We start from the raw sequence: 114,082 nt of genomic DNA, 5'->3' as shown, positions 1-114,082 counted from the left end.
ATGTTTGTTGGTTATTAAAATTATTAATAATAATGAATAAAAATAAGAAAGTAGCTAATATGTTAGCTTTCAATTTTTATAAAATTTATGGTGTTAAAATTAATTATAATTGAAACATATGGTTTCAGTTTTAAAATAATTAATTATAATATATACCTTCTTTTTAATTAAGCAATATAATTAATAAGAATATGATAGGATGATTTAATAAATAAAGAGAGATGATATCTTTATTTATACATATCTTTATTTATACATTGTTTTATATATTACATTTTATTATGGTAATAAGTTATCGTTTTAAATGTGTATATATTCATTGGTTGATAGAGTCTAGTCAAATATGAAGTATAAGTTGTCTCTAGAAAGAAGACAAAAGGTCATAAAAGCGGTATAATAATGAAATTGTGCATTGGTGCAGTGGTTCAAAGTTCAGACGCAATGGTGCGTGACGGAAGGGAGGTCCCCTGTTCAAATCCAACTAATAAGATGATTTCTTTTGTAGAAATCAGACGTGATAAAATGACATTAGTCATTTACGTTGATTTCTTTTATAGAAATCGGACGTGATAAAATGACACTAGTCATTTATGGTGGAACCATTCAAATTTCTTGTATAGAAATTATTAGATGAATGGAGCCAATGATTTCTTTCATAGAAATCTGATGTGTTATAAAATGACACTAGTCATTTATGTTGAAACCATTCCAATTTCTTTTGTAGAAATTATGAGTTGAATGGGGGTAGTCAATGATTTCTTTATAGAAATCAGATTTGTTAAAATGACTCTAGTCATTGATATTAAAACCATTTTAATTTCTTGTGTTGAGATGAATAAGATGGTTAATGATTTGTTTGTAGAAATCAAACATGTTAAAATGACTCTAGTCATTGTCCAATTTCTTGTGTAAAAAATTATGAGAGATGAATGAGGTCCGTTAAATGATTTTAATCATGGATGTTGGAATCATTCTAATTTCTTGTGCAAAAATTATGAAATAAATTGGGACACTTAATAGTTTCTTATATAGAAATTTAATTTGTTAAAATGATGTTGTCATTAATATTTTGAAGCATTTTAATTTCTTTCTGAAGAAATTATGTGATGAATCATGACAGACATGAAGTACATTTGTAGTTATATATTGTGTTGTTAAGTGATTGCTTATATTTATATAACATGCATATTAGCTAATAATATGATAACTTGTGTTAATTCATAATAGGTATGATTAACTTGTTATCTATATACATACATGAATAAAGACTATTGTATGTCTTTTTGTTTTTATTAGAAAATTCTATATTTTTCATAAAATTATTGTGTCTTTTGGTATACAATAACTCATGTAGAAAGTTAAACGTCATCATTAATTAAGAAATTGATGACATTATTAATTATTTATAATAATTAGTTATTTTATATTTGATTAAAAATTAATTATCAATTATTGATGTATTTTAGAAGGTATTTGTTTAATGATATATGAGGTAATTATAATATATATGACATATCATTTGATTATGTTATTCAATTATATATTTGATATACACGGTTCAATTTCGTCATAAAGACTTGTTTAATTTGATAATCTTGAAATCAAACAATTACAAGGAAAGTCTTGTTTGATTTGAGAATAATGTGGCAAACGTGCCGATATTGCGGTATGTAAACGTGCAACCGAAAATAAATGTTTAAGCGGCTTTGGCCAAAGATGCTTGAAATATTATGATTTCTTTTGTAGAAATCATGTGATATGGTGAATATTTATTTGATTAAATATTCTAATTTCTTTTATATAAATTAAGTGTTGAAATAAATATTTTAATTGATTAAATTTCTTATGTGGAGATTATGTGAAGAATGATTTATATATGAATAAACATTCTAATCTCTTGTATAGAAATTATATTTTATTCAATTAAATATTTATGATATAGTTATCTTATTCATTGTATGATAAGTATAACAAAAGAAATTTGTAAAAGAATTGTGTGACAATTTCTTGTTTTGAAAATCATTGATTTAAATCATATAAGTGTGTGATTTAAAAAAGGGTACCAACACGAATGTGGGGGCAAATATTTTCATTGATTATAACACAAAAATAATTGTGTATATTATGATAAATATAAAGATAATTTATTGTTAGAGAAATATGTTCTCTATAAAAGATAAAGTTGCGCAACTTTATAAAAAGAAATAAAATAACAAGAAAATGTCTTGTTTATATTTGCTGAGTTGGTGTTCAAATCGATATTTTAGATTTGAGGATTTTGAAATCAAGAAATGTGTCATAGTTTGACATTATTTTCATAAAACTTTGAAGAACCAATGTCTTCAAAAGGATTTTATGAAATAAATGAAAAAGAAAGTTTATAAAGTCTTGATATAACTTATAATAAATTTTATAATAATGATATGAAAATTTGATCATACTTTTATTAAAAAAGTGGATGTGACAATTATATATATCATGAAGACAGTGAAAATTATTTCATTACGTGTCTTTTGTACGATATTTTATCATTAAAAATTACGATAAAAATGATAAAATCCATTAAGGATATGAATTGCACTAAACGAAATATCATGTTGTTATCAAATGATATGTTGATATTATTAAATGAAAGAGTTTACATCTAAAAGTGAATATGTTTACACTTAGAAGTGCAATCTACGTATGGAAATTTTCTAAGAAACTTATGATGGATAGATTAAACGTTATAATCTATATTTTTGACTTATGTCGAAAAATAAAATATTTTTATGTAAAATATATAATCGTTTACACGAAGGCAGAATAGTTCAAAGACATTTTGTCTACTAGTTAGCCAAGTAAACAATATTTTCATAAAAAAAAATTAAATGATAAGCATGTACGAATGACTATGCTTCTTATTAGAAGATGTTCCAAGGTTAACTAAGAATGTACCAACATAAATTTCTAATTATTATGATAGTAATTAGAAATTGGACAAGCTTAGAGTCAGTGACAAGTCTAGACATACACGTCTTAGACATAATGTCATTAGACTATACTCTCTAATGAAGTTATCAAATTTGACTATGTAAGTCAAAGATAACATTGTGGATCCACTAATCAGATTATTGAATAGAGAGATAGTTTGAAGTCTTGTGAGACATTAGCCTACTATAAGTTGGTATGAAGGAAAACCCAACCTATGCAGACTGGAGATCCCAAGAACTAGGTTCAATGGGACAACCTAATTGTACTAACTTGGAAAGTTATTGTTGAGGATTAATCCTATAATGAAACAATATATATTTTGACGAGGATAAGCATATCGCTTTTAATGATTCTTTGTGAGCAAAGAGATCACCTATGTGAGGGAGAAGTGGGGCCGCTTCGAAAGAATTGCACGGCTCAATTCTAGACCCTCTCACAGAACCAGGCGCGTGTTCCATGGCCAAAATGGACACATCCATGAGAGCTTGACATGTATCAAGGAGAATTCTATGTGAAAGTGTGTAATCGTTTACACAAAAAGGCAGAATAGTTCAAGGACATCGAGTCTACTAATCAGCTAGTAAAGTTATATGCTTTCACAAGGGAAGGTTCAAAGGGTTACACCTACCTATCCTATGTAGAATTCAACTGTTGAACCTTCACCGGGTTAATCTTTCAATTTCCATTAATGTGGGGGATTGTTGGAATTTTTAAACTAGTTCTATAAATTCCATTAATGAATGGAAATTAGAATATGAGTAATAAAATTAAATCAATTTCATGTGAAATTCAAATGTGAATTATAGGGTGAAATTTGATCCAAATGTTTGAATTAATTAATTTAAATTAATTAATCAAAATGCCTTGATGACCAATTAACAAAATGTTGTTAATTTGTAGTGTGACTTACATGAGTTTGTTATTATTATTAATTGTTATGATAATTTAATATTATTATTAACAGATTAAAAAAAACCATGTAACGTGAGTATTGTAAAATAAATATCTTCATTAATTTTGGCAAACAATTATCCTTCATTAAGAAGAAATGTTAAGGCAAATGAAGAGGCAAACAATGCCAACCGTTGGATCAATTGATGATTTAATTAACAGTTTATTATTTCAACAATCTAAATAGGCATTCTATCCCACACCATTTCAGGGAAAAAAAAAACCACATCACTTCATCCTTCATTTTTCTCACACTAGAATTCCAAAAGTCTTCTTCTTGTTTTGTGAGTGTTCTTTGTTCGATTTTTCCGTTGAAACCCGGTGATAGTTCAGGTACTTTATCAAGCTCGTTGTGTAGTGATTTCGGTGCTGAATCACTACTAGATTCGTTGTACCCTGGGAGACAGCCATCTGTGATAAGCTCTAGCACATGGGGAGACGGTGGAACTGTTTTAAGGGAAATGTGCTAAGCACATGCCTCGAATCAACAATTTATTCGGTGATATTGTTTTTCATATATTTTATTTATTTCATCTATTTGTAACATAATTTATATATATTTTTGTTATTTTTCAAGACAAGATTTCTAACAAACTTCATCCTCTTTGCTACTAAAAATAGGATAAACACATATTCAATAAAAGATCACCAAAACAATTAGCATATATGAGCAGCAATTGACTCACCAAAAGCTGAGAGTACTATTCAAATTTTAAAAAGTTGAAACGATAAATCTAATTTGACTAAACATAATGCAAAATCGAACCACATGTAACATTAAATCAAATCTGAGCGATGAAAATATAAACAAGTATACATAAATAAATAAATAAATCAATCAATAAATCAATCGAATGAGAAAAATAAATAAAAAATAAATGACTTTTCACTTTTATCTCTATTTTATTTATTTATTTATTTTTGTAGGAAGAGAAAGTTATATATATAGTTATATATATATATATATATATATATATATATATATATATATATATATATATATATATATATATATATATAAGTATGATATTTATTACATTCACACAAAAAAAACATTGTGAAATTAAATCTCAAATTCTTTACCAATTTTTTTTTTTAATAATGAAAAGTTAGTTTTAATGTAAATATGTTTAAAGGTTCATGGATGTGGGCTGTGCTAGCTTTTAAAAATATTGTTATCAATTAATTTGATTATTAAGTAATTAGATGAGTTTTAATTTGGTGTAATGCTCTTATACTTTTATTTTCCTTTTTAAGTTTTGAATCTTACTAATTTTGTGTCATTTATTATAATGTTGAAATGGATATATGATAACTCTCTTTGAAAATAAAGTAGCCCAAATCCAGTATTATTACTTGATCTATAGAAGAAGAATAAAGGGTCAATTAACAAAAAAAATAAAATATATAATTTGTATTTATTCACATCCACTAATCTTGATAAACGTTTAACTTGAGGCCCAACAGCCTTTTAGGTTCATATTAGGTGAAAGTAAGATAAAAAAAAAACTGATTGTAGCACAATAAAGTTTAATAATAAATTTTATATTAAATGTTAAAAAATAGTTTTTTTCCTTTTGTATTTGAAGGTTTTTTTTTTTAATTATTTTTTTTGTGTTATTATGAGTTTGTTTCAAAATACCAATTTTTAAAAAGGATAGTTATGTTGTTAAGTCCATTAACTAAATCTTGTAGTAGTTTCTTATATATATATGATGAGGCCCAATAAAGAAAAGGCTTGAACTAAAGAAACTTTGTTTTTCTATGGCAAAAGAACATTTATTGTCATTAATGAAAGTCATTCTAACTTTTTATATTTAAAAATAATAATAATAATAATTAGGTAATACACACTTTAACGTGTTTATTTTATTAAGTTACGATTAGACATTAATTTAGGATATTCTCAATAAAAATTGAAATTGAGACTTTTAATATTTTAATCAAAACTCGTGAAATATAAAATTACTTAGTATTTTAATTTATACCAGATAAATTCGTAAAAAGTTCAATAACTAATTTCTATATTTGGGTCAAAATATATTTTCAAATGTGATTTCCAAAAATTTTGCTTTTAAGAAAATGGAATTTTGTTTGAGATTATAACAATTAACCTAACTTATTTGAACTGATTATAAATTTTTTTATCTTTGTTCACACTAGTTTGATAAAATGAAATGAATTATTTTATAAGAAACAAATTAAATTTCACAAGCTTATATAATTTTAGCAGATTTATCAATCTAATGTTCTAAGTTGGTTTAATAATAATTTTATAAATTAAGTACTTAATTATTGAGTTATAATTAAAAATCAATAAGATAATTTATTTCCAAAATATGTTTGTATCCTGACATTTCGGTTACGTACGGCATCGTATCTGATACTTTGCTGATAAGATATTGTATTGGTCAAAATGTTAATATTGTCCACTTAAATGACATATTTGGTAGATTTTATTCTATTCTTTTTTAAATAGATTTCAATAATTACACTTTTGACTTTTTCTGTCTAAGATCACGCTACATTAAATAATAAACTATTCTCAATAAAATTTAATATATTCAAGTTGGCTTATTTATAACAATAAATAATTTGCAACAAAAATTAATAAAGTTAGTGAGAAATTCTTAATTAGCTTCTAAACTCTTTTGGAGTTATGATTTCCCTCCCAAACTTATGAAATAATGTTTAATTTATTTTTGTTCAATATTTAGTTAAAATTCAGTTCGGGATGGTGAGTTAGCAAGATAAACAATACTAATTCGAACCTGACCTATTTATTTATTTCAAATTTTTTAACCTTTTATCTGTTTATTTATAATGTATTAGAACCCGACCTAATTCACTTGACATACTTTAATCAATTTGATTTAATTATATTAATTAATATCATATATCTCTATTTTACAATAAGAACCTATTAATTATTTAAATAATTCAGACTCTATCATCTCAATATTTTCTCATACATCAAATCACTCTATTCATCAATATAAATATTAAAATATTTTTTATTTTATCATTATATATTTATTGGTAAGAAATAACAAACACAAAACCATATAATAAAGATTTGTGAATGGGATGACGGGTCTATTTTGAGTCATTTCAAGTTGAACCGATATTTACCTAATTATTAATTAGGTTAAACATGTTAACCTGATTTCGACCCGAACCCAAAAATAAGGACCCTAACATGATTTTTTCCATGTATTAGTGTCGGGTATGACTGCAAATGAGTCAAATTGCTCGTGAGCCGCTCGATCATTGCTCAACTTGAGTTTGTCTTTGACCAAGTTTGAGTCGAGCTCGAGTCGGCTTGTTTAATATTTGAATCGAGCTCATATAAATACTTATTCGAAGGCTTGTTGAGCTTTTTCGATCATGATAATAAATAATATTTTATTTATTTATTTATATTAATATTAAAATTTAAAATAAGTATTTTTTCTACATAAATATTTGAAAATTTAATTTTATTCAAATTTTAAAGTCGAGCCGATCTCAAATTTATAAACTCATTCGAACTCGAGTTCACGATGCTTGCTTGACTCATTTGCCGCCCTACTATTAGATAAGAAATTGTGGATCATAGTTTATTCTATTTGTATAAGGGTGTATATGAAAAGACTTTACTTATTTGAGGGCCTTGACAGTTTGTAACAGAAAAACCCGGCAGACCAACATTTATTGGCCGAATTTCTGAACGCGCGTTTATAAAACGCGTGTTGGCATTTCACATCACCATTTTATCATTCTAAGATTCCTTCCCTGTACACTTTATGGAGAGAGAAATCAGATTCTCAATTATATGAACATTTCCTCTGTAATCTACATTTCCACAATTTCCGATTCAAATCGAAAATAACGCCCATCACTTTCTCTCTAAATCCTTCACACGATCATCCACTTCAATTTCTTTACACACTTCGGTAAGTTATTATTGTTGTTGTTGTTCAATCTGTATATGAATTGATCAATTCCACGTTAATCTTATGATATGATATCTCTTGAATTCAGTTTCATCTTCGTTGTAATCGTACATTAGCTTACGATCATACCTACTGAGAATCAATCGATGACGGTTAAGGTTAATGGATTTATAGTACCAGAGGAGTTGATGAAGCTACTCCTAAACCTGGCTTCAAAATGGGGAGAAATACTCGACGAGAAGACGATGAAAGTGTCTCATCTCAGCGGCGCGATGACTAACGAGGTCTACAGGATAAGCTGGCCGATGAAAACAGAGAACCTTTCCCGGTCTGTTCTCGTCCGGATTTACGGAGAAGGAGTCGATCTGTTCTTTAATCGTGAAGACGAGATCCGTACTTTCGAGTGTATGTCTAAACACGGCCAAGGACCTCACCTCCTAGGGCGATTCTCTGTTGGCCGCGTTGAGGAGTTCATCCATGCCAGGGTATGTGACTCATATGTGTGAATTGTGATTGATCAGAAGTCTATTTCTTATGAAACTGAATCGAATTGGTTAAATGATAATCTGAAATTATGTTAGGTTTTGACGTGTTATGAACTTCAATAATGAATCTAAATACCTTGTTTACAGACATTATCTGCTGGTGATCTTCGTGATTCAGAAATATCTGCTCTTATAGCAGCCAAGTTAAGAGAGTTTCATGGTCTTGACATGCCTGGTTCTAAGAAGGTTATTCTTTGGGGTAGAATGAGGTAATATACAATTGAATTCTAGGTTTGATTCAATCAAATGAGAGTAGAACTAATGTTTTATCTTGAACAGGAACTGGTTAAGTGTTGCGAAAAACTTATGCTCTGCTGAGCATGCAAAGGAATTCTCATTAGACACATTGGAGGAAGAAATCTTGAATTTGGAAAAGGAATTATCAACTGAGAATCAAGAAATCGGGTTCTGTCACAATGATTTGCAATATGGGAATGTGATGATTGATGAAGAAACCAAATCGATCACCCTGATTGTATGTCGTGAATTGTGATTGGTCTTTAACATATTATATTTTGCACTAACTATTATATGTTTGCTTCTTTTAAGGATTATGAATATGCAAGCTACAATCCGGTTGCTTATGATATTGCGAATCACTTCTGCGAAATGGCAGCGAATTATCATACCGACACGCCTCATATTTTGAACTACGATTTGTACCCAAGTAACAAGAATTAATTACCGTAAAATTTTGTATATGTTTTACTATGTGATTACTATATAATTCTTTGAATTTCTTTCATAAGGTTTGGAGGAGAGGCGAAGATTTGTGCAAGCATATCTTAACTATCCAGGTAAGTTGTGTATATATATTTTTAATGGTAATCTTATTTGTGACTGAGATATAGTATTATAAAAATACAACATTTTGTTTATAAATGTCAAAATTGATTGTGTCTAGTAAGTCAAAAGTTAGGTTTGATTATACCTAGTCATAGGTCTAACTAAGATAAGAATATGGGAATAAGAATAGTCAAAGTTTTGTGGAAAGATTTTGAGTGTTTTTTTTTTATATATATAAAACAAATGGATTTGTTTATACTTTAATAATTTATCTAGAACAAATCTCAAGTAACCTATATTATTAAACAATATATTTTTTTAACAAAAATCCAAATCAATCTAACCCTAAAGAAGAAAAGTAGGAAAGATTCTAATCATTAATCTTCTTTTGTCATTTAGTTGTAGTTGTACTTTACTCTGAATTTTATTTTATTTTATTTAGGAAGCTCTAACACAAATAATTTTTTTGGATAAATGATAAAAAAAATTAGGAAGTTCACACATGCAAAGTAATTTAATTAATAAATGATAAAATATATAGTTGTCTATAACAAATAAAAAATACTTACATAATTGTACAAAAACATTCTTGTGTAAATACCAAACTTTAATCAAGAAGAGATAAAAAAAGAAAAAAAACTGAAATATTTTTTAATTTTTGCCTATATTTATCTCCAAATGAGAAACCAAAAAAGAAAAGAAAAAAAATCAACTTTGTTTGTTAATTTGTTCTTTATTTCTTTTCCGGTAAGATATGTACATTGGATAATTGACTTTATTGGGTTGTGGAAGTTAGACTGTCAGTTTCAAATAATAAATGAAGAAATTTATTTACGATTAAAGTGTGATTATTTTAATTATGACAGATAATGATGATGAAGAGAAGAGTGAATTAGTAGAAGAATTGGTGAAGGATGTTGAGAAATTCACAGTTGCAAACCATGTGTTTTGGGGATTATGGGGAATAATATCTGTGAGTAGTATTAATTTATATCTTAATTAATTTAAACTAGTCTCCAATCTCGATATATAAATAAATTTTATTGTATTGAATGTGCAGGCGAGTGTTAGCAACATCGAGTTCGACTTCATGGAATATGCGAGGCAGAGGTTCCGACAGTATCGGTTGAGGAAGCACCAACTTTTGGGTAATTCGGAATCTAACTACTAACTTAGTCTTTAATAACTCTAATAAGTATTGAATTTGAAATTAATATTATTCTATGTACTATATTCTACTCTTAATAAAATAATGTGGAGATGTTAATAATAATTGTATAATTAGTTATTTTAGGAATAACAACAATATTTAAGTTGTTGTCATTTAGTATTGAACTACGAACGTTTATTAATTTTAAATATAATGTTTTATGAAGATTGATATCACCACCACTTACTATATGTATATGTTTAATTATAGAGATATATTTATTCATCTACTTCTAGTGAGTGAATGGGATATTGGTATTGTTATTTATTTTTACTATTTTATACTTTTAAGAAAATTAACTTAGAGTTATTTTATTAAAAATGTTTGAAAATACGGATTATTATATCGTTAAGTAAAATAATATAATTTACAACGAAATTAATTAATTATATTAAAATGCTAAAAAGCACAGAGTGAATCAAACTATTTATATATTAGAGATTTTGATGATTACTTAATATTAATTTTCTCATATAACAATGATATAAATAACTTGACAAATACATAAGAGTTTTCATGTGCTATTTATACAATGTTTAGTTATTAATATATAAAATAATGCAAAAAAATATTTATGTTGTAGTCTTACAAAAAACAAAAAAAAAAATACATAACTTTTTGTTGGTAATTGGTTGGACAGTTTAACATAACATTTTCAATTTCATATATATATATATATATATATATATTTGTAATGAAAATCAAATTTAAAACTTTAAATACAGCTGACCAAATTGAAAGATATAATATCTCTATCATTTAAATAAAATAATTGATAAATATTTCTGATAGTAACAGTTTTTAAAAAAATCCATTATAACAACATGGTTATTAACTTATTGGGGTCACGTTACATCCTACCAACCTGTAAAAAATACTGATATTAATTATGAGCAAATAAATAATTATATCTATAGAAGGTATTAATGATTAAAAAGACTGAAGACCTTTTTTAATGTCTTATATATACAAGACATTAAAATGTGTAATAAAGATTCAAAACCCTAATTTTGTCGTTCATGATCTATGAGAGGCTATTCTTGTCCAAAGAAAGCTGGTTGGCTTTTCACTAGTTCGAGAGGTCATTTTTTTCTTTCAGGAGAACCACGGAATTAAATATTATTTATTTAATACATTTGTCACAAGCACCAGTGGTCTAGTGGTAGAATAGTACCCTGCCACGGTACAGACCCGGGTTCAATTCCCGGCTGGTGCAATTCTTTTTTGTTCTTCATATGGTAAAATTATTTTTATTTTTTCAAATCTGTAACAATGTTCATTCATATGGGTAACTCTTTTTCTCCTCCTATGAATCATAGAACATACATTACATAATAAATAAGAACAGTTCATAAACTTGCATCGAAATATTTCGATCTAACTATCATGATTAACCGATGATGACACGGTGTAACTGTCGAGTTTCTCCACAATCCTATCTATGGCTTTGTGAGAATTCATAGTCATTGAAAACAGGAGATGCTTAGTAGCTTCACTTCTGTCAAAGTAAAATGCACCTGATTTTAATTTCTCTTTCGCCTGCAAACTCAACCACATCACAGTATCAGCTCCTTCCTCGCTTGTTCTAAGCTTTCCCAACAACCTGCAATATTTGATCTAATCTTAACACTCTGTATCGATAGGAAAATAAATGCAGTATATGTAGTCTCACGATTTAGAGAATTCAGGTAAACTTTTGGTAACCCCAGGAGTCTCAGCCCAACCAGGGTGCATTGAGTAGAACCCTATTCCTTTTTCCTTGTAAGTTTCTGCCCATTTTTCTGTTAATGCTACCTGCCCATTTTTAACTATATGAAATCCAGCTTAATTCTAGTAGCAGTGTTTCTACTTAAATAAACCAACCAACCAACCTGGACGCGTTTGTTTCGAGCATACTGCTCTACTCCGTCAAACTTCCCATTTTCAAACTGCATAATCCAAACCCCATTTCAATAAATGATCCATATACATAGAACACCAAAAAACAAGAAAACCTGTAAATCATCTGTTAAAGGAGCTGTGTACATCCCACCCGAAGAAACTGTAATAACGCGTGCATTAGGTGCAGCTTTCTCCAGTAAAGGGAGCATTGATTCTGTCATGGTATAAGTGCCCAAGACATTTACAGCAAAGTTCAACTCATACCCTTCTGTAGTTGTAACACGTTCATGTTCCATCAATCCAGCGTTATTAACCTAAAAGGACGATGATTATACACTGATAAATGAGAAGTGACCATACAAATCAATAATCCTAAGGGTAGTAACTACTAACTAGTAAAGGCTTACAAGGATATGAACTGGAAGATCCTTTGATGAAAACCTGGATGCAAACGACTTAATCTCATGGATAGACGAAAGATCACATACCTATTTAGATCATGAGTTCAATAACCAATCTACTTTTCCAATTGTGAATTCAAAACTAGGGATTATGATTCAATAGAGTACCTCCAAATGAACATTTTGATTTCCAGTAGATGATTGAATTCGAGAAACAGCATCTTCTCCTCTTTCCTTATTACGACATACCAGATACACAGTCGCTCCTCTGATGATACAGATTAATAATAAGAAAACATTTCCACATGATGTTTATAATAATAGATTTATTATGTCACCTTGAAGCAAGACCCTCTGCAGTTGAATATCCAATGCCGGAATTAGCTCCAGTAACTACACAATTTTGACCTTCTATTCTTGTTTGCATTTCTTCTTGATTGAACTGTTTGGCATGTTCCCTAATCAAAATGTTACATCTAATTTAGTGCAATTTTGATTCATTTATTGGATTCAAACAATTTGTGTAACCCAGAAGCTTAATTTTCTGAATTAATCGAAAATGGTTATAACAGTAACATTGACCTAATTGCTAACAGACAAATGAATAGCGAGATCAGGAAGCAGGACATAATCGAATTAGAGTAGAGACTGAGTAGAGGCTGCTTACATGAAACCTTGTTTGGTGAAGTTCAAGTATCCATACAAGGCGAAAGAAGACGATCTCCATGTCTGATATAGCAAAATAGAAAAGAAATGAATGAAATGATGATGAATAGACAAATGTAGAAGAGATTCTGTTGACTTGCCTTGAGAAGAAACATTAGGAGCGATCCAATGGATGATATGCGAAGTCTAATGTAGACTGAAGAAGAAGAAGAAGACGATGATTCTAAAACCTTCATTGATCATGAAGATGATGATATATATATCTATATATATGTTTATAGAATGAACTTACGGCTAGCCCGCTTCCACGTTGAAGGAATTAAATAACATATGTTGAATTTTAATAAAATATATAATTTTAAAAAATATTTATTAATTAATGAATGTAATAAAATTAATATATATATATATATAATTTTTACTATAATTAATGAATATATTAAAAAATAATACACTATTAATTTTAAATTATATATACAAAGAATATTTATTTTATATATTTAAAAAGTACAATATTATACAATTTTGATTTAAAATTTATGATTTATAATTCGGTAAAGAACATTTATAATATCATATTTATTTTTAAATTTTATCTAAATTTTTATATTGCTTCTTAAAGTATATAGTATCAAATTTTAACTCTTACATTCTTAAATAAGTTTATTACTTACTTTTAAAATTAACCTAACAATAAAATGATAGCAACAAAATTATATTTATTTTAATATGAAATTCATAAATAAAAAATATTTGGATACTTAGATTATACATTTCGAACTACATTAAATTAAAATATAATATTAATATTTGGTGATCTTATCTAACGTATATAAAATTTATATAATTTATAAATAATAAATACAAAATTTGTATCCACGAGAGTGGTTCAATTGAAAAAATTGACTTAACAAATTAAAATATCACGAAAGCCTTTTATAATTTGTTTTCTTTTATATTATAGAAACTACTTTATTTATATATTCATCCTGTATATTATTTAAATTAAATTTACTTTTTAAATGATTAAAATAATTTTAACCTTGCAACTATATGATGCATTGCATTATAATCTTTTAACTTGTATCAACTTTCTAAAATATAAAATTACTCACATTTTATTTATGGACAACATTTTAAGAAATCATCCCAAACAAAAAATTTACAAAAATGATTATTTGCTCTACATGATCATCATATATTAAAACTCTCTTAATACAAAAATTTTACAATGAAAACAAATAATAACTCTTGCCCACTCAAGTGTGAATCACACTAATTGAGAGAACATTATTGATTAATATTGCTTGCTACACACACGTGATAATAATAATAATATATTACATAAACAGACACTAATTAAATTAACTGTCTCTCCTAAGACCTGTTTGGATACATAATTCGTGTCTGATTAATACTAATACTTTGGACTTTATTTAACATATAACTATCACAAAATCCACACTCATTTCTGTACAAACTACAAACCAAATAAATCCAACCATTCAACAAATGATTGGACAATACCTCATTTCCCAATATCATAATATAATATGCTCTTCTTCGTCATTAATTCATTATCCTGTATCAAGATACAAATCATTTAGAAAATTTGATTAAAAAAGATACAATTTTTTGTTTTTTGAAATGCACTAACCTCATAATACAAAGTGGTTTATTTCCCCAACAAATCCATTTTCAGGGAAGCTGCAACTTGAGCTTCTATTTCTGCATCTGTAAATGTGAGGACTCGTTGAAGTCGCTTTGGACACAATACTTCAACATCCGCCAAATATAAAGCAGTCACTGGCCGATGATCCGATAGCCTAACATCTGTCCTTCCGTAACTTAATAGTTTCATGCCTTTCCCATATGAAAGAATGCGGTCGCACCTGAAATCAGACACAAAGAATGTTTTTTTAATTCCTATGTATTGTATTTGGAGATAGCCTTTGTTTTTTGTTGGCAAATCAAAACATACCAGGCTGGAGTACGCCTTCCAATTTTCGGGTCCTCACCAAAGTACTTTGGCGAGTTCAATTCATATTTATATGTAGGTGGAAAATTCAAGGTGCCTTCAGACCATCCATCAAATGTACATCCTTTCTTAAACTCTCTACTAAGCTATCATGAGAACAAAAATTAAAAATAAGTGTCAACTCTCAATGCATGTAGAAGCTAGCTAAGCTAAGCCGAAATAACATTACTGCGACAAACCTGGTCACTCTGAACCAATTTGGACCAATCCAGATTGGATATTAGTTCCCTGGTTTTCTCATATGGCAAATTGATTCGGTAATTTAGATCGCCTAACCATATTATTCTCCTGCAGTAGCATCAAAAGTTATTATTTTCCTTCACTAAAGATATAGCCTTTTCATAATACCAATAATATCATGGATACTAGGGTGAGTGCCAACTTATGAGAATCAAACTTGAGAACTCGGGGTGATAAGCCTCATGTCGGCTAAGTAGGGTGAGTGCGAAAGAAAGAAAAATATTATATATATACTCACTCATGGTCATGGATACTTCTGGGATGTCCTCTAGTAGCCAAGGAATGAAAAACAGTTCTCCTATGTATTTCATTCACATCACTATTTCTTTTGATGGCATCCAATTCCCTTTCACCCGAGGTTAAATGAGTACATATGAAGCAGAACAAAGTCTGGTGTACAGACATGCTCACAGATATAGATCCCTGGAAAAGGAAAAAGAGAAGAAATTTTGTTTTGAATAGATTGTTTGATATGAGAAATATTCATATAATGTAACAACAAATAAAATTAACCATAGTTTCTTTTATCAATTTCCAACTAAAATATCATAATACCCTTAATTTATTCTTTATAACATTTTAAATATTAAGGATATTTTAGTCATTTTAACCAAATAAACCACGAGTTTTACGTTTTAAAAACTTTGTTTCAATTGTTTTGACGATCAAACAGAGATTGTTTATCTTTGTTCGCTGTGAATACTATCTAGTGGTTATTCACACGAGTTTTACGTTTCAAAAAACAAATAAACCACCATTTACAGCACAGTAATTTTGTATTTTTGAGGAAAATCCAAGATCAAATAATCTCCAATAAGTCAAGAGAATGAAAAAAACAAACCTTGTTTCCTATGTAGCCCATAACACCAACACCAACAGTGGAGACTTGCAAGTTCTGGATATGCCTTCGCAAGCTTCTACGGACCCATATGGTAAGGAAAACTCCAACCATTTGTTTGCTCACTATCCTTACATATGGAGACCTTCTTTTTCTATACAAGAGTGATTCAAGGTCGAGTTCTTCCAGTACAGCTGCATCTAATTCTGTTCTGTTGGTGGCACTAGTGGATATCTTGAACGAGTTATATCTGCCAAAAGATTTAACAGATTTGAAAGAGTTGGGTCTTTGCAGAACATGCTGATTCAACAAGTCCAATGGTCTTTCTGGCCAGCTTACATCATTAACCCTTTCTGTCCCACTAAGGCTCTTGCTGAATTTCCTATTGTACAGAGGAACGGATGCGTCAATGTTTTCTTCATTTTCTTTCATGCAATTTAATCTCTCTAGTCTCTTTGCAGAAGAGGTTTGCCTCCTCAAGTCACTTTCAACTGGCACACCAATATCGTTGTTTATATTTGGGGGAACTGATGTTTCAAAGCTCTTAAACGCAATTTCATGTACTTCATCCCCCTTTTCATCAAAACAGTCGTAATTGACATCCAAAGGATGAATCTCTTCTCCTTCACTATCAGTTTCAAGCAAGATCTCATCCACTATTTCTGGTAGATCATCAGTGGGTTTAAATCTAGATGGAGAAGGAGGGTCACTGAAGAATTTATATTTAGATTTTTCAAGTCGAATCTTTCCAAGAGAATCTCGAATAATGTTTTCCCATTTCGGAACCGGCCTGTAGTCCTCCGCGCCAAAAATGTTGCCAGCATTTAATGGTACAACCTCTTGAAATCTGTCAAGTAGCAAATACACCCATAATTATAGATTAGAGACTCCACATAGGAATAGATAACCAAACCAATTAATAATGGAAATTCATTTAAGGTATTATCTACACAGAGCAAAGGAAGACTTCATATTGTTATGGTGCCATAGGTGTAGTTTAGAATATGTAAAAACCCATCAAAATCTTACCCAAGTACGTATATGTCAGCTGGATCATTAATATCAAGCCAATCTTCAATGTCTAGATCCTCAGATGGAAGCTTTCCTCCAACATTCCATGTGCCAACACGTAATCTAGAGTACAGGTAGATGAAAAGGAATAAACAAATGATAAAATGAGCATTGAATAAAGAAATCTCATTTTATCTCTTTCAAAAGGGTTAAAGGGTTTTCACTTGTTTTCATCTCTAATTGGAATACATGAACCTTTTTCAAAAAAATAAAATGGGCATTGAATAATTCTCTTATATTAGAGCATAATCTCACTTTATCTCTTTCGAGTTTGTATACAGTGCTCTAAATGTCTCTGAATTCCTCCGTCTCCTTAATCTTGGTAAAGCATCTAACACACCATAAGAAGAAGAAAAAAACATATCAATAATTTACACTAACCTAAGCCTAACTTTGCAGTAAAAATTCATAGAACAAACATATTGGCTCAAGCTGCCAACAAATAACTCTGCAGTAGAACAGAAGCATCAGGTTGATGACGAGGGGAATTATGATCAAGTGCTTGCGTTTGTACATTCTATTTCTTCCTAAGTTTAATGATAGAGTACAAACAGTGAATATGTGCTCTAACTATAGTTATGGTTTTACCTAGGTTTCAAGTGTGGCATGTAAAAATATGACAAGGGAATCCAAAGTAATATAATAAGATGGTCCATCCATATTATTAAGTATGAACTGAACCCGAAAACAAGTTAAGAAAGAAGTCCCCACCACTAAGTAAATCAATCATATTCTAGGCCAATTTTTTCCACAAAACAATCATCATTTACACAAGTTGAGCAAGAGAAAATATTATTGAGTACCCAAATCCCCAAGGTTGAAGCAATCTATCCTTATTCAAGAACATTCCCACCTGTCTAAGTTTTAGTAGTTTAGCAATAGTAACTTTGAAGCAATTGAGAAAAGCATCCAAGGAAACAATTGTTCAAGTTAATGACCATCATAAATTCATAAGTTAAGTAAGTTTAATAATAATATTGAGATGGATCTAAAAGAATATAATGATTTCACATGAAGAAAGGAAGATCCCTAATTACCAGTTGGATCAGTATCAACATCTCCATTTTCAGTCTCCTGAAACCGTAATCCTGTCTTGGATGCTTGATTTTCTGCAAACAAAAAAACAGACGTCAACCTCTAATAGAAAGGCGAATCATTCGAATCTAAGATAATACTAGATTCCATCCATTAATAAAGTAGAACACACAAATTTCTGCTTATTAAGAACTGACTGACCTTCTCTTCCGGAATCATAGCCGCTATCATAATCAGCATCATCATCATCGGTGTCGGCGTTGTAATCGGAAAGCTTATTCTTAATGTTAAGCCATTTCTTTACTACAATTTTCGGCCACTGCAGGTAATCATTAGAACAAATATCAGAAAACAAACATCATCATCAGCCAAAACAAAAACAGTTCATCTGAGAAGTAGACCTCCGGCATGTGTTTGTCGGAGGAACGACGCGCCATAAGTGAAGATTGCTGCAAGAAGGACGTGAAGATTGATTGCTCTGCTTTTAGAAGATGGAGAAAAAGGGAGGGGGCGCACGTTTAGCTTTAACCAGCACCACCACCAACACCGCCAGTACCGTGTTATAAACTGACAGTTCCGGCAGGCGCCAATTTATACTCATTTTCAAGTTTCTAAGGAATTTTCCTCACCTTTTATTTTTTTTAATATATTGCCAAAAAGAATGTTTATTATATCCACGTATGTATTTTTATTATCTATAACTTATAATACAATTTTTTATTATAATAACAAAATACAATCTAATTTTAATCATTATACTCCCTCAAGATTGGGTGATCTAAACGGAATAAAATCAATTTATTTTTATTTTTTAATTTAATAATTGTATTTTATGTTTAATATATAAAATTAAATAATTTAGTTGGATCTATTTAAACATATACAATTATTTATTAATTAAACTGCCTATATGAAAGGATTCTTATTAGACTAGCCTGCTACAATTGGTAATAAGAATTGGGATCGGAACAAATATAGGTGAGAAATACATTTATTATTCTTGACTTATTCTATATCGTGAAGTTTACTATAATTTTTTGTCCCGTTTAGTTTTTGGGAATTTTTTGTGGAGCACTATTAATATACTATATTCTCTAAAATAAAAAAATATTTTTTTATTAAAATTATATATAAAAAAAATTAATATAATATATTTAAAATTTATATTATTCTAAAACAATAAACTTAAAACTTTTATAAAATAGAAAGAATTCATAAATATATTAATAATTTATATATTTAATTATATTTATTATTATTTAAAAGAAAAAACCATTCCTAAACATAAACAGACAATTAAGATAGGAAATTGTATACATTATAATTATCATCCATAGGAGACCGTGCCTTTCCTATGGCCAGCCTAATTATAGGTAACAAAAACATAAAAATAAAAAGAAATAGTTGCCTAATATGAGCTATTGTATCCTGAGAATGACTATTATTTCTACCTAATAACATTAATTTTTTGTTTTATTTTTGGTATGATTTGTATTGGTTGATTAAGAAAGTTTAACTTAAATATAATAGATGAATTTTCTATCAAACAAAAAAATAATAAATAAAAAAACATTAGTTTACCGACAGAGATTTAAGGTGTGGTCAAGAATTAGCAACTTAATACATACATGAAAAGACATACCATAATAAACATAAAATGAAATTAAGCAATTCCACAGAGTCAGCTTAATTACATGGTCCAAACGGACTTAAGCCGCCGGACGGCAGCTAAGCAGAAGAAGACCGACCGACCAACCAACGAGGACACGACGAGGGACCACTAATCTACAACACCGTGTCCTATCATGTATGAACCAGAAGAATCAAGTGGGCGACAATTATACCTAACATGGGTTTTGGGCCCCCATTAGATTTTAGCCCAAGATGGGCTAATCTTAAACATATTTTTAAATAATATTTGTTTTTTTAAATTATGATTTATTTTACATTACTTAAGTGGTATTATGATTGTAATGATAATACTAGTTTTAAAAAATATAACAATAATGTGTTATTACAAATCAAAATGGGTGGGAGACAAGTTAATCGATATAGAAGATATGAGAAGAATATTAATTAATTAATTAAAAGTAATCAAAATGGGAAGGGAAACTATTTAAAGGGGTGCCATGATGCACATGTAAAGATTTGTTTTGTTCCTCCCGTTTTTCACGCTAACAACTAAATGACCATGATTTTTATATATATAATATATAAAAACCCACTCAACATTAATTAGTATTCCAACCCCAATAACATTACATTTTCTACTAAGGATATCACTATTTTGATAGATGAATGTAACAAAATACAATAAAAACTAAAACCCACAATTTAAAATTGAATATTAGTTTAGTTGATTAATTTATTTGTGCATTTCAATAAAAATAGATTTAAATTGATGGTACTTGTCTGTCGTTGTGTTAATTTCTACATGACACGTGACAACTCAGGTTTGATCAGATTTAAGAAGAATATAAAAACTTGGGCATTTCAAATCTTGTAAAGATCCATGCATTCATCTGTTTCATATGGGTTATTTCAGGATTTTACCCAAAATACAAATTACATTTATTATTTTTTCATCAATTAAATTATTATATTTATTTTACAAAATATAAATTTACCATTTATTTAAATATTTGTATAATAATGATAAGGGTATTTAAGTAATGTTTACTTAAAAAATCAGTTTTCTTTTTCAAACAATATTAACCCAAAAAAATATCCTAAAGAAACCCAAGATAAAAAGAGCACTAATCAATGAGTGTTTTTCCATAAAAAAAAAGAAAATGAGAACAAATCCCACAAATATTAAGCATGTAATTTATAATTGGACTATTATATGGAAAATCTACATATATTATAATTGTAAAAAATCGCAATATTTAGAATATAGATCACAACTAGATCATTATCCATAAAATATTTTATACACATGTAACCTAAAAAATAATATTTTATATTCGAATAAAGTAAAAAAAGACTGTTTATTTAAAGACTTCTAATGAGACCAGTTTTTAAATAATATTGTACTATAAAACATGCATGAACAATAATATAATTTATTTAAAGGACTGATGTAAGTTAGTAAAGGTTTTCATATAATATTCCATTTGTTATGCAATTGGTTTATTTTAATATATGTTCACTTGTTCTGTAATTAACTATATATATATAATGAACTACTAGTTAGTAGTTACACTGAAAATTTTGTATATTTCTTAAAATATATTAATTATGAAGTAAGACAACAGTAACACCTAAGTTACAAATTTATTAAATAAATCATTTTCTAATAGTCTAAACATGTCATTGTCACGTGACTTGTTGTTGAGAATCAAAGAAATTATTAATAAATGATTATTAATAAATGGACTTCTATGTGAGTGGTGGACACCACTAAGCTAGCTAGATAATATATAAATAAATTATAAATTTAATCCTCTTAAAAATAAATATTGATTAAACATATCTTAAGTCTTTTAGAACTTGTGTGAATGATCCCTGAAATTTTATTTAGTTTAAATAGTCTATATAACTTGGATTATAGAAAAATATTTAATTAAACATAAGATCTACTCATCTATACAAGTTGTTATTTTACGTGAGAAAATATAAGAATACTTCATCGTTGATCAAAATAACCAACAAAAATATATCAAAATTATTAACACAAAACCCTAAATATATAGGCAATGTATTTGAAAGAAAACTAATTATTAAGATACTTAAATATGTTATATTAAGGTCATATATCAATTTCTTTCTTTCTTAATCAATTCACTTTTTTTTTCTAGTTTGATTATCGATAATTCGTCATCAAATTTAATTTCATATTATATAAAAAAACTATTTTGTGTGCCAAATCCCTAACCTAATTAACCTAGCCATGTTCTTAATATTTTTTTGACCGCCTTCATAATTTTATTGAAATATTAATCTTCATATTCAACATTGAGTTTCTAAATGGTACATATTAACTCTTAAAGTATTAGATGTGGATAAAATTAGTCCTAAGCTTTGAAATGGGTGCATATCCAACCTAAATGAAAAATTGAAAACTAACCCAAGATATTCTAATTATTATTTTGACTAGTAGATCAAGGTGGAAAGAGTGTAATTAATTAACTACTCTTGGTTGGATTGTGAAAGAATTGGTCATTACCTTGCTAAGGCAATATTGTAGGTTTAAAAGTGAATGTATTTCCAGAGTTTAGCTAGGTCCAATGTGAAATTAATAAAAGTATAAATATTTTCTAGATCCTTGAGATAAAGTTCAGGGACCAAAATGTGAATTGAACAGCTAACTAGCATCTATAGTGGTTATCAACAATGGAAAAAGCACATGGAAGACTATGAAAGTTGGGCATCTTATCATTACTTTTGGGAACAAATAATAATGTCAACCTAAATACTTAGTAGGGACAACAAAGAAGGGTCTTTTAGTTGTGTTGATTGAAGTTAAAGTTTTTTTTTCTTTTTTAATTAAATGGTCGGGTGAAAACTCGAACCCATAACCCTTCGATACCCTGTTATGTGCTCTAACATTAAGTTATGTTCGAGTCTTGTTATATGCTTTACTACTAAGTTATGAGAATAAAATGAACTCCAAATTGTTGGAAAATAGTTACTCACAAATATAATAATTTTCAAAAAAAACAAACTAGTTGAGGGTTTACCATTGAGAAAAGGTTAGCCCACTTTCTAACCCACTAACATATGAATTCATATGTAGAAAAAAGAAAAAAGAGAGAGAGAGAGAGAGTGGACATACCTTTTTCTCTGCAATGTTGACCTTCGTCGGAGAGAGAATGGGGGAGATGAGATCGGGAGAGATAAAGAGACAACTTTTTATAGTGGAAATTAAGACAGACATTAATTAACTAAGATTGTGGCACGCGGCATTTGATTAGTGTTTCATCGTCTCACAGACAGACAACGGCGATTAAATTATGTTTTTATTATTTATGTGGTACGTAATTGGCTTCTTCAATATTATTTTGTTTGAAATGTTTCTATTAGGTATATTTATTTATTTGTTTAAACATTTTTTATCATTAAATTTTCCTCCTTAAAAATTGACTTCATTCTTTATTTTGTACAACTAAATAGAAATAAATAGAAAAAGTTGTATAAAATATTATATTTACTCGTTATATTATAAATATTAAAATATTAACCCACTAAAGTAGCTCAAGTGTGAATAATAATTCATAAGAGATCAAATATCACGAGTAGTTCGATTTTCATTTAAAAAATGTTTAGTTAAAATAAGTGTCATGGTTGTGTGAGGTCATACTAATTAACGTCCCTCATTTATGAATTCGAATTCGGATCTGTTGTCTCAAAATAATGTCACACTTGCTGTCTCATAAGAGAGAAGAGAGTGGAGAGAGAAAAGAGAAAATTGAATATTAAAATAAAATGGCATATATATAATTTTTTAGGGTTTAAAATTTAGAGTTTAGGATTTAAGGTTTAGAGTTATTTCATATATATATATATATAACATTTTTATTAAATATTGTATTTGTGTATGGAAAATTGTTAATAAAAATATCATATTTATCAAAAGTAAATGAAAATCATGAAAGTTGTTAATATTTTTTATTCATTTTTTCTTTGCCAATTTTTAAAATCTCATACAAATTCGAGAAATGGTTCGATGATGTGAGATATCTCGTCGAAAAGAGTTAAACACTATTTTGGTGATATTATAGATAGTTACTTGTCATATAGTATGTTCCAATATTAATTTTCAATCTCTTAATAATTGAATCAATTAGTCCAACTCATGTAGTTTTATTATTAAATTTGAGATTTTAAAAACTAATTGTTTATTCATCCTAAAAACAACTAGAAGAAAGTTAAAAAAATATAAAATCAAACTTTTTATAGAACACATGAATAAAATAACACAATAATAATAATAAATTAACGTTGTTTATTATTTTTGTTCATTTTTTATAATTATAAAAAAAAAAATAGTACATTTAAATTGCAATCAAACACTAAATTTGGCACTCAAAGGAGTTGATTTTCATCAGCGGTTAGTCATATTTTACAATAGTTATAAGCATGACATCATCTTCTATATATCTTTATACATATATAAATAAACAGTAATTGTTAAAATTTTATTAGCAATCAATTGATTCAAATGATGTATGCAATAGAACAATACAGGGCCACCTCATCTATCTGAGTCCACCTTAGGGAATCTCATCATTATTTATATCTCTAACACAATGAAGGTATAATTTAAAAAATAAATAAATATTATTTTATCACAATTATTTTTACAGGACATATTTAAAAATGTTGATAAACTTATTTTAGTTTACACTATTAAAAAAATGTGAATTAAAGTGATTTTAACAATTTTATATGACTTATTTTATTTGAGGCATAAACACTATTCAAAATATATATTTTAAAGTAAGGTATGATTGCTCTAGTACTAGTTCAAAAAAGAAACGAAATTTAACATTCTCAATCCTAACAAAAACGAGCCAAAATTCTATACTCCCATTATGAAAGCAGATCTCGTGTGAACAAAAACTAAAAATTTCAACATTGTTCCATTTAGAAGTAAGGGCAAATTAAATATATTTTTTTAATAAAAGATAAGGTCCATGCACTCAAGTAAAATGATAGAAAAAATAATAAATACTTGAATATACATTCAACAAAATATTACTATATAATCAATTTGGTTGAATTATATTATTAAAATGTTTTTTAAATTTTAATATTTAAATTTCATAGATGAAATGAAAAGATTTTGATATTCTAATTTATAAATTAAGTATTGAAAAAATAATTAATATGATAAAAACCCAAATAAACCCACATCAAACAATATAATATTTTAATGGATCATATAATTAGAGATAAAAATAAAATCATTACTAGGGAAAATAATAAATTTAGCCAATGTCGGCTTGATTCTATTTATAACATGTATGCATGTGCAATATGATAACTATATACTACTTGTCTATATAAAATATTAAAATATAAAGACATTTTTAAATAATTAAATTATATCAATAAATCATAATAAAATTAAAAATGGAAATAAACATAATGAGTGGACAAGGAAAATAATCAAAAGAAAATCTTGCAAGTGCTCAATCTATAATCACTATTGAAGGAGCTAAGATCCAAATGGATCTTGTTTTTAGTTGTGACTCTTTGTGTATGTCACTCTCCCATCCTTTCCTTATATATTCTTTTCATTTTCAATAATTGGTTTGATAATTTTAATTTAAAACCTTAGAAAATATAATATATAATTTTATTTTATTCAAAGAAAATTGTTTCAGCAAAACGAAAAAATTGACAAAGATAAAAAAAAAAAAAACACTGACATAAACAAGACAACAAGAAAGAAACTTAAACAAATACGAAAAGAAAAAAAAAATGACACCAAATATTAACTTTTCAACCAATGTCTACACATTATCGCCTTTGATGATCATCTACGAGTTCAACGATGCACCCCCAAAAATTTTCCCCTATGAATCTCTGTCAATGTGGTGGACGAATTTTGTTGTTGAATACATACCATATTTTAAAACATGTTATAAACAATTTATAATGAAGGCTTTTTTACAATCACACTTCTTAGTGTGTTTTAATTTGAAAATTGGTTAACTTATTATAGAGTTTGTTATATGTCAATGTAACTTTGTAAACTTTTTTTTGTCCATTAAAACAATATAATTAGACAAAACTACAATTTCATTTGATAAATAAAAAAAATAAGATTATAGATGTATCATGAGCTTGTAATAAAAAAAATCATTTTACAAATAATTAAACTTTGAAATAAATGAGACTAAAAAAAGTATTCAAAATGATTGTGAGATTAATAAAAAGATATATAATACTGAAAGAAAGTTCATCACAAGTTGTAAACAAAAAAATATTATTTTTGTTATAAATATATTTGGTCTTAATAATAAATGAGATTAATTGTAATTTAAGACATTTTTTTTTAATTTCACAATTTGGGACTTCCTATTATCAAATTCTACCAAATATGATTTTGCTAGAATGGATATGAACGTCCGTAAAATATTATAAAAAAAATGTATTACGTAGCTTATAATTATATAAAAAAAAGTCATGTTAATACATGTTTTTTTAATTTTCTATTATAAAGCCACGTAATATAGGCATTTTTTATATATAGATTTTCATATACGTAGTAACAATACGAAGCCCTACATGGTACAAACCTCATAATACGAAGCCCTAAATTGTAAAATTCAAAATAAATAGTCTCAAATTGTAATAATTGGTCCAATAAGGAGTTCCAATTTGTTATTATAGTTCAATATATTTAATGAGAAAATATAATTTAAATTTTTAGTTGAATTTTTTAAAAAATAACTTGGTCATAATTTTTTTAAATCAATAATTTGTCTATACATAAAAAAAAAATTACTAAAGTTCTAATATAACCTTTTTATATTTTATTAGATGTTTATATAATTAAGCAATCCCCGTGCTAGAGACTAGTGTCCATGATCCAAGTATTATATATAACCAATTAAATAATTTTACCATTAAATAGATTGATAAGATAATGATGTTTGATTTGTCCATTCTTGTCTTATTCTTAATATCCTATTATTGTATACCCCATTTTTAATTAGAATGCTTTATAATTTTATCCTGTGATTTATCAAATTAAATATTAAATTTCTAAATATATTTTGATATTTTAAATAGTTTGTGATAATTTATATATATATATATATTTTATGTAAGATTAATAAATTACAATTTCACTAAGTAAAATATATGGTAAAATTTTAACAACAAATTAACAGACTTGCTTACTCTTGTAAAATGAGTGAAGCTTTAGATGATAAATTGATGATTTGAAGATAAACATTATTATTATCATAACAATAGTCATATCAATTTATTGTATTCAAATACTCTAAAGCCAAAAATGTATACATCTTTAAATGTCCACAATATTTATAAAATTAAGTACTAGTCCAACTTATGCGCTTATTTTATTTACAATAATTTCTTACAAAGGCCCAATTTCACATAATCCAAATGATTGGTTAGACCACTCCTATTAATTTAATGTTTCTCTCAAAGCATGAGTTTATTTGATGTACTGGTTATTGTTTTTATTTAGATTCTTATCCCAAAATTAATCTTTCACACCGACTATCTAATCAATTTTCTTTATCTAAAAATGTAGAAAGATGGGTAATTTGATAATATATATTCAAAAACCATTTTTTTTAGTTTGAATCAACACAAGTTTTTTTTTTTTTTTTGGGGAAAAAACCCTTTTATGTGTTACTTTTTGCAATAGCATTTTGATTGACACCCTTTTATGTGTTACTTTGTTATTATATGATAAAATTTGTGTGGGTTGAAAATAAAATAAAATGTGTTTTATATTAAGGACTTGTTCTATATTGGTTATTTAAGGATTTTTTAGAATTTTATCCAAAATTGATTGTTGGATAAAAAAAGTAAGTTATTTGTATTTTGAATTTATTATTAATTTATAATTTTTTTATTAAACTATTAAAATATTTATTGTATTTGAAATTTACTAAAAATGAAGTAAAATTATTTTAATATTTTAATAACTAAAATAAGTAATTTGATAAATAGAATATATTAACATAATAGAGATTTAATTTAAAAAAAAAAATCACATAAAACAAACTTTAAAAAAACCCCACTGTCAAATAGCTTTTAGATATATATATATATATATATATATTACAAACACTTTTAAAACATTAAATTATTGAACTTAAATGTTAAATTATTCTTAATTTATTATTTTATAAATTTTTAATTTAGATAAAAAAAAATACTAAACTATTCTTAATTTATTATTTTATAAATTTTTAATTTAGATAATTTTTTTTTATCAATTTAATTCAAATGATTTAATTTAAAAATTCATAATCTTATTTATTTAACCACCTCTTGTAAAACATTTTTCTCCAATCTAATAATAATTATAAATAGTTCAAGATTAGCTTAAATATTACAATTAAATTATTAAATTATTAAATTTAAATATTAAAATCATCTTAATTTATTTTATTTTTATAAAATTTAAATTTAAACCATTTATCAAATAAAATTTTAATTCTTAATATATATATATTAATAACTCAAGATAATTTTTTGCTCCAATATAATAATAACAAATATTTCAAGTTGAGCTTAAAGTCAAATCCCTATATTGTAGTATCTGCACTGATATGATCGATTATTAAAGCTACCATTTTCAAAAGGATATATTATCACACTTTGGTCAACTCATTAAAAACAAACAAGTAATTTTTTATTTAATTTTTACTTAAAATATTATCTATTAATTTAATAATTTGTTTTTATAAAAAAAATTATTATTAATTTAAATAAATATTAATTTACAAATAATACAAAATACCATTAAAAAAATTAAAAAAATTAAATGAAAATTATATATTAAATAGTATGAGAAATTTATAAAAATAAAAACTTCAATAAAGAAGATCAAACAATCTTAAAAATTTTTTATGACTTCAAATAAAAATTCATTTGAATTGAACAAAGTAAAAAATAAGATAAACCGAATAAACTAATCATACCTGTAAATAAATAAAAAAAAAAAAAAAAAAAATCTAAACAAAATTATAAGCTACAATAAAATTTGTTCATTTTAGTGGGAGGTAAATAAATCCGAAAAATGTTAACATTTTTTTTAAATTTGTTTGTTGACTTGACTGCCTTATATGGTTGACTATTTTGATTGAAATTTGAATGCAATAAATATAGTCTAGCCTGCCTTCTATTATTACCTAAACATTAATTACATCACAAGGCCCAAAGTTTCTTAGTTAGAAAGTAAAGCCCAAATGGCTATCATCTATCCACGTCATTATTATACACTAGACATTAATATATATATTTTAAATAAAGGAGTATATATATAATTTGACACTATCTAATTATTCATACAAGTTGCTCCAAGTTTAAATGAAATGAGTTATTCTCCAACCAATATCATAATTGCTGCATTATTAATTTGTAATAAAAGAAAATAAGTATTAAATATAATTTTTGTTTTTTTTAAGAAAATCAAAATTTTTAATATATATAAAATAGAGTTAGTAACAATTCAACAATTTTACATGTAAATTTATTTTTTCACAAACATATTTATTTACTAACACTATTTTACAAATTAGGTATGAAGTATGATTTCAAACTCATTTATAATTTTAATTTAGGTTTGATTCGCATTAAAATGTCAAACTAATGTAAGAATAGTTAATTATGAGAATTGTAGTTGTGAATTGGATTAAGTAGAGATTGTGAATGTGGATCATTTTAACTTTCTTCCTAAAATACGAGTTATTTTTTTTACTTCTATTGAATAAAATATTATATATATTTTAAACTTAGGTTCGTTTAATAATTTCAGTTAAAATTATTGTGTTAACGTTTTAAAAAAATAATACATTTTTGTATATTTTAATATTAAGGATTTTTTCTTATTTATTTTTTATGATATTCAAACCCCTAGGGTTTTTTAGTGGATATTATTTGAAACATTTTATTTTTATTTATAGATTTAAATGTGTATTTTGGATAAGAATTTTTTAATAATATTTTAATTTATGTCTAACTAAATTCAAATTTGAAATGATTCAATCTATGAACAATCCATATATGCATAAAAGAATGTCTCTAAAAACAATCATTTTTAGAATTTATTTGTGTTCAAAATGTGGAAGCATGCACTTCATAATTAAAGTGCTTGTTGATAGCTTTAATTATTTCATTAGAAACTAGATTGAAAGATAGCATTTATACATAAATGTTTTGTTTTTAAATTAACTATTCTTTATGTAAAAATTGATATTTTCAAGAAGAATGTGATGATTAGTTAACTTTCTATGAATAAAGCATATACTTGTTATGAAAAAAAAACATTTCTTTATAATAAATTTGATTTTATTGGTTTGTAATTAAGATTGAATCAGGTTGCATTTGTGAGTCCTATATTCATGGTATGGTCATTTTAGATATTGACATGGCTTCCATTCATTGTCCACTACAATGTCAGAATATATAATAACTTACCATAATTTTACGTTCCCTAACCAATTTATATTATATATAAATAATTATTTTTTCATGTAATTAATGTGTTTTAAGGTGGATAGAATTTTGCTACGAATTTGATTTTTTTTAACATTATTTTGTTGAACTAAATTATGACAATTTATGTCACAACTTGATTTTTATTTGTTGATATTTTCTGCAATTTCTTATGACCAGTATTAATAAGAAAATATTTTACTTTTTTTTTAAAAAAAAAACACGTAATTCAATCCTAACATAAGTTTTTTTATTTGAATTAAAGTTAATATAAGGGTTCATTTATCATTTTTTTTAAAATTTAAATTATTATAACCACTTAATTTTAATTTAATTTTTTTTAAAATTAAAATTATATTATAATATAATTATATATATTTTTATATAAATTGAAGACATCACCAACTACATCAAACCTTTTTTAGGCATATACAATTAATCATGTAATAAATATATATAAATCTAATTATGAAATTATAATTAAGAGTATGAATAGAATGAATAAATTAATTATATTCCAGCTATCTAGCAACTAGCAAGTAGTACTATCTCAACTGCCAACCTCCCCTTGTTTGACTTGGTTTACTATATATATAATTATATTATTTTAATCCATAGTTTTGTTTAAACAAAACTATGGATTACATTTAAAACAAATATTCTATATATATATAGAAGTCCTTTTTCCCCTGTACTTAGTCTATATATGTAAATTATAATAATTCAACCATTAATGTTATAGCACGAGGCCCCCAAAGTTGGTAAAGGATATATAAATATTACTAATATATATGTATATATATTTTTTAAGTTACCCTTTCAAAATAAAATAAATAACTTGTCACATTTGTATACTATTATTTTACTAAATTATGTAATAATACAATACCCATGTCAAAAAAAACACCTTGGAGATGGGAACATGAATTTTTTTATTTTTTTTAAATAAAAATAAATAAATAACAACTACCAATAATCTCCCCCGACAATAATTAAAGTCATAAGATTTGACTTATTTATGTATGTCTGAAAAATGTCTGATTCTATATAATATAAATATGGCCGTTGAATCATGATCATGCAGAGATAGAGAGTTAAAGCTAAAGCAGAAGCAATGAAGAATACCATTCGTTTCCTACAGCTGTTTCTCTTAACACTCTTATCCTTCACCCTCTTCCTCCACGCAACCATATCCTACACTCCCTTTCTTCTCCATCCCTACTCTTTATCATGCGCTTTCTCCTTATTAATCATCTTCATCCTCCGTAAACCTAAACCTATTTATCTTCTCAACTACTCATGCTATCTTCCGCCGCCCCGTCTTAAAACCACCATTGAATCCGCCGAGGTTTTTCTTCGCCGGAGTGAAAAGTTCACAAATGAGAGCGTTGAATTCATGCGTAATATTTTTCTTAAGTCTGGCCTCGGCGGTGAGACATACGCGCCGGCGTTCATTGCTGATAATAATCCTACGCCGTCGTTGAGTTCTGCTGTGGAGGAAGCTAGGGATGGGGTATTTGCGACGGTTGATTCTGTTTTGAAGAAGAGTCGGGTTGATTCGGATTTGATTGATGTGGTTATTGTTACTTCGGGTGGGTTTTCGCCGTCGCCGTCTTTGTCGTCGGAGGTTGTTCGACGGTATGATCTCCGGTCAGATGTTAAGACTTTTAATCTTAGTGGGATGGGATGTAGCTCCGGCGTTCTTTCTATTGATCTTGCTGCTAATATACTTCGTGGGAATAGGTATGTTTTTTTAAAATTATAATATTGGTTTATTGGTTTATATATATTTTGATAGAAAAATAATAGTAGTTAGTTTATATAAGTTTCAAATATATATAAAAAAAATAATTTAATAGATGCATTAATAACGATGTTTTTAATTGTCTCTAATGATCATTAACTATGGATATATATATATATATATATATATATTTATTAAATATCAAAATAAAAAGAAATATAAATAATAAAATTAGTTAGAGTTAAATGAACTTGTTTATATTAGAGAATTGAATCGAAATAAACCCCTATAAAGATAGATAATACTTTTTTGGGAAAAAATACATAATATTTTTATTAAGGACATTTTGTTGTTTTTTTAGTATTTTATCCTTTTTTTTTGAAATTTTTATTAATTATATCACTATTATTGTAAAATTAAATCACTTATTTTATTAATTAAAATAATATTAAGCGATTGATATATTTTTTTTGAAACAAAATTTGATTATTTAAAAAATTGTTAATAGAGGTAATTTTGAAGAGTATTTTTATGATAAAGACTATAATATTTCAACTAATTAAAACTATAAACAACTTATCTTTTCATAAAATTGTTTTTTTTTAAACAAAATCCATTTAACAAATATCAAATAACCCAACATCAAACAGCTTAATACAGAATCACATCAGATTATTTTAATCTATCAACTTAAATATAAGAATAAAAACAAATTTAAGCAATATTAGAATCTATTTTTTTTTAAATATATGATTTTTATCTCCTTATATAATATAACATATTTCAATCATAATTTACAATGCAGGAAGATTCAATACATTCTAGTAGTAATTTCCGAGAGCATAACTTCAAACTGGTACTCGGGCGACAACCGATCCATGTTAGTAACAAACTGCATCTTCCGGGTCGGTTGCGCCGCCGCACTACTAACCAACGATCCAAACCGCCGTCTATCCGCCAAAGCCGAACTAACCCATTCTCTCCGCACCCACCACGGCTCGGACGATTCCTCGTACCGAGCCGCCTTTCAAGAGGAAGACTCCGAAAACATAACCGGAGTCTCCCTAACCAAAGACCTAATCCGAGTCGCCGCAACAAACCTCCGCCGCCACATCCGAACCCTAGCTCCCTCTGTTTTACCACTAAGCGAACTCCTCCACTACCTCTACTCGTCGGGGGCGGCGGTTATGGCGGCGACTCGAGGGGAAACAAAAACCTACGTGCCCGATTTCACAAAAGCGTTCGAACACATATGTATACATACGGGTGGGAAAGCTGTTATTGAACAAGTTTCTAGGGTTTTGAAATTTGATGGTTCGGTTACGGAACCGGCTCGGATGACTCTTCATAGGTTTGGAAACACTTCGAGTAGTATGGTGTTTTATGAGATGGCGTATTTTGAGGCGAAAAGGAGGATTAAGAGTGGGGATCGGATGTGGATGCTTGCGTTCGGGACTGGTTTTAAGGTTGGGAGTTTGGTTTGGAGATGGGCTCGGGATTCGGGTGAAGAAGAAGATAATCCTTGGAATGATTGTATTGATAAGTATCCAGTTTATATAAATTAATTAGGGCTTTATTTAATTAAGATAATAATATGTTTTTATTAAAACTTTTGATGTTGAATTCATGCATGCATGCAGGGTAATTTGATTACAAAATCTGCATTGTATTTGAAATGATTGTTTGTAATTTTATATTTTAATTGTAATAGTTTTAATACAAGATATAAGGAGTATAATTAAGATTAAATCATGGTATATATATTGTCATTGAATTGGAAATTTGGAGGAAGGTATATTATATTTTCATGTTTTAAAATGTGCACCAAAAATTGAATCTTTCTTACACGAACAAATAAATGTACAATTATTTAAAGGAACATTTGTAAATAAATTTAAATTTGACTCTACTAAGTAGGTTAACTTTGGACGAATTTTTGATAATTGTTTGAATATTTGACCCAAATCATTCGACATGTTTCAAACAAATTTTAAGACAACTAATTAAACAATTAAATATAACACTAATATATTAATAATTTTAAACACTAATTCTTATTAAATGACGTAAAAATTTCACTAGAAATAAATTTGTTAATCCTAATGTTAATTAAAAAAAAATTCGATTCGATATAACAGTTCCTAATTTATTTATAGTGAATTCTGCTCGAAAAAGGCTTAACAAAAAAGGGTTAATAGGAATGTTTTTATTTATTTATCGATTTTAACGAATTTTGAATTGTTGATAAGTTTGTTCTATTGTTTTTGATGTTCCAAAAATATGTTGATGCATGTATATTTTCTTAATACTTTTTATTTTTCTGAATTCTCATTACTTGATTGATTTTTGTTGAATAAGTATCACAGCTTAAGACCAAAAAGTTACGAGTTATTTCATCTGAAAACGCTTTAAGTTTAAGTGGGATCATGTATGTAGGGTGTCATGACTATCTCTTATTTTTTCTAAAAAAAAATAAATAAAAAATTTATATACTTATAAAAATGTTAAAATTCATTGGATGGGATAAGGGTTGGATATACATAGAAATAAATGTCAAAAGAGTCAATGTGAATGTAATCTTCAGTGCAGCTGTGAATGGAGAGAAATCAGGTTTCGAAGTCATGATCACATGATCTGTCTTTTTCAGATGGTCGGTCGGTCTGGATTTCACACGGTTCCTAATATTTTCCTCGTCTGGTTGGAAGTCATTGTTACATGTTTACATATCAAATAGCTAGTTATGGGCCTATAACATTTTCTTTTTTAAAATCATTGAATTTTGTTAAATTTATATTACATTACAAAAAAAATTATATCATCCCTATACTTAAAAATTACCAAAAGTAAAATTTGGAAATTCTATCATTTTTCATTCATGTGAATTTATAAATATTATAAAATGACAATGATAGTAATTTATACGGGTGTCAATTGAGGAAATTGTAATTCGAATTGAGAGTGATGTTAATAATATGATGGTATATATGAATCCGAACTTAATGGTATCTATATATATATATAATGATGCTTAATTTTTAAAGTGTCCAGATTGCCGGGTCGAGAGCTGTGGTTAATTTGGATACTTGGGTCGGATTGTGGGTTGACCCGTTTTTAAATTTAAAACGGTTAAAAATAAAATTAAAAATGCTAGAGGTATGTTTCGAACTTGCAACTTAACAAAACAAGTACAACTCTTTAACCAACTAGGCTACAAAAAATTTATATTTTAAATTCAACACCAAATTTGATAAACGCGGGACGTTTTAATATTAATATAAGTTCAACTTTTTAACTAACTAATCTATATATATATATATAATGATGCTTAATTTTTAAAGTGTCCGGATTGCCGGGTCGAGAGCTGTGGTTAATTTGGATACTTGGGTCGGATTGTGGGTTGATCCGTTTCTAAATTTAAAACGGTTAAAAATAAAATTAAAAATACTAGGGTATGTTTCGAACTTGTAACCTAACAAAATAAGTACAACTCTTTAACCAACTAGGCTACAAATACTTTATATTTTAAATTCAACACCAAATTTGATAAACGCGGGACGTTTTAATATTAATATAAGTTCAACTTTTTAACTAACTAATCTATATATATATATATAATGATGCTTAATTTTTAAAGTTTCCGGATTGTCGGGTCGAGAGCTGTGGTTAATTTGGATACTTGGGTCGGATTGTGGGTTGACCCGTTTTTAAATTTAAAACGGTTAAAAATAAAATTAAAAATACTAGAAGTATGTTTCGAACTTGCAACCTAACAAAACAAGTACAACTCTTTAATCAACTAGACTACAAAGACTTTATATTTTAAATTCAACACCAAATTTGATAAACGCGGGATGTTTTAATATTAATATAAGTTCAATTTTTTAACTAACTAATCTATATATATATATAATGATGCTTAATTTTTAAAGTGTCCGGATTGCCGGGTCGAGAGTTGTGGTAAATTTGGATACTTGGGTCGGATTTTGGGTTGACCCGTTTTTAAATTTAAAACGGTTAAAAATAAAATTAAAAATGCTATATGTATGTTTTGAACTTGCAGCCTAACAAAACAAGTACAACTCTTTAACCAACTAGGCTACAAAGAATTTATATTTTAAATTCAACACCAAATTTGATAAACGCGGGACATTTTAATATTAATATAAGTTCAACTTTTTAACTAACTAATCTATATATATATATATATATATATATATATAATGATGCTTAATTTTTAAAGTGTCCGGATTGCCGGGTCGAGAGTTGTGGTTAATTTGGATACTTGGGTCGGATGGTGGGTTGACCCGTTTTTAAATTTAAAACGGTTAAAAATAAAATTAAAAATACTAAGAGGTATGTTTCGAACTTGCAACCTAACAAAACAAGTACAACTCTTTAACCAACTAGGCTACAAAGACTTTATATTGTAAATTCAACACCAAATTTGATAAACGCGGAACGTTTTAATATTAATATAAGTTCAACTTTTTAACTAACTAATCTATATAGGTGTTGAGTAAATGGATACTTGGGTCGGATTGTGGGTTGACCCACCCATAAACTTAAAACGGTTAAAAATAAAATAAAAAATGTTATCCGTAATTTTTTTTTCACGATTTTTATATTAATAATCGTGCAAATGCACGAGCTAAATGCTAGTATTGATGCTAATAATATATTTTAAAAAAATAAGAGGTTGGTTCATGTGAGTCAAAATTTGAAAATAAGAAAGAATAGTGATTCCAATTGAATTGAGAGAGTATATGCGAAGAAAAATCTGCATATTTGGTAAGATAAATAACTTTTGTAATTGCATTCTTTTTCATATATATATATATATATATATATCATGTCTGAAGTAAGAAAAAAAAATATTTTTTTTGTGAATTAATTATTTTTTATCACTTGTTAATGTCATTTTATACATATTTACTATTAATTTATCAAATGTGTATGATAACTTAAAAATGTCATTTAGAAGAGGAAAATGTCGATAACTTTTTTATTTTCCAGAATTAAGTATATTTTATCATTTTTATTATGTCATTTTATGTCTGTTTTATTAATAGTTTGATAAATGTGTAGAATAATTAAAAATGTCAAATAGAAGATTAAACAAGTAAAAAATGATAAATACCTCAAAAAACATACCTACTTCCTTTAAATTTTATTATATGTACGTGACTATCATTTTTTGGGTCTATTTTACTATCATTTAATGTATGTTATTAATACTATTATCTTCTAATTTTGTGATTTTTTCTTTATTTTTGCATTTAATTTAAAAAAATTAAATCTTATTTAAAAGTTTTGATAATGAATATTAGAAATGCTAGATAAAATATTTGTTTAATTACAATAAATTTTAACATATTTATCTTCTCCAATAAAATAATATAGTTTTAATAATATATATATATATTTGCCAGTTTTATTATAATTATTCAATTATGTAATTTTTTTTATTTTTCTATCATTTTTTGTCGTATAATATTTATTAATTTAGTTGAATATTTATTAAATATTTTTTTGAAATATGTGATCTTTATTATTAATTTCAAATGGGAAATATATTTTTTTTTTCCCATTTATTGGAATCCTTATTAGTTAGTGGCTACTATGTTAATTATAATTATAACTTTTTAAATAAAATATATATAAGAAAAACTAAATTGACCATCTTTCTCGCTTGACCAGTAGTTTAGTTTATGAATAAAATAGGTTAATTTGAAAAATTAGATAGTTTTAAGAATTAATTATTTCCAAATTCACTCCCTTTTTATCACTCTCTTATAAAATTTATACTAACAACAATCTATATAACTTAAACTTCCTTACTGACAGTAACTTCTATTACATACACTTTTAACATAAAAATGTTATTATACTTAATAGGTTTAATAAAAAAAAATATTTAAAATATTTTTTAAATATATATATATATATATATATATATATATATTGTCACTTAATTCTTTTGTATAATTTTAATTTTAGGCTTTTGTTTGAAGAAATTGACAATATAAGTGATAATAGTTAATGCCTAATCGGGTGAAGGTCATGCTAGATTAAATTATGTGTTTTTGAGTTTTTATAATAATATAGGTGAAGACTTTTTCAAAATTCTTTTATTGATAATCAATTTATTTATTGTAGGCCGATGCATGGTCATTGACTATTATTAGAAGCTATCTTTAACTATTAAATTAGAGATTGTGAAAGTTTAAATTATGGTAACCATATTCATATTCATTGATGTGGATAATGGATTAGGTTGGTTGTTTGAGACACAAACTAAGGGATTAAGCTCACCTAAACCCTAATCCAATTTTAGACCATAACAAATCCTCAATTACCTACATATATATATATATATCTAAGATTTCACCTTAGAAATCATCAAATATTCAACAAATTGGCCCAAAAATGGTTAGCCGTCTGCAGATAGTAGTGTTTCCACACAAGATGCAAGCTGGCTATGCGGCAGCAACCCTTTTCCTATGTGCGTTTGCGGTCTTCATGTGCGCATCACATGTCACTCGCAAGTTGCGTCGTAGTTTTCGTTCATGCAAGGCGTGCTATGGGGAATTATACAACAATGGAGAAGAACCCGTGATCGAGATGATCAACAATGAATGGATGATGACACAATTATCAGGTAGTAATTTTCAGTTTGGGAATCATGTTGAGGGAAGCTTGCCGCCAAGCTGCGAGTTGTCGGTTTGGAAGAAGGATATATTCATGGGTCGGAAATGTCAGCTACCTGATTTTTCGGGTGTTATTATTTATGACACGACTGGAAATGTTGTTCCACAGCCGGTAAAGCCAGCAACAACTTCTCTTCCTGCTCTTACTTGGAAATAACTAGTGGCTGCTTTTGTAAGCTGATGTTACTTACAAATGTCATCTTTGTTCATTGTATTGTGTTGTATTATAGTAGTACTAAACAAAATATGTATTATCGTAAAGATGGTGTTGCATTTGAAAAAATAACAAGTCACAACATGAGATGTCATGAAAAATGAAAGACATGAAATCTCATATTGAGTGTCGTCTTTAAATGTTTCAACTCAAATTTGTATTTTTTAAATTTAGGAATCTAGCAAGAACTCTAACATCCTATCCTGACCTTCCAACTTTTGGTCTCCAATTGAGCTCCGCTAATGAGTATTAACTCAGAAGGTTCTAATAAGAACTAGTTAGGGCTACTTTAATTAAGATGAGATTCTAGATAATGTGATTGGATCCTTTCATTTTTCATTGTCAAACTTAGATTTTACAATCTTCAAAGTGTTAACAATCAATTAACATGGTATTATCTAATCTAATGTAGCATTATTTAAATCATCAATCAAATATTTATTATTAGAACAAACAACGCCTAAATCATAATATTTTATGCTAGTTGTCAAAGCATGAACCATAAACATCAGTTAAGATATAGCATAAATAATGTTATAATTTATTGTCACAAGGAGCCTTTTAGCTGTCTCTGTGTTTATTTATCTGAATAAACACAATAAAATATATCACTTATACATCTCAGGCTTCAAGACTCCAACATAAGGCAAATTTCGGTATGTTTCAGCAAAATCCATCCCATATCCAACAACAAAGTAATCTGGACACTGCAAAGTGAAAGAAACCATGAATTATGTAATGGCTATATTCTATATGGTATGCATGTATCGCATAAGATTAGAGTTAGGTGGATTATGAAGTGAATAAATATGAAGAGTGTCGGGTTATGGAGGATTTATCATTCCTTTCCTGTCTCTTCTCTATCACATTTTACTTGTTACAGTTTTCTAAAACAAAAATCTCATAGAGATGGGTGGGGATGTTTAAAATGCAAAATTTAGAACTATCACACAAATCCTAATTCTAAGTGCAATGATTGTAAACAATATGATAAACATATCTAGGGGCATGGAAGAAAATCAAAATCAAAATCAAAATCACCAAATGACATTAACAATAGGAAGGAGATGGAACCTGAAAGCCGCAATAATATTTGCCTTCACCCACAAGCTCAAAGTTAACCTCCCTTCTTGTCGGTTTGTCGAGGAAAGCACAAACTGATACAGAGGATGCTCCTTTCAACTTCAAGTGAGCAATCAGACGGCATAGAGTGTTTCCAGTATCAACAATGTCCTCAACCTGGGGGAAGGATTACCAATTAAATAAGCTCAATCTTCTTCTTAGTATGTCCAAATAATCAGATTGTCATGTTGAAAACTAAGATTTTCAATATGATGCAGGGTTTGTATGGTTTTTAGCAAATTGATAATAACAATACTAGTCTAACAAATCTGTCTTGCATATTACTTCATTTCTTCCTACTTAATACAAACTCTCAATTAGGTATCCATGCAATCAATTTAACAGAGCTTTATCAAAATTTAAATGAAAATACAGTCCTTTTACGCAATTATAACATTGAATTGATAAAGAATTCGGAAATTTACCAGAATAACGTGTTTCCCCATAACATCGACCTTCAAATCGCAGGAAATCTTGGGAGCGCCGTTCGATTCAGTGCCAGCACCATACGATTCGGCTCGAATGAAGTCGACAATGACGGGTAACTTGATTTTCCTAACTAGGTCAGTTAGAAAAAGGAAAGCTCCGGTGATAACTCCGACCACAATTGGCGGCGATGAAGTGGCAGTGTCCTTGAAATCGCCGGAAATTTGATTGGCGAGTTCAGAAACTCGGTTGGCAATTTGGTCTTCGTTCCATAGAATAGTTTCTATATCGTTGTCCAAAGTCATTGCTGCGAGAGCTGAGATAGCAGATGAAAGAGAGAACGAAGCTGGTTTGTTTTTTAGAGAAAGAGAGAATGATGGTCTCCTCCGCCGTTTTTATATTACAATTTAAAACCCTAATTTATAATATATATACCTAGTTTAGGAAATTAAATTTTCATAATTTAAAATAAATAAATAAATTAGACTGGTTCCCTATGTAGAAGAAGCCTAGCAGAATCCAAACTCTTCAGATTTCTTCAATGAATGCCACAGATTCAATAAAGAATAAAGAAAGAACATAAATTTAAAAGTGATTCACTAATATAAATATTGACTACATCCGCCTAAAAGAGATAATATTATTGAGAAAATCAGAACAAAGATTATATTATAATCCTATACGAGTTTATATAACACTCAGTCTCCCGAAACTCTAATAGATAAAACTAGAAATGAATACAATGTTCTCTAAACATAGAATTTAACTTTTTAAAATGCACGGTATATATATTGAATACTATAACATTTAGAATTGGTTCCAAATATTCAAATTCACTCCATAACCATTCAATCTTATTGTCATCATCGTCTTCTTCGAAACAAACTCCCTAAATTATGAATTATGTTCACATGAGAAACTCCAAAACTCAAATTACCTGAATTATGAACCATACAACTCTTTTGTTTAAAAATTGCCAGAAGAAAAATAATTATCAGCACTTTTCAGCTTCCATTAAAATGTTACATGTCAATTTTCTAACAAATTGTGTTAGAAAACAGAGGTGAAAAACAAGTATTTCACCTTCAGGCAAAATTGAACAGAAACAAAAATGTGTTATGGGGTTCTGTAAACAGAAAGGTATAACAGATAAATAGTAAATTGTGGGGTATTCCAAGATCAGGGTTACTATCTAATCAAAAAGCTTATAAAAAAGAAAGAAAGAATGGTGTTGTAAGTTGTAACCTCTGTGGAGTTTTTACCATCCACGGCTTTTCAGAAAGTCCTTAGTCCTCTTCCTCAAGTGAGTGAACAAGATAACCATGCAAGCCAATATCCATGGAGGGATTCTGCCGCCAGAAAAGTCTAATTTCTCTATCAACTCAGGATACGCCTTCAAGACCAGCACTAGCATGATACTCACTATGGCAATACCCACCAAGATCTTGGTGATAGGCTTGATCAAAGATGCCTGAAATTGGAATTGAGGTCAAGGGGATTTTGCTATTCCTATAATTGCCCAAACTTGTAAAACGGTAATCAATGTGGATTTACATTATCAAACTGAAATTAATGGTGTTCTCATAATAGCTACATAATGTAGAACTACCCATTTGTTCTTGGACATAAGAACAGATTACAAACTCATAGATAACTCCATGCAGATTCACCATTGTTAATTGTTATAGCTCCCTACATCATTCTAATCATTGTATTTCAAGAAAGTGTAATACCTAACTAAAGTTCAATATTCAAATGATTACATAACAATCAAGGTTTGCGAAATCTGACAAATAGGTACATACTGTAGAGCTACCCATTTGTTCTTGCACATAAGAACATATTAGAAACTCGTAGATAACTCCATGCAGATTCACCATCGTTAATTGTTGTAGCTGCCTTCATCATTTAAATCATTGTATCTCAAGAAAGTGTAACACCTAAACTAAAGTTCAATATTCAATTGATTACATAACAACCAAGGTTTGCGAAATCTGACAACTAACTTGCTCCAATCAGGCCACTATTTTGGGAAGATAAAGTGTTTTCGGAGTAATAGTGTAACGAGATTTGACCATCATACCAAAAATTCATATATAACTCCATGCAGATTCACCATTGTTAATTGTTATAGCTGCCTACATCATTTAAATCATTGTATCTCAAGAAAGTATAACACCTAACTTAAGTTCAATATTCAATTGATTACATAACAATCAAGGTTTGCGAAATCTGACAACTAACTTGCTCCAATCTGGTCACTATTTTGGGAAGATAAAGTGCCTTGAGAGTAATAGTGTAGCGAGATTTGACCATCAGATCAGACACAATGGAATGGACTAGATCATATTTTATACGCGTGTTACATGAACATAGATCATATATTTCTGTCAAATGTCAAACGAAATGATACATGAATTCATATTTGTAAGTACCTTGACCTCGCCGTCAACGTAGATTACAGATCCAGCGGTGTAAGGCATCAACGATCGACCGTTCCTCGGATGGAAGCGGATCCGGCTGGAACGTCCGGTGTCAAGGCTGAAGGAATAAAGAGACTTGAGGTTGTGCTTGTCTAGAATGTCTCGGACCTCGAGCTGATCCTGGTCCCAGCCGCCGAGGGCCGACTTGAACACATTAACCGGACCTTGGCCCTGTCGGTACAAATGTACCTCAATCTCAGGAACCTTTGTGCGGACAGACCTCGTTTTCGGTGGACCAGTTGGCAATAGAGGCGTCGTCGACTGAACGGCTGCATTGAAGGATGCCGTTTCTCCTACGATTGGCCTCTTTTCTTCTTCTTCTTCTATTTCTCTTTCTCTTTCCATTTTCTGGTATTTTAGGTTCTGCAGTACGGTTATGAAGCGATTTGTCATTTTATAACTTGGATCGCAGCGTTTCTAGCGTTTTATTCTCAAAGTGTTTGCGATATAGTTGCGATCCTTGGCCCCTGCAGCAGAGTTTTGCATTCAGTTGTTTAGCGGGAGAACTTTTAAATAAGCCCTCAAACTATTTACAAAATTTATATCAGACACCGAATTTATTTTGAATATATTGTTTTTTTATAAAAACAATTTTTAACTTAAATATGATGGAATTTCTTTGCCTTCAAATCCCTATTTTTATTTAAGAGGACATTCATTACCAATTCCTTAAAAACTATTGATACATTTAATCTAAATATTTAAAATTAGGCACTCAAACAATTTTAATATTCCCTCTCCAATTATATATTTTTTTAAAATTTACTGTTTAAAAATTTAAATGTTAAATTACGGTAATTTTATGTTTAAAATATGATAGATTCTTCTTATATTTGTTATATCCATTTTTTAAATATTAGACAAAACTCTTACATACATATGTATTTAAACTATTGAGCTTCTTTTTAAACGACGATACATTTATTACCTTTCATTTTCAAACAACAATGTTACATACTAAGACGACGACAAGATGATCTCTCTTTTGTGTCCTGAGTATTCATCGATTGTTTAGAGATAATTTTATGGCATAACAAAAAAACCCATCTAAATATAAAAAGACCAATAAGTAATGTCCTGGTCCTCGTTTTTTTTTTTAAATTTGAGTGAAACAATGAAGTTAAATAAGTCATCTTAAGACTAATGTAATGTAAGAGATTTTGTGGGAAAATTTAAAAAAATAAAAAATTATATGGCAAGTATACAAAGAATATGTGTATATTTTAAACAAAAATTAATCCTAAAATGTTTATGGACTAAATTGAAACAAAAATAAATATAATTAATTAATTGCACAAACATTTTACATATTATCCCCATTTGTCTTATTAAAGTGATTTACAATTAAAAATTTGCATTAAATAATAACTAAATCAAGAAATTTAAATATTAAAAAAAATAATGAACTAAGAATCATAATTAAAAAAATATATATATATATTAATTCCGTGTTACCGATAAATTTTCAAATAGAGTAAGCTCGAATCAAACCAGCCCTATAGTCCAAAGCCTGTCACAGCGACGGCGAACGGCGAAACGCGCCGTATCAGTGGAGGGCTGCTGCTTCAAGAACTGGAAGAGAGAAGCGGCAAATTTCCGAACACAAAACGATTCATCACCGCCGAAGATCAGAAGTCAATCTTAGTCGCTCATCGCTCCGCTCATGCAATCCGAACTCGACTCTCTTCGACTCAGAGTCAAGGTTCCTCATCCATTTCTCGCCTCTTTCTTTTACAACATCATTCTGTTTCATACAGCAATACCTGAATAATTGTATTTTCATCTTCTCAGGACTTGGAGTCAGAGAATGCAAGATTGTCTTCTCTTCTCTCAAATTGCAAATGTTCTAAGGTCAGTTAAGCATAAATACACGCATTAAATGAGTTTTACTATCCTTCTATGTAAGAGAGAAATATATAGATATGTTGAACAAAATTCACACATTTACAAATTTACTGAATCAGGAATGTAGAAATGTGGATACTGGTATTGGTTCGGCAGAGGAGATACAAGGACTGAAATTGCATACTGATGATAAAATGAATCAGAAAGTCAAAGGTTTCAGTCAATTTTACTAAATTTAGGTCATTTTCCAAGAAGGAGAGCTTGAACGCTGTTACTATTATCATGCAGGTAATAAAATTAGGAGCATGCATCAATACTCGAAGAGATATGTTGCCCTCAAAGTAATGTATTTTGGTCAGAGGTAAGGCTGTAACTGGCGCCGTCAAATGAACCACTATCATCAATCTTCTTTGTTATACATGAAGTTATAAGTTTATAACAAGATACATAGTTTTGGCGATATACATGTAATGTCATTGTTGGAAATAGAAAAGTATTATAACAATGTAATGGCATTTACTGTATAAGTCTCAATACCAAGGGTTTATGGAAACTGTAAAATTATAAAGCAGTGCCCTAGAAAATATTATTGAAATAAGTGTTTTCATTGACTCGTGCTTATATATATATCTAGATTTACTATTGTTTGAGCCTTATTTAACTCATTCTACATTTATATTGCACTTGTTTTAGATGCAATTGAGACATGGATTGTTTTTCTCTATGTTTGTTTTGGTTTAGTGTTCAACTACAAATTGGACGCATTAGCTTCTTTTACCATTAGCCTTGGTGCAGTTAAAAGAATCTTTATTGTTTGTTTTCGTCTCAGCATAAGGACCTATATTTTTCATTGTAGGTTTTTTGGTTTTGCTTCAGAAGGACAAATGGATCCAACTATTGAGGTAAAGTATTGTAGGCAACAGTTCAATGGCATATCATTTTTTTTCATGTACCATCTTACCTGGTGCATTTCTTATACACATAGATGATGTCCAACAAGAGAGTGTTCATGTGTAGTCCTGACGTTGGAGAAATTTTTAACTAACATCCTTCTCGGCAGTGTGCCTACTCAGGGATCCTGTGCGGGCTGCAATTCCAGTTTACAATACCCCCACATGAACTTATATGGGGTCCTCACTAGTCCAATGCATGTTAGTGAGTGGCAGCAGTTGTGAATTGTAGAGGGCGGTTGCCAAGTTATCATATACACTAAATGACCTACTTTTAGGGAAAGCTTGTGAAATGGCTAATGAAAATAAATAAAATCCTAGAGGAAAAAGTTTGATAAATTGACTGTTTCAAGAATGGAAGTATGGTATTTTATTAGTCAAGTTGTTCAGATTGCCTAACTAGGGTACTATAGTTTATGCTTGTAGAACATCATGTTTCTAGGAGACATCTTAAGGCAACTGATTGAAATATCTATAATTCTGGAAATGCGCACTGAGTAAATGACTCAAGGTTCAAGACCATATTTGAGGAAAATGATTATTGAAGTGATTTTATGTTTTGCAGTCAGAAATTTTTAGAGCTCTTGAGAAGACACGTCTCATAGATGGTACCAAGAAGGATTTGCAGTACTCAAGGTGTGGCAGAACTGATAAGGGTGTTTCATCTGTTGGACAAGTAAGTTCAGAGTAATTAGCAAAAAGTAAATGAAAGTAAGTTCAGTGTACTCCGTATTCCCCTTTTAAGATCACTAGGTGATTTCAACATCTTTAAAATATTATAATCTCTTAACAACTCTTATCTACTTTTATATTTCCAATACAAATATTTTATCTTCATTAGTTCCAATACCAATTAACATCATAAAAAAGAAACATCCTTTGAGTGCTGTCACTCTGTATGGACCAATCAGTTATCTACTATTGTTTCTCCTAAGTCCTAAGGGTGTCACTCTCTGTATGGACCAGATGTGGGCTGGAAGCACCTTTATGATACTTTGGTCAAGAAAACACTTGGAAGAATTGCTTCTTGTCTGGATAATATAATCTCTAAGAATGATCTCAAAATATGCTTTCTCATGGAGTTGTTTAGTGCAACTTGGTTCAAATTTCCTGATTTTATTCGGGGAATTGTATGCTTTATCTTAGGTTGTTTGTCTCTTGGTTTGATAAAAAGTACAGGTATTGGCATTGTGTTTCTCTAGCGCAGCCTGGTGTCCTTTTGGGCTTTATCATGTATCTTTGAAATAACCTGTAAAGCACATTTTCTCCTCTCTTTTTTTTAAATACAAGTGCTTAGTGCAGGTTATTTCTCTTTTTTTAAGATCAAAACTCAATGACGCAGACACGGGAAGTGGATGCCCTCAGGAATTTCAGATGAAGGAACTTTACGGTTCGCTGATTTCTTTGACCTCTCAAATAGTTATTCTAGCTATCTGGTTTGTCATTTCGAGTAAATTCTTGGAAAATGTTGTGCTCTATGTAAAAACATACCAATTGGATATTTTGTTACTCCATGCTTGTTAAATAGCATATCATCCATGTATTTGCTTGAGTTGTTGGTGCTGCTCAAGTAATGAAGGCATAGGGAAAATTCTTCAGTTATTTGACTAATGTCTCATGGTTATCTAGGTTATGGAACCTTTTTGTATCAGTAAATAAGTCGTGTACATACACATTATGCCAAGCAGGCTTATCCAGAAGAGCTTTGAATATCTCCCTGGAAAAGTGCAATCTGATACTTTATTGTAGAGTGTTTTGAGATTCAACTTAGTTTATGACAGTTTTTTGTTGCTAATTGATTATTTCTTATGTTTGATTGGTTTTTCCTTGCTTGCTTTTTCTTTCCTTCCATCAGAAGGGGAGTTAGATTACGTGAGAATACTGAATAAAGAGCTTCCAAAGGATATTCGAGTTATGGGATGGTGTCCTGTTCCAGTTGATTTCAGTTCAAGGTTTGTTTGTCAAGCTTTGTAAATCTTCCTCTTCTTGATTTTCTTGTGATCATCTTCTTGCATTTGAATTAGTTATTCATTCTGTATCTTCTATTTAGAGGCCTAAGTTTTAACTTATTCGCCATATGTATCACCGATTAAGAGGACTATGTACTCCACTTTTGTGAAAATGAGCTAATTATCAAAACTATCTATTATTTATCTATACAAATGTAATAACTGTACATTATATTGCATTATACTCTTCCTTCTCTTAGTTGTTAATGTCATGAAGGAGATTTCGTTAAGACCTAAAGATGTTTTCTATTTATTTATTTTTTGTGGTGGTTGTTAGTGTTAAACACTAGTTAACATGAACTCTATTTGTGTGCATATGTTAGGGTTCAAACCCTAGGTCATAGAATATATGATAATCCAAGCAGGGAGATGAGAGGCCAAGAAAAATCAAAAGAGAAACAGAGAATTATTTTCCTAATTGCATGTCATCAAAGAACTATGATCCTAAAACTGAACATAATCCTAATAAAAATCAAATACTAACAAAGCAAATAACATAAAAATCTAGACATAATTATCCAACCGGCTAACTAAGTAAACAACAATAACTATGTACTAATAATAAACATAATTATCTAATTCTTCTAATTTGTAGTGTCACTTGTACTCATGTGATTGTCCCTTAACTCTCTCTCGTACCAACATTATGGACATGTTCTAATTGTCCTATGACCTATGCATTTCTTGTTAGAAGTTGGTTAGTAGGATTAGTCGGAAATGTAACTATTATAGATGAGGTGTGATATTTAGACTTCAAGGTTTGTTTATTTTTTTGCAAATGATTGTATTGGAGATTGAAGAAATAACGCCAGGATGAAAAAGAAAAGCAAATCAAATGTTAGAAAATGAGCTCGGAAAGATTGCAAGTTGAATGAATTCCGATGACGTTAAGAAAATTAGATCTCCTAAAAATTAATTCAAGATTGAAATCTAGGTGATAATGGGAGTGTGCAGCTTCAATAGATGGGTTTGTGCAAATAAGTTTTGACGAGTTAGTACAGTGCGGTGTAAGCTGACCTAAATTCATTATTTGACCGAAAAGAAGATATCAGTTTTTCTCTCTTAATTTCTTATTTTCTTTGGATTGTAGCTTGTATTGTAATATTTTGTGACATTTCAAATGTATGCAAGTTTTAACTTTTAAAAAAGGTTTTAGTGTCATCTCTTGCCTCTATTTCCTCTCTGAATGGAAATCTAAAATCTTCCTATTGTTTTTTATATTATTTCTAGTCCACTTAATAAAAAAAAATTTCATACAGGTTTAGTTGCTTGAGCAGGGAGTACAAGTACTTCTTCTGGAGAGAAAATCTGAATATAAAGGTAGACATTCTACACTCCTTTCTTTTGCATCACAATGAAGGAACTTATGCCTTTCTTCTTTTAGTGTTGTCAAGGAGAAAATATGTTTACTCCAGTTCTTGTTTTAACAGGCAATGGAAAATGCTGGGAAGAAATTCATTGGGGAACACGACTTCAGAAATTTTTGTAAAATGGATGCAGCAAATGTGCACAGCTTCAAACGGTGCATTACAGAATTCAAAATATTCCCTTGCGCTGAAAGGTTGAGTGGAACACTACAGAGTTTGAACATTTCCTTGTTCATTAAAGAGTTTGGAATATTTCGTTGTGCTGTAAGATAGAACATAGTTAACAGTTTCAGCAGTATCCTTGGGCCTATTAATCCTTTGGATCTGAGGAGGGGAGGAAATAGAGTCCATTGGTCCAGAGTAAAATTTGTATGTACATATTCTTAGGCAATGAAGAACTTTATGTTGGCATAGGCTCCATTCTTGAAACTCTTCTTCAAAGACGACAAAAAAGCTTTTTAAAATATCTTATGCCAAAATTTCAAACACTACCTCCTTTCTATCTTATTGGGTCCTTAAGGTTGTGGAATGAGTGGTATGGAATTTTTTTGGACCCAAATATCCTAAAATGTAGAAGAGAGACAGTGAGTAATGATTATAGTGATGTTGATCGAGATATGAAATAAGAAAGTCTGATTAGATAAAATTAATCTTAATAGAGTTCAGGGATTGATGAAAGAGTTTTTTATTGTAAAGTGAAAAAATTATGAGGTAATTTGGAGATTTTGTTGTTAAATGGTGAACGTATTGACCTAAATAAAATAATATGGTTGCTGGTTTCAGATATAGTTTTTGGGAAGAAAGACTGCTATGTATATAGTTTATTGTCATTGCTTAAGTTTCATGTTGCTTTTATTTGTAGATTTGATGAAGATCAGCTATGGGTTGTGAAAATCAAAGGTACTGCTTTTCTGTGGCACCAGGTCAGGTGTATTGTTGCCGTCTTGTTTCTCATTGGGAAGGGCCTTGAATCTCCTGATGTGCGTATTTCTATCTTCGCAATTGTTTGTCATTCATTTGTTTGGTGTAATTGCTTACATATCTGACACATTTCTTCCTTAATATTAAATGCATCTATTTTGCGCCGCTTTTCCAAATTTAATGGGCGATATGAGCTTTAAGTCCTAGAAGAAAAATTTTTGTTTAATGCTGACTACATTTTTTAGATATTCATATGGATTTATATGATGTTTGGTTTTATAGTTGATTGAGATATTGTTGGATACTGAAAAAATTCCAAAGAAACCTCAATATGTAATGGCTCCTGAGATCCCATTGGTGCTTCAATCATGCAATTTTGAGGCTCTCAAGTTTGTATGTTCTTCAGGTATAATATTGGAAGTGATTAAAAGTTGTTTTCTCAATTTGATTGCTGAATTTTGTTCTTGGCTTATGTTTACTAGGTTCAAGGAAAGCATTGCTTGACCACTTAGAGATGGAATGCAAGTCTTACAAAATTCAGTCTGCTATATTTCACGAGGCTTTCTTAAGCTGTTCGCTTAGCGAGAATGGTAAACATATCACATATTATATACCATCTTTTATTGCGGTTCTCACTAAATACAGTTCTAATGATATCCAGATGAAATTTTGTTGGAAGATAAACCAAAGAAACCGCCTTCCCATATCCCCTTAATGTTACGGCCCACCGAGCGTGAGTAGTTTATGAATTTTAAACTCTATGATAAATTTATATTCGAAAAATGAATCATTAATGCCTTTAACATCTGCAGCATCGTACGAGGAGCGGTGCGTGAAGTTGAACTCACAACTTAAGGTGAAGAAGAAGAACCCATTAAGTTAAAAGTTTATGTAACAATTGAATTATATATAAGTTATTAATATTATACTTTGTAGTTTCTTTTTGTGGGAGCTTATAGATAAAGAGAAAGGAACAGTTCAATTATTTGATTTGATAAGACATTTTAAACTTGTTGTGGACCTTCACTCCCATATGGGCATATGCAGTTAGCTGTGACTTTAATCAAACTCCTCATTAACCATCATCATAACCTTTTTCAAAAAAGTTTGAAAATCTTAATATGTTGCTTTCCCCCCAACCCATTAGAATATTCGAATTGACAAATTTGAATATTTTCTTTCAAGACTTTCAATTTAATTTAATTATTATTATTATTATTATTTTTTTTTGTTAAAGTTATCGAACAAGATTATCTTTTAAACACTAGTTAACCTATTATATATAAGTGGAATTTATAAATAAATAACATATCAAATTTTAATCAAGTCGGGGTTTTGATTACTGGTTTTCTGAAATCTGTAATTAAAACTCTAAATTTACTGTAATTTAATAATGACATGGATTATTTATTTATAGATGTCACATAAATAATAAATTAATTTTGTTTTTATTTATAGATGTCACATAAATAATAAATTAATTTTGTTTGAAACCGTTAAAATAAAATCTAATTTTGTACTATTTTAACAATACATATTTTAATTTATGAGTTTTAAAAAAAATGTCTAAAATATATCAATTAGGCTCCAATTTGAGTGAAAATTCATTTTTTACATTTTTTTTCTCAAATTTTAATTATATTTTGTAATTTAATATATTGAGTAAGATAGTGAGTGAGTGAGAGAGAGAAGAAGAAATCTGAGACGTTGGAAAATGATATCGAACGGTTGTAATAATTAGTGGTTGTTGTATGAACGCATGCAAGAAGAGTAATGAAAGAAAGACAATGGTCCCCCACGAAGAAGCGAAGGAAATAAGAAAAATCTGATTCATCTCCCGCGAGGGAAAATCGGATCAAACAAAAGGCGCCTTAAGACTTTCTCTCTCTCTCTCTCTCTGAAAACCTTTCTCCGGTTCGAACTTGAAATGGAAGCGGCAATGGGACTGATGAGAAGAATGCCTCCGAAGCATACGGAGACGGCGCTTTCTGCTCTCTTAAGCCTCTTGCCGGACCACTCTTCAGATCTACTCTCTCAAGTCGATCAGCCTCTTCAGGTTTTCATTCATTCATTCATTCATTTTCTATACAACTCCTTTTTTTTATCCTTTCTTTCTCTTTAATTAGATTAGATAGATATATAGATAGATCTCAACTGCTTGCTAAGAGTTTTGTCAATTAAGTCTTTGATTTGTTAATTTTGTTTGAAATGTTAATTGTTATCATTTCTCCTTTAATAAGAACTGTTTAGTTTTGGTAGCTCATTACGCTGCTATCTATATCTGGATTTTCTAGATTATTGATGCATATGAATCAGAACTCAACAGATTAGTATGAGCTACTTGTTATGCATCTCAATAGACTATGAGCAATCCAAAATTCTGTTTCTACTGGTGTTGTATCTGACTGTTACAACATACAAATACAATATCAATGGCTGTTGAGTGTTGATAGAGCATATTGGGAAAAGATCAAATGATTTATTGATAGAACCAGCCAAATTTATCACAAACAGAGTTTTTCTTAAGAGCCTAAGACTCAGATTAGGGTTTCAAAGACCAACTAGCATATTGAATCATTGGTTACTTGTTTTCTTGCAATCTTGTTTTATTTTTATGAGATACAAGGTTATGTGCACTAAAGCTCTATAGACTTTGAAGTTAGAAGAGAATTGAGCAATGTATTCAACGCTCTATTACTTTTGGTTGGTTATATATCAGTTGATTGAACTAGTTATTGCTTTGGAAAATGGTAGTTTTATTATAAGTTCTTGAATTTGGATATTTTTATCTGACCTGTATCAGGTTTAAAACACTGTGAGGACTTTTCTTTTTAGCTTTTGAATTCAATTCATTTTTCTGGAGGTAGTGTAAAAACCAACGATTATTTCCATATATTGTCAGTCATTTAATTCTTCTTATTTTTCTTTCCTTAAGAAGCATTTTTACACGTGCTAATCAAATTCTCGTATGTATTATCAATAACATTGCTGACTTCCTACGGCTAACATGCCTTGTATGGATTTTTTATGATTTTGGGGTTTGCAATGGCAGATTTTACGTGATGTGGAGAGCGGAAAAGAGTTCATATTGTGTGAATACAACAGAGATGCAGACTCCTATAGGTAACGTTTGAAGTGCTTCTTACCAAAAGTATGTTGGTCAAAATGATAATATGGATAAATATAATAGACACGTGATGATTGTTTACTTTCAGTCTATAGTCATATTTTTTGCACCACCACATATCATGAAAGCACAAAATCGTCATCTCTTCAAGTGTTTGTGGATTTTTTTCTCCACATTTAATTGTCTAGCTATCTTATTTGCTTCACTCTCTCTTTAAAGTGTTAATGACAGTATCTTTACTTTTTCACTGCTTTTCATAGATCACCTTGGTCAAATAAATATCATCCATCATTGGAAGATGCACCCTACCCATCTCCAGAGTTGAGGCAAATTGAGATAGAAGCAAATGACATCTTTGCTATTTACTGTGACCAGTTAGGTCCTTTCCCTATCTCATCTTACAGGTTTTATTTATTATTTTCTTCATATAAATGATTGAAAGAATGTAGTCTCTACTCCGCCTTGGACTTCTTCCCATCTTGCCATGGAATTGCCAGGATGAGGTCTTTCTTTATTGAATATTTTATTTCTGATTGTTTAATACAACTTTTTCAACCAACAAATGGGTAGGTATTATGAAGGTGGCATTTCATCTGTATACTTGTGGGAAGACGATGCTAAGGATGGATTTGTGGCATGCTTCTTGATAAAGAAAGGTATGCATTTCTGTTGAAGATTGTAAATGAAGTTAGTTATATGTTTTTATTTACACGTCTCTTTCTCTGTGTTAAATTGTGAAGAGGGCCCCAAAATGGGACAGGCAAGAAGAGGTAATATGAAGGAAGGAGCATGGGAGGCTATCCATGTTATTGAGGTAAGGTTTTAATCAAATGAAAAGGGATGAATAAGTAGCAAATAGAGATGTCAACTGTGTTTGATTCTCCATCCATACCACTAATCCAACTTTTATATGATATATTTCTTCAACTAACAGGTGAGTGGAGAAGATGATGGAATGGCACACTACTGTTTAACAAGCACTGTCATGCTTTCAATGACTACAAAGGATGATTCATCCGGCTCATTTAATCTGTCTGGGTCAATTCGAAGACAGGTAATCCAATTTACTTCCTCATGTTCACTTTCTTTCAAGTTTGATTCCCACTGAAAGCATCGTGATTGAAGGGAAAAAACCCTGGTCTCAGAAATAAAATAAGTTCAAATTCTTTGGTCAAGATAAACTAGAACCTGTATTTTTCAGTGTTTATGAAAAGTATCTATGGTCTATTTAGGTCTGGAAATGGACGAAAATGGATATTATTCTTAGATTGTTTCAGTCAAGAATGCTTATTCTGGTGTTCAGGATAAGAAGCATACATTTTGTGTTATAATCAAGCATCCAGCAACTGTATTGCATGAAAGCAAAACAGGAGGATGGAAAAAAGAACTGATTTTCTGATTGTAGTAGTATCATGTATTATGTCTTGTTAACCCAACATGAGCATATTGATCTTTCTAATAAATCAAAAATGCTGCTTTAGTTGATTTTACTGGACAAAACTGTTATTCAACTGTAATTGGTAGAAAAATGTATGCAGTTGTCATCATCTTTACCACGCTCTTAGGTGATATCAAGATGCTTGTCTTTTTGAAGCAACAAAATATCTTTTTTTAGATTTTTCCTTGGAGGAGGTTAGGTGGAATTGTATTTTTTTTAACTTCGGTTTAATTTTTGGATAAAGCTTGCACTACCCCGACTTCCAAAAAACAGTTTTTATTAGGAATCGAACCTGAGATATTTGGTTTCTTAGGCGAGACTCATTCTACTTGAGTTGTCTTGGGGAGTTAAGAAAGAAGAAGGTATAGCGGAAAATAAACATGAGACCTCAGCCTCATATTCTTACCACTGAGTTACTCTGGATGGGTTGCTTGTCTATTCTTTTTTATATGCTGTTTCTAAACGATGTACTAAAAAAAATGTTTAAAAATATTTCCTTTTACGAAGTATATTCCCGAGAGCCTCTTTCTATCATTTTGTTTGCCTTTGTCAGTTATTCCAAACTACTGGAAAGGCGCGTTCCACATTTAGTCATGCACTTGGTTGCCTTCTAATTTCCTCCAATTTCTTATTGATTTGCATTGATGATATTTCCATGTTTGCGTCAATTTTATTACTCGTATTTGTTGCCTTACATTTCTATAGATAGTTTAAATGCTAATCATTTATTTAAGTCCCTCCTTTCATATTTCCAACAGATGAACATGAATCTATCAGTTTCAGAAGGTCATTTATGTAACATGGGAAAAATGATAGAAGAAATGGAGAGCAAACTGCGTAACTCATTAGATCAGGTAAATACTTATTTGATTCAAGATTGTGAATTTTGAAAGTTTTTCAACTTGTGCCCGATGGCAAATATAACATGTTTTAACTGCCGATAATTCTAGGTTTATTTTGGCAAAACACAAGAGATGGTTTGCACTTTGAGACCACCCGCAGAACTCCTGCAAATGCGAATGCCCAATTGACGAGCATTGTTTAAATATTGAAGGTGAGAAAAAGAGTGCATCTGCTTTATGTATTTCGCCATTTCGTTCGTTCTTTATTCGTAAGATTGTGGTAGTGTTCCTTTTTCTTGTTTTTGGCTTCCCTGTGAATATGAGAGAATTTTCAAGAATATCTGTCTCACTGTTTGACAAAGTTTTCAGTTAAATTTAGAAAAGAAACAAAAATATCCAAAAGTTTTATGTTTTGATTTCCCCTCTTAAAATGTAGGGTGGTTATTAATCCTAGTCCAAACAAGCCCTAGATATTATTTTCATTGATAAGGTTGACTTTAGAACTTGTTTGATGTTAGTTTTAAAAATCAAAGTCTTTTTTTAGTTTTTAATTGGTTGAATTATTATAATATTTTTTTATTTATTTAAAATTTAGATTTTATAGAAAGAACAGTTATTTTTGTATTTTGTTTGATGTTTGAAAGAAAGTAAAACTGACATCATTGAGAAACTTCTAAGATTAGTTTAATTTCTCATATATTTATTTAGGAGGATGCTATTATAGACATCTTTGGCATTGATTACTTTAAAAGGAATTGTTTTATTTGGAAACTTAGTCCAAATAAACACACTTCTTAAAATAATAATATCAAAACAAATTACCCTTAAACAGTAAACACTCATGGCTAAATATAACATTCTAATGGTCATTGTCAAGAATTAATCCTCCTTACCTAGAAGCTACATGTTTGTACAACTTTCTCTTAAGGAAAATATTTAACTAACTAAAATCATTTTAAAACATTGGACACTTGTGGTATATTCTATGATCAATAATATCTTTTATTCAATTATGATTAAAACATTGGACACTTAGTGTTAATTGAATTATCAAACAATACTTTGTTTTAAAAAATCAAATATTAAATATCAGGTCATCTGACCGGAACAATTCTAAGAGCGGGTTTGATATGTACTTTTCAAAGGACTTTATATATATATATATATTTTTTTTTTTAAATCTAAGTTAATTTAGTCCCTTAGTCAAATTATTCTTTGAATTTAATGATGAAATATTATGAATAATAGATAATGTTTTATTTGACCATGATTCAAAATAATAATGTGGGTTATTTAGTTTTTTTTTCAAATCATTGATAAAAATATTAAATTATTTAACTTAATACATTGTTTTTTAAATAATCTCACATCAAACAAGATTTAGGTCATTATAGAATCAAATTAATCATTTGCATGGTCTTTTTATTTTAATATCATAAAAGAAATGTTATAATTTATTTGAGGATATTATATAAATCAAATTATGAGATCTGGTTTCATGTTGTATTTTTTTTTTTTATCAAAAGTCATCTTATCATACCTGGTTTTTTAAATTATAAAATAACTCAAGTAATCAATTCATATTTTATTTTATAAAATTTATATATTAAATAAAAATAAACATTATAATAAATAAACCAATTAAAAATCAAAATAATTTACTCTTTCATCAATTAATATTTAAAAAAAAATCCAAATAACTCAACCTAAAACAAGCTCATTTTATGATAATAGTGTGATTTAAAGAAAATTATAAACATAGACTATTTTATGGCAATTATATTATTTACAAATTTATATTGTTTTTATGTGTGAATGACAAGTGTGAACTTAAAATTATAGTTATGACGTGTAAGAAGTAAAAAACAACATTATAAATTGATTAAATGACGTAAGCAATTACGGAATGTCATAATAGTCAAACACCATGTGCTTCCTTAATTCAAGGGTTAACATCTAAACTTTGTCATTTTACTACTCCGAAGACTTATCCTTTTAAGTCAAAAATTTAAAATTATTTACCTTAAGTTTGAAAATTTCAATATTATTATTTTTATTTTTTTAAATTTGAGCTTATTATGTCTTTTAATTTATAACTTTCTTAATTTATAATATAACATTATTTTACTTTATTTGAATTACTTTAGTGAATAAATATTATTAAGAACTAACAATAATCTAAGCAAAAATTGACTCATAAAAATGATTTAATCATCACTCATTGGATTAATTCAATTTAAAAAATATTATTTTATTTTTATTTTTATTATCACATTATTTAATTTATTAATTGAAATATTAATATTTTTATTTTAAATTATTATTTTTATTTCAACATTATATATAAATATATTTTAAACATTTTTTTTATAAAAAAACAAAATAATCTCATCAAATATTTTGAAAAATCTCAATCCGGATAAGATCATATACTAAATTTTAATTTAAATTTTATTAAAAACATTAAAATATGATAAATAATACATTTAACCTATTAAAAAGAATATGAAACTATTCCAGAACCAAAAAAAACCTATATAAAATAAACTTAAATTGATTTATTATATTCAATAAATTTGAATATAATGGGAAGCACTCCTTTATTATTTACTCTAGCTCCAAATATAAAAATAACCTTCCAATTATTCAAACCATTTAAAAATACAATAAACTATTTTTTTAATAAAAGACAAAAACAAATTATATTAAAACCCATAAAGTTATAGCTAATTTCTTTAATTTACAAGACCATTAACTTTATTTAAGTATACATTCTTAAAAGTTTGAAAGGGTCAAATTTAAACTTTTTATTGTGTCAGGTGAGATTTTAGACATTTTATTTTCAAATCTCATAATTTAAATTTTTGTATGATTAAATTGATAAAACTATTTCAAACGACCTACTATGACAATTATAAATAAATATTCATGGTTAATAATTTAACTACATCATCTTAACAAATTAATGATTTTAACTCAATTTTAGCAATTAAAATTTTCAATTATGTAATTAAATTAATGATATAAATCTTTTATTTTATTTATTACATAGATAATAAGTTAAATACGATTAAATTCGTTAAGACAAATCATTATTTAGTTAATTTTAACCATAAGAATTTAAAGTTATGGATATTTCAATTGCCCTAATAAACAACCTCAATTTTTATATTTTTAAGAGTCGTGATAACTGACAAGACAACTAAGTTAGGAACGAAAACAATGTGATGAATTTTACTTGTGTTCTGTCACTGGTATAATGAGAGTAATAATAATAATAATCTCCGAACATGATCATTTTTTAATTTTTTTTTTCTCTTAGACGTAATAATGTTCAAGACAAAAATCTCAAAAAAAATAAATATAAATGACAATGTTCAGAAAAAAATGTCACAAGTCTGAATTTATAACCTTGTTTAATTATAACTTGTTTAAATCATTTATCTATTTTAAAATAAGATAAATAACGATGGTAAAAAAATAACGATTAACTACCAAAAAAAAAAGAAAGTCGGTTATAGTATTCTCTATCTATAATCGAGTATAGAGGATAAAAGCCCTCCAAAATTGATAAAATAAAAAAACTGATTTCCTGGTAATTTCGCGTCCGCGACTAATCTCCAATCGCCTACCATATACTTCATACACTTGACCAGTCCACTATCTTCTTCCCCAAGTTTTCTCTCTTTCTCCCTCATCCCCTACACGACGATTAGGGTTTTGCCTCCATCTGGGGGTGAACGATCGATCATCTTCACGATTTCCGATTCCCACGATTCACTTTCATCCCGATCAAGTTGAATTTTTTACTTCTTTTATTATTCATTTCATTGATTCGTTCGATGGATGCTTCGGATCTTGTTAGTCTGGGCGATGGAAAGGGCTGGCCTCCTGGGTTTCGGTTCCATCCTACCGATGAGGAATTGGTTGTGTATTATCTCAAGAGAAAGATGTGTCGCCGGAAGTTGAAGCCAGACGTAATCGGCGAGACTGATGTTTATAAATGGGATCCAGAGGAGTTACCTGGTACGTATTTGATCATAATTCTTTATTTTTACTTGTCCGTTGACTTGTTTTAATTATTTAGATTGATTCTTTGTTGATCTTCGTTTCTGGGTTAGATTGATTATTAACTTTATTTATACTGAATTCAATCCACTTTTGTTCAATTCAAGATCTAATCATAATCTTTTTTGATGAATTCAGGTGTGTCCAAGCTGAAAAGTAGGGATAGACAGTGGTACTTCTTCAGTCCCAGGGATAGGAAGTACCCAAATGGAGCAAGGTCTAATAGGGCAACTAGACAAGGGTATTGGAAAGCAACTGGAAAAGATCGCATCATTACTTGTAATTCTCGCCCCGTTGGCCTTAAGAAGACCCTGGTGTTTTACGAAGGTCGTGCTCCATCTGGGAAAAGAACAGACTGGGTGATGCATGAATATACTATGGATGAAGAGGAGCTACAAAGATGCCAGAGAGTGAAAGAATACTTTGCTCTTTATAAAGTTTACAAGAAAAGTGGACCTGGTCCAAAGAATGGAGAACAGTATGGAGCTCCGTTCAGAGAAGAAGAGTGGCTTGATGATGATGATGACGACGAAGAAGTAGAAGAAGCTGAATGCAGTAAATCTCGAAAGAAGTTTGATAATACATGTTCAAAGGATCAGGATACAACTATTAGCCAAAGGAACCAATTGCTTGATGATTTCGATGATTTGCTGAAGAATGGTGTAAAAAATACTTTACTTGAGGAGCTGAATAATGAGTTTCCTTTTCCAGAGGAAGTTGATGCTGATGGACAAGAAATCGGCTTACTTGATGCAAACCAGCAATGCTTTGACTATACACAGTTGACCAACAACCTTAATGAGTATTCGGAATTGACAAATACAGTTACTGATATTGATCAGTTTCAGATGGCTCAGGAAGAACCTTTAGAAGATTATCTGGAAATGAATGATCTTTTTGATGCATCAGATCCTGCGGGAGGAGAGATTGATGGTTTGAGTATTCTTGATTTATACCATGATGCAGCTATGTTTATTCAAGACATGGGACCTGATAATTCAGGGATGGTGTTTAGTTCGATTACGGATCATGTTGACGGCGAATATGTGGAGCAAGCTTCTTCACAGCCATGTCTAAATCATATGAACAATGAAGTGGCGAATCCTGATACTCATTTACTCGCAAGCAATCTGGATAATGCTGAATGGATGAACATCTATTCATTGTGTACTACGAATCAGATGAATGGTTATGAGCCCATTGAAGATCAAATGTGGGTCCATAATCAGAATCTTAATGTTGAGGAGACTATTATTCAACAGACTCCTGTTTCAGGTAACCTGAAATTTTTGTACTGAATGAAGAACTCTTATGCTCGGCTTTACTTTTAGTTTTTCTGTTTTTGATTTTTCGCTTTCTCGTAGACCATATCTTCATCTGCGAGGCGAAAAACTCTGTTTCTGTGGGAAAGAGGGAGTTTGAGCCAAGCAGCATCAAGAACTCATCTATGTAGGGTTTTTTTCTTTCTAATATAGAAGTTTCTTGTAACTATTTTAGGTGTGGTTTATGATGAAAATCAAAATCAAAATCAAAACCAAAATCAGAACATTGAAAGAGGAAACTCTTGGTTCTCATCTGCTGTATGGAACTTTGTGGATTCCATTCCATCATCTCCTGCTTCAGCTGCGGAAAGTGTTATGGTGACGAAGAGATTTGAGCGAATCTCGAGTTTGAGTAGGTTAACTAGTAAGAAGTTTGAGAGGATGTCGAGCTTCAGCAGGTTAACTGCTAAGATAAGAAGAAATCCCGACAATGAGAATGAAGATGGTAACAACAACAACAAAGGAAAATCCAGAAGCAGGTATAACAGTTGGGGAATGTACTACTGTTTTTCGCTAATTGGAGTTATTATTGCTATTTTATGTTTGTCTAAAAACTTATTAGGCAGTTGTTTTCCATTCCTGTCGTGACCTGTTCATGTGTAATATATTATTAATGTCGAATGTTGTCGTTCGCGGTGCTGGTTTTTTTCTTTTTTCTTTCCAGTATTGGCTGGAATCTAATGAAAGAATTTTATTAGTTATATGTTCTTTGTTTGATCTTGTTAATCATTGTATTATTGAGTTTTTATTTAATTTTTGTGTTTTAACTGGGGTTGATCCATCTTAGGAACACTTTGTCAAAGGGTCATATGTACATATTTGATTGATTTTATGTAATTAGTTTACTTTTTGGGATAGTTTTTTAAACTATTTAGTGTGTTTTTTTGTTCTTTTTGTCATGTTTTTTTACTAATGATTTGCTTTTGTCGTATGCTATTACACATATAATAAAAACCTCACATTTAAAAAATATATAATATAATATTTTTTTTTAATATAAATTATGTTTTAGCAAATATATATCAAATGTTTTGTATCATAAACATTTAATACTATTTGAAATGGGTATAAACATTTTATTTTAAATAATGTTTAGGAATTTATTGAATCTTTAGTTATAAATTGATTAATTTTATTTTGTAGTATGACAGGTTGATAAAGGTATGAAGACATTCAAGACAAGACTAATGTTATTATTATTGAACATCATTCATAGTTCTTCTAATTGAAGAATTCAGACCAAACTTTGTGATATTTAATACTTTTTCCTTTTTATTTAGAAGCCTTATTGTGTATGTATTAAAAGTTCAATTGCTATTTATTTTTGAAATATGATTGCTTTTTTAGATGTACTTATATTTTGTATTTTACATACTAGAATTATTAAACTTTTATTCATTTTATATTTTTCTTAAATGGACAAGTTAGGTAAATAATCTTATTTTATTTATCATTTTTATTTTGCTAAAAAATGTGTAATGTTTAAGAAGAATTAAAAAAATAAATAAATAAAAAGTGAATTTAGGGTTGAAGAGGAATGAAGAATTCTAATCAAATTAATATTATGGAATCAAATTAATTAACCAAATTTCAATTTATTCTCTTTGTGCTAAAAAAAAATCATGTAAGCATGACCTTAGTATTTATAAAATGACTTATTAATTTATTTTAAAAAGCCAGTACTTGAAAATAAATATATTTCAAATATAAAATGGAAATTATTTATCATTGGAAAGTTTTCATAAAAGAAAAACAAAACAAACGAAACTAAAATAGTACAATCCATATAATATAATAATCACAAATCCTGACAAAATCTTGAAGCCTTCATCAAGTTGCATGAATTATTGCAATTATGCTGACGTTATCACATACATATCATCGTATGCGAATAAACTTTAACTTTTAAATTATTTAAATAAAAAAAAAAAATTAAAACTTAAATATCTAAATAATTCAATCAATCATCAATCACACGTTATTATATTTCTTAACTAAAATATTATTTATTTAAACTAATTTTATTTTATTTTTTATAAAAAAATATTGACCCTCTTCCATATTTTTTAAATAAACCAATATTTATTTGAAAAATCTCATATCAAACATGTTGAGAAACCTTATCTTGCATTCTCTCTTTTCTCTCAACAAATATATTACATTTTATCTTCTTCCCTCATAAAATTATATATTAAATCTTATCATATATATATATATAATAAAAACATTTAATACACTGTTTTAAAAAATGTATACTTTATCCCATGTTTAAAAATATCTAAAAAAATATATATTTGTTTATATATGACTGACTAATAATAATAATAATAATAATAATAATAATAATAATGTGTACTAAGCCTCTTCATATTTTTTAAAATAGTTATGGAGAGGAGATATGGAAAACAAAGCAGGAAAGAATATATTTTTTTTTCTTATTGCTCAGAAAATAAATATTTATGTCAGTTGGAAACATATTCATTTTCAAAATTCGCAAGTTTCATTTCCTATTTTTTTTTTAATAGAACTCTATCTTTCTATTATTTCATATTACCAAAATTTAGCGGACTTTAAACACACAAGATTTATGTCTCTATTTTTTAGAATATTTTATATTCATCTGACGTATCATTCATAATACTATTATTACGACATTTTTAAATTAATTCAGAAAAACAATATAGTCGGTTAGGGATAAATTAATTATTTTTCTTGAATATTTACGAGCTCAATAATTTATTTAGGAATTTTATTTTATTTTTTTCATTTAATATTTTGTCGTTATATTTAAATGATTATTTTTTTCATTTTTATTTTTAATATGCAGGGAACTTTTTTAAATAAATAAAAAATACTGTCTATCCCTATATATATAATAACATTTTTTTATTAATATTTCTAAAGGATACACAAATAAATTTTTATTTTTGTAATGTTCAATAAAAATAATAAAAGTAAAAAAAAAAATTTACCCAATAGATTATGGAGGTAGGCCTTGTTCCTTTTAGATTATTTAAATAATCTAAAGAGAAAAAAATAATGATTATGGATGATGATTTTGAGAAAATAATGATGTTTTTTTTTATAAAAAGATATAAAAATATTCATATATATATGAATAAAATAAATAATAATAATTTAAAATATATGATATTTTAATATTTTTGTTAATGAATTAATTGATTTAATTATTGAGAGAAAGTGATATGATAATTAATTTTGTTGAGTTATTTGAAAACTTAAATAAGAATAAACCTTTGTATATCAACGTCAAAGTTGACGAGAAAACATCAATTTTCAACCATGAAAGAAGTTAGATACACAAATAAATAAATGATTAGAAATAATATTTAAAGAAACTCAATTAAAATCACTATTATATAAGTAAGCTTATTACACTTGTCTTCTCTCATCGTTCTCAGTATCACATCCTTTCCTTGTCTAAGCTAAGCTAACCTTTCATTCATGGCGGAAAATCCCATCCGATTCGGCATCTTAGGATGTGCTGATATAGCTCGCAAGCTATCTAGGGCCATAAACATCGCTCCAGGCGCAGTAATCCACGCCGTCGGAAGCCGATCGCAGGAGAAGGCAACCTTATTCGCCTCCGACAACAGTTTCCCCGCCGGCGCCAAGGCTTACGGAACTTACGAAGCCGTCCTAGACGACCCAGATGTCGACGTCGCCTACATTCCTCTTCCGACAAGTCTGCATGTACGCTGGGCAGTCCTCGCCGCACAGAAGAAGAAGCACATCCTCCTCGAGAAGCCAGTCGCTCTTAATGTTAAGGAACTCGACCTCATTCTGCAAGCCTGCCAAGAAAACGGCGTTCAGTTCATGGATGCTACCATGTGGATGCATAATCCTCGCACTGCTAAGATGAGAGAATTCCTCGACGATCCCCGGCGCTTTGGTCAGCTTAATACGGTAATCAATTTTGAATTCGTAGCTTTGACTCTGACGACCGAAATTTAGAATTCAAATTGGGATTTGGGGATCTAACTAGCTTGCAACAGGTACACAGCGTCTTCACACTGGCGGCTAAATCGGATTTCCTGAATAACAACATCAGAGTGAAGCCAGATCTGGATGCTCTCGGTGCACTTGGAGACGTCGGGTGGTACTGTACAAGGGCCGTTCTATGGACGGCTAACTACGAGCTTCCTAAAACAGTCATAGCTTCGAAGAAACCTGTTATCAATGAAGCAGGCGTGATTTTAGGTTGCGGAGCTTCGTTGTATTGGGAAGACGGGAAAGTGGGTAGCTTCCATTGTTCATTCCTGTCCAATTTGACATCGGACATAACTGCACTCGGAACGAAAGGTAATTTGCATGTGAACGACTTTGTGATTCCTTTTGAAGAGGAGAAGGGTTCGTTTACAGTTGCGTCGGGAAGTGGATTTAAGGAGTTAATGACGGGATGTGAGCCGGCTCCTAGCGAGCATATTGTGACGACGGAGTTTCCGCAGGAAGTGAGTATGGTGATGGAGATCTCTCGGTTGGTTGCGGCTGTGAAAAGTGGTTCGAAGCCTGAGAAGAAATGGCCGATTTACAGTAGGAAGACTCAGCTGGTTCTTGATGCTATTAAAGCTTCCATTGATAATGGCTTTGAAGAGGTTGAAGTTGGTAATTGATCGAATCCCAGTTTGAAGTTTGAACTGATGGGTACTTAATAATTATGTTAAAATAAAGTGTTGGGTTCTCTTGCTTTTGCTTATGTTTCAATTAAAAAAAGTGTTCTTCTTCTTCTGCAATTCGCCGCTGATCATATGACTGGCCATGAATAATAAATTAAACTTCCATCTTTTGCTGTTGTGCGTTCATTCTGACGTGGGTTTGATTGGAGTTTCTGGTTTTCGATTCTATTTAATGTATTACAATATTATGCTCCATTGAGTAAGAGATTTTGAAGAGGAAGGAAAAATTGTCAAGTTGGAATCTTTACTGATCTACACTAAACATAAACATTTGAATAAACATTTGAAGAAATACAATTTAAGATCTAAGATAACGCGAGAACTCCTTTTTAAGGCCTAGAGTCAACGAGCGTGGTCAACGTGGAGATTCTTTGGTCAGGAAGGGTGTCTCATGTCTCGCTGGTTTTCAGAGTCGAAAACCATGTTAGACTGAATTTCTCGGTCGAGCACAAGAACTGGTTGTTTTTCTGGGAACCGACCGAAAACCCGTACCACTTTAGATTACCAGGGTGAAGTTTCTCGGTTGTCTTCAACTTCCAGCCAAGGCGTCTCGTTGATCTGAGGGCACAAGGAGTTTCGTATCCTCTCGTAGAGTGTGTCTACTGTTACAGCCTTAAATGTTGGCCTCGGTCTTGGCTTGATTGCGGAGGGCCAGAACCGAGAGTTGCCTAAAAAGAATGTCGCGGGTGTGCGGCATGGGCACCTGAGTTGCAGAGTGCTAAGTGTCCAAAGTTTCTGTCGGGGCGCAAATTTTAATACAAGGACCGAGAGATGGATGTTAGCACGCATGTTTGTTTTGGCATGATGCGGAGTGCCGAGACCGAGCTTAAGTGTGGCCGCGTGCGTGCGACCTAGGCGGGATGACAAAGGCGGGTGCATTGAGAGTATGCACAGAAAAGAATCAAGCTGACTTGTGACGGTTGTGAATAGACCCGGAAAAGTCGGCATGATGGGCAGATGTGGCGGAAATCTCGGGAGCAGTTCAGATTGGTAGAAAACGTGGGCATAGTGGGCGGTTGCATCCCACTACTTGCAGTTAGACCCACGTCTAGCAGTTCAGCAACAGTTAGGACCGATGAAGGAAGTGGGACTGAAGTAATGAAGCAATTAAGACCCACTACTTGCAGTTAGACCCACGTCCAGCAGTTAGGACCGAGGAAGACCCACGTCTAGCCGCCCAACAGCAGTTAGGACCGAGTCCAGCAATAACTGCCAGGCGGTTTTTCCCCACTCCGCGGAGTTGGTTATTATCCTTTAAGTTGATTGTTATCCCCAAGGCTATAAATACATCTTGAGCTACACAAAGACGTTAGGTTGAGTTTTGGTAGAAAAACCCACAACTAGTGAGAGTCTTTTTGTGTGCAACTAAGTGAGTTTATAGTCTTTTTTGTAATTGTTATTTGTGAGCGAAATAAAATTATAAAGTTGCGCGTGACCCGTAATTCCGTATGTTTTCTATTTTCCTACATATTTATTGATTGTTGTGAGTTCGTTGTTTATTTCTGTGCGAGCGATAAACCTCGATGTTGAGTTTAGCTGATTGTTTTAGTGCGCAAAACAAGCCGCACAAGGGCGAAAAAGTTAGTAAAAATCCGTTGCGTAATTTGCCCGAAAACCCGTACCACTTTAGATTACCAGGGTGAAATTTCTCGGTTGTCTTCAACTTCCAGCCAAGGCGTCTCGTTGATCTGAGGGCACAAGGAGTTTTGTCTCCTCTCGTAGAGTGTGTCTACCATGGTCCCGAGATATCGTTCAACCGAGAAAGCGACCAACGAAGGTCCGACAATTATAGTTTTTATTGGGGTCGGCTCTAATGGTTTGGGTTGACCAAAAATAAATCCCATTAGGGCATTTCATTAATAAAAAAAAGAAAGAGAAATAACTTTCTCTAACATATTTGCTCCCTGTACACTCTGTTATCTCTATAGAAGGATTTCGATTCGTCTCTGATCAGTCGACCCGGTTAGTTCGTGTAGGCGAGAACATCTTCCCTTCTTCTGTTTTTCTCTTTCTCTGATCAGCGGTTTTAGGTCATACCCAATTTTCTTTTGCCTCTGTTTTTGTTAGCCATCTTTGATGATAATGATATATATTCTATTCTCAAGTTAGGATAAAGTTATTTAATATTTCTTATTAGATTAATTATATATTTCTATTTCACAACATTTGTATAAAGCTTTTATTTGAAAACATTAGTTTGTAAATAGCTTGCTTATACTCATTAGAATTTGATTAAATTATAAAACCATGACTAGCTAGAAGTTTGAACTAAATTCAAGAATAAAAAATTTTGAGTTTATTGAAAAGTTTTAGTTCTTAAATTATTGGGATAACTATTATTGAGGTAAAACTCAAAATAGAAATCCAATTTAATATATATATATATATATATATATATATATATATATATATTTTGAGAAAACAACTTAGTGTCATTTAATTAAAAAAACTCAAAAAAGAAAAAAATACAAAAATTTAAGATCAGACCACAATTTCTAGATTTGACAATAAAACAATAATTGAATAACAGATAATAACAATAATTCAATTTGAATATTTTTATTTAATTTGATTGGTTTATTTTTTTTTTTTATATAAAGCTTTGAAATAAAATTAGAATCAAATTCAAATAAGAAATTGAATAATTGGACAATATTGAACTGAAAAAAAAAATCAATTTGAATTAATAAGTTGAATTATAACAAAATGATATCTTAGAACACCTAGATTAAGAAAGTTTATATATAAAAAATTTATAAACATTAAAAAGTTTGAAGAAATTTTAATGGTGGATATGTTTATGCTTGATTAATGCATTGAGACTTTTTTTTTTCTTTTTCATCTTGGTGGTCTGGGAGGGGAAATTTGATGGAATAACCCTCATAAGAGGGGAATTTCCACTTTTAACAGGTGATTAATAAGTTTTTCATTTTTGACCTTTTGCCAAGGCAAAATGTCAGTTTTACCCTTTATTAAAAAAAAAAAAAAAAAAAATTTGATTTTCATTCTCCCCCGTCTTCCTTTCCCCAGTTCTCCTTTCACTCCCTCTCTCTCGTTTCCAACTTCCCGAAGACGACTGATCAACCCCGAAGACGACGACGACGCCGAAGAGCCCCCGAAACATCGACGACGTCCTCTCCCTCGAACCCTCCCTCGAACCCCGACGAGCTCCGACGACAAACAAGAGCCCCCGACGAGAATCTCAACTCAAATACGTCGAATGTGAGTTTATCTTCCCCGTTTCTATCCTAGTTCTCCGTTTTATATCCATGCATGCTATAATGGAGGAATGGTTTAGGGTATTGTTTAGGTTTAGGTATGTGTTTAGGTTTAGGTAGTGTTTATTGTTTAGGTTTATTGTTTAGGTTTAGTTTTGGGTTTAAAATGCTTCTGGCGAAGGCTGTTGCAGGGTTTTGGGTTTATTGTCGATGGCGACGATGCATTTTCGCAGGCGACAGTGCATCTGTCGCAGGCGACAGTGCATCTGTCGCAGGCGACAGTGCATCTGTCGCAGACGACAGTGCATCTGTCGCAGGAAGAATATACTATTCGCCTGCGACAGATGCATCTGTCGTCTGCGACAGATGCATCTGTCGTCTGCGACAGATGCACTGTCGTCTGCGAAAAATGTCATATTTCCTTTAAATTAGTGGTATTTACTTTCATTATTCTGACTTATTGATTTTTTGCAGATGGCACCAACCAAATGCAAAAACAAAACTGTAATTGAGAACTTTCCTGGACGTGTTTCATGGAAATCTACTTGCACCTGCTTGTTAAAGACCAAGGACAAGTTTAATCACTTTGGTCTTATGGAAAGGGCTATGAAGAGTCAATTTCAGTATCTATTGAAAGCCCCGACTGTCATTTTCTCAGGAACAATAATCCACCAGATGTTGATCAGGAAAAGCAGCTCCAATTCGAAGGGAATAAGCTTCTTAGTCAATGGTCAGCAGCTTTACTGGGGCATGAAGGAATATGCCTTGGTAACAGGCCTAAATTTTGGAAGATTTCCTGTCATTGAAAACTGGAACGCTGAAGAAATTCCACCTCTAGTCCATAAATACTTTGGTGGCAAAACAGTTGTTAAAGTGACAGATGTTCAAAGTGTTTTCCTCAACTGCTCTGAGAAGGAAGATGCATGGAAGCTTGGGCTCATCAACCTTATCTACCAGTGTCTCTTTGGATCTGATAATAGGAAGAGGGTATGTTTGAAGATCTTCAGCATGGTGGAGGATATGGAAATGTTCCTTCAATTTCCATGGGGAAAGGTGTCATTCAATTCAACTTTGAAGGGTATTGACAAGGACATGAAACATCTTCGGCAGCTATATGTGGAGAAGAAGGAAACTTGCAAGGGGAACTGTGATGTTGCTTATACTATTAGTGGCTTCGCCATAGCCTTCCAAGTTTGGACATATTTGGTTATGAAGACATTTGTCCCCAAATTTGCGGATATGATCGAGGAAAAACATACATGCCCAAGGATATTACTTTTTACAGCCTCCAGAAGCAACACCAACACTAGCCAAGAGGTATCCAATGCCCTTTTCAAATGCAATGTCTTTAACAAGATTCATGAGTCTGAGGAAGAGAAGAGGAACTACTGTGGGGATGACTTTGAAGAAATGGGAGATTACATTTATGATGATTTATTTGAGGTGGATGGTAGGAAGAGAAAGAATGAAGATGGTACTCCCAAACAAACGCCCAAGAGGAGAACAATTAAAAGGACAGCAATTAAGATGATCGAGTCTAGTGATGAATCTAGCGAAGACAGCTCTCGGTCTACTACTCGTGAATCAACCCATGTCCCTTCAGCAACGAGTCCTCAAAAGAAAGAAGACAGTTCTCCTACTAGGCAAGACAAGTTTGACAATCCGGTGACTAAAGCCCAGAATGATGACAAGTTTGATGAGCTTACAAAGGATGTGAAGGAGTTGACAAGGGATGTGAAGGAGCTGAAAACTGAAATGAAGGTAATGAAAGAGGATCAACGGGTTATGTTCAAACACATAATCCAATTATTGGATGAAATAAAACAACAAAAGAATGATGTTTCTGCTGCTGATATGAATGATGTTGGGTTGGAGGATGCTGTTGCTGCTACTGATATGAATGATGTGGAGAAGGATTTGGAAATCAACAAAGATGTTGCTGATGAGAATGATGATGTTGATGATCTGCCGAATGAAAAAGAAGATGCTGCTGATATGAATGATGTTGGGTTGGAGGATGCTGTTGTTGATGGTTTGGAGATGATAACCAATGATGATGTTGGGTTGGAGGATGCTGTTGTTGATGGTTTGGAGATGATAAACAATGCTGCTGTTGTTGATGATGACAAAGATTCTTCTGCTGTTGATGGTTTGGAGATCAACAAAGAAGCTGTTGTTGATGATGATCAAAATAAGGATGCTTCTGCTGTTGATGGTTTAGAGATCAACAAAGATTCATAAACAATGCTGCTGTTGTTGATGATGACAAAGATTCTTCTGCTGTTGATGGTTTGGAGATCAACAAAGAAGCTGTTGTTGATGATGATCAAAACAAGGATGCTTATGCTGTTGATGGTTTAGAGATGAACAAAGAAGCTGTTGAAACTGTTGAAACTGCTGTTGTTGAAATTGATGATGAAGAGGCTGTTGATGAAGAGGCTGTTGATGGTTTGGAGATCAACAATGAAGCCGAGCAGAATGAAAACAAAGTTGAAGAGCCTGAAAACAAAGTTGAAGAGGCTGTTGATGAAGAGGCTGTTGATGGTTTGGAGATCAACAATGAAGCCGAGCAGAATGAAAACAAAGTTGAAGAGGCTGAAAACAAAGTTGAAGAGGCTGTTGATGAAGAGGTTGTTGATGGTTTGGAGATCAACAAAGAAGCCGAGCAGAATGTAAACAAAGATGAAGAGGCTGCAGCTGTTGTTGATAAGAATGTTGAGTTGGGAAAGAAAGAATTGGCCACGAAGAAGAAGAGGAAGGTAGTTTTGGCCAAAAATAGGTTGGGCAAGAAAAGGAAGATGAATGAAGAGGCTGACATGGGAAAGAAGAATGATGAAGAGGATGACATGGGAAAGAAGACTGATGAAGAGGCTGAGTTGGGAAAGAAGAAGGATGATGATGTATTGGTATTGACTCCAACAAGATTTCAGGGACAGAGTTTTCGGAGAAAGAAGAGGTCCACACAATTGGGGAACTATACAGATCCTAATGGAAAATCCTTTAAACTCATTGATCTAGTAACTGTAAATCCTCTTTTAGATTATGATAGTGAACTGTTGGATGATTTGAAACAATGGATGAAGCTGGAGGATGATGACAAAATAAATCTGGTTCTTTTCCATGCTGGTCGAGAATTGTTTAACAGAATGTTGAGGCCTCAGAATTGGCTACATGATCAGGTAAGTTTTTGTTGTTGAAACTGTATTTTGGGTATTGTATTAACAGGAGGTTAAAGAGAAATAGCAGGAAGTGCATCTGTCGCAGGCGGGAAATGCATCTGGCGCATGCGACAGATGCATCGTCGTCTGCGACAGATGCACTGTCGCCTGCGACAGATGCACTGTCGCCTGCGACAGATGCATTTCCTGCTATTTCTCTTCATGTTCTGTGCTTAATTCATTCGATGCTCTGTGCTTACTTCATTTTCTCGAATCTGTCGCAGGAGATAGATGCAGCATATTACATTCTTAAAAAAAGAGTTGCCAATTTTCCCAAGACTTATCAACCGATGGATTTCTCAATATGTGACTGTAATGTCTCTACGAGGTTGTCGTTACGTTATTCAAAGTTCTCCAAAAATCCACAAACATACACATTCGACGATGACTTGATGGAATATTTCAGGGGTGATGAAGAAAAATTGATGACTTCTTGGATGATTGTAGATAAGATATATTTCCCTATGAATCTTAATATGAAACATTGGGTCCTTTGTGAGGTGCAACTACAAGATTGGTGCATCAATGTTTATGACTGCGAACAAGGATTTATCAAAAAGAATCAATATGACAAGTTCATGAAACCACTATGTAAAATGATTCCATATCTCTTTCTATTTGGAACGACCGAGTTTGACAGGATCAAGTATCCTAAGTTCAGTTTGGAAGGAATGTCATATGTTGTAATACCACACCCAAGAGTCCCCAAGTGCACGAAGAGTGGAGACTGTGGTCTTTTTACAATCATGTATTTGGAGTACCTTACTGCAAAATTGGATATATCAGCTGTGACATCAGAGAACATTGTTTTTTGGAGACAAAAATGGGCAGTTAGGTTGTTCCACCATATAATAGACCCATAGAAAATGGACATAATTTAGCTATGTATATTTTTGAATGTAAACCTTATGTATTTATTTTTGAATGTAATTTAGTTTGCTATTTTGAATTCAAATATAATATAGTATATATAATTAAGCACAAAACATAAATGAAATGCATCTGTCGCATGCGCCAGATGCATTTCCCGCCTGCGACAGTGCATCTCCATCAAAGAGTAGAAAAACACCAACATTCATGTGATCTGCAATTGAAAAAAATTCAACGAAGTCAGTGACAGTGACCAGTCAGTGATAATTGCAAGGAGGAAAATGCAGGGAGGAAAATGCAAGGAGGAAAATGCATCTGTCGCCTGCGACAGATGCACTGTCGCCTTCGTCACCTTCGTCGGATGTATATTTCACTGTAAAACAAATCAGCCAAGCTCTAAAACCATTATTCCATGACCTAACCTACATCCTAGACTCTAAACAACAAAACCCTAAAACGACGAACGTCTAACCTGAATGTTGAAGACGATCGTCGATGATGAAGGAAGGATCCGTTGATGATGAAGGAAGCTTGATGATGAAGGAAGCTTGATGATGAAGAACCTTGATGAAGGAAGCTTGATGATGAAGAACCTTGATGAAGGAAGGACGGGGAAAGGACGGTTGGTGGAGAGGAGGGAAATGGGTGAAGATAGTGACATTTCAGTAACTGAAATGCGCACTACTGAATTAAATTTTTTTTTTTTTTTTTAATAAAGGGTAAAACTGACCTTTTGCCTTGGCAAAAGGTCAAAAATGATAAACTTATTAAACACATGTTAAAAGTGGAAATTCCCCTCTTATGAGGGTTATTCCATCAAATTTCCCTCAGGGAGACTATTTATTTATAACCTTAGTAAGTCGTTTGAGAATGCAAAAGATTAAATTTGAGACAAAGACAATATTCATTTTAAATTAATTATTTAATTTATTTGATCTATTTTTAAAATTAATTTGAATAAAATGAATACAAAATTAATCTCAAATTATTTAATTTATTTTAACTTTTATTTTAATTAATAAAATAATTATTCTAATTATTTTTTTATTTTCTTTATTATTTATTTTAATTATTATTTATTTAAATTAATAAATTGAGTTACTCCAATTTGAGTGCTGACAAACTAACATAAATTATAAAGAAATATAATTAACTTTACCATATTTTTAAATATATATATATATATATATGTTAGGATCTAGGTCGCCGCTGGGGAACCGGGGGTTGGACCGGTAAGCGGTTCACCCTCGAATGGTGGTGGTTAATCCGGTTAGAGATTAACACCGGGGTTTCAATACTACACAACCTGTCACAAACCCTTGAACTAGGTTCAAGCACGGAAGAGGTTTGCTTTCAGGTTGAAGCGGTACGCTTGTATGACAGTCAGAAACGGTATTGTATAATGGAGGTTTGAAATTTGATGGGTCGACTTTGGTAACCTGGAAATTCGGCTTGGATAGGATTAAGTCAGTTATAGTGGTATAGATCGGTTAAGTAATGAAACCGGCAGACAGTAAATAACCAGACAGATTTTATGGATGTTCGGAGATAAAACTCCTACGTCACCCCTTCCTCTCGAAACCGCGAGAAGGATATTCACTAAGGAATACAAGTACAAACCGATCGAGTCTTATTTCCTGCTCGATAACACTCTTACAATTTACACCGAAATTGTAAAACACACTTTAACTTTTAACACTTAGGCTTTCTAAAACAGCACACTCTTATCACTTGTAGTAAGTGCTCTTAGCGCTCGTTATCCCGATGTATATCCCGCATTTACTCTTCTGCAACTGCCTCATTTTATAGGTGAAATATGCCAACGGTCATATTTCACTTCCTTGAATCTGATTGGCTGAACAGAGGTGTAGTGATTCAGTGTTTCAGAGGTTCAGACCTGCGGTCGCTTCCTCAGACCTGATGGTCAACCTCAGAGCTGGTATTCTGTCTCAGACCTGTCGGTCTGTTCTTCCGGTGTGTAAGACAAACCTGCCGGGTTTGTCTTTTACTTGATGTAGGCACTGTCTGTTGTACAGTTGTCTGTACTTGGAAGATTTCCTTTCTGTCTTATCCCGAAGTGGAAATATCCGGTAGTACTGTCTTCTGCAGCCTACAGTCTTTCCTCAGACTTGCATGAATATGGAAGTGTTTAGTCTGTTCATTTGATATCGTTCTCAACAGATACCCGAATTGTCTTCTTGTGCTGGTCGGTCATTTGACCTAACCGAAAGGCTTTTGGTATGAGTGATGTAACCGGACTTCTTCCGGTTATTCTTCTGCCTTGTGGATAATCGGTTGTTTGATGATTCTGGTTTTAAGCTTTGGCCGATCCTTTCTTTGTGCGGTCACGTTCCAAGTATTCTTGATCGGTTTGGTAGCTTGACCGGTTAGTTTTCTTTAGCCGGTTCCGGTTCGGTTCCTTGTTCCTGCATGGAAAGTTTATTTAAGTTAGGTTTATTTGAACCGGTCTTATTTTATCTAACAATATATATATATAATATTTTTAAATATAAACCCAAATGATAGGATATATTGAATCCAACTTAATAAATAAATATATTTAAGAAATAGGTTAGATTTAACTACACTAAAGCAAAATTATAACAATATAAATAAATAAGTATATATAAATATGGGATGAATCAAATCGCATTTTAATAATATTAATATAAATTAATAATTATATTTAAAAATATAATGAATCCAATCTAAGAATATTAATAATAATATAAATTAATATCTCAATATAACTTGTTTTAAAAGGGGAAGAACGTCAATTTTATCACTGAACTATAATAGAATATTCACGTATATCACTGAACTAATTTTTGTTCGCTCATACCACTGAAATTGAAAATAATATTCATTTATGTCACTACTCCACCAAACCTCCCCGTTAAGTTTCTATTAAATGAGACGACAAGTGGAATTAACATGTCAAAATTTTTAATTAATATATTGACATGTCATATTTTTTAATTAATATATATTATATATTTTTTTATTTATTTAAAATTCTAAATAATAAAACATTTACAAAGTCATTAATAATTTCCTTCTCCTGCCCTAATTAACTAAACCCACAATTTTTCTTCTCTGATTCACCTAATAAATCAAATAGATTCACCTTTATAAAACAGAGATAAATAAATACTATCATGATAATGCATTCTTGTTGATAATATAAACTCTAATCAATCAGATAGATTCATCTTTTTAAAATAGAATAATAAACCAGAAATATAGGAAGGGAAAGGAGAACAAACTCTAAAGAGATAAGGAAACATATAGGAAGAGAACAAAAACAATAATTCAGAAATAAGCCTTTAACAGAAAGAAGAAGATTTGTAAACTTGTTACCAGTCATCATTGTTCTAAGGCTCAGCTAAATGTTAAAGTTCGTCGTGGTAGGGTTCTGAAATTAAAATCTCATCTCACATTGCCCTCAATTCTCTCGCTAACTCGTCAGTCTCCCTTCGGTTCCTTTATTTGAGAAATCGAATCCTTTGAAGAACAAGAATCGGAGAAGAAGAATGGTGGGTTTAGTTAATTAGGGCAGGAGAAGGAAATTATTAATGACTTTGTAAATGTTTTATTATTTAGAATTTTAAATAAATAAATATATAATATATATTAATTAAAAAAGATGATATGTCAATATATTAATTGAAAAAGATGACATGTCAATTCCACATGTCGTTTCATTTAACAAAAACTTAACGGGGTTAGAGGTTTGGTGGAGTAGTGACATAGATAAATATTAATTTCAACTTTAGTGGTATGAGCGAACTAAAATTAATTGAGTGATATACGTGAATATTACATTATAGTTTAGTGATAAAATTGCCATTCTTCCCGTTTTAAAATATATTATTTTTTTAATTTAAGCAATTTAATAATATTTAAAATTAAGGTCCTGTTTGGACGGGGATTTTCCAAAAAAAACTTTTTTATTTACAAAAATTATGCTTTGTGATTATTTTGAAGATTTGGATTTAAAAAAAAAAATTAAAAGATATTAATATATTTATTAATAAAATAAAATTTAGTAATTTAAAATAAAAAATATTTAATTAATAAATTAAGTAATGTGATAAATAAAATAAAAAATAATATTAATTATTAAATACATATAAAGAATCAAACATATAAATCGTTAAAAGGTACTATTAAGTTGTTTTATTATAATTTTATTTAAAATATAAATAATTTTTATATTATAACAATTTTTTTTTTTTTGAAAAAACGACTTAACGTTATTTTATTAAAAATTCTCAAAAACGAGGAAAAAAACAAATGAGTTTCTGTATTTTCCTAGACAAGCCTATAAAAATTTAGTTCGTTACGATCTAAAAACAAATGAATTACAAATTATTATCGAAATTACAAACAACTTTAAATTGTGTTTATCTCGCTAAAAAAAACAGCGTCTTTGGAGACTTTCTGATATGATACATTCCAGTTCATGTAGATGTTCAAATTCTGTTCGTTTTTCGGGGCTCTTCTCCACGTCTGAATGTTCGCTTTACAACTAGTTACAATATCATCCTAGGTCTGCTCCAGACTTCTTCGATTACTCGAGAATGCCTTCGCGTTTCTCTCCCGCCATATGTTGTAAATTGTTAAGCCGAATTCGCATTTGAAAATCTTTGACTTAAACTTGGTGTCATTCGTTTTCTTCATAGCCACTTCCTTGATTTCTTTCTAGTCTTCTGGGAATCTGATCATCTCTATATTTTTTGCAAATTTATTTCAAAGTTTTGAGGCAAATAAACAATTCTTAAAAAGATGATCATTTGTTTCTTCATTCCCTTCCCATATTGTAACAATATTTTATACTAAGTTATCTCATGTCACAACCCAACACAACAAGACCCGTTTTGAGTTTAGTGGTTAGTTTTCGTGGTATATCTATACACTCTGTATTATATCTATCTCATTGAAAATTCGATCAAAATTATAATTTAGTATGTTTTGTGATATTTAGTACAATGTTTTATATTTAGATGCCTTATTAAGATGGATTTTTTTTTGTTAATATTTTAAATAATTATATTTTATAGTCATATAATTTTATTAATCTTTTAAGTAATTTTTAATGAGAATTTTGATATTATATTTATACATTTAATTAAATAGTAACAAGTTAATATTTATTAGATGATTTATTTCAATGTGTCATAAGAAATGTTAATATTCTTAAAATTAATTAAACTAACAAAATATTTAATATTAGACTATCTGTTGAGATAAAATGCATAATCTTACCAAAAGAAAAAAAAAAAAGACACAATATAAGAAGTTGATTACGGGTTAATTATGAACATAATCAGAATAATCTAGAATGAAGTACTTAATATATTATCCATTTACTGGATGATAGATTAATATTTTATCATCTAGCGAATAATTTTTTTTTTTTATATAGTAATTGTGAATGAAAACAAATATGTAAAAATAAAAAAACAGATTTTTTTTTATTAGACTAAGTTCACTGTGGGCTTTCTAGATAATAGAATGAAGTCTAAAATAAATAAGATATTAGAACAAAATAATTAAATTATTAGTTAAAGTTATTAAGTTTAGAATCAAGTCAAGTGATAATACACTATAATAATTAAATCAAAATCAAGTAACACCTAATTACATAGGTTTAGTTAATGAAAAAACATAGTGGAAGAAAAAAATAATGATTGGTAATGATTTTGAGAAGGTAATGATTATTTTTGGTAAAAAAATTTAAAGTGTATTGCTATATATAAATAAAATAATAAATAATAATTTAAAATAGAGGGTATTTTAATAATTTAGTTAATGAAATGAGTGATGTGATTGTTGAGAAGTGATTGATTGAAAAATTGATTTGAGTTAAGGTTTTTAAAAAACCAAAAAATAACAAGCTCTTAAGTTATTCAAACAATTCAAACAATCTAACATCATCTCATCCTACATCTTATTAATTATATCACTTAATTCATTAATAAAAATATTAAAATATAATTTATTTTAAATTATTAATTTGTATTAAATTTATATATATTTTTAATTTTTAAATATTTTAACCAAAAAAATCATAACTTCTCAAAATTATCACCAATTTATTTTTTATTTTTTATAAGTTATTCAAATAATCTCAATTCGAACACATCCTTAGAGCTTATTCGGTTTGAGACAAATTAAATATTATTTTATTCACTCTTTCATCTGTCATATCACTCCATTTATTAACAAAAATATTAAAATACTCTTTATTTTAAATTATTATTTATTTTATTTATATATATTAATACATTTTAAATTATATATATATATATTAATACATTTTAAATTTTTTATCCAAAAAAACCATTTTTCAAAATTATCACCCATCTTTTTTTTTCATAATTTTTTTAAATAACCTATACCATTAATCCCTTATTATTATTATTATTATTATTATTATTATTAAACTTGACATTATTATATAATTTCTTCAAATTTTTAATTTAATACATGCAATTCATACTTTCTCAATTTAGACAATTAAATCAATACTATCAAATCAAACTCATTAATTAAATAACTTATTTTTTTTTCACATTCCTAAATAAAGAATCAAGTATTAAGTAGGTCAGAAAAACACATTACTTATTATTATTTTTTAAAATTTTTAAAAGACAATACATTAAAATAAATATATTTCAAATATAAAATGGAAATTATTTAGCAATGGACAGTTTTCATAAAAGAAAAACAAAACAAACAAATGAAACTAAAATAGTACAATCCATATAATATAATAATCACAAATCCGGACAAAATTTTGAAGCCTTCATCAAGTTGCATGAATTATTGCAATTATGCTGACGTAATCACATACATATCATCGTATGCAAATAAACTTTAACTTTTAAATTATTTAAATGAAAGAAAACAAATTAAAACTTAAAATTGGTTACATCTCCAAATAATTCAATCTCTTATCGATCACATCATTCATTTTTTAATCAAAATATAATTTATTTTAAAATAAATAAATTATTTTATCCAAATATATTAGTTCTCATCATTTATTTATATCTACACTTTATTCACGTGAACATATCATATATTTATATATTTTTTAAAATTTTATTTTATAATTTTAATAATTCTTATTTAATAAATTTTAATACAAATAATTTTTTATATATCAAAATTAATTGCCAAAACAAAGTGATAAAAATTAACAATGATAAAAATTAATTTTATTCATATAAACACATTATAATTTTTATTATAAACCAATCAAATATGTCAATAAACTTTTTAACCAAAACGAAACGCTATCAGTAATTATTACAATATCAATCATTTTCATATTTTTTTATCTCATTCCTTCTTTTGGTTTGAACCATAATTAGTAACTACTTAGAATAAACATCATTGTTTTTAAATATAATGTTACTCATATTTTCGATGTTCTAGAAAAAGAAAAAAAAGTGATAAATATTTTTACCAATTTAATTTATGAATATAGGATTCCCGGTTTGATAACAAACTAATATTTACTTTTTTTTTTTACTTTAAGAAAACCCATACCGAACAATTCAATCTTTACTTCCATTCTCTCTTTTGTATCATCAAATATATTAAATCTTATCTTCCCTTCTCATCAAATATATTAAATATTATCTTAGGATATGAATTTTATTTATAAATATTTTGAAAAATAAATAAAATAATATTTTAAATTAACAATTATTTTAATGTTTCCAAATGAAACACAAATAATTTATTATTATTATTTTTTTTAATATTCAATATATATTAAAAATGACCTTAAACACAATAAATATAAATAAAAAAAAGTCACCATACATATAATCAGATTGGAGAAAGAAATGAAGGAATTTAATTATTATTATTATTATAAATGTTTCCAACAACAAGAACTAGACACACAAATAAATGATATTTAAAGAAATTCAATTCAATTCAATTAAAATGAAATGAAATAATACTAAATAACAATTACTATATAAGTAAGCTTATAACACTAGTCTTCTCTCATCTTTCTCACGTATCACATCCTTTCCTTGTTGTCTAAGCTAAGCTAACCTTTCATTCATTCATGGCGGAAAATCCCATCCGATTCGGCATCTTAGGATGTGCTGATATAGCTCGCAAGCTATCAAGGGCCATAAACATTGCTCCAGGCGCAGTAATCCACGCCGTCGGCAGCCGATCTCAGGAGAAAGCGACCTTATTCGCCTCCGACAACAGTTTCCCCGCCGGCGCCAAGGCTTACGGAACTTACGAAGCCGTCCTAGACGACCCAGATGTGGACGTCGTCTACATTCCTCTTCCGACAAGTCTGCATGTACGCTGGGCAGTCCTAGCCGCACAGAAGAAGAAGCACATCCTCCTCGAGAAGCCGGTCGCTCTTAATGTTAAGGAGCTCGACCTCATTCTCGAAGCCTGCCAAGAAAACGGCGTTCAGTTCATGGATGCTACCATGTGGGTGCATAATCCTCGCACTGCTAAGATGAGACAGTTCCTCGACGATCCCTTGCGATTTGGTCAGCTTAAGACGGTAACAACGAATTGATTATAACGAATTATGACTGAGTGAGATGATTTCATTTCAGACTTTCAGTAATATCTAACTTACTAATTACTTGCAACAGGTACATAGCTTCTTCACATTCGCGGTAAAACCGGATTTCCTGGAAAACGACATCCGAGTGAAGCCAGATCTTGATGGTCTCGGTGCTCTTGGAGACATCGGTTGGTACTGTACGAGGGCTGTCCTATGGACGACTAACTTTGAGCTTCCTAAAACAGTCATAGCCTCGAAGAAACCTGTTATCAATGAAGCAGGCGTGATCATAGCTTGCGGAGCTTCGTTGTATTGGGAAGACGGGAAAGTGGCTAGCTTCTACTGTTCGTTCCTGTCCAATTTGACATCGGACATAACTGCACTCGGAACGAAAGGTAATTTGCATGTGAACGACTTTGTGATTCCCTTTGAAGAGGAGAAGGCTTCATTTACGGTTGTGTCGGGAAGTGGATTTAAGGAGTTGATGACGGGATGTGAGCCGGTTCCTAGCGAGCATATTGTCACGACCGGGCTTCCGCAGGAAGTGCGTATGGTGTGTGAGATCTCTCGGTTGGTTGCGGCTGTGAAAAGCGGTTCGAAGCCTGAGAAGAAATGGCCGACTTACAGTAGGAAGACTCAGCTGGTTCTTGATGCTATTAAAACTTCCATTGAGAGTGGCTTTGAAGAGGTTGAAGTTGGTAATTAATTGATCGAATCCTTCCAGCTGGCCGTTTGAAGTTTGAACTAATGGGTACTACTTAATAATTATGTTAAAATAAAGTGTGTTGGGTTCAGACTTGCTTTTGCTTATGTTTCAATTTAAAAAAAATGTCTTCTTCTTCTTCTTCTGCAATCCGCCATATATCACCGACCATTTCTCAGCTCATATGACCGGCCATGAATAAAAAATTTCCATCTTTTGCTGTTGTGCTTTCATTCATTCTGATGTGGGTTTGATTGGAGTTTCTGCTTTTCGATTCTTTTTAATGAGAAGAAGGAAAAATTGTTCAAGTTGGAATCTTTACTCATCTACACTACACATTTGAACTGCCGTGGCTGATTTGATTTGGAATTGCTGACATGGCAATGTATATGTGGTTTTTCTATGAAAAAAATATTAAAAAATGCTGACATGGCAATGGTTATATATGGCCTTTTCTATGAAAAAAATAAAAAAATTCTCTCTTTAGCCTAGCCCTTTTCTTTTTCTTTTGCACTCAAATATCTCAGAGATGTTGATTTTTTTTTTTAATAACCTCGATAAGGATCATTGTTAAGGATCATTAGTTGCTCTTAAATCTCTGTTTTTTTAGTGATGTCACTTATTAGTTTAAGTTATCCCATTTATACCCAGTCGAACTCATATTTAACCCAAATTAATGAATAAAATGGGTGGAGACTTGTGATGCCATTGATTGTGTAAGGTTGGTTCAGACTATTACTATTGTTCTAAATGCTAGATTGCTCTTCATTTTATTTTAGGATTTTATGTATGTTGTTTAATTTTTTTAAGCTTAGGATTATCATAGATGAAAAAAAGAGACTTTTGAAGGGATAATGATGTGACTATGTCTGTCAAATTAGATAAGTACAAAGACAGATAAGAGTTGTTCTTTGCTATGGATGTAGTTGAAGCAGCTGTTGAAAGAAGAGGGGAAGTCATTGACAAGAGCTTAAAGAGACAAGTTTACAATGTACAAAGAGAAATGAGAGGAGGACAATGCAGATGTTGACAAATCGAATGGTGTGAAGTATTCTTAATTTTGTTGGGTTGTTATACCTTCTAAAATTTCAGGATGATTGGTATAACATATAGGCATCATATTGAATATATATATATATATATATATATATATATATATATATATTTAATATGATGCCCATATGTTATTGAATATATATATATATAGAGGGAGGAATGATACATATCTATACTGGAGACAGCAACCGGGGAGAGATGGTATACGGCCCCGACATGTAGAATTAATTAATAAATAAAAATATAATAATAATTAAGACACGCTTCTCTTATTAATTAATTTCTCTCTCCTCTTATTAAATAATTTCTCTCTCTATCTCTACAAATTAATTTATGGAAAAGAATGTCAATTTTGAATATTCATGTATATCATTAAACTAATTTTTGTGACAAAAACATTCAAACCCGTTAAGTTTTCTGTTAAATGATTACATGTATGATTGACATGTCATTTTTTAAAAATTAATATATATTATATATTTATTTTTATTCACTATTTCTAAATAATAAAACTTAATTTACCTTTTCAAAGGTATTAATCAAACAAATTATACATTATTTTGAGAAGCATTAACAATAATTCACATTTTTTAATTAATATATTTTCAACATTTATTTTTATTAACATTTCTAAATAATAAAATTCGTTAATAAAAATAAATATTAAAAATATATTAATTAAAAAAAAAGTGAATTAAGTGTCTCTTAAAATTTCTAGATTATTTGATTAATGTCTCTGAAAATATAAAAGTTTTATTATTTAAAAATTATGAATAAAAATATAATATATAAAAAATGACATATGTCATTATTTAACGGAAAACTTAACGGACTTAGATGTTTTTGTTAACTAGTGATATATATGAATATTAAGTTCAACTACAGTGGTATGAACGAACAAAAATTAGTTCAGTGATATACGTAAATATTCCGTTATAGTTCGATGATAAAATTGACATTTTTCCCACTAATTTATCTCATTTATCCATATTCTCACTATTATTATTTTACTCATTTCTTTAATATTTATTATCTCTCATTAAAATAACTCAACAATTACAACAAACTCTCACATTAAATATTTTAATAATATGTTTAAATAAAACATAAATCCTAAACCCTAAACTCTAAATCCTAATTCATAAACCTTAAACTCTAAATCTTAAACTTTAAACCTTAAACCCTAAACCCTAAACATTAACCCTAAACGGTTTAAGATTTAGTGTTTAGGTTTAAAATTTAGTGTTTAAATAAATTAATTAGCTAGAGATGAGAGAGATAAATTAATTAATTAGTGAAAGAGAAAGAGAGATAATTTTTTTTTTTTTTTTTAAATTTCACTCTGTCCCCAAGTAGGCATCCTTGGGGCATTCGCGCTCTATATCATTTTTCATATATATATATATGAGGTTACAAATAAATAAAATAAAATATATAAAGAACGAAATCACCGAATTAGATGTTGATTCGAGTCATGAGCTTAACACATTTTTCTTAAAACAGATTCATCGTCTCTCGTTTGTACTGGAGCTTATCGCAGATGTCTGTCTCTCAGGATACAATGAATCTAATAGTGATTCTGTACTGGAATTAGTACGCATCGAACTTGATCAATGTATATGTTTTTGTGATTTATTAATTATTATTTTTTTCTCTTAATTCGTATATGTTTTTGTAATTTCTTTTTTTTTTCTTTTTAGAGAAGTGAATATGGGGAGAAAATTTGAGAGAAGGAATGATGTGTTACACTTTATCTTATGGGAGAAAAAAGATAAAAAGTGAGAAGAGAGAGAAGAATGATAAATTTTATTATTTTTTCGGGTAATCTAGATGGTTCATTCTTTTAAAATTCTCTCTCACAGACTAATCATTTCTCTTAATATAAATAAAAATAAAATGAATTATTTTTTATTTAGTTTTTATTCAAGTTTATAATAGTAGTAAACAAAATTGAGATACTATTTTTTTCTATATTTTACTCTAATAATTTTGTAATTTTTTTTTGTTTTGTTTAATATAAATAAAATTGAAATTAATAGTCTTTCTATTTAATTTATAATTAATTTTATGATAATAGTAAACAAAATTATTGAGTTATTTTTTTTATATATATATAATGTTGATTATTACTTTTTTGGTGGGGTTAAATGTATTAATACAAATTATTATCTAATTCAATTGCCTTTTATAAATATATTAAAATAATTATATATCAAATACTAATATTAATATATTAATAGACTAACTAATAAGAAAAAAAAATTAATTAATTATTGAAAAAGGAAAATTAATTAATTATTGAAAAAAGGAAAATAAATTTATTAATTAATAAATAATAAAAAAAGTGGAAAAAAATAATAAATATTTATTTAATAAATATATAAAATTGAAAAAGATAACTATATTATATTAGTACCTTTTTATTAGTTTATATATATATTAATTTTTTCAAAGAGATATATTTACTAAATCATAATTAATATATATATATATATATAATTTATAACGGTTCTTCGCCTGTTTCATCTCTCCCGTGTCTCTGCACATCCATTCGTTATCTAAGCTAACCTTCATCCATGGCGGAAAATCCAATCCGATTCGGCATCTTAGGATGTGCCAATATAGCTCGCAAGTTATCTAGGGCCATAAACATTGCTCCAGGCGCAATAATCCACGCCGTCGGCAGCCGATCGCAGGAGAAGGCAACCTTATTCGCCTCCGATAACAGTTTCCCTGCCGGCGCCAAGGCTTACGGAACTTACGAAGCCGTCCTAGACGATCCAGATGTGGACGTCGTCTACATTCCTCTTCCGACAAGTCTGCATGTACGCTGGGCAGTCCTTGCCGCAAAGAAGAAGAAGCACATCCTCCTCGAGAAGCCTGTCGCTCTTAATGTTAAGGAACTCGACCTCATTCTGCAAGCCTGCGAAGAAAGCGGCGTTCAGTTCATGGATTCTACAATGTGGATGCATAATCCTCGCACTGCTAAGATGAGACAATTCCTCGACGATCCCCTGCGTTTTGGTCAGCTTAAAAAGGTAATCAATCAATTGATAATTACGAATGATTTCATTACAGTGTTATATGATGATTATAGACAGGATTGGGATTACTTACTGTTTTTCAATTCGTACGTAGCTTTCATTCAGATTGTGGTTCTAACTGTAACAGGTGCACAGCGTCTTCACATTCGCGGTAAAACCGGATTTCCTGAAAAACGACATCCGAGTGAAGCCAGATCTTGATGCTCTCGGTGCTCTTGGAGACATCGGTTGGTACTGTACAAGGGCTGTCCTATGGGCGGCTAACTTTGAGCTTCCTAAAACAGTCATAGCCTCGGAGAAACCTGTTATCAATGAAGCAGGCGTGATCTTAGCTTGCGGAGCTTCGTTGTATTGGGAAGACGGGAAAGTGGCTAGCTTCCATTGTTCATTCCTGTCCAGTTTGACTGTGGGCATAACTGCAGTTGGAACGAATGGTACTTTGCATGTGAACGACTTTGTGATTCCTTTGGAAGAGGAGAAGGCTTCATTTACAGTTGCGTCGGAAACTGGATTTACCGACTTAGTGACGGGATGTGAGCCGGCTCCTAGCGAGCATATTGTGACGACGGAGTTTCCGCAGGAAGTGATTATGGTGATGGAGTTATCTCGGTTGGTTGCGGCTGTGAAAGGTGGTTCGAAGCCTGAGAAGAAATGGCCGATTTACAGTAGGAAGACTCAGCTGGTTCTTGATGCTATTAAAACTTCCATTGATAATGGCTTTGAAGAGGTTGAAGTTGGTAATTGAATCCCAATTTGAAGTTTGAAATAAGGACTGATAATAAACTAATGGCTACTCAATCCTATTTATGTTAAAATAAAGTGTTGGGTTTTCTTGATTTTGCTTGTTTCAATTAAAAGGGTTCTTTTTATGTTTTGAATTATTACATCAGGTTCTGCAAACCGCCATCACACACCAATCTCAACTCATATGATTGGCTTTCCAACCACTAATTATAACCTCACACTCGACAAACCACTAACGGTTTGTTCAATGCTACATATAATGATAGTGCATGTATCCATTAAGAAAGTGCTACATGTGCAAAGAGAAAAAAATTAACAAATGAGAGATGTGATTCTTTACTTTTGTGTATAGGTGTCACTTTATGAGTGGAATACAAGTAGTGAGGTAGTACCTGTACATGTAGCAACGAATTAACAACCACCCGACATTCATCTAACCAACCATTAATTCTAACCTCACACTTGACAAACCACTAACCACCACTCGACATTCATCTCGTGACCTCACACTTTTAAATGTTCGTCAAACCTACCAATAATTCTACCTCACACTCGACAAACCACTAACCACCACCCCACCTCCATCTCACGACCTCACACTTTCAAATGTTTGCCAAACAACCATTAATTCCAACCTCAGACTCGACAAACCACTTACCACCCAACCTCCATCTCGTGACCTCACCCATTTTCAAATGCTCGTCAAACCAACCACTAGTTCCGACCCCACACTCGACAAACCACCACCACCCGAATTCCATCTCGTGACTTTATACTTTCAAATGTTTGTCATATCAACCACTAATTCTGACCTCATATTTGACAAACCACCCACCACCCGAATTCCATCCCGTGACTTTATACTTTCAAATACTCGTCAACCAACCATTAATTCCGACCTCACACTTGACAAACCATCAACCACCCGAACTACATCTCGTGACTTTATACTTTTAAATGTTCGTCATATCAACCACTAATTCCGACCTCACACTTGACAAACCACCCACCACTAGCTAGGGATGACAATCTGAAACCGCCCCGCAAAAACCGAACCGAATTGTCCCGTTTGGATTGGTTTTTCCCCGAAACCGAACGGGGATGGGCAGGGATGGTATTTGTGTCTCCCGCCCATACCCGCCCCGATTTCACTCCGAATCTACTCCGAACACCATAAACATAATTAAATATATTAAATCACCAATATATTTATTTATTTACTATATTTTATAATAATATAAAATTGTAATATATTATAATATATATTATATTAAAAAATTCGTTTATATAATATTTATTTATTTATTTTTAAAATTTTTATTAACGGTGTCCCGCGGGATTCCCCAAAACCGAAAAAAACCGAACGGGGCGGGGATGTTAAATGCATTCCGCCCCATTGTCATCCCTACCCACCTCTCGACCTTCGTCTCGAGACCTCAAATGTTTAAATGCTCGCCAACAACCATTAAACCGCCCGACCACTTATGATTGTTATAATAATTTTATTATTTTTTGTATTTAATATTTATTATTAATTTCTTAATTTTTATATTAACTATATATATATATATTAATTATAAAAATTATAAAGGGAGTTGAATTTATAACTTGATTGCGGTTTAGGAAACATATTTAATGGATAATTGATAATCCAAAGTGCCTAAGAGATGAATATAAATATCAGAAATTGATAATCTAAAGCATTATCTTCTTACCTTTTTCTAATTAAAAAAAAAAAGTACCTTATAAAATCGAAAACAATAACTTAAAATAGTACAGTGAATAAAATCCCGAACAAAATCTCAAGTCTCATCCATGACACGTTGCATGAATTATTGCAATTATCCAATTAGATTAAAATTAGTATGAAAATTTACTATTAAAATTCATTTATTATACATTTTTTTTTAACTGTTATTACCTTATATTTTTACCTTTTTGTAAAACTAGCAAGTTCAATATTCATATTCTTCACTTAGCTTTCAAATAACTATTAAACTATTTAAATAGAAGAATGACTAGAAAGAAAGAAAATAAAAACTTTCTTTATCCTTATCTTTCATATTATATCTAAACAAATATATTAAATATTGTCTTCATGTTGATATGAATTTTAATGAAACAAATATTTTTCAAATATTTAATTTAAATAAAATATATTTAGATAAAAAGCTTATTTATATGAATAAACTAATAAAAGTTCTTTTATTTTAAATTGTATATAATCTACAGAATTGGCCGATCTTTAAACATAATAAACTGAGTTATTTTCTTTAAAATTTATATATTTATTAATTAAATATATTTTTTATTAATTAATTAATTTTTCTCTTTTGTTTATTAATTAATTTTTTTTTCCCTGGTTAGTTTATGTTTCCTTGTAATGTTTTTGTAATTTTTTTTTTAAGATAAACAAAAATAAAATGAATAATTTTTTTTTAATTTTTATTTAAGTTTATAATATTAGTAAACAAAATTAAGCTACTACTTTTTGTTTGTTTTATGTTTTACTATAATATTTCTGTGATTTTTATTTTTATTTTTATTTTTATTTTTTTAATATAAATATAAATAAAAATAATAGTCTTTCTATTTAATTTTTATTTAGATTTATGAAAATAATAAACAAAATCATTTGATCTATTATTTTTATTTTATATATAATCTTAATTATTAATTTAAATGGACTAATACGAATTATTATTCAATTCAATTATTTTTTATTGGTAAGGAACGAATTATTCCCGATATATTTACTATTATTATTATTATAATATATAGATAAGATTATAATTTATAACGCTTCTTTGCCTCTTTCATCTCTCTCGTGTCTCTGCACATCCTTTCGTTTCTAAGCTAATCCTTCCATGGCGGAAAATCCAATCCGATTCGGCATCTTAGGATGTGCCGATATAGCTCGCAAGCTATCTAGGGCCATAAACATTGCTCCAGGCGCAGTAATCCACGCCGTCGGCAGCCGATCTCAGGAGAAAGCGACCTTATTCGCCTCCGATAACAGTTTCCCCGCCGGCGCCAAAGCTTACGGAAGTTACGAAGCCGTCCTGGATGATCCAGTTGTCGACATCGCCTATATTCCTCTTCCCACCAGTCTGCATGTACGCTGGGCAGTTCTTGCCGCACAGAAGAAGAAGCATATCCTCCTCGAGAAGCCGGTCGCTCTTAATGTTAAGGAACTCGACCTCATTCTGCAAGCCTGCGAAGAAAACGGCGTTCAGTTCATGGATTCTACAATGTGGATGCATAATCCTCGCACTGCTAAGATGAGACAATTCCTCGACGATCCCCTGCTCTTTGGTCAGCTTAATACGGTAATCAATTGATAACGAATGACTGAATGATATGATTTCATTACAGTGATACGATGATTATAGACAGGATTGGGAATTTGGGATTACTGTTTTTCAATTCGTAGCTTTCATTCTGAAACCCTAGCCGAATTTTGAATTCAGATTGTGGATATAATAACTGTAACAGGTGCACAGCGTCTTCACATTCGCGGCTAAATCGGATTTCCTGAAAAACGACATCCGAGTGAAGCCAGATCTTGATGCTCTCGGTGCTCTTGGAGACGTGGGTTGGTACTGTACAAGGGCTGTCCTATGGGCGGCTAACTTTGAGCTTCCTAAAACAGTCATAGCCTCCAAGAAACCTGTTATCAATGAAGCAGGCGTGATTTTAGCTTGTGGGGCTTCGTTGTATTGGGAAGACGGGAAAGTGGCTAGCTTCCATTGTTCATTCCTGTCCAATTTAACTATGGACATAACTGCAGTTGGAACGAATGGTACTTTGCATGTGAACGACTTTGTGATTCCTTTGGAAGAGGAGAAGGCTTCGTTTACAGTTGCGTCGGAAAGTGGATTTACCGACTTAGTGACTGGATGGCAGCCGGTTCCTAGCGAGCATATTGTCACGACTGAGCTTCCACAGGAAGTGTGTATGGTGAAGGAGATTTCTAGGTTGGTTGCTGCTGTGAAAAGTGGTTCAAAGCCTGAGAAGAAATGGCCGATTCTTAGTAGGAAGACTCAGCTGGTTCTTGATGCTATTAAAGCTTCCATTGATAATGGCTTTGAAGAGGTTGAAGTTGGTAATTGAATCCCAATTTGAAGTTTGAAATAATGACTGATAGACTAATGGTAATTGAATCCCAATTTGAAGTTGGTAATTAAATCCTATTTATGTTCAAATAAAGTGTTGGGTTTTCTTGATTTTTCTTATGTTTGAAATAAAAGTGTTCTTTTTATGTTTGGATTAGTACATCTATTCTTCTTCAGCAAACCGCATTCACCCACCAATTCTCAGCTCATATGACTGACTTTCGCGCTTTCATTCCTATCATTCCAACTTAAATTCCAGTGGTTTTGATTGGAGTTTCTCGTTACAATCCATGGTTTTCGATTCTATTTAATTTCATGTTCTTTCAATTGATGATATATACTTCCCATAGCCTTCCTAATGAAACTGATCAACCATTTGTTGGGATGTTTGTTCTTTTGCATCTCCTATTTAACTTATGCTCCTTCATCTTAATTATATATATGTTTAAGTTATTTTATGTTATAGATATCTACCAAATTGAAAAAAAATGGATTCTCTTATTGTTACTAGTGGAGTCTTGCAATTTGTAGAGCATTTCATACTATATAGTTCAAAATTTTGTGAACATATAACACTTAAAAATATTTTCTAAACATTTGAAGAAAAAAATTGCTGGCTATGGGGTTCGAACCCATGCGCATATTGAATGCAGAAGATCTTAAGTCTTCCCCCTTAACCTCTCGGGCAAACCAGCTTATGTTTAATTATTTATATTTACATATTTATACTTATTTATATAAATATTACTCTAAGATATCAATAGGACGGAGAATATATTTACCATTCTCGCTCCGTTTTTATTTCGGAGTTTTGTAATACTATCCCCAATCCCGTTCGATTTCAGAAAATCCCTGCGAGGCACAGTTATAAACTAATTTTTAAAACATTATAAAATATAATTATATTAACAAAAAATTTTATATAATATATATTATAATGAAATTTTATATTATTATAAAAAATTAACTTAATATTCTTATAAAATATAATTTATAAATAAATATATTAATAATTGTATATATTTAATTGTGTTTATATTCTCACGTGCACATTGGAGGTGAGATTGAGGCAGGTAAACAAATACAATCCCCATCTCGTCTAGTTCGGGAAAAAACCGTCCCAAACGGGATAATTCGGTTCGTTTATGTTTTGAAATTGTCATTGTTAATTATAAGAGCATCCTCATCAGTAGGTACAAATCTGATGTGGACAGAATTTGTATCTGGGGATGGAGAGAGAAAAATGAGTAGCAAAGTTTTGCTAAAAAGCCAAGTGGTTCCCACTCCACTTTTTTATGCAAAAAAAATAAACATTTAAAAATTTTAAAAAATAAACATTTAAACATTTAAAAAAATAAACATTTAAAAAAATAAACATTTAAAAATAAATATCACCGTTTTTTCTAAAAAGTTAACATTTGTTTTTGGGCGCGTTACAAGAATTAGTAACAAAATATGATTTAGTAGTCTATTTTTTTCAAGTATTATTGTGATAATAATTTCCTAAATTATTTTTAAAAATTATTAATTATTTTTAATTTTTTAATATAATTTATAAATATTAATTTTATTAATTTAAACAAATTAATATAATTAAAAATAAAACAAGATTACTGTTAGGATCTAGGTCGCCGCTGGTGGACCGGGGGTTGGACCGGTTAGCGGTTCTCACTCGTAGGATGGTGGTTAATCCGGTTAGAGATTAACACCGGGGTTTCAATACTACACAACCTGTCACAAACCCTTGAACTAAGTTCAAGCGCGGAAGAGGTTTGCTTTCAGGTTGAAGCGGTATGCTTGTGTGATAGGCACAGTCAGTTTAGGATGATGGAGATTTGGAGATGGTGGGTCGGTTTCGGTAATCTGGATGTTCGGTATGGTTGGTATAGAATCGGTTTGGAGCGGTATGGTTAAGTTAGTCGGTTATGTAATGAAGCCAGCAGAAAGTAAATAACACAACAGATTTTATGGATGTTCGGAGATAAAACTCCTACGTCACCCCTTCCTCTCGAAACCGCGAGAAGGATATTCACTAAGGAATACAAATACAAGCCGATCGAGACTTATTCTCTGCTCGATAACACTTCTTACAATTTACACCGAAATTGTAGAACACACTTTAACTTCCAACACTTAGACTTTCTAGAATATCACACTGTTATTGTAGTAAATGCTCTTAGCTCTTGTTATCCCAATATGTGTCCCGCATTTACTCTTCTGCAACTGCCTCCTTTTATAGGTGAAATATGTCAACGGTCATATTTCAAAGCCTTGAATCTGATTGGCTGATCAGAGATGCAGTGATTCAGTGTTTCAGACCTGCGGTCGTCTCAGACCTGCCGGTCTGTTCTTCCGGTTTGCAAGACAGACCTGCTGGGTTTGTCTTTTACTCAATGTAGGCACTGTCTATTTGGACAGTTGTCTGTACTTTGAAGATTTCCTTTCTGGCTTATCCCGAAGTAGAAGGATCCGGTAGTACTGTCTTCTGCAGCCTACAGGCTTTCCTCGGACTTGCATGGATATGGAAGTATTCAGTCTGCTCCTTTGGTATCATTCTCAACAGATACCCAAAGTGTCTTCTTGTACTAGTCGGCCGCCTGACTTGGCCGAATGTCTTTGGTAGTGAAGTAACCGGACTTCTTCCGGTTATTCTTATCTTGTGGATGATCGGCTGTTTGATGGATCCGGTTTTGAGCTTTGGCCGATCCTTCCTTTGTGCGGTTATGTGCCGAATATTCTTGATCGGTTTGGTAGCTTGACCGGTTCAGTTTCTTCAGTTGGTTCTCTTGTTCATCCGGTCCGGTTCCTTGTTCCTGCATAGGAAGTTTGTTTAAGTTAGGTTTATTCGAACCGGTCTAAATTTATCTAACAATTTCTCCCTTTTTGATTATTTTATTTAAAATTATCAAAATCATGTAAGTTTGCAACCGTAGGCCGGTTGTTTTGTTTGGCCGGTTTTTGAAAAAGACTTAGAGAATTTTTCGAAAGATTTTGAGGGAGGAGTTTTGGAAGAATCTCTATCTTTTATCTAACAATTTCTCCCTTTTTGATCATTTTATTTAAAATTATCAAAATCATGTAGAAATGCAAAATAAGGCCGGTATTCAAAAATAACTTTATATATATTTATAGATAACCGGAAAAGACAAGGTATAAAAACTAAGGCGAATAAGAAAAGGAAGGATAGTCCCTATTCAGAGTCTGTGAATTCGTAGGCGCTCTTCTTTTTCTTAGGTTGCGGTGGCGGTTGTGGTTGCCTGGTCTGTTGGGAGGGTCGTGGTCTTTTAGATCGGGACCGCAGCTGTTCTTCGACTGGGTCGGCTTGCTGCGAAGTATCCGTAGCAACTGGGTCAGATATTTCATTTAGCATCTCGACTATCCGAACTTTCTTAGGAGCCGGCCTCTTTCTTTTTGTCGGTGCTGAAGCGGAGGCGGCCGCCTTCTTCTTTTTCGCGTGTTCCTTTGCAAATCCCGCCAGCCTTCGTGATTCCCTTTCCAGTCGTTCGGCATCCGCTGCGGCCTGACTGGCCACTTTCGCAGCATACCCTGGATATAGGATCTCGGCCCTTCTTATTCTTTCGGCCTCTACTTCGGCTTCGGTCAGCTGAGACGATCGCGGCGCCTCCTTGTCTTTGCCAGCTTCGGCGTCCAGCGCTTCCTGGACCCTTTTAGCAACTAGAGCATCAGCCTCTATAGCTGCGGCATCTGCGTTCTCCTTAGCTTTTAGGATTTCGGCCATCTGCGCGGTAAGTGCCTTTACTTCGGCCACGAGGCTCTCATTCGACTTTTCGAGTTCTGAGACCCGATCGATTGTCGCGTCGACCCTTTCGAAGTCCTTCTTTAAGTCCGAAGTTATACCCTCTAGAGCTGCGGTATGCTGAGCACATTTTTCGCGCTCACCGGCCTCTTCCCACAGCCCGGTGCTGAGTTCTGCTAGGCGTGCTTGATGTTGATCCACAAGCTGTTTTGTCACATTGGCGAACTGCATGGCCGAATCAAATATTTTATTGCAACATTCCTTGAACGGTTGAAGCTTGGACACTTCGTGTTCAAGTACACGGTCATCAATCTGCTCCGATATTGATGCCTTAAACGTTTGAAGTCGGTCTTCAAGCTGCCCTGATATGGATATTTCAAACTTCTTAAGTTGGTCATCAATCCGCCCCGAAACGGATGCTTCAAATTCTTGGAGCCGGTCTTCAATCTGTTCTGTAGGAGGGACCGAGGCGGTGGCTTCCGGTGGTGGAGAGGGAATTGATTGCTCGGTGGGATCAGGATCGGCTCTCTCACTAGAGTCTATCAGTGCAGCATTCTCATTAGGGGGTTCTAATGTGACCGCATCCTCCAAGTTTGTTACCGCATTTTCTGAGATTGGTACCTCGACATCTTCTATAATTTGTACCTCAACGTCTTCTTGCATCGGTGCCTCAATATCCCTTGGTGTCTCAGCTTCTTCTCTTGAGGGTGTTGGGTATTCAACTGGAAATTCTTCGATTACCGGAGCAGTATAGACCGGTACTTGCTTTTGGTTGCATATTGCCTCCAGCCGCTCTATTTCCTGACGTATTTCCAGTTTGCCCTTTTCAAGCTTTTCCAATACTCGCGGTGCTACGGTAGACACCGATCCCCCTTCGGCATATTCTTCCTTAATCTTTCTGATGCGCCTTCTTAGTTTCCGAAGATGGCTTCTCGGTATCAGGAGGCAAGTTCGGCATTGTACCTCCTGAATTGTGTTGGATTTTGTGAGGCTGAAGACCATGTCCTCTACTTCCTCCAGTCTTGCGATGCAACCCTGTTGCGGGAGGTCCGGTAGGAGATCTTTATACTTTGTATTGAACCGATACTCATGCCACTCCAGATATAAGTCTATGACGTCCTCGTCTCGCTTGTTTATGCCCTGAAAGATATTCTGGGCAAGTCTTTCGGCCTCGGCCTCATCGGCCTCTTCCCTGTTGAAGCCTTCATCATGGGCTCCTGTATCAACCCCGTCCTCACCCTCGGTGGTTTCAGGATTAGCGCTATGTTCGGCATCGTTCGGACTTCGAGCCGAATGATCGTCATCGTGGACCGTTTCATCTTCGGTCCTTTCCGGGTCGGTTTCCTCAGGGTCCCACTCCTCATCCTCTGTTTGTTGTGGTGGGTCTGCGAAAGTTATCTTTTCTTTCCTCTTTCCTCCGGTCTTTGCTTTTGCCGGGGCATCTTTCTGTGCGGCTTTCTTCTTTCGGCCACCTGTGGAATTGGAGGCCGACTGCGTTCTTGGAAGGAATTGCCTCGATCGAATGATGCAGCGTTTTATTAGCCCAACACCGGGACCGACGTTGAGGTTCAAGTGTAGGAAGATCTTACCGAGTTGCACGGCATATCCCCACGACCGGGCTGAATCCGGTCTTACCATGTCCATGAGGTTGCCGAACACTGATCTTGCCCAGTTGACCTCCTTTCCTTCCAACAGACGAAATATCATTTTGATTTTATCTCTGGTGAGGTTGCTGAAGTTTCCTCCCCTTGCCAGTATCGCCCTGGCGAAAACGTCACATGCCGGGATATATTCCGGCTTCAGCGTATTCTTACTTCCGGATGTCGTGATTGGCTTATTGGTTGCCGATAAGAGGTGGCAAGCCGTCTCAAAAGTATCATCGTCTATTGCTGCCGTTGCGTCCTCGCCGGTAGTTGGGAGACGCAAACTCTCGGCCACCACTGCTTCGGTGATCTCGATTTGGGAACCGCAAACCGTTGCGATAATCCTGTCGTAGGAGATGATTGCGGTTTTGAAGAACTCTTCGACCGCCTCTCTGTAAATTACGTGAGGACCGTCCAGAAAATATCCCAGACCGGTTTTGATCAGCAGGTCAATGACTTCCTTTGCTTCGGTTGTCCCATTCTGCCGAATCTCCTCGAAGTCTATCTTTCGTATCATTCTATCGATTTTCTCCATGTACCCTTTCGTATCGGTCTCTTGAATAAAATTTCGTTTGAGTTTGTTAGGATCTAGGTCGCCGCTGGTGGACCGGGGGTTAGACCGGTTAGCGGTTCTCACTCGTAGGATGGTGGTTAATCCGGTTAGAGATTAACACCGGGGTTTCAATACTACACAACCTGTCACAAACCCTTGAACTAAGTTCAAGCGCGGAAGAGGTTTGCTTTCAGGTTGAAGCGGTATGCTTGTGTGATAGGCACGGTCAGTTTAGGATGATGGAGATTTGGAGATGGTGGGTCGGTTTCGGTAATCTGGATGTTCGGTATGGTTGGTATAGAATCGGTTTGGAGCGGTATGGTTAAGTTAGTTGGTTATGTAATGAAGCCAGCAGAAAGTAAATAACACAACAGATTTTATGGATGTTCGGAGATAAAACTCCTACGTCACCCCTTCCTCTCGAAACCGCGAGAAGGATATTCACTAAGGAATACAAATACAAGCCGATCGAGACTTATTCTCTGCTCGATAACACTTCTTACAATTTACACCGAAATTGTAGAACACACTTTAACTTTCAACACTTAGGCTTTCTAGAATATCACACTGTTATTGTAGTAAATGCTCTTAGCTCTTGTTATCCCAATATGTGTCCCGCATTTACTCTTCTGCAACTGCCTCCTTTTATAGGTGAAATATGCCAACGGTCATATTTCAAAGCCTTGAATCTGATTGGCTGATCAGAGATGCAGTGATTCAGTGTTTCAGACCTGCGGTCGTCTCAGACCTGCCGGTCTGTTCTTCCGGTTTGCAAGACAGACCTGCTGGGTTTGTCTTTTACTCAATGTAGGCACTGTCTGTTTGGACAGTTGTCTGTACTTTGAAGATTTCCTTTCTGGCTTATCCCGAAGTAGAAGGATCCGGTAGTACTGTCTTCTGCAGCCTACAGGCTTTCCTCAGACTTGCATGGATATGGAAGTATTCAGTCTGCTCCTTTGGTATCATTCTCAACAGATACCCAAAGTGTCTTCTTGTACTAGTCGGCCGCCTGACTTGGCCGAATGTCTTTGGTAGTGAAGTAACCGGACTTCTTCCGGTTATTCTTATCTTGTGGATGATCGGCTGTTTGATGGATCCGGTTTTGAGCTTTGGCTGATCCTTCCTTTGTGCGGTTATGTGCCGAATATTCTTGATCGGTTTGGTAGCTTGACCGGTTCGGTTTCTTCAGTTGGTTCTCTTGTTCATCCGGTCCGGTTCCTTGTTCCTGCATAGGAAGTTTGTTTAAGTTAGGTTTATTCGAACCGGTCAAAATTTATCTAACAATTACTTTAATGAATTAAAAAATGAGAAATGATTAGGTGAGGGAATGACGTGGCATAATCTTATTCGCTGAAAAAATCAAATAATTTCTCTCTTTCCTTTTACTTTTACATTTTCTAACCGTGATGCTACGTCATTCTCTCACCAAATTCCCTCACTTTATCACTCTTCTTAAAAAAATATTGTATGAATTAGATGATTTGAATGGTGGGACCACAATTGTACTTGGTTGGAAAATAAAGGTATAAATTAAGAGGTATAATTTATTTGTGATGTGGTTGCTAATGTGGCACATATTTGTACCTATTTATGAGTAGATGGGAATACTCTAAATATTATTATTTGGCCGGCGAATAAATTAATGTTATCAACAAAACCACTTAAGTCATCATCTTCTCTCTAAGTTAGCTAGTTAGGTTACAGAAAAACAAAAATGGCGGAACCACACAAAATACGATTTGGAATCCTTGGATGCGCAAATATAGCCCGTAAGGTATCACGCGCCATCTTACTTTCCAATAACTCAACCATCGCCGCCGTCGGCAGTCGCTCGCTCGAGAAAGCTACAACATTCGCAGCCGAAAACGGCTTCCCAAAATCAACAAAGCTTTACGGAAGTTACGAGGCAGTTATCGACGACGATGACGTTGACGCCGTATATATCCCCCTTCCTACAAGCCTTCACTTGAAATGGGCCACAATATCTGCAAATCGGAAAAAGCATGTGTTAATAGAGAAACCGGTGGCTCTTAACACGGCGGAGCTTGACAAGATTCTCGAAGCCTGCGAATCGAATGGCGTACAGTATATGGATTCCACGATGTGGATGCATCATCCGAGAACGATGAAGATGAACGAATTTCTCTCCGATCTAGATCGATTCGGTGAAATCAAATCGGTACTTACTTAATCCTCTTTTAGTCTACCAGTTATAAACCCTAACATATAGCAATTGTTCTTGATTCCGTCAGATTCACAGTGTATTCACTTACAAAGGCGATTCCGAATTTCTAAAGAACGACATCCGAGTTCAACCAGACCTTGATTCTCTCGGTGTACTTGGAGATGCTGGTTGGTATTGTATTCGCGCGATCCTCTGGTCTATGAACTACGATCTCCCGAAGAAGGTAACCGCTATTCCAGATCCGGAATTCAACGAAGCAGGCGTTCTGTTATCTTGTTCTGCTTCGTTGACTTGGGGAGATGGGAGATCAGCTACATTCTATTGCTCTTTTCTTGCTAATCATGCGATGGATATTAGGGTTTTAGGAAGTAAAGGAGATTTACGTGTTCATGATTTTGTAATACCGTTTGAGGAGAAAGGAGCGTCGTTTTATACAGTTTCTGGTTCGAATTGGTCCAATTTGTCTCTGGGATGGGAACCGATGCCGAGTGAGTGCATTGTGGAGACGGATCTTCCTCAAGAAGCTTTAATGGCGAGGGAATTCTCTAAGCTGGTTTCTGATATCAAATTTGAGGGTTCGAAGCCGGAGATGAAGTGGGTGAACATTAGTAGGAAAACGCAGCTTGTGATTGATGCGGTGAAGACGTCGTTGGAGAGCGGTTTCGCGGCTATTGAATTGTAAGTTTAGTTTTTTTGAAAAATAATACAATGTCTAAATTATAATTATATAAATAATATGTCATAAACTAATAATGTTTTGCTAAACTTTTAATTATTGTGAAAATAAAGATTGATATTAAATGGTTTGTATAAGGAGAATTCAAATCATTACTTTTTATAAACTAGTAAGATTCTGCCCGCCTTCACATAGTCTAAGATTCTGCCTCCTTCATCTAAAAAAACCAAGTATTCATGTCATTCATGATTTTCTTTTATAAGCAATAAATTCCAATTTGAGTTACATTATAAAAAAAATAAAATAATGTAAGATAATATATACACAATCAAAATAAGTAATGGATCATTGTATAAACAATTTTCAAAAATAAAACTTTTAATGGAAAAGATTCAATGGGTTAAATATTCTTCGATCGAAAAAATTCTTTTTAAAATTATTCTTAGACGAGTGTTTAGTGAATAATGAATTTCCTGTTTAACCAAAGAAAAAGTAGGACAATGAATTACATTTTTTTTTTCAAAGTTTTATATATATTCCTTTATTTTTTTAATTTTTTAAATTACTGGTTATAAAATGAATAAAAGAAGAGAGAAATTCCCTCACCAATCTCTTAAAAACTAACCCTACAACCATAATTAACAAGGAAATATGCTAAATGCAATAATTATATAGTAAAAGAATAATAATGCTTACAAGAAAGCATAAACAATAATAAATAAGGCATTTGAAAATAAAAACATAACAAACCATAAAGAGGGTCATTCATATATATATATATATATATATATATATATATATAAGTTTCAAACCCGATTTGACAATTGAACAAGTTCAAGTTGCAGTCTATTTTGCAAATCAATTAGACGAATTATGTTGTATCGCACAACGAGCTAGACTCTTCAAAACATAATGTTTAACATGTACTATAATTTGTATACGAACGTAAATGAGTATTGAAAATTAAAGAGTAGGGAGTTGAGACAATGTAATCAATTATGACCCAAAGAGGCGTTATGAACTGACAATAGTAAGGCAATGTGGTCGGTAAAACCCAAGAATTCAATAGTTGAATATCAAGCTCTCTACCCCTAGTGATTGACATGGATAAAAAAAAACTCAAAACTGTCTATCATAATTCAAACTTTTTTTACCCACAAGGTTTTGCTCATAACTTATATTTGTAAAAACGGTAACTAATTGTTGTTAATTCATTAAACTACTACAAATAAGAAGACTAAAAAGTACATTCTATCACAATTCATTCACATAACCAGACATTCCTTTGTCCTTCCATCCATGCCAGTGGGTGCCAGTGGGTAAGGCAGATAATTATTCGGATTAATCCAAAAATCCGATCTGAATTCAAAGTATTATTTCGGATTGGATTGAGTTAAGATTTAATTGAATTCGAATTTAATTAAATACAGATTTAATTATGATTATTCAAATAAGATATATTTTTTATTTATTTAACTCCAGTATAAAAAATTGAATGACTATTAATGTTTTGAGATTTATAATATATATATATATATATATATAATATATATATATATATTAAACATATATTAACAAAATAAAAATGAAATAAATAAACTTATTAAATAATTAGATTAAAAAAATTAAATTGGATTATCTAAACTATACTAAATACAATGCATATTAATAATGAATATTACACATTTATTTACGAATTAGATTTAATTTAATATGAATTGAGAATTGTAAAACATATTGGATTTATTCGTTTGATCACTCCTACTAACATGATATCCTTCTAACGCTAACGATGTATGTGGTTTTCACATAAATGGGAACATGTCTCCCGAGGGCGGTCCTTCCCCTTTCTCTATAAAGTTCATAGGCCCAAATGAGCCCGAGGTCCATCTTGATTCTTGAACCTCTCCCTTGTAAGTTTGGAAGTCTAAACAAAAAGATTATCGAAAGCGCTAAATTAAATAAAATATCATCGCATCATCGAACGTTTTTTCAACCAAATGACTCGGTAGAAAATACTATTAGACTTCGTGTAAAATCACGTTCATGGAAATGTAATATCCTAGCGCGGTAGATCTGAGACGGAAGTCAAGGAAAATATAATATCTTGTAGTTCATATAGTAACAACTTTTCAGGAAAGAAGTGTGAAGTAATAAAAGTTGTTCTTAATATAAAAATATGAGAAAAAAAGTCAAGAAAAAAATATAATATCTTGTGATTCATGTAGTAACAACTTTTCAGGAAAGAAGTGTGAAGTGATAAAAGTGGTTCTTAATATAAAAACATTAGAACTGAGGTCAAGAAAAAAAATGTAATATCTTGTGATTCATGTAGTAACAATTTTTCAGGAAAGAAGTGTGAAGCGACAAAAATATTCTTAATATAAAAACATGAGAACGGAAGTCAAAGAAAAAAATGTAATACGTATCTTGTGATTCATGTAACAACTTTTCAGGAAAGAATTGTGAAGTGTCAAAAGTGACTCTTAATATAAAAATAATAGTGATTTCTAATATAGAAATGATAACTTATTTGATTCTCACTCAAAACACCTTAAATGAAAATAAAAGTCGCGATTGTTTAAAAAAAAAGTTTGTCTAAAAAAAGTGTAGCACCCATAATAAAAAAAAATGATAATTCAATCAATTAACTAAATTTCATTAAGCAAATCCATGAAAAAATGTGATTGACTTGGAAAACTAAACCAAGGCACAATATTGTCAATCTTCAAACCACTTTCATATGAATCAATGTTAAAATTGTTGATACCAAGTGATTAATTCAAACACTTATCAATTCTATTAATTTCTTACATGTAATATACCTAATGTATATTAATTCAGGATTTCTTACATGTAATATACCTTTTAATTTCTTACATGTATATTAGTTGAAGAAGTTGACAAATCAAACATTTTTTCTTTTTTATTAATTCAGTTAATCGAATAGATTCAAGACAAGTTGTTCAAAGAAACACCAATGAAAAACAAATAAAAAATAAAGACGCGTTCAACGAGATGAACACATGAACTCGTGTTACGTTTTCACCCACAACTTTTGACAATGTACGTGGTTTGATTGTATAGGACGGTCGGATTATATAGCCAAATAGGTGGGCGGTGGAGGAAATTGTTAGTTTTGATTGAAGAAGATGGTGATGATATTGATAATCTCAAGATGCATTCAATTTCAAAAAGGTTAATATTATTTGACTTTATAATTTATGAGCACACATATTTATGTAATTGTAAGTGTGAAAAGTCTATGTTTTTTACAACACACATGGGAGGGGTGAGTTTGCCGATAGAGGTTTTTCTTGATCAATGCAACTGTAGCATGTGGGTTGGTGGAGTTCTTAGCTAAATTAACTTAAAAACAACCAAACTAATCTATGTTTTCTAATAGAATTATAAGTGGACACTATGATTTAGGGTATTTAACACGTTAAAATCGCGTCACACATTATTAAATATTGAAATTCTAGTACAAATTCTAACATCTTTAAAACAAATAACTGAAATAATTTTATTTTATGTGATTGGTTGATAATTGTCAATTCTATCACATTTTTTTAGTAGTTAGTTTTCAAACTTTTTTGAAACCACAAATTCATTGATCTGAAATGTGTAATTCTCACATATATGAAGTCTAATATTTTATATTTGTAATGAAAAATACTAATATTACTTTTGAGATTTAAAAATAATATATATTTCTTAAATAATTTATTGCATGACATATCATAATCATAGTTGTATTCATAATATGAGTGTTAAATGATATATTTAACTACTACATTAATAAAATTATGAAAAACATTTTCATGATACTTTTATCGACCTTACAAATAAATATATATAGTTTTATTATCATGCATGGTTGCTTTCTTATTTTCCAACCATAAAAGATTCATCTTTAAAAAAATGATTTCCATATACTGTCTTATGTGTGTAGATTCTGATGATAAATCCTCTTATCATAATCATTTATATAACATGTTGTTTTAACATTATTTATGCATTAAATCTGTCTCATAAATAAATATATTATATTAAAAAAAAAAAAAGGATGGATCCTAGATAATTTGGGATTTATAAATGAGCCCCTGTGATAATTTGCTTTGGTTGATATCATCATCATACTTAAATCCCCAAAGATCAAAATCAAGTCTCCTCATAAAAAGAATATAATATTTAATTAATAATAATAAAAAGGAATATTATTCATGAGGTATAATATATTCGACAGAAACAAAGCTAATTTTCTGTCTTTTATATATATATATATATATATATATATATATATATATATATATATATATATATATATATAATTAATTAATTAATACTACTCAAATAATAATGTACGGTACAATCGAATTGATGCAAACAATGTGTCATAGAAAATGACTTAACACAACCCTATAAATTATTTCTAATATATACTACAATAATTGAAAGCGATTTTCATTTTTATTAATTTAAAATATTTACATTCTGACGTATGTAATAGTTTTTTAGTTTTTCCCCTTAAATTAGTGCAAAGAAGTTAATTAATTTATATAGTTATATAATCAATTATGCAAACTATATAAGGTTTATTTATTTATTTATTTATTTTTTTTTGTTTATTTTTCTAGAGATGAATTTGTAAAGTTGAATTAATAATGAAATCTCGGGTGGCATCTAGTGCATGGTCGATCAACACTAGGACACTTTTTTCATTATAGAATACGAGTTTGTCTTATAATTAGTGTTTATTGAAGTACTCATATTATAAAATGAAAAAGAAAAGAAAACCTTAATCAAAATTCAAAACAAAGTACATGGATCAAAAAATTCTAAATTAAATCAAATATTTTAACAATATTCAACATTTAAACTATTTTTGTTCTTCTTAATTTACTACTGTTATTAAATTAAAATTAAATTAAGATAAGTTGCTATATAATTTGCCAATATATATATATATATATGATATCAAATTTTATTATCCGAAAAAATAAGGTTATTCCAAGCTGTAATAACTCTATCTCACTTAAACTTTAAGGTGTTTTAAGTGATATAATTAAATTTAATATATTTTTTTTCTTAAATAAAACTCATAAACTACCTATTATTTAAAAAATATATGTGTATAATAAAGTTAATCAAGAGATCAAGCATGTGCAACAAAGAAAAGAGTTTATAATTTTTATGTTCAAACTTAAGTTGAAGTGTATTGTGCAAGACAAGTCAAGCCAATAATGGGTATTTTGAGGGAATCAATCAAAACCCTAAAGAAGTTTCCACACGAAGCTGTCATAATAACTAGTTTGTGATAAATTATTTATTATATTATAGATAAATAATTATAATAATTCAAATAAAATAGTATAAGAAAGAGTAAATATCTTAAATGTAATGTATTACATAGAGAGCTAGCTAGTTTGATCTTAAATTAATTTTTAAGTATTTCTTATAAAAAAATATTATTACACATCAGTATAGTCTACCATAAAATCATTTTATTTATCAATAAAAATATTAAATTGTTTTAATTTTATTTAAATTAAAATTTTAAATATAATTTTTTTTAATAATTTATTTTAAACAAATTTGTTTGTTTTTTTATGAAAAAGAATAAAAGTAATGATATATAAATCCTCTTCTAAACGAAGTTAGTATAAGGGTACTATATATATATATATCATTACTCAACGAATAAATACATCCTCTTTTTTTTCACATGCATGACGAACCGGTTGATAAATTCCTGAATTAAATTAATAATTTAATTTCAGCATTACAAATATATATATTTTAATAAATAAATCATTCATTACGCAAGCCTAATATATCATGGATGTCTTATGTCTATTTAAACTCTCTTTACCTCCTTAATTGTCACATCATCTCTTATAAGTTATAAATCTCTCTCTCTCTAGAATCTATCATGGATTTTACCTTGAATTCCGAAGACAGTAACTTATGGATGTTTTTACTCCCAGCCATTATCAAAACACCATATTTTAACCACCATTTATTTTTACTCTTCATCCTTCTCACACTTTTTACTCTCCTTCTTCTAATTTGGGCCCTTCCTCGCGGCGGTTTAGCCTGGAAAAACGGCCGCAATCAAATGGGCCAAGTCCAAATTCCCGGGCCCAAAGGTCTACCAATATTCGGCAGCTTATTCAGCTTAAGCCACGGCTTACCCCATCGAACACTAGCTTCCATGGCTTTCAGCCGTGGAACAAGAACAATCCAGCTAATGGCTCTAAGCCTCGGCTCAACTCCAGCTGTTGTAGCATCCGAACCACAGATTGCCCGTGAAATCCTAACTTCACCCCATTTCGCCAACCGTCCGATTAAATCATCGGCTCGTCAGCTCATGTTTAGCCGGGCCATTGGGTTTGCTCCTAATGGACCATACTGGAGACAACTAAGGAGAATAGCGTCAACCCATTTGTTTTCACAGAAGCGCATTTTAGCACATGAGCATGGGCGTATGCTAGATTGTGCAGATATGGTGAAAGGGATAAATGAAGAACAGGGGAGTAATGGATTTGTGGAATTGAGAAAACATATTCAGATTGCTTCGTTAAATAGCATGATGGGTATTGTTTTTGGGAAGAAGTATGAGAGAGGGAGTGAAGAAATTAAGGAATTGAATGAGATTGTTAGAGAAGGATTTGAACTTTTGGGGGGGTTTAATTGGTCTGATCATCTTCAATGGGTTGAGAATTTGTATGATCCGATTAGGGTTCATCAACGTTGCTCGGCACTGGTTATTCGTGTGAGAAGTCTCATTGTTAAGATTATTGAAGAACATGTTAGGTTTATTAATGGCGGCCACCATGATAATAAGTTATCAGATTTGTCTGAAAAAAGCTTTGTTCATGTGTTGCTCTGTTTGGAAGGTGAAGAGAAGCTTGAGGAAGAAGATATGGTGGCTGTTTTATGGGTATATCACTCTCTCCCTTTTAAAGTTTTATTAAATATATATTGGTCTTTTAATTAACAATTTTGTTTTTATCATATTTCAAAAAATTTAAAATTTAAAAAAATCTGTGTTTCATATTTTATATAAAAATTGGGAATGAAATGTTTTACTATGTTAAAACCGACAACTTCTTAATAAATTAAAGATTAAATGTTCAAATTTCACTTAAAATTAATTGTAGTGAAAGTAATGACTAAAGTCATAATATAATATAATATAATATATATATATATATATATATATATATATATATATATATATATATATATTAGAAATGATTAGGCGAGGGAATTTGGTGAGGGAATGACATGGCATAATCTTATTCGCTGAAAAAATCAAATAATTTCTCTCTTATCTCTCTTTCCTCTCACTTTAATGAAGGTGTTGCCACGTCATTCCCTCACCAAATTCCCTCTCTCTATCACTCCTCTATATATTATATATTTTAAAATGTCAATTTTTATTAAAAAAACAACATACTAATTTTAAATGTCAATAAAATCATAAATTGTGACAATTAAAAAATACATTTTTTATTTTGCTCTAATTTTTTTTTGAATTACCTATTTTGTTTTGCCAAATATATATATATATATATATATATATATATATATATATATTTTGTCACATTATATTTTTATGTTATAAATAGAACTTTGAATAACATTTTGTATATTATTAAATTTAATGATATATATTAAATTTCAATATTAGGTAATCTAAATAAATATTTGAAAGAGATACTTGATTTAAAATATATATATATATATATATATATATATATATATATATATATAATTTTCTTTAAATCTTTGTTTCAGCTCGTTAAATTTGTTGTGTTTGTTTATCGGTGAGTATTTTAACTTATGTTTACATTGTTTATCAAATGATTAGTCTTTGGTGTGTTTAGTGACGCTTAGAGAATTTATATATATATATATATATATATATATATATATATATATATATATATATATATATATATATATATATATATATATATTTTTTTTTTTTTTTTTTGTTAGATAAACAACTCTTAATTATAATATTTTGTATAAACATTTTCAAAATTTATTTACTTTTTTTCAAATTTAAGTATTTTTAAATAAGAGTATAAGACCATAATAATGGTTGATTAGTCCTAAAAAAAGCATGTCTAACACCAAAACAATAATAATAATTTATTATCAAATTGAATAAAGTTCCATTTATGTATGAACGTACAGCTAGATATAAATGATTTCTGGGAAACATCAAACAAATATATAAATGTCATTTTCAAACTATATTTATATAAATTTATTTCGCAAATGTGCAGGAAATGATATTTCGTGGGACAGACACAACGGCTTTATTAACTGAATGGGTTATGGCCGAATTGGTTTTAAACCGAACCGTTCAATCAAAGCTTAAAACCGAGATCCAATCGCAACCCATTAATGGAATTGACCTATCCAAGTTACCATATTTGCAAGCCGTTGTGAAAGAGACTCTTCGGGTTCACCCGCCCGGCCCGCTCCTTTCCTGGTCCAGACTATCCATATCTGATGTTTGCGTCAGCAACGGTATGGTCATTCCAGCTGGCACAACGGCTATGGTTAATATGTGGGCCATATGTCACGACCCAACCATATGGTCCGACCCATTCGTTTTTAAACCGGAGCGGTTTCTTCCGGAGGCGGGTGGTGCCCATGTAGATGTGAGGGGGAGCGACATGAGACTTGCCCCGTTTGGGGCAGGGCGTCGTGTCTGCCCCGGGAAGAACCTTGGGCTTGCTACGGTTAGCCTATGGGTCGCGGAGTTGGTGAGAAATTTCGAATGGGGAGAAGAGAAAACCCGACCCGTAGACCTAAGTGAAGTGCTTAAGTTGTCTTGTGAGATGGAAAATCCTCTTTGTGCCGTGGCTGTTGCTACAAAGTGATGACCCAGGACTTCACTTTGACCCGCCTCCTAGGTTTTATGCATAACTGATTTAACTGTTTTATTTTAATTTTATCGCTGAACTAAACTAGTCTTTGTATTGTATAAATATGTTTGTTAATTATATAAATAAATATTTGTTTTCATATTTTATGTTGGCTAATAATATTTCCTTTTTTTCTTCATTTTTGGAGAGACTACCTAGAAACTAAATTGCGATCCCTGGAGAGTTATATATTTGTTTTCAATGTATTTATCAAGATATATGAATGAATCTTAATTCATATTTATAATCCATACTATTATAAAAACAATTCAAATTAATTCGAAACTATGGTGTCACGAAAATAATTAGCATTTCATTAAGAAAATGGATTGTACGTTGAAGTCTAGTTGACGGAGTGATATTTGTGCCTTATTCATATTTTATTGATTTTTTCAACTATTAAGAAGTTATGTTACGATTCTCGTTACTTGTACTAAATTTTTGTTATATATCCTTTATAAAAACGTAGACATTTTATATGTAAATATTAAATATGACATACACAAGACAATAAAATATCATTGCTTTATTTTTTCTATATATGATTTTGATCATATTATTGTTGGAGTTAGTACTACCTAGCTAACAAGGGGGCATGTCGCGAGGAGGCGGCAACATTTTCTCCTCGGGACGCTTTCCATCTTTTACGATTAATACAGTATTCATTCCCCAAGTTAAGTGTCGCTCCAAATGACAATGTATAAACCAAACTCCTATACATTAAAACAAATGAAGTTAGTTTAATTTTGTATTTAAAACCTAATTACTAGCTAGTTAATTAATTTCAATAATAAATAGTACCTGGATTATTAGCTTTAAATCTGATTGCAATCCATCCGTTAATTGGGACACATACAGTATTTCTTAGAGGTGGATCAACAAGGTTGTATTTCATTGGATCCTTATTCTTGTCGAAATTCCCAAGCCCCCCTCCAACTGCATAGAAGTTATAACCATGTATATGCATAGGATGATCCAAACCACCCAACAAACTGGTCCCTTGGAAAACCATCTCCACGTTCTCGTTATACTCCAACAGCTTCACCTTAGTCGCCCTCGTTGGAGTCAATAACGAAACCGGCAAGTCCTCCGCAGTGTAATTGAATTCGAGCGGAGGAAAGTTTGGGAACCGTGTATCGAACACGCCCTTAAGTCGGTTGTAATAGGCTTGTAGTATGTCAATCCGTGTTGGGATCACGAAGCTTACGTTGTTGATGCTGGCAGCTAGTCTTGTCCCGTTTGGGCCCTGACATGTAATGTTTTTTGATTCGCCGGATGTATGATTACAAGGGCGGGTGTTGATTGAGACGGTTGAGATGATTTTGGTGGTGATGTTTAGTGGGACACTGATGGGATATCTATTGTTGGCGAGACTACGGAGGCTGAAAGAGAAATTAACTGCAGATGATACGTCGTTGTATGCTGGAAGATACGGCATGGTAGGTCTCGACCAGTTGAACCTCCAACAATCTATGTATCTTTTCAATTAAAATGTTGTTTTTAAGTGAGAATATGTCGTGAAACATCGAGTTATAATATAATATATGTTTTATACTCTTATATAACATATTTAAAACTATCTAAAACTAAAAAATAACTTACTCCAAAATTAAAGAAATATTAATAACATTTATCATTAGCGACATAAAATGAAAATATGTAGGTAAAAGTCACATCAGCTACATGACATTTTTCACATCCTCTATTCAGTATAAATAAGTATGTGAATATTCTTGTTTTTGCATTTTTTTTTTTATTTCGTTACAACAATGTTGTAACATTTTATTGGTTTATGTTTCTTTTAATAAGAATTGAAAACAAAATATTATATGGAGAAATATTTACTTTAAGAGGGCGGTTGTGGTTGTATTATCGAAAGATATGTTCCCAGATGTGTAGCTTCTAGCAGCCATATAATATCGGCCACAAGGAGGTTGATCGGCATGTAACAACACGTCAAGTGTTTGACCTGGGGAGATGGTGATATGTGGCCTTGTCATGGGTTTGGTGTAGCTACCGTCAACTGCAACCACAGTTAAATCATGATTGGCTACGGAAAAGAATAGGACGTTGTTCATGGCCGCGTTTATAAACCGTAGGAGATATGTGTGCCCTTGTTGAACCCATAACTTGTAGGCACCTTCATGCAGATCATATATGCATGTAAAAAGGTGAAGATCAAGTTATAAATATAATTTTTTTTATATGTATGTTTTTGCAATAAATTATTGTAAGATTAATTAAGCTGACCTAGATTAGAGCAAGGATAGAGGAAACCAGGTTGACCATTAATGGTGAATGCATCAGAAACATTTGGGTCTGCCCCGGTTATAACTGATTCCTCTAATACCTCCAGCACATTCTTCTTCCACCATTCTCCTATTATTTATTTCCAAAGAAAAATACATTTAAAAAGAAGTCAATTAGCGACGGTAAACCACAAAGCAATTTAATCGCGGCGTTTAATGACCTGAAACAATCCTTCGTTACAGTTATTAGCGACGGTAAATCGCAGACCAATTTAATGTCAACTTAATGACATAAAATAATCCACCGTTAAAGGTTTTTAGCGACGTTAAGCTACAGAGCAATTTAATAGCGACGCTTAATGATAGAAAAAATCCGTTGTTAGAACTTAGTAGAGACGATATTCATTGCTTATTATACCTAATATGATGGGAACCTCATGGTGTGGTCTTGGGAAGGGGTAAGAAGAACCGAGCTTAGGGTAGACTATGATGGCACCATGAACAGTTGCTCGAGACCAATCACTATGGGCATGCCACCATAGGGTACCCTCTTGGTCGGCTGCAATTAAAATCTTCTGTTTGAAACTCCCACCCGGTTTAATCGGACATTGTGTGATATATTCGGGGCCATCAGACCAAGGATACCTTTCTTGTTTCGCTCCGTGCCTAATTACATACATATATTTTATTAATTAAGCAATTAAAATTTCGATAAGTAAGTAATTAGTTACATATATTACCAGTGAAGAGTAACATTGTAAGGAGAATAGTTATGAAGGTGAACTAAAACTGTGGTTCCCCTATAAGCATAAATAGTTGGACCAGGAAACTGTCCATTGATTGTTAGTATCTTCTTTGCTACACATAGTCTACTGTGCCAAGCTTCTCTTACCTTAATTATATCAATCAATATATGATTAAAAGTTTAGAAACTAATTGAATTTGGATCTTAGATTTAAAAAAGAGAAGAAAAAAAACTCACAACAAATCTATAATAAGGCAAGGGTAATGGGATATGTGTGAAGGTTCCATTGCATAAACAAGTAAGCCCAAGAACAAAGATGATGATCAGAGCAGCCTTAGTTTCATCAGCACCAGACACCATTGATTGATCTCTCTAGCTCGGCAATGAAAAAGTTTGTGTAATTTAGAATGGAGGGATCCGGATCTCAAGAGTATTTATAAGCTCTCGTTTCTTTACCATTTTTATTTTATTTTATGTATCTCAACTAATCTTCGAAAGGGCTTGCTATAACATAACAGTTTACTCAATCAAACACGAAATCTCAGTATAACAAGTCTCGTATTAAAGTATTTTTTATAATTGTTTGTTAAAATGTTGAATTATAAAACTAAATCATAAACTCGTGGCGTGTTGAATAGTAATTAGTTAATTCCATTAGACTTTGCAGATTTGGCTTCTTAATTGCTCTTTAGATTACAAACTAACTTTGTTTACCTATGTAGTTCGAAAACTGGAAAATACTACTAGTTTTAATTACTTCTACTACTGTTGAGTTAAAAAAAAAATATATATATATATAGTTGAAATTAAAGATAGTCATAAATACTTTAGTTGAAAAAGAGGGAAATCCCAAAAATGAAAGAAATAATTAATTGATTATGGATGGTAAAATCCCTCTTTGGCCAAAGAAGTCAATTGCTTGTTTACCAAGTTTTTTCTCATAACAATCTTGTGAAATAAATTGTATTTGTTATTGGGACTTATAAGTTCAACAATGAAAACTAAATTCATACTTGATTTTTTAGAAACAAATTAATATATTTAGTTTGGTATAAAAATATGGTTGATTTAATATTACTGTTTATTTGTCAAATAAATAAGTGAAATGTTGAATACTTATCCAACTGGAAAAACAATCCAACCAAATGATGGTAAACAAGAAGCTAAAGTTTTCATACAAATGTTTTTAACATCCATAACTACAATAAAGGTACCAAACATCGCATTAATATTGAGGCAAAACAATAACAAAAAAGTGTGCTAGTTCAGGGTGTTGCAAAAATCATTTGACCACTTGGTTCTCGGAAGAAGAAAAAGAGTCCTCGTGAAGACGATATGGTTTCATGAATCCTTTTAACATTTCTACAAATTCGTCGCGTTCTGCATCCTCATATTGTTTTCATCTGATCTTGGCTTTAACTAACTTAGGCAAATTTATCATCTTTTCGCAGAAAGACCCATATAATCATTACTCTCAATTTATGAATATGATCATCATGTTTCAGTTTTTTAATAATCCTATAATTGAATCACCATTGCTCATACTATCAACCATTTATCCCAACTTTTAGATGTTTTATTTTATTGCTGTCCCCTACATGCCCCACTTGTGGAGGATCAGGACGATCATTTTCTTTCTTCAAACTACTCACTCATCTTTATTAAATTAGTGACCAGATAAGTAAATAATGATCACTTCAAGAAAATAACCAAACATTTCTTCTATATGATTTTATCTTCGAACCGACCATCTCCTCACAGAAATCATATCAATAGCATTTGGATTTGGA

At 30.8% G+C, this 114,082-nt stretch overlaps 17 protein-coding genes and 2 non-coding genes across 21 annotated transcripts; 13 read left to right on the top strand and 6 right to left on the bottom strand.

Moving 5' to 3' along the window:
• Window positions 1–7,701: 7,701 nt before the first annotated feature.
• On the top strand, window positions 7,702–10,472 carry LOC124910705 (probable choline kinase 2). The gene is made up of 8 exons (XM_047451386.1): window positions 7,702–7,859; window positions 7,948–8,344; window positions 8,492–8,613; window positions 8,684–8,879; window positions 8,954–9,071; window positions 9,154–9,201; window positions 10,057–10,163; window positions 10,251–10,472. Exons 2-8 carry the CDS (start codon window positions 8,006–8,008, stop codon window positions 10,359–10,361), a joined length of 1,041 nt encoding a protein of 346 aa, XP_047307342.1. The 5' UTR covers window positions 7,702–7,859; window positions 7,948–8,005; the 3' UTR covers window positions 10,362–10,472.
• A 1,073-nt stretch (window positions 10,473–11,545) lies between these two features.
• On the top strand, window positions 11,546–11,616 carry TRNAG-GCC. The gene has a single exon. It is a non-coding gene; the product is annotated as a tRNA-Gly (tRNA).
• A 67-nt stretch (window positions 11,617–11,683) lies between these two features.
• On the bottom strand, window positions 11,684–13,596 carry LOC124910706 (dehydrogenase/reductase SDR family member 12). The gene is made up of 9 exons (XM_047451387.1): window positions 13,489–13,596; window positions 13,350–13,411; window positions 13,021–13,140; window positions 12,851–12,950; window positions 12,689–12,769; window positions 12,395–12,595; window positions 12,272–12,328; window positions 12,073–12,194; window positions 11,684–12,003 (listed from the first exon to the last, which is right to left on the bottom strand). Exons 1-9 carry the CDS (start codon window positions 13,582–13,584, stop codon window positions 11,778–11,780), a joined length of 1,065 nt encoding a protein of 354 aa, XP_047307343.1. The 5' UTR covers window positions 13,585–13,596; the 3' UTR covers window positions 11,684–11,777.
• A 993-nt stretch (window positions 13,597–14,589) lies between these two features.
• LOC124910704 (type IV inositol polyphosphate 5-phosphatase 3) lies at window positions 14,590–23,417 on the bottom strand. 2 transcript variants are annotated; one of them, XM_047451384.1, is made up of 12 exons: window positions 23,348–23,417; window positions 18,972–19,019; window positions 18,772–18,889; window positions 18,573–18,644; window positions 17,791–17,866; window positions 17,494–17,598; window positions 16,468–17,311; window positions 15,865–16,049; window positions 15,566–15,674; window positions 15,330–15,472; window positions 15,006–15,240; window positions 14,590–14,930 (listed from the first exon to the last, which is right to left on the bottom strand). In XM_047451384.1, exons 2-11 carry the CDS (start codon window positions 19,005–19,007, stop codon window positions 15,024–15,026), a joined length of 1,905 nt encoding a protein of 634 aa, XP_047307340.1. In that variant the 5' UTR covers window positions 19,008–19,019; window positions 23,348–23,417; the 3' UTR covers window positions 14,590–14,930; window positions 15,006–15,023. The 2 variants fall into 2 exon arrangements, with proteins under 2 accessions (XP_047307340.1, XP_047307341.1); XM_047451385.1 differs by lacking the exons at window positions 18,573–18,644; window positions 18,772–18,889; window positions 18,972–19,019; window positions 23,348–23,417 and adding an exon at window positions 17,955–18,066.
• An 8,255-nt stretch (window positions 23,418–31,672) lies between these two features.
• LOC124946063 (3-ketoacyl-CoA synthase 17-like) lies at window positions 31,673–34,259 on the top strand. Its single transcript, XM_047486621.1, has 2 exons — window positions 31,673–32,466; window positions 33,273–34,259. The coding sequence occupies exons 1-2, from the start codon at window positions 31,838–31,840 to the stop codon at window positions 34,030–34,032; spliced, it is 1,389 nt and encodes a 462-aa protein (XP_047342577.1). The 5' UTR covers window positions 31,673–31,837; the 3' UTR covers window positions 34,033–34,259.
• A 5,600-nt stretch (window positions 34,260–39,859) lies between these two features.
• Window positions 39,860–41,346, bottom strand: LOC124945372 (hypoxanthine-guanine phosphoribosyltransferase). The gene is made up of 3 exons (XM_047485797.1): window positions 40,936–41,346; window positions 40,463–40,627; window positions 39,860–40,095 (listed from the first exon to the last, which is right to left on the bottom strand). The coding sequence occupies exons 1-3, from the start codon at window positions 41,239–41,241 to the stop codon at window positions 39,997–39,999; spliced, it is 570 nt and encodes a 189-aa protein (XP_047341753.1). The 5' UTR covers window positions 41,242–41,346; the 3' UTR covers window positions 39,860–39,996.
• A 567-nt stretch (window positions 41,347–41,913) lies between these two features.
• Window positions 41,914–43,794, bottom strand: LOC124945370. Its single transcript, XM_047485796.1, has 2 exons — window positions 43,372–43,794; window positions 41,914–42,407 (listed from the first exon to the last, which is right to left on the bottom strand). Exons 1-2 carry the CDS (start codon window positions 43,762–43,764, stop codon window positions 42,195–42,197), a joined length of 606 nt encoding a protein of 201 aa, XP_047341752.1. The 5' UTR covers window positions 43,765–43,794; the 3' UTR covers window positions 41,914–42,194.
• A 1,115-nt stretch (window positions 43,795–44,909) lies between these two features.
• Window positions 44,910–51,620, top strand: LOC124910046 (tRNA pseudouridine(38/39) synthase). Its single transcript, XM_047450670.1, has 15 exons — window positions 44,910–45,121; window positions 45,211–45,270; window positions 45,384–45,483; window positions 45,553–45,625; window positions 46,121–46,166; window positions 46,780–46,890; window positions 47,517–47,604; window positions 48,070–48,166; window positions 49,483–49,543; window positions 49,654–49,784; window positions 50,453–50,570; window positions 50,794–50,917; window positions 50,994–51,101; window positions 51,173–51,244; window positions 51,324–51,620. Exons 1-15 carry the CDS (start codon window positions 45,083–45,085, stop codon window positions 51,392–51,394), a joined length of 1,299 nt encoding a protein of 432 aa, XP_047306626.1. The 5' UTR covers window positions 44,910–45,082; the 3' UTR covers window positions 51,395–51,620.
• A 732-nt stretch (window positions 51,621–52,352) lies between these two features.
• Window positions 52,353–56,332, top strand: LOC124945369 (probable F-actin-capping protein subunit beta). Its single transcript, XM_047485795.1, has 8 exons — window positions 52,353–52,567; window positions 53,564–53,634; window positions 53,899–54,012; window positions 54,209–54,294; window positions 54,379–54,452; window positions 54,573–54,692; window positions 55,835–55,930; window positions 56,027–56,332. Exons 1-8 carry the CDS (start codon window positions 52,439–52,441, stop codon window positions 56,105–56,107), a joined length of 771 nt encoding a protein of 256 aa, XP_047341751.1. The 5' UTR covers window positions 52,353–52,438; the 3' UTR covers window positions 56,108–56,332.
• Window positions 56,333–59,578: 3,246 nt separating this feature from the next.
• LOC124945255 (NAC domain-containing protein 17-like) lies at window positions 59,579–62,020 on the top strand. Of its 2 annotated transcripts, none has more exons than XM_047485653.1 (3): window positions 59,579–59,944; window positions 60,125–61,261; window positions 61,484–62,020. In XM_047485653.1, the coding sequence occupies exons 1-3, from the start codon at window positions 59,761–59,763 to the stop codon at window positions 61,894–61,896; spliced, it is 1,734 nt and encodes a 577-aa protein (XP_047341609.1). In that variant the 5' UTR covers window positions 59,579–59,760; the 3' UTR covers window positions 61,897–62,020. The 2 variants fall into 2 exon arrangements, with proteins under 2 accessions (XP_047341609.1, XP_047341610.1); XM_047485654.1 differs by having other exon boundaries at window positions 59,580–59,944; window positions 61,351–61,619.
• Window positions 62,021–64,710: 2,690 nt separating this feature from the next.
• Window positions 64,711–66,208, top strand: LOC124944523 (uncharacterized oxidoreductase At4g09670-like). Its single transcript, XM_047484794.1, has 2 exons — window positions 64,711–65,235; window positions 65,325–66,208. The coding sequence occupies exons 1-2, from the start codon at window positions 64,774–64,776 to the stop codon at window positions 65,940–65,942; spliced, it is 1,080 nt and encodes a 359-aa protein (XP_047340750.1). The 5' UTR covers window positions 64,711–64,773; the 3' UTR covers window positions 65,943–66,208.
• A 3,609-nt stretch (window positions 66,209–69,817) lies between these two features.
• On the top strand, window positions 69,818–73,304 carry LOC124910045. Its single transcript, XM_047450669.1, has 6 exons — window positions 69,818–71,372; window positions 71,531–71,671; window positions 71,882–71,982; window positions 72,052–72,402; window positions 72,449–72,451; window positions 72,666–73,304. The coding sequence occupies exons 1-6, from the start codon at window positions 69,818–69,820 to the stop codon at window positions 73,302–73,304; spliced, it is 2,790 nt and encodes a 929-aa protein (XP_047306625.1).
• An 8,058-nt stretch (window positions 73,305–81,362) lies between these two features.
• On the top strand, window positions 81,363–82,807 carry LOC124944525 (uncharacterized oxidoreductase At4g09670-like). The gene is made up of 2 exons (XM_047484796.1): window positions 81,363–81,865; window positions 81,960–82,807. Exons 1-2 carry the CDS (start codon window positions 81,404–81,406, stop codon window positions 82,575–82,577), a joined length of 1,080 nt encoding a protein of 359 aa, XP_047340752.1. The 5' UTR covers window positions 81,363–81,403; the 3' UTR covers window positions 82,578–82,807.
• A 3,369-nt stretch (window positions 82,808–86,176) lies between these two features.
• Window positions 86,177–87,541, top strand: LOC124944524 (uncharacterized oxidoreductase At4g09670-like). The gene is made up of 2 exons (XM_047484795.1): window positions 86,177–86,668; window positions 86,802–87,541. Exons 1-2 carry the CDS (start codon window positions 86,207–86,209, stop codon window positions 87,417–87,419), a joined length of 1,080 nt encoding a protein of 359 aa, XP_047340751.1. The 5' UTR covers window positions 86,177–86,206; the 3' UTR covers window positions 87,420–87,541.
• Window positions 87,542–90,201: 2,660 nt separating this feature from the next.
• LOC124944522 (uncharacterized oxidoreductase At4g09670-like) lies at window positions 90,202–91,683 on the top strand. The gene is made up of 2 exons (XM_047484793.1): window positions 90,202–90,747; window positions 90,914–91,683. The coding sequence occupies exons 1-2, from the start codon at window positions 90,286–90,288 to the stop codon at window positions 91,529–91,531; spliced, it is 1,080 nt and encodes a 359-aa protein (XP_047340749.1). The 5' UTR covers window positions 90,202–90,285; the 3' UTR covers window positions 91,532–91,683.
• A 461-nt stretch (window positions 91,684–92,144) lies between these two features.
• TRNAL-UAA lies at window positions 92,145–92,228 on the bottom strand. The gene has a single exon. It is a non-coding gene; the product is annotated as a tRNA-Leu (tRNA).
• Window positions 92,229–99,121: 6,893 nt separating this feature from the next.
• LOC124946149 (uncharacterized oxidoreductase At4g09670-like) lies at window positions 99,122–100,478 on the top strand. The gene is made up of 2 exons (XM_047486718.1): window positions 99,122–99,665; window positions 99,739–100,478. Exons 1-2 carry the CDS (start codon window positions 99,201–99,203, stop codon window positions 100,351–100,353), a joined length of 1,080 nt encoding a protein of 359 aa, XP_047342674.1. The 5' UTR covers window positions 99,122–99,200; the 3' UTR covers window positions 100,354–100,478.
• A 5,804-nt stretch (window positions 100,479–106,282) lies between these two features.
• Window positions 106,283–109,253, top strand: LOC124944405 (cytochrome P450 78A7). Its single transcript, XM_047484653.1, has 2 exons — window positions 106,283–107,293; window positions 108,651–109,253. Exons 1-2 carry the CDS (start codon window positions 106,283–106,285, stop codon window positions 109,251–109,253), a joined length of 1,614 nt encoding a protein of 537 aa, XP_047340609.1.
• A 626-nt stretch (window positions 109,254–109,879) lies between these two features.
• LOC124910044 (laccase-15-like) lies at window positions 109,880–112,652 on the bottom strand. Its single transcript, XM_047450668.1, has 7 exons — window positions 112,530–112,652; window positions 112,288–112,439; window positions 111,966–112,213; window positions 111,549–111,677; window positions 111,144–111,438; window positions 110,100–110,776; window positions 109,880–110,011 (listed from the first exon to the last, which is right to left on the bottom strand). The coding sequence occupies exons 1-7, from the start codon at window positions 112,650–112,652 to the stop codon at window positions 109,881–109,883; spliced, it is 1,755 nt and encodes a 584-aa protein (XP_047306624.1). The 3' UTR covers window position 109,880.
• Between the last annotated feature and the right edge of the window lie 1,430 nt (window positions 112,653–114,082).

Source organism: Impatiens glandulifera, chromosome 7 (assembly GCF_907164915.1).
Source record: "Impatiens glandulifera chromosome 7, dImpGla2.1, whole genome shotgun sequence".
Classification (NCBI taxonomy): Eukaryota; Viridiplantae; Streptophyta; class Magnoliopsida; order Ericales; family Balsaminaceae; genus Impatiens; species Impatiens glandulifera.
This window is presented reverse-complemented; position numbering and strand designations above follow the sequence as displayed.

What these genes read in the sequence shown, in the direction of transcription:
- LOC124910705 (XM_047451386.1), top strand. Translation starts at nt 8,006, where the DNA reads ATGACGGTTAAGGTTAATGGATTTATAGTACCAGAGGAGTTGATGAAG. An exon ending in ATTCTTTGGGGTAGAATGAG is followed by an intron (nt 8,614 to 8,683) that starts GTAATATACAAT and finishes TATCTTGAACAG; the next exon opens with GAACTGGTTAAGTGTTGCGA. An exon ending in GAACTACGATTTGTACCCAA is followed by an intron (nt 9,072 to 9,153) that starts GTAACAAGAATT and finishes TTCTTTCATAAG; the next exon opens with GTTTGGAGGAGAGGCGAAGA.
- LOC124910706 (XM_047451387.1), bottom strand. Translation starts at nt 13,584, where the DNA reads ATGAAGGTTTTAGAATCATCGTCTTCTTCTTCTTCTTCAGTCTACATT. An exon ending in ATCTTCCAGTTCATATCCTT is followed by an intron (nt 12,596 to 12,688) that starts GTAAGCCTTTAC and finishes TCGTCCTTTTAG; the next exon opens with GTTAATAACGCTGGATTGAT. An exon ending in CTTTAACAGATGATTTACAG is followed by an intron (nt 12,329 to 12,394) that starts GTTTTCTTGTTT and finishes TGGATTATGCAG; the next exon opens with TTTGAAAATGGGAAGTTTGA.
- LOC124910704 (XM_047451384.1), bottom strand. Translation starts at nt 19,007, where the DNA reads ATGGCGCGTCGTTCCTCCGACAAACACATGCCGGAG. An exon ending in GCTGACATATACGTACTTGG is followed by an intron (nt 17,312 to 17,493) that starts GTAAGATTTTGA and finishes GCTACTTGACAG; the next exon opens with ATTTCAAGAGGTTGTACCAT. An exon ending in AATTGGTTCAGAGTGACCAG is followed by an intron (nt 15,473 to 15,565) that starts GTTTGTCGCAGT and finishes TTCTCATGATAG; the next exon opens with CTTAGTAGAGAGTTTAAGAA.
- LOC124946063 (XM_047486621.1), top strand. Translation starts at nt 31,838, where the DNA reads ATGAAGAATACCATTCGTTTCCTACAGCTGTTTCTCTTAACACTCTTA. An exon ending in AATATACTTCGTGGGAATAG is followed by an intron (nt 32,467 to 33,272) that starts GTATGTTTTTTT and finishes TTTACAATGCAG; the next exon opens with GAAGATTCAATACATTCTAG.
- LOC124945372 (XM_047485797.1), bottom strand. Translation starts at nt 41,241, where the DNA reads ATGACTTTGGACAACGATATAGAAACTATTCTATGGAACGAAGACCAA. An exon ending in TGGGGAAACACGTTATTCTG is followed by an intron (nt 40,628 to 40,935) that starts GTAAATTTCCGA and finishes TCCTTCCCCCAG; the next exon opens with GTTGAGGACATTGTTGATAC. An exon ending in AATATTATTGCGGCTTTCAG is followed by an intron (nt 40,096 to 40,462) that starts GTTCCATCTCCT and finishes TTCACTTTGCAG; the next exon opens with TGTCCAGATTACTTTGTTGT.
- LOC124945370 (XM_047485796.1), bottom strand. Translation starts at nt 43,764, where the DNA reads ATGGAAAGAGAAAGAGAAATAGAAGAAGAAGAAGAAAAGAGGCCAATC. An exon ending in ACGTTGACGGCGAGGTCAAG is followed by an intron (nt 42,408 to 43,371) that starts GTACTTACAAAT and finishes TTCCAATTTCAG; the next exon opens with GCATCTTTGATCAAGCCTAT.
- LOC124910046 (XM_047450670.1), top strand. Translation starts at nt 45,083, where the DNA reads ATGCAATCCGAACTCGACTCTCTTCGACTCAGAGTCAAG. An exon ending in TCAGATGAAGGAACTTTACG is followed by an intron (nt 47,605 to 48,069) that starts GTTCGCTGATTT and finishes TCCTTCCATCAG; the next exon opens with AAGGGGAGTTAGATTACGTG. An exon ending in AGGGCCTTGAATCTCCTGAT is followed by an intron (nt 50,571 to 50,793) that starts GTGCGTATTTCT and finishes TTGGTTTTATAG; the next exon opens with TTGATTGAGATATTGTTGGA.
- LOC124945369 (XM_047485795.1), top strand. Translation starts at nt 52,439, where the DNA reads ATGGAAGCGGCAATGGGACTGATGAGAAGAATGCCTCCGAAGCATACG. An exon ending in AGAGATGCAGACTCCTATAG is followed by an intron (nt 53,635 to 53,898) that starts GTAACGTTTGAA and finishes TGCTTTTCATAG; the next exon opens with ATCACCTTGGTCAAATAAAT. An exon ending in AGGCTATCCATGTTATTGAG is followed by an intron (nt 54,453 to 54,572) that starts GTAAGGTTTTAA and finishes TTCAACTAACAG; the next exon opens with GTGAGTGGAGAAGATGATGG.
- LOC124945255 (XM_047485653.1), top strand. Translation starts at nt 59,761, where the DNA reads ATGGATGCTTCGGATCTTGTTAGTCTGGGCGATGGAAAGGGCTGGCCT. An exon ending in GGATCCAGAGGAGTTACCTG is followed by an intron (nt 59,945 to 60,124) that starts GTACGTATTTGA and finishes TGATGAATTCAG; the next exon opens with GTGTGTCCAAGCTGAAAAGT. An exon ending in TCAACAGACTCCTGTTTCAG is followed by an intron (nt 61,262 to 61,483) that starts GTAACCTGAAAT and finishes TAACTATTTTAG; the next exon opens with GTGTGGTTTATGATGAAAAT.
- LOC124944523 (XM_047484794.1), top strand. Translation starts at nt 64,774, where the DNA reads ATGGCGGAAAATCCCATCCGATTCGGCATCTTAGGATGTGCTGATATA. An exon ending in GCTTTGGTCAGCTTAATACG is followed by an intron (nt 65,236 to 65,324) that starts GTAATCAATTTT and finishes AGCTTGCAACAG; the next exon opens with GTACACAGCGTCTTCACACT.
- LOC124910045 (XM_047450669.1), top strand. Translation starts at nt 69,818, where the DNA reads ATGGAAAGGGCTATGAAGAGTCAATTTCAGTATCTATTGAAAGCCCCG. An exon ending in AGATTCTTCTGCTGTTGATG is followed by an intron (nt 71,373 to 71,530) that starts GTTTGGAGATCA and finishes AGATCAACAAAG; the next exon opens with AAGCTGTTGTTGATGATGAT. An exon ending in TGATGAAGAGGCTGTTGATG is followed by an intron (nt 71,672 to 71,881) that starts GTTTGGAGATCA and finishes AGATCAACAAAG; the next exon opens with AAGCCGAGCAGAATGTAAAC.
- LOC124944525 (XM_047484796.1), top strand. Translation starts at nt 81,404, where the DNA reads ATGGCGGAAAATCCCATCCGATTCGGCATCTTAGGATGTGCTGATATA. An exon ending in GATTTGGTCAGCTTAAGACG is followed by an intron (nt 81,866 to 81,959) that starts GTAACAACGAAT and finishes TACTTGCAACAG; the next exon opens with GTACATAGCTTCTTCACATT.
- LOC124944524 (XM_047484795.1), top strand. Translation starts at nt 86,207, where the DNA reads ATGGCGGAAAATCCAATCCGATTCGGCATCTTAGGATGTGCCAATATA. An exon ending in GTTTTGGTCAGCTTAAAAAG is followed by an intron (nt 86,669 to 86,801) that starts GTAATCAATCAA and finishes TAACTGTAACAG; the next exon opens with GTGCACAGCGTCTTCACATT.
- LOC124944522 (XM_047484793.1), top strand. Translation starts at nt 90,286, where the DNA reads ATGGCGGAAAATCCAATCCGATTCGGCATCTTAGGATGTGCCGATATA. An exon ending in TCTTTGGTCAGCTTAATACG is followed by an intron (nt 90,748 to 90,913) that starts GTAATCAATTGA and finishes TAACTGTAACAG; the next exon opens with GTGCACAGCGTCTTCACATT.
- LOC124946149 (XM_047486718.1), top strand. Translation starts at nt 99,201, where the DNA reads ATGGCGGAACCACACAAAATACGATTTGGAATCCTTGGATGCGCAAAT. An exon ending in GATTCGGTGAAATCAAATCG is followed by an intron (nt 99,666 to 99,738) that starts GTACTTACTTAA and finishes TGATTCCGTCAG; the next exon opens with ATTCACAGTGTATTCACTTA.
- LOC124944405 (XM_047484653.1), top strand. Translation starts at nt 106,283, where the DNA reads ATGGATTTTACCTTGAATTCCGAAGACAGTAACTTATGGATGTTTTTA. An exon ending in ATATGGTGGCTGTTTTATGG is followed by an intron (nt 107,294 to 108,650) that starts GTATATCACTCT and finishes GCAAATGTGCAG; the next exon opens with GAAATGATATTTCGTGGGAC.
- LOC124910044 (XM_047450668.1), bottom strand. Translation starts at nt 112,652, where the DNA reads ATGGTGTCTGGTGCTGATGAAACTAAGGCTGCTCTGATCATCATCTTT. An exon ending in TGAGGTTCCCATCATATTAG is followed by an intron (nt 111,678 to 111,965) that starts GTATAATAAGCA and finishes AATAAATAATAG; the next exon opens with GAGAATGGTGGAAGAAGAAT. An exon ending in ATTTAAAGCTAATAATCCAG is followed by an intron (nt 110,012 to 110,099) that starts GTACTATTTATT and finishes TTTAATGTATAG; the next exon opens with GAGTTTGGTTTATACATTGT.